The following is a 144,179-nucleotide window of genomic DNA, read 5'->3' as shown; positions in this document are numbered from 1 at the left end:
ATTGCTTCCCCGTTACAAGATGGTTATCTTCTTACTGAAATAGCTATTGTTCACTGCCCAGCACGCACCAAGGAAACATTACACATTATCTGTAGGAAGTAATAGATAGGGCTAACAAAGCTGCTACAGGGCAGCTGAAAATGGGACCCCCATCCCATCCGTTCTCCACCCAGCTTGCAACCCTACCCTTATCCCTGACTGATACCACTAGCTGTCAGGCAAGTGCCCCACAACCTGAAAAAGCAATGGCTACAAAAAGGTGCCAAGCCTTTATCACACGGATTATACATTGGACCAAATGGACTTCCTGTAGCTCCTTATCCTTTGACCTTTTGCTGGTACTAATCTCCCATCAAATGGAACGTGCAAATGGGATGATCAAGGAGGTAAAAGACATTTGGTTCTGTCCTGGCATCCACAACATTTCTGACCAAATTTTTCTCCAATGCCCTACCTGTAAATCTCGCCAAGTTTCTGGAGGTAACCACTGTACCCCAGGGAGTCCTCCAAGACCCACACTGCCCTTTATGACACTCCAGATGGACTTTATAGATTTACCTCCAGCCTCAGGTTATTCTTACTGTTTGGTTATTGTCTGCACATTTAGTAGATGGACTATGCTATCTGACTAGACATGCTGATGCCACAGCAGTTGTAAATAAACGAATAGCTTAGATTATTCCTTGTTTTGGCATCCCTTTATGAACTGAGTCAGACCAAAGAACTCATTTTATAGCAGGAAAAAATCACTTGCTTGCAAAGATTCTGGGATATTCGTTAAAATTTTACACCGCCTACCATCCCCAATCCTCGGGGCAAGTAGAATGTAAAAATCTAGACATAAAAAGAACCCTAGGAAAAATCTGCCTAAAAAGTAGGCTTAAATGGTCAGAAGCATTATCTCTGGTCCTTATAGAGATCCAGAATATTCCAAATTGACCCCCTTTGGGCCGGCCCGGTGGCACAAGCGGTTAGGTGCGCACGCTCCGCTGTGGCCGCCCCGGGTTCGCCAGTTCGGATCCCGGGCGTGCACCGATGCACCGCTTGTCCAGCCATGCTGTGGCGGCGTCCCACATAAAGTGGAGGAAGACGGGTATGGTTGTTAGCCCAGGGCCAGTCTTTCTCAGCAAAAAAAGAGGAGGATTGGCAGATGTTAGCACAGGGCTGATCTCACAAAAAAAAAAAAAAAAAAAAAAAAAACCTGACCCCCTTTGAAGTAGTCTTTGGTCGCCCCATGTCTGCCGGCATCTGTAAACCTTCCATTCCTGGATTGGGTGAGCATTATGTGGACTTGAGTGAAAAATTCAATACTATCACTAGTTATAGACAAGAACTATTATACTTGGAGTGTATCATCAGCAGGTGAAAAAAGCATGGTCTTCACTGACTGACAAGCCTTGCCATCCCTTTCTACCAGGAGATAGAGCATACATCAATGTTTTTAGAAGAAAACATGCATGGTCACCTTGCTGGGAGAGGCCTTAGGAAGCACTGCTAACCATCTATACCGTCACCAAAAGTCCTCCTGGCTTCATGTGAAACATACCAAGCTACATCCAGATCATCACCCCCATGACGATTAGAAGGCCATGCCTATGAGTGACCTCAGACTGAAGATTTCCAGAGCGATTTGGGCTCCAGAACCAGACAACAACATGAAGTAGACAGCTTTATCCAAGATCTTGGATCAAGAATTTTGTCTTCATTTATCTTCTCTTGAAACCTCTTCTCTTCCTGACCTGGAAAATTCTCTGACCTAGAAATTTAAACAGAACCCTTCCTCCTTTATTTACAGAAAGATTGGCCGGAGGTTGCTTGTCTTACCCTATTCTCTCCCTGTTCCTCCACTATGGGCTCCCTTTCAAACTGTGTCTTGCTTCAACTAACGCTTGCTGTTTTTTCAACAATTCTAGCACAACCCCAACACTCACACCAGTCTTTCAAACCCTGGCCGCCTTAACTAATTAATCTGACTGCTGGTTATGTCAACATCTGGATAACACACAAAAACCTAAACTAGTTTTTGTTCCTGCCAGTGCAAGCACCTGGTGGACCTGTTCTGGACAGTGGTTGTATGAAAGGGAATGGCATCCACAAGCAGGAGTGCAAAATCCCTCTACTTCCTCCTATGGTAGAGTGATTTGGCACTGGGAACCCCCTGTGGAAGCTCAAGGTCTATCCTTTACTCAGGTGAGGCTATTGGAGAGAAGTTTTTCTCTTTGCATTAAAAACAAAAATGGCACTGGACCCTTCCTAGGTAATATACCAAAACAATACTGTCATCAAATACTGTGGTTTGATTCCACAGGTGGCACCTTCAAATGCTCTATAGATTTTATAAATGAGTCCAAGACTGATTATTCTGATACAAATATTTGCCTAGTCACTGGACAGTATTCCTGGTTCGCAGGCCACACAAATGGGAGCTGGAACAGCTTGGCTGTTCCCCTGGTTGGTCTGCCCAATACCCAGAACTACATGTGGGTGGACCAAAATTCTGGAATGACCTGGTCAGGTAGGGACACCTATCTCTATAACTGCCAAAATCAAACCAAAGGTCTTCTCTACCAGTTATTTCGCAACCTGTTTTGCTCTTATAGCCTGACAGAGGCTCATGGGAAATGGAGATGTGCAGGTGCCAGCATAACTAATGACGAAGGTCGCAATGGACACCGGACCCCAACCTGGTGGATCACAGGTTCCACTCTGACCTTGTCTGTGAATGATTCTGGTCTCTTTATTTTATGCGTCAATAAGGTATATAAAGGGTTGCCACCGAAATGGTCAGGACAATGTGGACTTGGATACCTGGCACCTTCCCCACCAGGTATCCCACTTTAAATGCTAGCCAAATTTCAAACCTAGGCTCCTACATACATAAAGTAGCACCACGTAGACACACCCAAGGAGACAGAGACGATCCACTCATGTGTCTCAACACCAATTCAATAAGGACTCTTTTTCGAAGTTTGGAAACTTCTGATCTAGAAGAAGCAATTTCCAAGATCTTCAAAGCAATGGAGCAAGGATTCACTGCCACTCTGGAGACCTTGGAAGCACGCCAATCAGGATTGAGCGGATTAGCCACTGTACTCCAAAGCCGTCATCTCCTGGATACCCCAGCTGCGCAACCGGAAAGAACGTGTGCGCTCATTGGCAGACAGCGCTGCCTGTATGTAAATAAGTCAGGAGAAGTGATGGCTGCTGTCAACCGTATAAAAGAACAGGCCAAGATTCTACATTGAATGAGTGAAAGATTTAAGTGGACTGAGATATTCTCGGGATTGGGAGACTGGTTAAGCGGGAAATGAGGCTACGTGTTTGGATTTGTTCTTTTCTGCTTTTTCATCCTTGTTCTAATCTATGTTGTTGTTTCCGCAGATCTCTTACCTCCCGACTTCCAACCCAAAATCTCTCTGCACAGCAAGCGACCCAGCTTCTTGCCTGTGAAACTTCAAGTTTCAAACAGGGAAATGAAGGGACTAACCCTGCCAGAATGGCATAAAGACTATTTTAAACTGAGAACATCTGAACAAACAGCAGCTGCAGAAAAAGAGCCTTCTCTATATTCCCTTTGATGAGTAAAGTGGGCCTTTCTGAGAATTCACCTGCCATAAACCCTCTCCAGGGGAGCCTCTGTAAGGGAGGAGCCTGACTTGGCATCAGGACCTCGCGGGGAATTGCGTAAATAAGTCCTGTCAGAACCTTCCGTACTTTCCCACTGAAGCCTTAACACCCGCTCCCCCATCCCATTAAGCTGGTGTCTTATCTCTGGCAGTTCAGAGAGCTACTCCTTATAGCATGCTCCCGCATACATGTATCATAACTTTTCTCCTATTAATATGTCTTTAATACACAGGCCCTCAACTACTTGAACCTCAGTTGGTAGAGGAAAAGTTTTCCTCCCAGTGGCACTGTCTAGCCCTCTCTAGATACACCAGAGTGTTCAAATACATAACGAAATTCGGAAACCTTGATTCTGTTTGAAGGTGGAAGAATCTAATGTACATATACATAGGCTTTCTGGGAATCCTTTTAAATTTGTCTCAAACAATAAACTTGTGGTAGTCATCCTGTGTGTTTAATAACTGACTGAAAACTTTCTCTACTTCCCTTAGGGAGAGCGCTATGAACCTTTTAAGCTGGGATGATCTGCTGTGCTCTCCTCATTGCCCGTGGGCATGTATTCTACAGTCTGAAGGGGCATTTGTCTGGTGTGAGTTGTAGCCATCTTACCCCCATGGGCAGCAGCAGGGGCAGTGTAGGGACAGCGTAGAGGTAACATTTATTGTATTGAATGTGTCACTCTGCCCAGCCCTGTGGTGAGTTCCTTACATTTTTCTATTTAATCCTCACAAGTGTTCTCCTCATTTTACAGATGAATAAACTCAAAGTGTAGGTAACTTGTTAAAGATTTTACCATTACTGAAAACCAGAACAAGATGCAGAACAGGGTGTCTAGTACGCTATCTTTCATAAAACAGAGAAAATAAGAAAATATATATATATACACACATACGTGTATTTAATCAATTTTGCAAATAGACAGTTCAAGAAGGATAAGCCAGAAGCTAATGAAAGTGATTACATATAAGGGGGATGGGCAGTGAGACTCCCACCCACTTTTTAAAAGTTGAATATAAACAAACTGATGATCATTATAGCAAATTGACAACTTATTCACATGGAGAAAATAATTATTTCAAGTTATACACACACATGCACACAGTATTTTGTGTACATCTCTAGAGGTGGGTTTATTGTTCGTCATAATGTCAAAAGGTCAGAAACAAAAACTATTCCAGTGGTACAGGGCATAATAAGAAGGCTCTTGAGCAGAAGTCCTACACCTGTTCTTTTCCTGTGCGTGTTAAGCGAAGCGTAGCTAAACTCTTGCTTTGAAACTAGAGAAGTCATTAAAAGGAACATGCAGCTTGCAGTACTGGGTGTTTGTGGTGTGTGGGTCATGAGGTAGATGAGGGATGCAGGATACTATATTAGAGTGGCAGAAGTGTTATAAGCAATTTGGGGAAAATGTTAGGGAAAGGAATCGAGATTCTTGACACAATCTCAATTTTCTTCTGTAAACTGGAGATAAACAGTAGGGGTGGGTAGGGCCAGTACTGCTTACTCAGTGGCCTTTTTGACTATAATAATGATTAAGAGTTTATTCGTGAATTTCATTTCGGGAGAAGGTTGATAGCTGCTGGCCCATGGATTCAGTGTTGAAAGCTCACTGTTAAAGAAGTTTGAGACAAACTAGATTATTTATTCACTTGCTTACTTGTGTACTTATTGCCTGCTCCCTGCTAGAATGTAAGTGCCACAGGCCAGGCGTATTTGTTGAATCACATGAAGAGAGTTGCAGTGAGGACTAATTAATGCATGTAAAGCCCTCAGAGTTGACTTTGGGTGTTGCTTAACTCCATGTAAGATTGAATTCACTTATAGCCAGTATGAGTACCAGGTTTGAACTTTGGCATTGGCTGTTGTCAGGTGTAAATTTTAAAAAACTTTTGAATAAAGTTGATTATAGCATTCTGGAGTTCTTATCATGGCTTACTTTGTTTCCCTTTTCAAGTATTCAGGTACATTAGAAACCTCCTACATATATGTAGATGTACTTATTGAGCCCTTATTTCACAATGTCAAGTACTAACAAAGTGAAGAGGAAGAGCTGTGAAATGAGAGTGCAGTCATTGGAATGTTAGAAAATGTCTATTGGAAAAAGTCTTATTTTATCAACTGGTGCGAGTGATTTTGAGATGTGTTAAGCCGCACAGTATTGGGTTAAAGGGTGTGAAGATTTTCTGCTTCCATATGTAAGGTTTGTAGGATGAAAAGTCATAGAAATAGTTTTAAAATTTCTAATGATGGACACAAAGGCATTTTTGCTATTTGAACATTAAATTATTTTGTAGAAAAAGAAAATCTTCTTTTCTTCATTATGCAACAGATGGGGCACACGATACATTGGTTGGCAAAAGAGTTTATTAGCCAGCTCAAAAGGCTGATCAGATGTTTTAGCAATTCATTGAATTATTTATCAACATTTACCAAGACTCAATGAAAGATGCCACAAAACAAGGGCCATTGTGATCAATTCTGTTAGAATTAAGAGTAATCCTTTGAATGATGTTTGTTACAATGATGAATGATTTGAACACCTGAACCTACAAATAGAATTAAGATGGCTCTCCAAAAGACATTGTTTTTTAAGTGTTTTGTTTGCAAATTGATGCCATTTTAGAAGTTTTGGTTGAATGAATGAAAAACATCAAAATTGAAGTATTGTTATGCAAATATCCTATTTCTTATTAAAGTTTAACTCACAAAATTTTAGCATTCAACAGTGGATCTTACCTGTTGTAATTATTACTGTGGTGTTTTCATGGTGATTTCCTACTTCTACATTTATTAATTGGAATGCTACTTTAAGGAAGATTTGTTATTTCCATCATTTCTATCAGTATGAACTCATGGATATATACATTATTCTTTGGTTGTTACCTCATATTGTCATTTATACGGTTGCTCAAATTGTCCCAGCTTTGGCATCTGAGAGCTCTTTTTTTTTTTTTTTGGAGGAAGATTGGCCCTGAGCTAACATCTGTTGTTAGAACAATCTTCCTCCTTTTTTTTTTCTCCCCAAAGCCCCAGTAGATAGTTGTATGTCATAGTTGTACATCCTTCTAGTTGCTCTATGTGGGAGGCCGCCTCAGCATGGCTTGACGAGCAGGGAGTAGGTCTGCGCCCAGGATCTGAACCAGCGAACTCTGGGTCGCCGAAGCAGAAGGCGAGAACTTAACTGCGGCGCCGCTGGGCCGGCCCCTGAGCGCTCTTTGAAGTTGGCTCCTGCATCCTTTTAACATACTCCCATCCTTTGTTTTGTTTTGTTTTTAACACTTCCTTACTTTCTGGTGCTTCAAGATGCTCCAGCCTCATCTTGTATTTTTCCTGTCTAGCCCTAGAACCAGTCATTCTTCCAAGGAACCATGATTCCTTTTGCTGATAATGTTATTTAGAAACCAAGATCTGGGCATGAGATGTGCTCATGGCTACTGCTTCTAGGGTATCACTGGTAGGCCCCCCTCAGTGGACAAAGTTAGGAAATATATCTATGTATATTAATCCATGTATATTATAGACATATTACAATAAATGAGTTCATAGTGATATCTCCCGCTCTCGATACCACAGGGTTCATTCTAACCTCACCTCTGCCCTTGCTTATTTGTAACTTCTTTCTCTGACAATGAGAAACCTGTCTCCTTTTAACTACAAATTATTTACTTATTTGTTAAACTTTATGTGTAAACTAGTTACATAAAATTGTTATAGAATTGCTAACCTGTACCCCTATGAGAAACAGATTTACCAAGTAGAATACAGTGTTTGCATTTTTTCTTAGCTTTACAGTATCCAATCAAAACAATGTTTTCAAAAGTTAGGTCCACTCTCAGATTTACTCTTATAAAAAGACAATTTATACCTCGTCAGGAAATTTTAATTTAAAATTTTTAAATTAACAATTCTGTGGCCTTTTTGGAAAAAACAATGATATATGTATGTTTTTCTGAAACAATGAAATATATTTTATATGTAAACCTACTTAAAAGTTGATCCATCATTAGAATCTAGATAATCTGGTATAAAATGGAAGTGAGCAAGAAAACCACTTAAATCACTTAAAGAAAATGGAATAAGTTCCTCATTCACTTTTCATGTTACATAGATGGACTACTGGAGAACAAATACCGTTTATTCTTCTGATCATTACATTGTGACTTTATAGACAATAGAGCATTTAAATGTAGCAGTCAACCAGCAGTCAGTACTACTGCAAAGCGATATTTCAGGGAGAACAATTGCATCATTACCTTGCAACAATTCTGCAGCATGTGACTTTCAGACCTAGAGATCTGCAAAATCAAAGGTTAAGAAAATGCCCATTCAACATTAAAAAATTATATAGTAATTACAACTACAGGGAAATGTGTATAATAAAAACCATTGTTACAGGAAAATGTGGATGCTTTCTCAGTTTTTCAAAGTAAATACCTTAGAATTTAATAGTTCATTTTTGAGAGAGATCTCTGTGGTGACATAATAATTCTTTATCTTGATTGTGATAGTGGTTACATGAATCTACACATGACAACATAGAACCTGTGGAACACTGGCTCATACATACCAATGTCAATTTTCTGGTTTTAATATGGTACTATAATTAATTTCACTGGAGAAATCTAGGTAAAGAGTACATGGAATCTCTCTGTACTATTTTTGCAACTTCCTGTGAATCTATAATTCAGAGTAAAAAGTTTTTTAAATAACATTTTAAAGCCTCAAACCAATATATATATATACTATATGTGTGTATGATCAAACCTAGTTTTATTTATTTTTTTTAATGAGTTTCTTCTGTATTGTGGTCACATTAAACCGTCCTTCAGAAAGATTGAAGTAATTGGGCCATGTATGATAGGATATTTAAAGCTTTATTCTCTTTGACTGAGTAATTTCACTGGGAGTGTATCTTAAGGAAATACTCTACTCTTTTCATACGTTCTGTCTTCCTAAGAAAGAATTTCTACAAAGATATTCAAAGAATCCTAGCTTATAATAAAATTCAACGTTGCTAACATTCTTTTGTCTCTTACCTTTTTCCCTCTATTATACTCACATGGCCAAGCACCAACTCTGGTTGACCTCCACCACTACCCACCTACTCCTGGCTTGCACCTGCACTGGAGCATTGCTGGAATTTAATACCTAAATGTACTGCCAGGTCTCACTTTAAGTTTACAATCACAAATCCAAAATTGGCACATAGCATTGCCTGATAATTCTGTAGTTTCTACTCTCCTAAATGACTGTCATACTTCTCCTTTTCCCTCAGAATGGTCTCATATTCCCGCCTCCCAGGCATCCACTCTCATCTGATGACCTTCTTCATACTTCATTGAGAAGTAGAAGCAATTAGACAAGCAGCCCATCATCTCGCCACCCTGCCCCTACACTCTGCCTTCCCTCTGTTTCGATGAACTGCCCTTGACCATACCAATGTCTGCACCTCACATTCTTCCCTCAACCCTCTCCTTTGAAGCTTCCGTCCACCAGTGACACTGTTCTCATCAAGGACACTAGTGACCTCCATCTTGCCAAATCAATGATCATACCAGGTTCTTGACAGATTTCTCAGTGCCATTCTTAATAGTCGCCCACTCCCTCTCTCCAAATACCTTGTTCCCTCAATCACGCCGTGAAGGTTAATTTTATGTGTCAACTTGACTGGGCCATGGGATGCCCAGACAGGTGGTCAAATATTATTCTGAGTGTTTGTTTTGGATAATAAGATTAACACTGAAACCAATAGGCTGAGTAAAGCAAAATTCCCTCCCTAACTCTCATCCAATCAGTTGAAGGCCTAAATAGAACAAAAAGGCTGACTCTCCCATGAGTAAGAGAATTCTTCCAGCCTGACTGCCTTCAAACTGAGACATCCACTTTTTTCTCTACCTTCAAACTTGAACTGAAACACCAGCTCTTCCCTGGTCTTGTGTCTGCTTGCCCTCAGATGGGAACTATACCATCAGCTCTCCTGGGTCTCCAGTTTGCCAACTCACTGTGCAGATCTTGGAGCTTGGCAGTCTCTAATCATGTGAGCCAATTCCTTATAATAAATCTCTTTGTGTGTGTATAAATATATATATTGGATTAATATATACTAATATATAAATTATATTAATATATACTAATATATAAATATGTATTAGATATATGTATATTAAAATACATATTTTATGTATTTATTGTATATTTATATATTATTAAATGTATATTTTAAATGTTATATATAAAATACATTAAAAAATATATAAAATATTGGTTCCATTTCTCTGGAGAACCCTGACTAATACACACTGGTCGTTTTTCTCCTGCTCCACTAGGTACTCCTTCGTACTCCTGGCCAAGTTCTCCTCTGCTCCATCTCTAAATGTTGGCGTGTTCTAGGGCTGGTTCTAGGCCCCCTGCTACTCTCTATCTGCATAATCACCTCCACCAGTGTCCTAATCCAGGCCCTGTGGCTTTACTAGTATCTATGTACCAATGATTCCCACATCTGTATCTCCAACCCTGATTTCTCCACTCAACTCTAAACTCACTTATTCAGACTTATTTGTCATCTCTACTTGCACGTTTCATAGGCACGTCTACTTTAGCAGGGCCAAAACTTAACTCTCAATTCCCTCCCCAAACCTGCTCTGTCTTCAGTTTTCCTCTTTTTAGTAAATAATGACACTACTCACCCAGTGCTCATGCCAAAAATCAGATGGCCTTCCAGTATCATTTTCTTTCTCTTTCTCCTCCGCCCAACACATGCAATCCATCAGCCCATCAGCAGGTTCTTTCAGCTCAGTTGCCACAACATGATCCACACGTCTGTCCGCATCAGTCTAGTTGAAACCACTGTTTCCTCTAGCCTAGACTACTATGCTCCCCTCCTAACTCTTCTGTGTCTAAACTTCTCCCCCTAAAATTCATTCTTTGTGCTGTAGGCAAAGGAGACTTAAATATCACATTTATATATTACATAATTATGTATCACATTAAATATTATATATATACATTATATATCACATAATCCCTTGCTGAGAAGTCTCCAAGGGCTTCCCATCACAATTAGAATAGAGTCCAAGCTCCTTGCACGGCCTCTGAGGCCCTATGTGATCAGATGCTCTAATCCCCCAAGCTTGTTCTTGTCTTGGGACTTTGCTCCAGCCATTCCTTCAGCCTGCAGCACTCACCCTCTCCCCGTCTTCAGTAGCTCGAGTTATGGTCACTGAGGGCTCAGTTCAAATATTACCTTAAGAGGTATCCCTTATCTGAGCTTCCGATCTAAATAAGCACTTCCATCCCTCACTTCGTGGGGCATTCACTACCCAGTAGTTCCCTTTCTTTCTAGAATGAATGTAGTGGATGCTAGAGCCATCAGAGAGAGCAGCATTAAAGAGAGTAGGAACTTTTGAATGAGAATAAAAGTATTCCTTTTGTTCTTTTGTAATCCTGTCTGTTTTTTTTAAATCAAGTTGATTTCTTAATTATTTACTTATTTACTTCTCCATTCATTCAACATTCAACAAACATTGAGTACTTACCATGTGCTAGCCGTTGTTCTAGGTCCTGGACGTACACCAGTGAACCAGGCAGACATAAGGTTTACATTCTACCAAGAGAAGAAAACGATACACAAACCAAAAAAATCGCACTTTGAAAAATGCTATAGTAAAAATAAAAACAGTGATGTGATTGTGAGTAGCTGGCAGGGTCCCTTGTAGGCAGCAGAGCAATTTAGTGAAGTCTGCTAAGTTACTTTCTTGCAGTGTATTGGGATTTTTACGTAGCTTTGCTGGGATTCAGTTTCCTTACTATAAAATAGGAGTAATAATAACAGAATCTATCTCATTGGGTTCTTGTGAGATTGTATGAGATTTGCATGTAAAGTGTCAGAAAGTGCCTGACATACAGAAAAACACTTAATAAATGCTAGTTTTTGTTATTACTTTAAACTGGGGACTCAGAAAATGTTTCTTTGGAGGAAGAAACTTTTAAGCTGAGACCTAAAGGACGAGAAGGACCCAGCCTTGTGAAGACGGGGGCGGGGAGAGCATTCTGGGCAGAGGACACAGCTGGTACAAAGACTCAGGTGGGATCCAGGGTCAGGCAGTTCAACGACTAAAACTGTGTGGGAGGAGGTGAGTGATCTTTGGGGGATTTGGATTTTATTTCAGTGCCATGAGAAAGCAATGGAGAGTGTTAAATGTGAGACTTGACCTGGTCTTATTAAGGTCTTTACAAAGGACACTCAGCCTGTCATACAGGAAAGGATTTTTAGGAGGGCAAGGGTGTAGGAAGAGAGACCAGTTAGAGGAGGGGCTATTTCAGAGGTCAAGGTACCAGACTCTATGGCCAGGATAGTAGAAGTGGAGGAGAGAAGGGAGGGATTAACTTTGTGTCGTACTTGATTTTTAAACTTCCTATCCTGTTATTGTGCTTCTGTTTTCCATTTTACAGATATTTAAAATTGTAATATATATTCAGATATTCCAATTCTTTTCTATTGAGTTCTTCAGAGCAGAGAGAAATTGACTGTTCTTCCACAGATGGGTTTCAAAAATTGTTCTCTAATAATTCTCCATGAATTTAAACTTTTATATTTAGTTTCTTATCTATGGACTGCTTACTTTTCAAATTTCTATCCAATTATCAAAATATATTCATTAGTTTTCTTTATCCCTTTGATTTTGAAAAATCTTAAACAGCCAAGTTTTCTGTTTCTTTTTTAAACTTGGAATTGTGTCTATTTCTGGATTCTTATTCATCAAAGTAGAATTCTACTCTACCACTACTATTGTGTAGCTGCTGCATAATAAGCTGTAAGATCTGATAATAGCCCTTCTTTTTCACATCTTTTATTTTCAAATCCATCTATTTTTCCAAGTGCCTTTAAAAAATTTTCTTTATTCTCTCTATATTTAATTTGAATTGCATTAAAATAAAAATTTTATAACTCATACACATTTATGCAATTATAAATTAAATAGGGAAAACATATAAAAATAGTCTCAAGTTTCAGAATTTATTTCTTATGTACCCAGTCATCCAATGTTTATTTTCTGTTCCCCTCTACCCTTTATGCCTGTGAACTCACTTTATTCAAGAACATGCTATAGCTCTCCATCTGTCCAATTCCTTTTTCAAAAGACTCCCAGTAATAGAGTTAAAAGCTAGCACTGAAATGGGACTTACTAAGTAGCGGGAACTGTTCTCAACATTTTAATTTTTAACTCATGTAATCTTTCCAACTCTTTGAGGTAGGCACTGATATTATCTTTTACGGGTGGATAAACTAAGGCTCAGAGAAGTTAAATAACTTCCCAAGTTCCCACAGCTACTAACGGTGGAAGCCAGGATTAGCACCATCAGCCTGCTCTACAGGCCGTTCTCTGAAGCACTACCTAATATGTTTTATAACTAAACAAACAAATATATGTCTTTTGTTGTTTTAAGTATTTTATATTTTATTGGATCCCTTATTTTTCAGCTGGTTATGACTGGTTAAACAAGCTACCTATTGACTTTTATCTGTTTTTTTTTTTTATTAACTTATTTTTACATATCCGGGAATTTTTTTACCTGATTCCTTTGGATTTTCTAGGAATATCCACTGCATTACCTGCAAATAATGGTGCTTTTCTCTTTTCGTGTGTTAATTACATTAGCATGAAATCTCCAAATCAATATTAAATAATTGTGTTAGTGGGAGTTAACTTTTAGACCTGAAATTAAAGAAAATGTGTCTAGAGTTTCATTATTGGATCTAATTGCATAAAAGTTTATTTTTATATATTTGAATGTATTCATCTTGTCTCTGATGGTAGCAAGCATTTCTTTATTAATAGTAGGTAGATCTGAGATTTTTCCCCCCAAACTTAAATTATAAGTGTAAGTGCTTTGGCTAGAAAATCTTAAAAATATAAAGATGAATGTAATTCAGCTAAATTGCATTTGAAAGTATAGAAAACCTAAGTGTGATTTAGATATTGTAGGGAAAGGAAAAGTGCTTTAGATAAAACAGTATTTACTAGTCAACAGTTTTGGGCACTAGTTCTCAAACTTGGCTGCACGTTGAAATCAACTGGTAAAATTTACAAAAGATACTGATGCCTGGGTCCCACTCCCAGCTATCTGATGTAATTGGTCTGGGGTGCAGCATGGGCGTGGGAATTTTTTTAAACACCCCAGGTGATTCTAATGTATGGCCAATTTTTATAACCACTAATTTAGGGAAGACTTTAAAGCAATTTCTTATGCTGTGCAAATTCTGGTTAATAGGTTTGTATAGCCTACTAGCAAAATATGTCACTGTGTACACCAATGTTCATAGCAACATGATTCACAACAACCAAAAGATGGAAAGAACCCAGTGTCCATTGATGCAAGTGAATGGATAAACAAAATGTGGTATATACATACAATGGAAAATTTTGTTGTAAGGGCCAAGTTGATTCAGATTCCTAGTGACCCTGTGTACAGCAGAGCAGAGCCCTGCCCAATCTTTTTGCACCATCCTCTCACCTTCCAGGCTATATGAGACAAGGCTCTGCTACCATTTTTAGGGGTTTCACAGCCAATTTTTCTGAAAATGGATGGCCAGTTCTTCCTTCCTAGTCTGGAGGCTCTGCTAAAACCTGCCCACCATGGATGACCCCACTGGTATTTGAAATACTCGTGCCATAGCTTTCAGCATCACAGCAACACACAGCCACCACAGTATGGCAACCAACAGATAGGTGGAGTGGGAAATGAACCTGGGCCGTGGTGGTGAGAGTGCCTAATCTTAACCATTCGACCACCAGGGCTGGCTAATGGAATGTTATTAACCTTAAAAATGAATGAAATTCTGATAGATGCTACAACATGCATAGACTCTGAAAACATGCTGAGTGAAATAAGCTAGACACAAAAGGACAAATACTGCATGATCCCACTTATGTGAAGTTCCTAGAATCGTCAAATTCATAGAGACAGAAAATAGAACAGAGGTTACCAGGGCTGAGAGGAAAGGCAATGGGGAGTTATTTTTTAATGGGTACAGAGTTTCAGTTGGCGGATGGTAAAAAATTTCTAAAAATGGGTAGTGGTGATGGTTGCACAACATTGTGAATGTGCTTAATGCCACTGAATTGTACACTTAAAAATGGTTAAAATGAGGGGCTGGCCTGGTGGCATAGTGGTTAAGTTTGCATGCTCTACTTTGGTGGCCCAGGGTTTGCAGGTTTGGATCCTGGGCGTGGACCTACACACCGCTCATTAAGCCATGCTGTGGCAGCATCCCACATATAAAATAGGGGAAGATTGGTATGGATGTTAGCTCAGGGACAATCTTCCTTACCAAAAAAAAAAAAAAAAGTTAAAATGATAAATTTTATGTTTTGTATATTTTAGAACAATAAAAAAATTCAAAAAAAATGTTGCCAATAGTGGGCGATGAGCCACCTTTTCCAACTAATTTTAGAGTGTTAATATTAAGAAATATAATATAGGGCGGTTTAGTAATTGCTTTAATAGAGTTTTTTTGGTGATTGTTTTTTCCTCATACCATTTTCAAAGAAGGTAGCTCTTTTACTTTCCTAACAATCATTGGCTGTTATAAAACTTTCCCATGTGCGCAGACAGGTAGAGGCATAGAGCTGAAGTCCACAGTGCACCGCTGTGAAGGCTATTGTGTATGGAGCCTTTTGAAGCAAAGATCAGAGGTGAGTCTCTTTCACCTTTGATATGCTCCTTCCTGGACTGTGCATGGACAACCCAAACAAAACTGAGACATCGGAACCACTACTTTTATTAAGTGTGATATTTATCAAGAACAGTATAATTTATATCTGACTTGATAATGTTTCTGGTGTTCCAAAGAGAAAGATGAGTTGAACTGAAACATCTCTCTTTGGTATCAATTTTCATAAGAAAAATGAGGCCATTTATAAACTGTCTTGACTGTTTGAAAGAAATGGATCGCAATGTCACAGAAAAGCTTGGATTTACTGTAGTTCCTGATGATCTGCTATAGCAGAAGATAGGTTTCTTTCTTGGCTTGTTTTTTCTATGCCAAATAATTATATCATAAATTCATATTGGATGCAAGTATCAAGTTATTAATATTCAGAATTTTGAAACTCTGAAAGATGTGGAGTCCAGGAGATCTACTACATATGCTTCCTCATCAAGCAGAGGATTCTAGAATTGCACTGTCAAGAAGTGTGTTCTTGAAATGTGGCTAGTGCCACTGAGTGTATTAATTTCCTATGGCTGCTGTAACAAATCACACAAACTGGGTGGCTTAAAACAACACACGTTTATTATCTTACAGTTCTGGAGGTCGGAGTTTGAAATCAGTTTCACTGGGCCAACAACATCAAGGTGTCTGCAGGGCCACACTCCTTCTGGAGGCTCTAGGGAACAGTCTGTTTCTTTGCCTTTTCCAGCTTCTAGAGCTTCATTACACGTATTCCTTGGCTCAAGGCCCCTTCTTTATCTTCAAAGCCAGCATCATAGCATCTTGCCTCAGTTGTCACACTGTCTTCTTCTGTTCTGCAGTCAAATCTCTCTCTGTCTGCTCCTTATAGGAATACCTCTAATTACATTTAAGGCCCACTCAAACAATCCAGGATAATTTCTCCATTGCAAGATCTTTAGTTTAGTCACATCTGCAAAGTCCCTTTTGCCATATAAGGTAAAATTCACAGGTTCTGGAGATTAGGATGTGGATATATTTGGAGGCCATTACTCAACCTACCATACTGAGGAACTAAATTTTAATTTAATTTAAATGGTATGTGGCTAGTGGCTACCATTTGGACAGTACAGATATACAACATTTCCATCCTCACAGGAAGTTCTATAGACAGCACTACTTTAGAAGACATCCAGAAGCCAATTCTAAGGCCTCATTTCATAGCTACAGGCCATTTTGAATTTATTGTTGAGCTGCTCTTCAAAAAAAAAAAACTATGTAAATCTTTTTTTAAGAAATTCAGAACACATCTTCCCATAGATGGGCCGAGGAAAACCCTTAGTGATCTTTCACCATTGAGCAAAGATTTAATGAGTATTTACTATGGGCCAGGCATTGAACTCCAAGAGTAGTTCACAATCTACAATATAATTAATCAACATTGTGATAGCAGGAAGCACTGGGAGCATGAGATTAGAAAGTAATCCTGGTGAGGTCAGAGAAGGAATTCTGGAGGATGTAAAACCTAAGTCAAGAGGAGGCCAGGCCAAGACGGGTGAGAAAGAACACAGGCAGAGAGAAAAGGGTAAGAAAGATGTTATCGGCAGAGGGAGAAGCACGCACAGAGGAAAGAGGTTAAGAGAGGGCTTTGGGAGCCAAGTAGTGCTGTATGACTGCATATGTGGGGTCAAAGGGGGAAGGCAGAAAAGAAGGCAGGGGCCAAATCTTGATGGGCCTTGTATGTCATGATAAGGAGTTTGGCCTTTTTTCTCACTGTCAGGATTGGTTTGAATGCAAATAACAGAGGCCCAGCAATAGTGCCTAACGTTCTGATCACCAATTAGGATGTGTGGGGGTTTCTCACACACATCCAAGCAATTCTCGAACACCAGCTGGGTGTCCTACAATTCAACTCAATTTGACACTATCTACTTGGAGATAGCCTCAGATCCCACAGGTTAAGGACTCAGTCCCATGAGACTATGCCCCCACTTCAGATGCCAATCACAAGTCCAGGTTGTTACCTGTGCTTCTGATCAACTGGCTTAAGTCAGATGTTCCCACGACCCCCTCCTCGGGTTTGATTAATTTGCTAGAATGACTAATAGACCTCAGAGAAACATTTTCCTGACTAGATTACTGGTTTATTATAAAAGGATATAACTCAGGAACAGCCAGATGGAAGAGATGCCTCTCCGAGGGCACCACTCTCCCCAAACCGCCACTCATTCACTAACCTGGAAGCTCTCCACACCCTGTTCTTTTGGTTTTTTTTTCATTACATAGATGTGATTGATTAAATTATTGGCATTAGTGACTGATTCAACCTCCAGCCTCTCTCCCCACCCTGGAGGGGTGGGGGACTGAAAGTTCCAACCCTCTAATCACATGGTTGGGTCCTCTGGCAACCAGCCCCCACCCTTAGGTGCTTTCCAAAAGTCACCTCATTAACATAATAAAGGACAACTATATTGCTCTCATCACTTAAGAAATTCCAGTGTTTTAGGGGCTCTGTGCCAGAAGACCAAAGAAGACAGGGACGAAGACCAAATATATATTTCCGATTATAAACCCCTATATCACAGTGCCTTAAACAGGGCAAATGTTTATCTTTATCAGGACCAAGGCTGATGTGGAAGTTGTGCTCCATAAGGTTCTCAGGGGCTCAGATTCCTTCTACCTCATTTCTCTGCCATCCTTACTGTAGTAGTTTGTTAGGGCTGCCATAACAATGTACCGCAAACTGGGTGGCTTGAACAGAAATTTACTGTCTCACAGTTCTGGAGACTAGAAGTCTGAGATCAAAGAGTTGACCGCATTGGTTCTTTCTGAGGACTGTAAGGTGAATCTTTTCCAGGCCTCTCCTCTAGTTTCTGGTGCTTTTCTGACAATCTTGGGCATTTCTTGGTCACAAGACTTCAATGTCACTGATGGAATAAACAGGACAACACAGTTTGACGAATGCCTTACACAGAGGAGCCAGATCTGCCTCAGACCCCTGATCGCAGGCTTGAGGGCAAAATTCCTCAAACACAGCTAGTGACAGCCCAGAAAATCTCCCTAAAAGAGAATTGTTAAGTGCGACCTTGGACTAGAGCAGATAATCAACTACAGATAATGGTACTACAGTAGGAATCTTTTCCTGTGATTTAGGGCTACATATTTTATAGTGTCTTGTCACAGGAAAAGTCTCCCAAAGCATTAAGTCCTCCCACACCTTAAATAATATTTTCATTTCTAAAATGCAAGGTCGAAAGAACTGGGTGTCTTACCTATGTATGGGAAGATGTGTTTTGAATTTCTAAAAAGAGATTTTACACAGATATTTTTGAAGAGAAGCCCAGCAATGAACTCAAGATGGCCTGTAGCTATGAAATCTGGCATTAGCCTCTAGAAGTCTTCTAAAGCCGTGCTGTCAACAGAACGTCCTGTGAGGATTCAAGTGTTCTATATCTGGGCTGTCCAACTTGGTAGTCACTAGCTATATGGCTATCTATATTCAAATGTAATTACGTTAAAAATTCAGTTCACTGATACTCTATCAAGGGTAATTATAAAGCTATAGTAATGAAGACCGGGTAGTACTGGTGCAAAGATGGACAAAACCAACCTATTGAATAGAATAGAGTTGGGAAATAGGTCCACACATATATGGTCACCTGATCCATGACAACTGCAAATGGGGGAAAGTGATCTTTTAAATTAATATGCTGGATTAATTGGCTATCCACATGGAAAAAAGGGTATCTGTACTCACCTCTATATCTTGCCATTTACAACAGTCAATTCCAAATGGATTGCAGTTCTAAATGGGCAAACTAAAACAATAAAGCTGTTAGAGGGAAACAGAGGAGGAAGCTTTTTTTTTCTTTATTGTGAAATTCTTGTTGTCACTATATAAATGCATCCTTTCACCCCTTGTGCCTACCCCCCACCCCCCTTGCCTATGGTAACCTCCAAACAGTTCTCTCTGTCCATGTGTTAGTTTATCTTCCACTTATGAGTGAAATCACGCGGTGTTTGTCTTTCTCTGTCTGGCTTATTTTGCTTAACGTAATACCCTCCAGGTTCATCCATGTTGTTGCAAATGGGACAATTTTGTCTTTTTTTTATGCCTGAGTAGTATTCCATTGTATATATATATACCACATCTCCTTTATCCACTCATCAGTGGAGGGACACTTGAGTTCCTTCCACCTCTTGGCTATAGTGAATAATGCTGCAATGAACGTAGGGGTACATAAGCCTCTTTGGATTGTTGATTTCAGGTTCACTGGGTAGATACCAGAGGAGGAATCTTAATAACCTGGAATAGGCAGAGATTTATTAAATAAAACCAGAAAACACCATAAAAATTGATAAATTGGAGTATTAAAATTAAGAACTTTTTTCCTCAAAAGACACCACTGAAAGAATGAAAAGAAATCCAGGATGGGAGAAGATATTTGCAACAAACACACCTAACAAGGGATGCATATAAAAAAAAATCCCCTTATAATGGATAAACAAACTGTGGCATATTTATCCAATAGAATACTATTCAGCAATAAAAAGAAAAGAATTGCTGACACATGAAATGACATGGAGGAATTAGAAATACAGTATGCTGACTGAAAGCAGTCTTACACAAAAGAGTACATACTGTATGATTCCAGTTACATGAAATTTTGAAACAGATAAAGCTAACCTACAGTGGGAAAAAGCAGAACAGAGGTTGCCCCCAGGAAAGTGGAAATGAAGGGCGACTGGGCATAGAACTCAAAACTCATTTGCTCAATGAGCAATGTATGCTGAAGATGTGTGTATTTTATTTCATGTAAGTTTTACATCAAAAGAAACCTTAAACATTGAACTCTAGTTAACGCTATACATGGTGAAGTATTTAAAGGACATGTATTTCTATCTGCGATTTACTTTGAAATGCAACAACATTAAGATGGGTAAAGGAAAGGATAGAAATGTAATAAAGCAAGTTTTATAAAATGTTAATGGTAGAATCCATGTGGTAGGTTTATGTGTGTTTACTATAAAATTCTTTAAACTTTGCTAAATATTTGAAATTTTTTATATAATCAAATGTTAGGAAAAATACAAAAAATGGGCAAAAATTTCAACAGACACTTCATCAAGTTATTTCTAAATAAGCAATAAACGTTGAAAAGGTGTTCAACTTCATTAATCATCAGGAAGATGCAAATTAAACTCACATGAGACCCAATTATCACCCATCAAAATGGCCAAAATGAAACAAGATGGAAAATACCAAAGGTTGATGAGAATGTGGAACAACTGTAACTGTCATATTTTGCTGACAGGAGTGTAAATTGGTGCAAACACTAAAAAACTGTTTTAAAATATCTACCAAATTTGAACATGGCACAACAATTCCATTTCTAGGTATATACCCAACAAAATTCATTCATTATTCCTCCTGTTCATCAAAAGACATGTATTACAATGTTCATAGCAGCAATAGTTTTAATAGTTCCAAAATGTAGACTACTCCAGTGCCTATCAACAATCGACTGGATAAATAAATTGCAGTATAGTCTCACAATGGAATGCAATACAGCACTCTCATGAACAAACTATAACTAAAGTCAACATATGGATAAACCTAATGAACACAACAGTGAGTTAAAGAAACCAGACACAAAAGAGGACGTGCTGTAATGGTTCCATTTATACAATGTACAAACACAATGATACTACTCTGCTTATTACTTACTATTCTAAGGATAGTGGTTAACTCTTGGGTGGAGGAGAATAGTTAGTGACTGGAAGAAAACACTTCTGTGATGCTGGTTATGTTCTGTTTCTTGAGCTGGTTGCTGGTGAGATCCATTTGTGAAATTTCAGCAGGCTGTGCATTTATGATTTGTGTACTTACCTGTGGTATGTAATATTTCAATAAAAGGAAGCCTCTGCCAGAACCTACGGGCAATAAGGGATGACAGAAGGATTTTACATTTGAGAGACTTGAGAAGGATTTGAGGGACATGATCAGATTTGCATTAGGAAGATTAATCCTTGGCTTTGTAGAGGATAGCAAGGAGAGGAGCTAAGCGGCTGTTTGTAGAAGTAATGTAGGCAAGCAATTATGAATGTCTGAAATAATGTAGGGCAATAGGGATGAAAAGGACAGAGTACAGCTGAGGTTTAGAGGACAGAACTTGGGCAGCTCACTAAATCCCTCTGTGCCTCCGTTTCTTCACTTGTAAAATGGGAATAACAGTATATACTTCATTGGGGCTATTCTGATGATTTAATGAGAAGGCACAGTGGGTTTAGCGATTGTTCCAAAAAAAAAAAAAAAAATCAATGCTCATTGCATACTACACAGAGCAAGATATAAGGTATTGAGATTACAAAGATTTATGAGAAATATCTTGGCATAGTGGTTAAATTCCCCGGTTCCGCCTCCAAGTGTTCAGAGGTTTGGATCCCAGGCCTGGACCTAGGCACTGCTTATCAACTCACCCTGTGGCAGGCATCCCACATAAAGTAGAGGAAGACGGGTATGAATGACGGCCTAGGGCCAATCTTCCTCAGCAAAAAAAAGAGGATTGGCAACAGGTGTTAGCTCAGGGCTAATCTTCCTCACACACACACACACACACAAACCGAAAAGGAAGAAATAGCTTAATTTGGCAAGGTTCATGGAAGCCTGCCTTTTCCCAAGCACAGGTAAAATCACCTCCCTGTCTAGGACTGGGTCAGCGTTGGACGCAGGGTAGAATGCTGAGGTTAAGAACGAGCTAGAACATGACAGAACCTGGGCGTATAATGGTCCTAAGACGCTACGGATGCACAATTAGGACTCCATTCCGGCGGCCCGAGCTCCAGAACTAGCAACCCATGGAACGGGTAGGCGTTTCCTCTCTTCCTCCGCATCCTCTCAGCTGAGAGGTGGGACCACTGACGGGGGCGGGGATTCAGGCCCAGGGGGTGAAGTTGGGGCCGGAAAAGAAGCCAATGGGACACGAGCTTCCTCGTGCTACACCAATTGGTTTCGCACAAGACCGCCCCCATCCGGTGATTGGCAGGCCGCGTCCTCCAGGGTTCTCACTGCCTGTGCGGGCGGGTCAGAACTCTCGCGGGGGTGCAGGTGGTTCTTCGCCCTTGGTCTCTTGGTCCGGCTTCTAGAGGTTGTATCCGCGCCCCGGTGCCTTGGACACCCGGGGGCCTCCTACCGTTTCCCGACCTTGAGCCGAGGGTCGTCGAGGGCGGTTGAGGGGCAGTGGGCGCGGCCAGGGATTTGACGAGCCGCAGGCAGGGAGCTGCCTTTGCCAGAACCCGGGGCCCGCCGTGCCCGAGGCCGAGGTGTACCGCGCGCTCACCTGCCTTCTCCTCCGCGGGTGCGGGGAGTCGCTGTCAGAGCGCCCGTGCTGCCGCTTGGCAGAAGGAACCCGTGGTAGTAAAGCGCGCCCTGATTAGGCCCTGCCAGGTACTGAGGCTCCCTCCATCTATGTTGAAGGGTTTGCAACCTTAGATGGATTTGAATTAAAAATAGTGGGTGAACTTGTAGTTCTGTTGTTAGCGCACTTTTTAGTATATGCACTACGGTATGATACAATGCTTATAGGGATTAACCCTCTTACATCGTCGATTCCTGTTGTCCCAGCTCGTTCTTTTTCTGCTAATTTACAAATAGTTCAAGTGGGGGCAGGGTCACATTTATATTTTGAAGTTCGTTTCTAATGCAGACACTTAAAGCAACCCTATTCGCCTCCCAAAAGGTGATGCAGATCCTGCCAGTAAAGGAGCATGTCAGTGTGTATTGAATTCTTGCACTTGGCAAACAACACAAAATTGCCTTAAAGTACTTTGTACTTAATGCTAACAGTCCTGAGCCTGAGTCTATGTTTTCACTGACCGGAAAGTGCTGCTTTCAAAAAAAAAAAAAAAAAAAAAAAGGGCAAACGGGGATTCGCAAGAGAATATTTAACCCTGCAAATGTCTGAATCTTCATGTACTGTTGTGAAGTTTTGTGGAAAATACCAAGTGTTGGCAAGGATACGGAGAAATTGAAACCCTTGTGCATTGCTGGTAGGAATGTAAAATGGTGTAGCCACTGTGGCAAAGAGTTTGGTGGCTCCTCAAAAAATTAAACCTAGAGTTACCATATGATCCAGCAATTCCACTTCTTCATATACCCAAAAGAATTGAAAACAGGGACTCAGTCAGTTGTACACTAATGTTCATAGCAACATTATTCTCAATAGCCAAAATGTGGAAGCAACCCAAATGTGCATCTAGAGATGAATGGATAAACAAAATGTGGTATATACATATAATGGAATATTAGCCTTAAAACAGAATGAATAATACCTGGTACAACATGGGTGATTCTTGAAAACATCATGTTAAGTGAAATAAGCCAGACACAAGGACGAATACTGTATGATTCCACTTACATGAGGTACTTAGTGTAGTCAAATTCAGAGAGAATGCAGAATAGAGGTTACCAGGGGCTAGGGAGAGGGAAGAATGAGGAGTTAGTGTTTAACAGGTACAGAATTTCTGTTTGGGATGATGGAAAAGTTCTGGAAGTGTGATGGTTGCAGAACATTTTTTTTTTTTTTTTGTGAGGAGATCAGCCCTGAGCTAACATTCGCCAATCCTCCTCTTTTTCTTCGCTGAGGAAGACGGCCCTGGGCTAACATCGGTGCCCATCTTCCTCCACTTTATATGGGACGCCGCCACAGCATGGCTTACCAAGCAGTGCGTTGGTGCGCGCCCGGGATCCGAACCAGCGAACCCCGGGCCGCCGCAGCGGAGCGCGCGCACCTAACCGCTTGCGCCACCGGGCTGGCCCCAGTTGCAGAACATTTTGAAGGTAATTAATACCACTAAATTGTACACTTAAAAATGGTTAAAAGGATAAATTTTACGGTATGTATATTTCACCACAATAAAAAGGGAAAAAACAAAACTCATCAGGGGCGGGCCCAGTCGTGCAGGTGGTTGGGTGTGCGTGCTCCCCTGTGACGTCCCAGGGTTCTCCGGTTCGGATCCTGGGCGCACACTGATGCACCGCTTGTTGGGCCCTGTTGTGGCGGCATCCCATATACAGTGGAGGAAGATGGGGATGGATCTTAGCCCAGGGCCAGTCTTCCTCAGCAAAAAAAAAAGAAAAAGGAGGATTGGCAGATGTTAGCTCAGGGCCCATCTTCCGCACACGCACACACAAAAAAACCTCATCAATAGATACAGTCTATTCTATCTATAGTCACAACCGGGGCCAGCCCTGCGGCGCAAGTGGTTAAGTGCGCACGGTCTGCTGTGGCGGCCCAGGGTTCACTGGTTTGGATCCCAGGCACGCACCAACACACCGCTTGTTAAGCCATGCTGTGGCGGCATCCCATATAAAGTGGAGGAAGGTTGGCAGGGGTGTTAGCCCAGGGCCAGTCTTCCTCATCAAAAAGAAGAGGATTGGCAGATGTTAGCCCAGGGCTGATCTTCCTCACACACAAAAAAATAAAAGTCACAACCAATCATTGGAAAACCATGTTTTAATTCTATTATCTGCATTGTAAAACCATAATTTGTGAAAACCTTTTCAAATTTTGATCTGAGAATTAAATGAGGGGCCAGCCGGTGGCATAGTGGTTAAGTGCTCGCCCTCTGCTGCGGCGGCCCAGAGTTCGCAGGTTCAGATCCCGGGTGTGCACTGACGCTCCACTTGTCAAGCTGTGCTGTGGCAGCGTCCCATATAAAGTGGAGGAAGATGGGCATGGATGTTAGTCCAGGGCCGATCTTCCTCAGCAAAAAGAGGAGGATTGGGAACAGATGTTAGCACAGGGTGGTCTTCCTCATACACAAAAAAAAGAACTAAATGAAAGAAGTTTGTGTTCAAAGCTTACAAGATGCTATTTTTCAAGGTATGTATGTTTATTTTAAACTCTGACTACACTAGGTAGTATTTGCAGGATTAATAGGGGTAATAATACTTATGTGTTAGAATTCGTAGGGACCGAACTACACGTATTGTACAGACTGGGGACATCAGCGCATATATTGCTATATATTTGGAAATAAACTATTTTGGTATTTTAGATTTGAGCCTGCCTATCAATCAACATCAATAGAAAAACCATAATTTCAAACTAGCTCATTCTAAATATTCTAAATAAACAGCCAAGTGGCAGCTTACATAATGTTATTAGGTTGAATTTTTTTTCTTTTGGTGACGAAGATTAGCCCTGAGCTAACATCTGTTGCCAATCCTTCTCTTTTTGCTGAGGAAGATTGGCCCTGGGCTAACATCCATATGCATCTTCCTCTACTTTATATGTAGGACACCTGCCACAGCATGGCTCAATAAGTGGTGTATTGGTCCGTGCCCGGGATCCGAACCTGCAAACCCCACGCTGCTGAAGCGGAGCACTGGAACTTAACCACTACACCACCGGGCCGGCTTCTAGGTTGAATTTTTATCTTGGGTTCCTTTTTTTTTTGTGAGGAAGATCAGCCCTGCGCTAACATCTGCCAATCCTCCTCTTTTTTTGCAGAAGACTGGCTCTGGGCTAACCTCCATGCCCATCATGCCCATCTTCCTCCACTTTATATGGGCTGCCACCACAGCATGGTTTGATAAGCGGTGCGTCGGTGCACGCCCGGGATCCGAACCAGCGAACCACGGGCCGCTGCAGGGGAGCACGTGCACTTAACCGCTTGCGCCACCGGGCCGGCCCCTATCTTGGGTTCTTTTGGGGAGGTAAATTGCTCTCTGCACACAGTTAATGTATTTTAAGTATCAGTTTCCTATCCATTTGACAAATGAGAAAATGCTGATTTATTTTCTTCCTGTCTGTAGGTGGGAAAATAGAAGGCATTCAGGCTGGGATAATATGATGCTGAAAGCTTCATCAGCTTCTCCAAAGATCATTTGCACTCTTCTGTTGTAATTTTGACAAATTTTTCATGTGTGGCTTGTGAAATGAGAGGGGGAGTGATTGTTGCCGGGATATGTTATAACATGCATCAGCTAGCCACAACAGTGCTGTCAATGTTGCCAGCTAATTCTATGAGTACATGTGAATAGAATTATTTCTTTTTTCACCATAAAAATGAGTGACTGTTATTTAGAGCAAAGAATTCGTATTAAACTTTGTATAGAGTTAAATAAATCTGCAAGCGAGACACTGGAAACGTTAAAAGTAGCTTATGGTGAAGAAGTGATCTCAAGAGCAAGAGTTTTTGACTGGCACAGAAGGTTTAAAGAAGGTAGAGGTGATATCCATGATGATGCTCCATGTGGCCATCTAGTCACCCACGGGACATACGGAAATGTTGAGAGGGTCAGAAATTTGGTTTGCTCAAATAGCCAATTAATTGTAAGAAAAATGGCTGAAAAGTTCAATTTTGACAAAGAAACAGTCAGACTCATTCTGAAAGAAAACTTGCCCATGAGGAAAGTTTCTGGCAAGAATATATCTCCTGCTCTTGTGGTCGATGATCCTGCAGAGGCCAAACCAAAATAGAGCTGCACAGGAACCTGCCACTTGGGTGTATATTCAGGGCACGATCCTACATTTGTTTCATTGGTCTTGGAGAAACTTCAGGCTGAATCTAAAGTGAGCTGGGCTTCTTCAAACATTTTTCTTTGGCTTTGCAGTTACATGATTTAAGCCGAATGAAACCTGTAGAGTTGAATTTAACAAAGTAGAGAGCATGAGCTAGTTTATTGGGAGGAGTCTAGCCTGTTACCTCAGAATGAGCAACTAAACATGGGAGCATTTCTACTTTATTTCTTTAAGGTGCGCTCATTTGAATAATCAATAGGTTACCTGTAGGCTGGGAGTTAAACCGCAAACAGAGACAGAGATCAGTGTTACTCTGTATGGAAACATCTCAAAAAAGAATAAGAGAGTGGCCACTTTTAGGCAGAAGTATTCAGATTTGTAATAAAGAAACTTCTTTTTGTTGAAGCAGATTGAACTCAGATGTTGTTGGAAACAGGTATTCAAGTCTGTCAGCAAGAAAGAAATAGATGAGGCTGTAAGGAATGGTGCAGTTTGTGTAAAAATACACTCCCCCCTTCCACACTCCCTCCCCCACCCCCCAAAAAATCAGGACCTACCTGATTTTGGTCAAAAGCCCATGAAAACTTCTATTCTTTAGGTAATCTAAATTCCAATTTTAAACAGGTTTTTTACTATGTAAACTGTTCAGGTCTGGAATTTGGTAAGAAGGGTAGACAAATAGGGCTCAGTTTTGATCCTAACTTCTTTCATCAGAATGAGATTCCATAGGTTGAGCAGAGTTTCGAAGGCATTGCTGCAAATAGCAACATGTAAACAAGTCCCTTTTCAATAACAGCAAGTTCCGAGTTTTGACCTTCACATTTTCCATGTTGTACTGACTGAGTGTGGTGGTCGTATCCTAAGTCAGCTCTAATAAGCATTCATCAAAGGGAAGGCATGACCTTGAATATTCATGAGCCCCCAAATAGCTTCAAGTACCTTATGGTCAAGTCAACTGGTAGTTTTGCTGAAACACTAATAAAAAAGCATTGGTAATTCATGTCAGTCATATAGATATGGTATTCTTTTTTTGTGTGTGTGTGTGGAAGATCAGCCCTGAGCTAACATCCATGCCAATCCTCCACTTTTTGCTGAGGAAGACCAGCCCTGAGCTAACATCCATTGCCAATCTTCCTCCTTTTTTTTTCCCCAAAGCCCCAGCAGATAGTTGTATGTCATAGTTGCACAACTTTCTAGTTGCTGTATGTGGGACGCGGCCTCAGCATGGCCCGAGAAGAGGTGCGTCAGTGTGCACCCGGGATCTGAACCCAGGCCCGGATCCCAGGCCACCAGTAGCGGAGCTCGGGCACTTAACTGCTAAGCCACGGGGCCAGCCCTAGATATGGCATTCTTACACAGAAGTCATAGGTGAAAAATGGTTTCACATAAAAGAAATTTTGATAAACCTAGAAAATAATGCAAGGAAAAGAATTTCAGATTTTGTCCATTAACATTAGCATTTTAGTTAAGGAGCTAATTGAGTCCTGCGCCATTCCTTCCCATAAGAAGAAATTTTGAGTTAAACGAGTATGAACTTCTCATTCAAAAACTTGGGTTCTTTGCCCTCATTTCCTTCCCAGTCCCTAGAATGATGCCGTGATCCTTTGGTATTGGTATTGTTGCAACCTAGATACCCCACAATTACAGTACGTAGGACTTAAGTCGGAGCCCTGTGGCAGTGACCCTGAGAAGGCTGGTTTCATTAGTTTTACCATTACTTTTTCTTGTTTAAAGCCTCTCAGAAATTCAAGTTTACATTTCTTGGAACATGAGCCAAAACTAACTGAGGTTGTTTATGGAAAAATTATCTCATTTTAATGGTCTATATTACTTCTGGGACACTGCTGGCCAAAGCTGTGTGGCCCATAAGGCAAAAATTATGATAATTAGAATAATTTTTTCCTATTGTCTTAATTTATTTCCGTTACTGAATTTTTATGTGAACTTTGGATGGTGTTTTGTACTGTGTAATGAGATTTATTATAACTATATATAAATGACATTCCAATAAACCATAAATTGATTTATTAGTTTTGATAGTTTTATTATAAAGTAGTTGCTAATCCTCCATATTTTAGCCACATGCTCATGCTTCTCATGATTTCAATCTAAATAAATTTAACTTCATTGCCATACCTCTGCAATGTTTTAAATGGACTAACGAATAGATAAGATCTACCCATAAGGCACTAATGAAAACAGTGGAGGTGGCCCTGTGGTGTGGTGAGGTGCCAACTCCAGCTACACTGTGATCTTAAGCTTTCCCATCTTAAGGGAAGGCTGCTGTAACAAATTACTGAAAACTTGGTGGCTTAAACAGAAATTTATTCTCTCACAATTCTAGATGCCAGAAGTTAGAAATCAATTCCACTGGGTCAGTCTAGTATATTCTCCCTCAGGAGGCTGGGGCCGGTGGTGGTGGAGGGGAGTAGATCTGTTCCTTGCATCTTTCAGCTTCTAGTGGCTCCCAGCATTCCTCAGCTTGAGGTTGCTTCACGACAATCTTCAAAGCCAACATCACATCTCTGTTTTGTCTTCACATGGCCTCCTCCTCTGTGCATGGAATCTGCCACTTCTGCCTCCCTCTTATAAAGGCACTTGTGATTGGATTTAGGGCCCACAGAGATTATCCAGGATAATCTCCCCATCTCAAGATCCTTAGCCTAATCACATGTGCAGACCCTTTTTCAAATACGGCATTATTGACAGGTTCAAGATTAGGACCTGATATCATTGGAGGCCATTATTCAGCCTACTACACCACCTCTCTAGGTTTTGACAGGCTTTTCTTCTGTAAAACAAGGTGGTTGTACCATATAATCTCTACAACAGCGCTGCCAATAAAAACTTTCTGCAGTAATGGAAATGTTTCGCATCTGCTGTCCAGTAGAGTGGCCCCTACTCACGTGTGGCTACTGAGGACTTGAAATGTGGCTGTTGCAACTGAGGAGCTGAAATTTTAATTTTATTTAGTTTTCATTTAAATTTAAATAGCCACATGTGAGTAATGGCTGTCATACTGGACAGTGCAGTTCTAGTATCTCTGTAGTACTAAATTCTGGAATCTGTGAAGCATCTTTAAAAAAAAAATAAGTTCCTTGTTTTTCTCAACCCCGGGCTATAAAACTGCTCACATCTTTCATCTGCTATTGTTTAGTCTGGGTGACTTCAAACTCTTGAGCGAAAATCCTTTTTACCAAAAAAAATTATTTGGAAAACTCAAGTGTAAACAGGCTGCACTTCAACTGGTTGAAGCTGAGTAGTGGGAGAGGGGAGGATGCCAGAACCACCACTAGGACTCAGTGAGTAGAGTGGAGCCATGTGTGACACCAGCAATTATTCCTGGAAACTATTTGCTAGTGTCTTCAGTCAGACTTTAACACTTGCAGTTTTACAACATGTTTCATCTTGACAGTAGCTAGAACACACTGTCATTCTCATGGCCTGTTTTCATTTGCACTGGACCACTGTTGATGTAGTGTCTTATGCACTCTTTGTTCTGCCGGAACAACTTGCTATAGGCTGTTAAGGCTTTAGGATTGTTTCCTCTCAATTTCTATTCCCCTTTACCTACTTAGCATTTGAAGTCACCTCATATAGGCCTTTTGTCCTACCAATACCCCCTCCCCACCACTGCTGACTAGTCACAGCACTCTGCTGAGGCCTCCTGGGCCTTTACACTGGAGGCCTTGATCAATGGATCGATTGCAAGCATATCCACTAATTTTTGTCTGCTTTGTTCACAATACCTAGAATAGTACTTGGCCCCAAGTAGGTGCTCTATTATTTATTGAATAAACATTAAAGCCAGCATTTGAGTATTATATAAATAAATACCAGTATTATCATTTTGTTCTAATATTATAATGATCATACAGTACTACAAAAATGATCCTATAGTAGTACCAACGAATATGACATTTTCTGAGTGCTTACTACTCACCAGCTAGTTAGATGTACTACGTATAAACTCAACTTTAATAACTATGATGACCAGTTTACATATAAACAGCTCTTAATATTACGCTGCTAAGAACAAGTGGCTGTAAGCCACTCACCCGAATGCCAAATATATAATTCAACTCAATATCAGTTACTGATATTAAGCTTAAGTATAAATGATACTGCTCCTTATACTACTAGTCATGATGGGTTTAGGGCTAGGTTAAGTATTTGAGAATCTACAATATGCAGGCACCTGGCATGACCCTAGGAATATGATGGGAACCAAGATGGACTTTACCTATAACAGTCCAGAGCCTGCAGAACGTAGCAGGGGCAGTCAGATAAGGACATAAGCAACTACACACGGTACTTCTAAGGCCATTACAGGGTGCCACAGAAATCCAGAACAGGAGCACTTATGGGGGGTGGGGGGGGAAAGCGGCAACGATAGTGGTCACAGGAAAGTTGGGTAAGAGTGGGAAAGCATATGGGTGGCAAGGAGCAATCGAGATACAAGTTAGAGCATTCAGAGGTCTGAGAGGCCAGAAAGCAAGCTGACATTTTAGAATAGTCTAAATATCCACCTTAGCCCTGCATACAAGCTGTCATGAAATCCTCCCCCTTAAGGTTTCACTCTGCTTTTCCCCAAACCTTTCAACACATCCCTCCTCAGGACCTTTGCACTTGCTTTCTCTCTGCCTGAAAGGCTCTCCACCCACATATATATCCACGGCATGTCCCTCAGCTCCGTCAGGTCTCCTGTTCAGTCCTTCCCTGCCCAGCCCTACCTGAAATTATAAAAGTCTATATACATGCACCTCATGTTTCCCTTCCCTTTTTTCATCCCTCTATCAATTATGGCCTTCTAACATTATTTATTGATTAAATTACCTAAAGAAGTTATGAGGCTAGATTTTACAGTATAATATGGAATATAAAAGAAATGAAGTTTAGCTAGAACAATGTTACAAAATAAGCATTAAGAATGACTCCAAAGTGAATATTAAGTATCTTTATTTAAAATGGGGTATTTGTAGACATTCAGAGCTGGCTGACAGGAAGAACTTCTATCACATACTAGGCTCTGTTAATCTTGCTACATTATCGCATTTCTTCCCATATGAAAACTTTCCCTATCATTTCCAATACCTTCATATTCTAATCTACCACCATTGTGTCCTTTAAATCTGTTTTTACAGCTCATTATGCTACATTCACCAAAAACACCTAACATGCTGACAGATGCTCCCTTTGTGCCAAATTTTGGGTTAACTTCTGGAGGCTCAATGAAATTAAATACTATGAAAAGCTTATACTCTTAATAGCTCTACTGTGGTGTTTCCCCCCCAAACTGGTCTCATCCTGTTTAAATATTTCTGTTACACCAGGACACTAAATCCCAAGAGAGATAAGTGACTTTCCAGAGGTCACATAGCCAGCAAGTTACCTACAAGGCTCCTCGTTCAGTGCTAGGCATATGTGATAGGATCTTGAGTCACTACCTAACCCGTTACTTCATCTGTAAAATGAGAATAGTATCGACTTCACAGAGTTGTGATAATTAAAACATGAAAATAAAGCTCCGACCCTCACCACCAGCATTGTCCTACTGCTCTAACCCAGTGAGGTACATGGACACATGGTTGCTACAAGTAATGTAAGAATATGTGACCTCATCAGAGGCACCTGTGTATTATAAACTGTAGAGTCATAGTTGGTATTAGTCAGTGAAAATACCAGCATCAGAGCATTCCAGCTTCAATGGCTTGTACCTGTAGTTTTCAACCTATAAAAAGAAAGAAAAGTTTTAAATGACCTTTTAAACAGACAGAAAAAACTTTCAGGTATTCTTTTCAGTTTGTCTCAAAGGATGTCCAGCAAAAGCCTTGTGCACAGGTGTTCCATCATCTGGAATTTTTCCACCTTCAAGGACAACCCAAGTATCCAAACTCCCTTATCTATTTGAAAACACCGCATGGTATCTAGAGGAGTCTAGAAAAGCAGGCCTGAAGGTACCATTAAAGCTAAGGTTTAGTTTGAATTTATCACTTGTGCTCTGAGCTGTGTAAAAATATCACAAAGGTGCTTAAACTGGAAGGAAATTTCCTTCTGGTTCAGCTGTGACTCCAGACAGGATCCAGAGAGGAGTCTGACAATCTCTTCTCTGGGTTTTATGGAGACTTACTCTGCCCTTCTGTGTTAGCCTCTTAAGGCACTGCGTCAACCTTAAAAGGGCACAGGAAAGGGCCATTTGAGATTTTTTGCACAGTTCTCTACGACTTTCTCGATTCCCGTATCGTCAATGTTCCCTGGATGTCAGCAGTTTCTTTAACAATTCCGAAAGCCCACTAGAAGCAGCTCTTGAGCCGGGTGGAGCCCGTGTACGTAAATTTCCTTTATGTTATGGGAGAGCCGGATTTGGGCCTCTGCACCAAACACGCGCCCGGCAACCCTCCGGTCGCCATTGGCCACGTGCTCGGGACCTGGGCCATTTCATTTCGCGAAAGGACCGGGACCTACCTGCGCTTAGAACTCAGGCCGCTGCACGCCCGCAGACGCTGCACACAAACTCCCCAGGCCCAAGGTGGGTCTGGGATGGGCTCTCGCCGCGCAGGCGGGGCCGGCAGGAACCCGCAACCAAGTAGCCGCGGCTGCGCCCTGGGGAAGCAAAGCGCAGTTGTTACCGCGCCCGGGCCTGTCCGCCGGGAACCCTCCCCCGGCCCGCGGCCCGCGGCGTCTGTGCCTCGCGCGGCCCCGGGACGGGCACGGCCGCCCGCCCCCCGGGCCACCGAGGGCTGCTCTACCCCTCCGTTCTGGCCGCCGGGAGCAGCGGAGCTCGGGGCGGGCAAAGCTCGAGGGGACGCGGGGCGAGCCCAACCCCACCTGGGCCGGCCGGCCGGGTGCCCTCCCCGCCGCGATGAGCTGGAGCCCCGAGCCACACTCACCGCCCAGCTCAGCGAGACCAAGAGGCCGATGACCGGCGTGCGGCGTGGAGACCGGGAAGGCGGCGCCGGGCGGGAGGAGGGCCGCGGGCCGGGCAGCCAATCCCCGGGGAGTCTCCAGACGGAGGCGTGGCTTGAGGAGGCTGCGGGCCGGGCAGCCAATCCCCGGGGAGTCCCCGGACGGGGGCGGGGCGACCCCGGTCATTGGCGCCCGCGGTCCTCCGCCTCTCCCGGCCCTCCTGGCTCTTTGTGTGGCGGGAAGACAAGCAAGATTTCCGCGGAGCGTCCTTCTTGCAGCCTCTAGGAGTCCTAGCGCCTACCCAGGCCTGGACCGATGTTGATCTGGTTCTGTCAGGCCAAGGTGCCTTCCTGGGGACTGTCCTGGGGAGTCCCTAGTTACCTCAGGGCCGGGCCACGACGCAGAGATTCCCCTTCTACTACGCTGGTTCAGTATGTGTTTAGAGTCTGTCCTGCTAAACCTAAGGGTAAAGAGAAGCTGGGCCACGTCTCTTTCAACGAGCTCACCCATGGCCCCTCCTAAACCCAGGAGCACCAGCCGCTTTTCCTCGTGCTCTTTGTTCATTCGTTTACAGTGTTCAATAAGGAGACAGTAATCAGCCGGTGCGGGGGTGGGGGGCACCATACACCTTCCCTAGGTGACAGACTCAAACTTGGCAAACAAGTAAGTGGAAAAAAATTGGAGTGTATGCTAAAATGAGAAGTTCTATTACTAAATGAGAACTATTGTAAGACTTTACCGTCTGTTAACAAATTTAATCCTCAAAATATCATTTATCATCCCCACATTATAAGTGGAGAAACAGACCCATTGAGTACCTTTTCAAGGTCACAGAGCAGCTAGCGAGTGGTGGATCCGGGACTTCAACCCAAGCAGTCTGAAAGTATAGCCCCTTAAAACACTACACGTGCTGCACTGCCCCTGTTCTACACTGCCTCTTCCCCGTGTGGGGCTGAGCAGGAAGGGAGACAAACAAATAGCCTCCATTTGATTGGCTGATCAAGATAGGCATCTCCCGTGTAGTTGGGGGTCCACAGGCACAAAGAACAGCTTGTGGTAGGGTCCGGAGATGGAACAGGAAAGTGCTTGATCTGTTTAAGGACTCAAAAGTGTAAATGGAGCTTAAGACTGTAGGAGCAGAGTGGCCTGAGACAGGGGTGCCTTGGGTGCCTCGGGGCCAGACCATGCAGGAGGCCCGGTAGAGTCTCTATTTAATGCTAAGAACAATGGAAAGCTGTTCAAGCAGTTTTTAACAGGGGAATGATAGGATCTGACATAGGGTGTGGTTTAGGATGTGATTAAGATGGTTTTGGTGAGGGGAAGAAATGGAATAAAATTTATCAATAAAACCTAGCAGCCGGCCACGACTTTGCAGATGTTCATAAGATGATGGTAAAATGGGTTAAAGTGGCAGAGGGAAAACCAGTGTGCTGTCCCTTCGCCAGTCTTATCTCAGAGTCTTCCAAACAGGTCTCCAGCTTTGAATCTGTTCTTTTTATAGTCCCTGTGGATAGCTGAGAGGCATTGCCTCAGCTCAGCATAGTCTGACTTTCTTCCTCCCTATTTCCCTGAGACTGTGCTCTCCAAGGTCACCAGTGACCTCCTACTGACCAAATCCAGCCGTCCTTATCTTTCCCATCCTCTCTGTGACATTTGACATAACTGACCACCCCCCCTCCTTCCCTCTGGTTTCTGAGTCTTCACTCCTCCCTGGTTTTCCTCCTACACCTGTGGCCCTTCCTTCTTACTCTCTGTCCTACCCCTCAAGTGTTGGTTCTGGCAGCATCCTTTCTCAACTCGCTTCTCTTTTCACTCTGAACACTCTTGCTGACCGACTTCAGTATCAGAAACTATACACATGTTATCTCTAATTCATAAAACAATTCTGCAAGGGAGATTAGGAGAATATTATTAGTAACATTGAATGAGCACTTATCAGGCAGTCATAGTATTTAGTTCTTTACATAAAAATACCATTATCATCACTTAAGAGATTATAAAACGAGACCACGAAAGCCTGAGTGACTTTCCCAAACTATACCACTCATGGCAGAGCTAGGATTCCAATCCTGGACCCCCAGCCTGCCTGCTTCCCCCCCACCCCACCCCACCTCCCATGCAGAGATGATCCTTTAGTCTAGACCATGCCCCCTGGCTTCAGGTACCGTACAGCCACAAGCTCATCCTCATCTGGATGACCCAGAGGCTCCACAAAATCAGCTTGTCCCGGAGTTCATTCTCGTCTTCCAACTCCACACTTCTCTTTTGTGTCCTCTGACTTGATGGATAACAATTCCTTCGCCCAGCTGTCCAGGACTCAGCCCCAATGATGTCCTCTCTCTGCCTCCTCCTCCCATTCTCAGCCTCCCGTTTCCTTACCTCCTTCTATTCAATCCATTCTTTCTATTGCCCATTCCATGAATCTCCCCTCTTCTCTCCACCCCGTCTATACTTTAGTTCTGGCTGACATCATCTACTTTCTGGCTCACTGCAGCAGCCTCTACTCAGCCTCCCTACCTCCAGTCTTACCTCCCCTAGTATATCCTCCACATTGCTGGCATCAGCAGTGGAAATCTTTAAATGGCTCTTCACTGCCACCAGGATCAAGACCAATCCCCTATCTTTCTGCACCCACGCCCTGCCCACACACACTTATTATGATCCAGCCACGATGAACTATTTGCAGTTCCCTGAATGCTCTGTCCAGCACTGTTCAACACAACTCTCTGTGATGATGGAATATGGTAGCCACATGGGGCTACTGAGTACTTGAAATGTGACTGGTACAACAGAGGAACTGATTTTCACATTTTATTTACTTGTAACTAATTTAAATTTAACTAGTCATATGTGGCTGGTAGATAGCCCATATGGGACAGCACAGCAGTTTAGACCACAAAGTGTGGTCCAGCTGCATGGACGTCACCTGAAAGCTTGTTAGAAATGCAGAATCTTGGGCCTCATCCCACATCTGCTGATTCAGAATCTGCATATCAACTGGATCCCCAGGTGATTTGTGTGCACATTAAAGTTTCAAGAAGCACTTGGGGGCCGGCCCGGTGGTGCAAGGGGTTAAGTGCGCGCGCTCCACTGTGGCGGGCCGGGGTTCGCTGGTTCGGATCCCGGGCGCGCACAGATGCACCGCTTGTCAAGCCATGCTGCGGCAGCGTCCCATATAAAGTGGAGGAAGATGGGTACGGATGTTAGCCCAGGGTCGGTCTTCCTCAGCAGAAAAAAAAAAGAGGAAGATTGGCAGATGTTAGCTCGGGGCTGATTTTCCTCACAAAAAAAATAAATAAATAAAATAAAGTTTCAAGAAGCACTGCTCTCAGCGCTCTGGCTTCTTTCCCTTTGCATGTGCTGTTGTCCTCGTCTGGAATGCATGTCACCTCTCCTCCTTTGCTCCTTAACTCCTATTTATCCCTCAACACTCAGCATCTACAATCACAACATATTCTTTTTTTTTTTTTTTTTTTTTTTTAGGAAGATCAGCCCTGAGCTAACATCCATGCTAATCCTCCTCTTTTTGCTGAGGAAGACTGGCTCTGAGCTAACATCTATTGCCAATCCTTCTCCTTTTTTTTTTCCCCCAAAGCCCCAGTAGATAGTTGCATGTCATAGTTGCACATCCTTCTAGTTGCTGCATGTGGGACGCGGCCTCAGCATGGCCAGAGAAGCGGTGCCTTGGTGCGCCCCCAGGATCTGAACCTGGGCCGCCAGTAGCGGAGCACGCGCACTTAACCACTAAGCCATGGGGCCGGCCCACAACATATTCTTAATATGGTTATCTGGAGGACAGAGGACGAAGCAGGTGGACAGGGAGGAGTGAGAAGGAGACAGAAAATGTCTACAATAAAACCACATGTATCTTGTAATGCCAAGTATCTATGTATCTATATCTATCTCTGTATCTGTATCTCTCTGTCTGTCTGTCTATCTATCTATCTATCTATCTATCTATCTAGTCTGTGTGTGTACGTGGAAAGATGGTTACTACAATGTTAGTGGTGGTTCTCTCAAGGTGGTGGGACTTCATGTGTCTTTTTTTTCTTTTTTTGAATATATATATTTTTAGATATCATTCAAATCCTTTACAATGAGCATATATTATTTATAATCAGAAAATAAAATAATAATCATTTTCATTACAGAAAACAAAAGAAAGGCTATTTTACCCTTCTATAAATAGTTGCAAGAACATGATATCAGAATAAAGTATAGCACTTTTCAGAAAGGAGAGCTGACACCTCCCTCAGTTAGAGACACAGTCTTGTCCATACGCCCTCATGTTATTAAGGGCTGGCCGCAGCCTGGGCATTGGCAACGCTTGACCTGAAGCCAGCAGAAGAAACCAGAATGATCTCCCTTGTGATGCCTTCGCTGTTCTCTCCGGTGTCTACCCTCTCACCCCAGCAGACGTGATCCTAACGCAGTGATAGTAACCTGCTCTCCATCCCCGGCCTGGGTTCCTCTCCATGGCTGGAGACTGAAAGGGTGCATTAGGTGTACCAAGAGGGTCACTTAGAATCATTAGAGGCATCTGCAGAAGCATTTGGGCACCTTGCGTGGCATCTTATTTGGCTCTAAGCATCAAGAACTTGTTTCATCAGATGCGCTATTCAGAAGCAATGTTTTTGTGTATCGGCTACTGCACTCCATTCTGTTCTAAGTTTCGGCAATGTTTTTCTTTACTGAAAAAAATGTGACAATTACCTATAGAGGTTATTTTAAATTCATGGCAAAATGTGTTTTGCTGAGCTGTGGGATGCAATTTCTGCAGAGCTTAGTGGCTCAGCTGTGGAATTCAGTGGGCTCCAGTTACAGGGTGAGGCCACAAAAAGCCACCAGTGTGAACAGAGGAGGGAACATTTTGGGGGCCAAAACATCCTGCACAGCAATTGATCTGCAAAAATAACAGGATGCTGTCAAATTTGATTAAGCAGCAATGTGAAGGAGGCATTTTTTTTGTGAGATAGCTACCTATTAAGGGTATTATTAATTCCACTCTAAAGAGAGATCAAAAGAAAATTTATATTCTTTATTTTAGAGCAAAGGTGGCTCATCTGAGCGAATGACAAACCCAGTGGTATATTTATTTATTTATTCCGTTTTTCTACCCAAGGCCCCAGTAGATAGTTGTATGTCATAGTTGCACATCCTTTCTATTTGCTGTATGTGGAACGCAAACCAGCATGGCCAGGCAAGCGGTGCGTTGGTGTGCGCCCGGGATCCCAACCCAGGCCGCCAGTAGTGGAGCGTGTGCACCTAACTGCTAAGCTACTGGGCTGGCCCCAAACCCAGTGTTTTAAATCAGCCTTTTTAATGTATATGATCATATTGATAAGTCTATATCCATTCATCAGTCTATCAGCACCCATTTCTCCATGTAATGGTGGCTCCAGAGATGTCATGAGACCTGGATACCAGGTGGAGCTAGACTTTGAGGCCTGAAGCTTAGACAATTTGAGTGGTCCTTCTTAAGACAAAGACTGCAAAAACATCTTACTTTTATGCACTTTACAATATATGATCATGTGAACACATTGCTAGAGCCCTTCCCAAGCCGTGGATGGGACCCATGAATATAAAGAGCTTGAAACCTAAACTTCACTTTTCAGTAGTGTCTTGATAAATCCACCTCTGCTGCTCGGATGCTTTAGAATGAGAAAGCTTTGGCTCTCTTTTAATAACATCCTTAAGCACAGCATAGGAGGAAACAGGAGGAAACTCCATGTTTGTTCCACAAGGCCTTCTTCCAGAATCATAAGGATGATGGTCAGCTTTTATTGCGCACCCATTATTATGTGCCAGGCATCATTCTAAGTTTTTGAGATATGTTGTCTCATTCAGTCCTCCTGCTAACACTGAGAAATATGCAATGTTATGATCTTCATCTTATAGATGTGGAAACTGAGACCCTGAAAAGTTAAATAACTTGCCCGAGAAGATGTACCAAGAGATAAGACCCAGCTAGAGGGAGGGATTGAGCTTTTGAATTCTTGCTGCAGTGTGCTTTCTGCGTGACTCCAGGACCAGTAGCAGAGAGCCAACAATGACCCTGGCTGTAGGAAGAGCTTCGTAAGAGCAGGCAGGGCTATAAGAGACCTGATAGGTCACTAGGAGATGCGTCCTTACTAGAAGTGGGCAGAAGGTCTCAGCCAAAGTTGGGGGATGAGTGGTGGAGAAGCTTGGCTCTGAGCCCCAGAAATCTCCCTTATATAAAATGAGATTGGTTTCATTTTTTATGTTTTTTTTGTTTGCTTTTGTTTTTTTGGTGCTGTGAGCAGGATTAGAGAGATTGGTTTTAGATACTCAGAAATGATGGGTCAACCTGCAGAAGGGTTCCCCAAGATCCACAAACTCAAACGTAAAAATGGCCGATTGCCTGCACTCTCTGTGCAGCCACTAAGCCCTCTGGACAAAAAAGCTGCTGGGAGTGATCTGGGAACAGTCTAACACTGCTTTTCTCCATGTTCTTTGGGATGGAATATATATCATATGTTCCTCTTCTTTTTTCCTGTCTTACACAGAAACACATTAATCCCAATATCTTCCTCAGACCTTCTTTTAATCCACTTTTTTTGTTTTCCAATGTAGGAAAGTTCTAATAATAAATCTGAAGTCCTCTTAGTCTTGCCCTCTCTCCCTTCATTCCACTTGTGTGGCAAAGCCCAGCTTGTTCATATTTGATACATGTCAGAAGGGAGCTAGACATCCATGTATAAAGGAAGTAGGAAGTAGTACATGTTTAACATGAAATGGAGTTAACCAAGAGGTTGAAAACAACTTATGTGTTTGTAATGCTTTTTGTATTTGTTTTTATATTTGTTTATTTGTAATTTACTGTTTGTTCATTCGTTTATTCATTGTTTGTACCCCACACCCCACTTAGTCCAAAAAGAATTTGAATGTAGTTTACAAGAATATATTACAATGAGAGTTCAAAAATACAGTGAAGAAATTGGAGTGCAGGGAAAATAAGATAAAGTCCAGGACCAGCATACAAAATAGAACCCATGAGGCTCTGTACACTTGCTGGAAGAAGGCCAAGCTCTGAGCTGCCTGGCAGTCAATGCAAAAATCAGAAAGTAAAAACAAATCAGATGCACAAGAGAAAAACAAATATTCCTGAAAGAAATTTCCCCCATGGATCTTCATACAGAGGGCACTGTAATCAACCTCCTCAGTATCAATAACCTAAACAGAATGTTTATAATCTCTCAAACTTTCATGTGTCCAGGATTTTTGATGCCCAGGCAGAGTATTTCCTAGTCAAGGTGATTTAGCATGCTTAAACTCAATTAAAACAAGTTTTTTTCCCCCAAGTCCTAATTATCATGTGGCAAGAGGGTTATCAGTCAGGCCAGGTGACATTTGAGAAGAAAAGTGGATTCTGATTATGAGGCAGATAGGACATACGCTACCGTAATACTGTAATAAAATCAGTGACTGCAAACAGATAGTGTGCTCCCACGAGAAAGATGGGTAATTTGGGTTAGTTCCCTAGTCAAAGATTCAGCATTAAGTTATATATATATATGTATATGTGTGTGTGTGTACAGTAGTAGATTTTTAAGGCAACTAAATCTCTCTAACGAGATTGTAAGAGTAAAATTAGGTTCTGAAGCAATATCACCATACGATGTCCTCCACAATAAAATGCTAAGTCCAACATGACACATCAAAGAACAAATTTATTTTGACGTGTAATTAGAAGTAAGTATCAACTGAATATTTAGTTAACAAAAGTTTCATCTTCTTAGAACTTAACGTGGCTTTTGAGGAAAGAATTTGAATAGTTTTTCTCTTTTTTTAAAATGATTGAGGAACTTTGAGCCCAATGCCTTTCTATTCTGTCCATTAATTTCTCGGAGTTAATGGATATATTCTAAATTCTCCCTCTGACCTTTTCCTGCTGAGAAACTAAAAAGTAAGGACCTGCCTCTAGTATTTGCCCTTCAGTCTCACCCTAACACTTCAGGTACAACTGAAATTTTTCGAATCAAAACAAATTAAGATAATCTAGAAACCTTGAATTCCTTTATTCCTAACTTTTTATCATGAAAATTTCCAAATATACACAAAGATAGAATTCAACCAGTCCCTGCATATTTATCCTCCAGTCAAACTATCAACCAAAAACAACATTTGTTTTGCATACTTGTTCCATCTATCTCCCTTTTTTGTCGAAGTATTTTAAAGAAAACCTCAGATACATTATTTCACCCCTAAATATTTCAGTATTCATCTCAAAAGATATAATCGTACCTGACAACAATGCCAGTATGATTGTTAAGAAAATAAACAATCATTCCAAATCCATATTCAACTTCTCCTATTGTCTAAAAATGTCTATTTCACAGTTGGTTTGAATCAAGATTCAAATGAAGTTTACTCATTGTGTTTAGTTGTTATGTCTCCCCTGAATTTCTTTTAAGCCTTTTTTAGTCTACAACAAAATGCCCTCCTATTTTCCCAATGCCTTTAACTTTTTAAGTAACAATTTTTGAGATATAATTCAGATACCATAAAATTCACCCTTTTAAACTGTGCAATTCAGTGGTTTTTAACATAGTCATAGAGTTGTGCAATCATTACCATTATTTAGTTCCAGAACATTTTCATCATTCCAAAAAGAAACTCTACCCATTAACAGTCACTCTCCCATCCCTCCTCCCCACATCCTTTGGCAACCGCTAATTTACTTTCTGTCTCTATGGATTTGCCTATTCTGGACATTTGACGTAAATGGAATTACACAAGATGTGGTCTTTCGTGTCTGGATTTTTTTACTTAGCGTAATGTTTTCAAGGCCCAACAAACAGGAGTAGTACTATGTAGTGCTGGACTTCATTCCTTTTATGACTGAATAATATTTCATTGATTGGATAGACTGAATTTTGTTTAACTATTTATCAGCTGGTGGACATGCCTTTGACTTTTTGAAGAAACCAGGTCAGTTGTCTTGTAGGGTGTTCCACATGCTGACTGTTTCCTCCTGACGCTGTTTAACTTGTTTGTGTATTCTCTCTTTTTCTCACAGACTTGAGAGAAACCCCACGTTCTTGAAAACTTGGTCATCAAACTTTAGTGTTTGGAGGAACTACCTGGCATGCTTGCTAAAGGTGCAGAATTCTAGGCCCCATCAGTGGAGAGTCTGACTTAGTAGACTTGAGAGGGGGCCCAGGAATCTGAATTTTTAAAACACCAGTTGATTCTGATGCAGATACAGTCATGTGCCACATAATGATGTTTCCAGTCAACGACAGACTGAATATATGATGGTGGTCCCATAAGATTAGTACCATATATCCTAGGTGTGTAGTAGGCTATACCATCTAGGTTTGTGTAAGTATTGTAGGGGAGAAATTTTCCTTTACTCTTCTAGGTTCTCCTAGTTGGTCTAAGAATTAAGTTGCCATGAGACAGATTAACAGGAGAAAAACAGGCAAAAGTTTAATAATATGTATACATGGGAGAAACCCAGGAAAACCAAGTAACTCACCAAAATGGCTGAAACCCTCACATTAAACACCATCCTCAGCTAAAGACAAAAGAAGATATTGGGGGTGGGGAGAGTCAGAGACTTCAAAGGGAAGGAAGGCAATTCACAGGTAGGTGAAAAGGAGCAAAATTGGGAAAACAAGTGTTTGGCCACACAGAAACAGAAGAACACTGAGGGGAGCCCAACAAACAGGCTTTTCTAGGTTCTTCCCTGTCTACCACCTAGTTCATATTATGCTAAGATGACAGCTCACTTCCTGAGACAAGTTTTTTTATATGAATTCTTTCAGGCAGCTAAGGGGGAGGTAGCAAGAAAAACTTTCCGAGTCTTTTGTTTCTTTTTTTTTGTGTGTGAGGAAGATCAGCCCTGAGCTAACATCCATGCCAATCCTTCTCTTTTTGCTGAGGAAGACTGGCCCTGGGCCAACATCTGTGCCCATCTTCCTCCACTTTATATGGGATGCCGCTATAGCATGGCCTGACAAGCGGTGCCTCGGTGCGGGCCCAGGATCCGAACCCAGGCCGCCAGCAGCGGAGGGTGCGCACTTAACCGCTACGCCATGGGGCTAGCCCTAGTCTTTTGTTTCTTAAAAATAATCAGCCAGTTGAAGGAATGACGGCCAAGAGAATTGTGTTGTGGATGTTAATTAGCCATCCTAGAGTGAGTGAAGTAGACAATTTTAGCTTTAAAGGCCATGAAAGCCGAATAGCCTCTAAGAATTAAATTATTGCACAGAGCTTTACAGTATTGACCTCAAAATTTACAAATGCTCTCAGATTAATTAGAGTACTTTTTGATTCAGGAATTTTTAATCTAAGCCACTTCTTTTAGGTGACCAAGAAGAAAGTCAGTCATAGATATTCTAAGAGAGCTCTCCTTTTCCTCCAGAAATATGCTACAACAAAGTACAACCATTTTTGCTTCAATATTTTTTCATTATTTTTTTCATTATCTAAATAGTGTATTTTAAACACCAAAAACTCCTAGCATGAAGAGTCGTTTTCCCTTAATTTAATGTTAAGAGTTTTCTTTCGCTTAATAGATGAGTGATGGTTTTAAGGGTCTTTTAATGGTTCTCGAGCAGCCAAACCTGTAAATGGAGTTCCGTTTTCTCTGTGTGTCTCATTAAGCTATTACAGAAGAGGGTAATGTGGCTGAGGAAAAAACCACTGGTGCTTTTCTGGGGTTTGAGAGAAAAAAATGGATTTCAGGATATAAAAACTGAGTTTTGACTTTCAAATGACCTTCCCAGGGCATTTGTAGGGACGTTATCAGCGGAAGAGAATGTTTGCTTCCTGAGTAGTAATAACCTTGACTTCCTGCTTCTTGAGTAATAGAAACCTCAACTTCTTGAACTCATTAACCTGATTCCTAAGGCGTATCTACAGCAAAAGTATATTTTAAAAAACTTCTTATTCTGGAAAATTTCAAGCATCCCCCAAAACAAGGAGAAGAATATTGTAAAGCTCCACATAGCCAGCATCAAGCTCCAGCAATTAGCAATATTTTGCCAATCTCATTTCATCTGTCCACCTACCTTTATTTTTGCTCAAGCATTTTCAAGAAAATTCCAGACAGTGTCATTTCACCTGTAAAAATTTCAGTATGCGTTTCTAATTGATAAAAACATTTTTGAACATAACTATATGCTATTATTCATACCTAGCAATATTTTTTTATTATCATCTAATAACAGATTCATGTTCAGATTTCCCCGATTGTCTCCAAGCTGTCTTTTGAGAGTTGGTTTCTTCTAATCAGAATCCAAACAAGATCCACACATGGCGTTTGGTTACGTCTTTAAGGCATTTATTTATTTATTTATTTATTTATTTATTTATTTATGCTGAGGAAGATTCGCCCTGAGCTAACATCCGTTGCCAATCTTCCTTTTTTTCGCCTGAGGAAGATTCACCCCGAGCTAACATCTGTGCCGCCAGGGTTGCCGCCACAACATGGCCACGGATGAGCGGTGTAGGTCCATGCCTAGGAACCAAACCTGGGCCGCCAAAGCTGAGTGCGCTGAACTTAACCACTAGGCCATGGGGCCGGCCCCTTAAGTCTCTTTTATTTTATAACAATCCTCCTCCCTTACCTGACTACTGATTTGTTGTAGAAATTGGGTAATATGTTCTGTAAAATGACCCACATTCTGGATTTGTCTTAGTGTCATTTTACTTGTTTCTTTATCCTCTGTATTTTCTATAAACTGGCTTGATGAGATTCAGGTTGAATTTTTTGGGCAAGAAAACTTCATACTTCCTGGTTCATTACATCACAAGGCATACAATGGCACAGTTGTCCCATTTCTCCAGGCTTCATTAGTGGGTTCAGGTGGTGTCACTCAGATTCCTCCATTATAAAGTTAGCCATCACCCTTTCACTGAATGGCTTTAGCTTCCACTTATGTTCATTCCTTATACTCTTTATTCCATTAGCAGCTGTAAAATAGTAATTAGACATTTAAAAAAAATCATTCCTTCTGCATTTATTAGCTAGACTTCTATAAAGAGCACCTTTTCCTCAAACAGTATTTGGTTACGCTGAAAAACAGTTCACATAGGAAAGGCAGGATAAATTCTTTTGCTTTGCCTTTATTTTTCAAATTTCAGTGTTATACAACCTCCAATAATGACAGGGAGGTCTTGTATTATTACAAATGCAGGATTTTTATGTTTTACATTAAAGTATGTCTTTAAAATTGATGCTGGAGATGGAATCATGAAACGTTGGCATCAGCCTTCTGAGATAGCGTTTCTCAAAGTATGGCCACAGACCATATATATCAGAATCCCTTGGAGCCTTGGTTAATATGTAAATTTCTGGTCCCCACCAGGACCTTCTGGGTCAGAGTCTTTGCGAGTAAGCCCTGGAATTTGCATTTCTTACAGACTCTGCTAGGAATTTCTAAAATAGCTAGGGAATGGATGGCATTATGAGATAACCTTATCAGAGCTTGGGGACAAGGCACTAAGTGCATACACACCTGAGCAGTTACTCCAAAATAAGGTCATGAGATTAACCACTGATAATTCAAGAGAAGAGAGGGTGGATAAATTAGCTCCTTCAAGAAGGGCCCAATAGACAAGAGCAGGGCTGTGCCGTGCAAGACTCCTTGCAGTGCTATATCTTGGTTGAGACAATCTAGGTTCTGACTACCCACTGTTATTAGAACTCGGGGAAACTTTTACAGCAGTAAATCCTATACAACGTGGTTCTACATGGCAGTGAACTAATCTCTCCTGTGGATTCCCATGGACCAGTGTTGTTTACATCCACAGCCTCAGATCCTGCACAGCTGCTGTCCACTGGGCTCCAGAGACTCCCACTGCATGATTTGTGTGATCTCATCAGGTAACACAGTTCCTTATCCATTAGGACATGGAGTGCCATTCATATTTGAAGTATTAATTAGCACTGTTCTCATACATGCTATTTTTGAATTGCTCATCTCCTCTAGGGAACCCACTTTCAATATTTTATTAAAGTCCCCTAATGCTTGACATTTTAAGCAAAACATTTGTTTAGTTCATTTTCCATAAAAGTGATGATCCATTTTTGTAATTTCATTTGCTTTTATTTATTGAATTTTAAGTAGCATTGTTGAATGCACTGACTCACAGGGAAAAACTACAGATGCTTAAAAGAAGAGCCAAACTTGCAGATCTTGTCAACTGAATTTTTTGCAGATTAGAGAAAGCTGAACTACCTCTCTCAGCATTTTTCTGCCCATGTACTTGGGAAGAGAGAATGCGAATCAGGTTCCTGGGGCATAAAGGAAGTCCCAGATCTCTCTGGATGAATGCAGCCCCCCATTGTATGCCAGTGAAGCTCTGTGTGATGCCAATATCCAGCTCATAGAAAGGGCATGGCAAATGACGGGGTTGGGCAGTCCAGCAGGGCCCTGCAGGGGACCAAAATTATATGCAGCCTGTGCTGGGATTCTTCAAGTTGCTGCCAGTGCCCTAGCATTGTTGCCTCCAGGCAGAAACCTGGCCTTGAGATGACTCACTTAGGACAGGGGTCGTAAACTCAAATGCCTATGGGGGCCAGAAAGGCAGCATAAAAGAGGGAAGAGGCCTGGAGAGGAGACTGGGGAATTAGGGAGACATGTCCCCACTGAAGGAGGCCACTCCATTCAGCTTCTCCTGGCTGTTACCAGGAACGTGGACCCTGAATGGCTAGAGCTTTTGGCGTATCAAGAGAAGCCGATAATATGAATTTTTATGTGAACTCACTAGATTTCAGATGTTGGCATTAATTCAAATGGATTTTAAACACAGTGATGGTTAAACTAAATATGTCTACAGGCCACCGTTTTGGGGCTTTTGATTTAGGGGATATAGTACCTCAAATTAATACCACATGAAACAGAAGAGAACTTATATTTCCCAGATCAAGATGAGTGAAAGAGTCTATAGCTGGTTTGCTGATGCTGTTAGCAGAGACTCAAACCAGAAACCTTATAGGGATAAATTAGCTATATTCTGGTCAGTGGCCAGAGGCTAGACGCTTGCAGTTGTATGCCATTTGTCACCTAGAAGCTCTGGATGAATGTATATGGATCAGTGCAGAGCCATAACTCAAAGTTCACGCTCTATTGATTGTGGGCCAGTGGTGACATCGTCCTACAAGAAAGCTATCACATTACAGGGCTAGCCCCTCCCGCCCCGCCAACTGCCACACACACACACACACACACACACACACACACACTGGAGTCCTCAGAGGAAAACAGAACTGAGTATTTACTCGGATTGCTTTATAAAACTCTAAGCCTTAACTTGCTGGAAAAGAAGGTAGTGAGAATTTAGACAGAAGGCTTTTGTCTTTCTGAAGAGTGATAGAGAGATAGCATGTTCTGTTGGATTGGATTTCAGTGCCGAGTTGTCTTCTCATTAGTTAGAGAGAGAAAGCACGGCTATATAATTACAACATATGGACACGGTGATCTTTCATGGTTAACTAAGTGCACTTACAAAATTAATCTGAACTTTGGGAAATTAAATTGAGTTTAAAGAGAAATTTTAGACTTGAGAAAGTATGTTGAATAAAATTCCGGGCATCCTTTAAAAGGCTAAGGATGTATGGACTAGAATTATAGTTCTGGCTGTGTCTGCAACTGGTATGGGTCTTAATCATTTAACCTCTATTGGCTCCAAGTTGGTTGAATTAGATGAATCTAACTGTAATATTCAATTATTCTACAGCTTACATTTCATTTTTTAAAAGCTAGTTGTTTTTCTGTTATTGCCTATAGTCATTGACTATTCATTTATCTTGTTTTGTTTCGAGGAGATATTAGATGAATCCTTCTGCTTGCTAGATTGTTCAGATGCACCTGTTACATGTCTATGTTATTGTTTTCATATTAGTTGGGACATAGACTGATCATCGAGATGGGCCTAAAAGGAAATAGGATGATGTGGACTCATTACTAAAAATATTTTAATGAGCATTATGAAATCATATGGTTCTCTCTGTCCTGCTATAAAAGGAAACATAATTAGTTGTTTATTAAAATACAGTACTTTAATACCACAACAAAATACAACCATATATACATATACACTCAACTATATATATATATATATATATATATACACTCACCAAAATGGCTCAAGTTAAAAAGCCTGATAATACTAAGTATGAGGAGATGGGGAGGATGTGGAGCAACTAGTGGGAGTGTAAGTTAGTATGGTCACTTTAAAAACCTGTTTGGCATTATCTCCCCAAGTTGAACATATGCATACCCTACCACCCAGCAACTTACGCCTAAGCACATACCCAGCAGAAATGTGTGCACATGTACACCAAAGGACACATACAAGAATGTTCATAGAAGCATTTTTGGTAATAGCCTTAAGCTAGAAACAACCCAAATATCTGTCAACATTGAATTTGTAAACAGATTGTGACATCTTCATACAGTGGACATACTATACAGCAATGAAAACCAATGAACTACAGTTTTTCTGAGCAACATGGCTGAATCTCATAAACATAATATTGAGCAAAAGAAGCCAGGCAAAAAAGAGTCCCACACTGCATGATTTTGTTTATATAAACACACACAAACAAAAAACCCAGGCAAAACTAAAGCTAAGTGTTAGAAGTCTGGATAGGGGTTACCCTTGAGGAAGAGAGGTCATTGATTGAGAGGAGCACGGGGGAGGGCTTCAGGGATGCTAGTAACGTTCTCTCCTTCACCTGGGTGATGGTTGCACAGGTGTGTCTGCTTTGTGACAATTCACTTAAGATTTATGCACTTTTCTGAATGTATGTTTTAATTAAAAATACTAAAAACAGAAAAAAATTGGTGCTTTGTGCTTAGTCATAACAACAATAGCTCTTAAAAATGTTGTAATAACCTACAGGAATCACTAACAGCTGTTGCTGAAACTCATTATTTTATAACACCGACTTTGACCAAATGGCTCATAATTACCAACTTCCTTCCTAAAAAGATAAGTAAGCTATCTTGAATTGCCATTTTTATTTAAAAATAAAAGTCCAGACAGCAATGAGTATAATGTGCCTAAAATGGAAACATCTACAGTATCATTGTTACAAAGGCTCCAATTGAACCAGAATGCTATCAAGAACAGCAGAAACCATTTGTAATAATTTGAATCAATCAGTACTCTTGAAACTTTTGAATCCATTTACCTAGTTCATGTAGATCCTGAAAGACTTATTGAATGAATATAGCATTCTAAGCCAGTCAGTTCCTCAAGCCTACCTCTTTTTGGCCACTGGTGACAGTAAGTGATGACTAGTGTGTGTGTAGTGTTTTACAAGGTACAGAACATCACAGCCACCACTAGGAGGAGGATGCTTACATGGCCCTGTCAGTAACACCCTTAATCTGGTCATCTAACTCTATTTTCCAAGAAGAAATGGACGAGTGGAACCCCAGCCCCTGACTGAGGACAAAGCTGTACAGAGAGAGTTCAGGGCAGTCTTACCTTGTGTTCGATGGATCACATGGTTGTCAGCTTTCTAGAAGGGCAGGACCAAAGAGGAGCATTGAAGGTGCTGCCCTCTGCGGGAAATCTCATTCCAAGGTGCCACTTGTGAATCCTTGCCCTCCCACCAGGTGGCGGTGGTGGTGGGGTTGTTAAAGCTATGGAAGTGATCACACATGGGCTGGGAGGACACGAGGGTACAATCTGCTGAAAAGACTAATTTTTCCTTTTTTGTAAATAGTGTTTATGGACATGGAAGGAATGTAAATGCCCCCAAAGAAAGCCTGTTGTTCTAAATCTGATCAGGCCGTAGAACAACTCTTCACCCTACCCTAGAGAGTCTATACTTGGAGTTCTTCCAATCTTATCCTCTTTCATCACTTACTTTCAATCATCCCCCCATTCAACAAATATTTATGAGCACCTACTATGTGTCTTACTATTCTGAGGGATATGCCAGTGAACAAAACAGTCAAAATCCCTTGGGAGTGATGGGGCTTACAGTGCTGCCTACTTCAGAGAAGATGGAGGCTTCTTCAACCTAACGGATGGACTTTCTCCTTTCCAAAGCTCCTGGGCCCCCTCTACCCTTCTAATAACAAACCCCCTCAAGCCTCACTGCCAGGTTCACTGGCCCCTCAATCTTTTGATGACAAACATACTCAGGGTCTCCCCACACTAATAATCATGGTAAAGGGGACAAATAAAATGATCAAACCCTTCCATTGATTCCCTTGCCTCCCTAAGGCTGCTGTCTGAGCTCTCTCCTTATTTTATGACCAAATCTCTCTAAAAAATCTCATTTCTAGAGAAGCTCACTCGCTTCAACTTCCTTACCATGCACTTACCATCTAAAACCCACCCTCCCCATACCCACGAGGATGGTCAGTTCTATATAATTCAGATCAGAACTTGGAGGAAAGAGAAAACCACCAGGAAAGCGGGATGGTGAGTAAAATAATTCTGGATCAAATGAGCCAAGTGTGCCAGGTAAATAATTACCTGCTAAGTATCTGAGAGCCGCCTGTGTGTCCACCTAGCATCATGCCAGGCATTTTAGGTTTCTAAAGAAATATGAAAAGTGACCTTTGATAAAAACTTACCAGGAAAGATGAGACTGAGAAGACTTCCTCTGGAAGTGATGAAACTGAGTTTTGAGGAATGAGTGGACTTGAAACAGAAGGAATAATCATCGGCTGAGGGTGAGGGGAGTCGTGAGCCTGCAGGCCTGGAGGCATTAAGTGAGAGTGATGTATTTGTTTGGTTTAAAAGTTGGAAGAGGCCTGGTGGCATACTGGTTGAGTTCATGTGCTCCGCTTTGGCGGCCCGGGGTTTGCAGGTTCGGATCCCAGGCACGGATCTGTGCATTGCTTATCAAGCCATGCTGTGGCAGGCGTCCCACATATATAGAGGAAGATGGGCACGGATGTTAGCCTAGGGCCAATCTTCCTCAGCAAAAAGAGGAGGGTTAGCAACAGATGTTAGCTCAGAGCTAATCTTCCTCACACACACAAAAAAAGATTTGACATAATTCTTAAGGCCAGCCCGGTAGCATAGCAGTTAAGTTCACATGCTCTGCTTTGGTGGCCCAGGGTTCACAGGTTCAGATCCCGGGTGTGGACCAATGCACCGCTTGTCAAGCCATGCTGTGGCGGCGTCCCATATAAAGTAGAGGAAAATGGGCATGGATGTTAGCCCATGGCCAATCTTCCTCAGCAAAAAGAGGAGGATTGGTAACGGATGTTAGTTCACGGCTAATCTTCCTCACACACACACACACACACACACAAAAAGTTGGAAGAGCTGAGCCAGATAACGGAGGTCCTTGCAAACCAGGCAGAGAGCCACTCACTGAAAGAATTTTTGAGCTCTTCAATTGTCTACTACCCTCTGTCTCCTTCCCTTAAAAGCCAAATATCTTTAGTCTGTCTTCTCACCTCCCTTTCACTTATCCACGCATTCCAATATCTATTCTATCCTAACCATTCCATGCAAATTCCCCTTGACAGAATTCAAAGGACTCTTGAGTAAGAGGCTCTGGTGAGATAATGCTTGCATGAATCTGGCAAATTATGTAAACTCTCTGAGCCTCAGTTTTCTCTTCTCTAAGATGGAGATTTATAATATTGCCTTCCTCATAGGGTTGTCAGAAGAATTAAATGCATCTTAAAGTCTTGGTCAAGAATTAAACATTTGTTACTATTATCTTCTTGATCTCAGCTGTATTTGATACATTTGACTACGCCCTCCATCTTGAAATACTCTTGGGCCTTTGTGATATTGTATGTTTATTTGCTTTTCTTCTACCACTTGAGAAGCTCTGTATTAGTTTTCTTGGGCTCCTCTCTCTCCACCTGATCCTTGCGTGGTGGCGCTCTTCATGACTATCCCCTTGTCTATTCTCACTCTATACACTCTCCCTAGGCAATTTCATCCATGACTGCATGTCCTCCGTTATCTTCCATATATTAATTACTCTTAGATTTATCTCCAGGCCAGACAGTTCCTCTGAGCCCCAGACTTGTACTTGATATAACTATTCAGGTGTTTCGTGGTTATCTCAAACTCAACACCTCTGAAACCAAACTCACTTCTTCCTAGCCTGAACCTTTTCCTTCAACATTCCCTGTCATAAAAGTGACATTCCTTTTCATTCTAGTCAGAAACTTGGGACTCATTTTTGACTCATCCTTGTTTCTCATCTCAATCAATCACAAAATTCAGCTGACTACCTTCAAAAAATGTCTTCAATCTGTCCACTTCTCTCTTTTTCCATTGCTACTCCTCACCTAAACCTAGGCTACCGACAACTCCGAGACTCTCTCACCGCAGATACCTAGCTGGCCTCACCTACAGCACTTCTGCTCTTTCCCCATAGGGAAGCCAGCTAGAGTAATCTCTTCTTTCAGTTAATCAAACTGTTTTGATTATCAAAGCAAATAAGAATCTAATCATGTCCCAACCTAGCTTAAAAATACTTCAGTAGCAGTTCAAATGGCACTTCAAAATAAGACAATTGTTCCAAAGGCTCGGAGAATCTTAACCACCCATAAACACACTCATGATCTTAGATGGAGTTTCCTGGTGTAGGAATTCTAATCTGATGCTCACTCCGAAGTTAGCCTATCCTTGTTTTATACCAATTGCATGCAAAAAGTAGCAAAGACATTCATAAACAACGCCAGTGAACACTGCATTAGAAATTGAGCAGTGCAAGTGGTGTGATGGTCTTTTTTCGTCCTAGGACCACTCGTGCCTCCCACAGTGTCTGGCACAAAGTATGTCTTTAATAAATATTCGATACATGATGAAAAAGGAAAAAGGCTGTCATAAAGTTCCTCACAAAACTGAAATAATACAATCCACAGAAACTAGTTTGGTTTCAAACTCAAGTCTAGGGCCAGCAAAATGTTTTCCCCCAGACAGCCAAACATTTACTAGCATTTGCATATCAAATGAGCTGCAATAACCTATTTGGCAATGAGGAAAATAGGAAAGGAATGAATGTGCCGGGCACAGTGCCTGAGACCGGATGAGATTTTTAAAAATGCACAAGACAAGGTTCCATCCCTCCAGGAGCTTCCAGGCCCCTTGGAGAGAGGCAATTGTCCAAATATTTAATATTTGATTTCTTGGCTCCTCCTATGGACAAGGCACTGTCTTTCTTTCTTTAAGTGTAAAATGGTGAGCAAAAACAGACCTGTCTCTTCATGTCTGATGAGGGTTGGGAAACGCTCATTAATCAAATAATCACATGCACAATAATAATAGCAGCAATCACTTATACAGTGGTTAGTATGTGTCAGACATATTTTTAGTACTTCACATAATAGAACGCAATCACTCTCTGAGGGATACTCTTATTATCACCCTTTTATAGATACAGAAAGTGCAGCATAGAGAGGTTAAGAACCTTGCCTAAGGTCACATAGCTAGTCCAGGCAGTCTGGATCCAGGGTTCATTTTTTTTTTTTTTTTGGTGAGGAAGATCAGCCCTGAGCTAACATCCATGCTAATCCTCCTCTTTTTGCTGAGGAAGATTGGCTCTGAGCTAACATCTATTGCCAATCCTCCTCCTTTTTTTTTTCCCCCCAAAGCCCCAGTAGATAGTTGTATGTGATAGCCGCACATCCTTCTAGTTGCTGTATGTGGGACGCGGCCTCAGCATGGCCCGAGAAGCGGTGCGTAGGTGCGCGGCCAGGATCCGAACCCGGGCCGCCAGCAGCGGAGCGCGCACACTTAACCGCTAAGCCACGGGGTCAGCCCCAGGGTTCATTTTTTAACCACTCACTCTACTGCCTCCATGCTGTGTGCTGTATGGCATAAACATATTTACAAATATAAGGTCCATGATGGGAAGATGGATGGTGCTAGAAGAACATGTAACAAGGGCATCTCATCTCGTCTCGGGTCATCTGAAGGCTGCAGGGTGTTAACTAAGCAAAGAAGGGAAGCAGGAGGGGGACAGACACAAAACTGGTAACAATAGAAGGGAGAGCATGAAACCACCTGGATATGGAAGTTCATTGATGGTAGTGGTGGTCGGGGAGCAATCTGGGAAGGCCTCATGGAGGAGGCAGACCTCGAAAGATCAGTTTAGTGAGTAGAGAGGAGAGGAAAAGGAAACATGAATTCAGAATGAACCTAATGAATTTTGGGGACAGGGAGACACTGGTTATTAGGATTCTTTCAGTTGTGAGTAGCAGACACACAATTTGAACTGGCCAAAGAAAACAAAGACTTCACTGACTCGAGCTGCTGAAAAACAAGTGGTTAAACGATGTTAGGATCTCTCTTCCATTCCTCAGCTCCATTTTTCTATGTTGGCTTCATTCTCAGGCAGTGGAAAGATGTCAGCTCTAGATTTTACCCTATCAGCTCAGCAAACTCAGGAAGGGGAGTACAGTAGTCCCTTCCTTATTAGCAGTGAATACATTCCAATACCCCCAGCGGACACCTGAAATATTCCGAAGGGGGACAGTACCAAAGTTCATATATACTATGTTTTTTCCTATACACACAAACCTATGATGAAGTTTAATTTATAAATTAGGCCCAGTAAGAGATTAACAATGACAACTTCTCTTTGGCATATCCAAATTGCCAGCATCACTATTCTTGCGCTTTGGGGCCATTATTAAGTAAAATAAGGGTTACTTGAACACAAGCACTGTGATACCTCAACAGTCGATCTCATAACCAACATGGCTACTCTGTGACTAAAGGGTGGGTAGCGTATACAGCAGTGGATACCCTGGACAAAAGGATGACTCATGTCCCAGGTGGCATGGAGTGGGACAGCACAAGATTTCATCACACTACTGAGAAGGCGTGCAATTTAAAACTTCTGAGTTGTTTATTTCTGGAATTTCCATTTAATATTTTCAGACTGCGGTTGACAGCAGATAACTGAAAGCTCAGAAAGTGGAAGCCGGGGGCAAGGGGGAAATAAGAGGGGACTACTGTGCTTCTTTCCTCAAAGACCTAGGGCTAACTCTCACTGGCTTAGCTTATATTACATCCTCCTTGCTGAACCAATCACTGTGGCTGGTGCTCTCATTGGCCAGCCTGGATTATGTACCTTCTGCTCAGCCAGGGGCTGGGGTCAGCCACACCTGAACATCAGGTTCTGAGAATGGGAGAGCGAAAGCCCCCCAAAGTAGAATCTGGGAGCTGTTATAGGAAGAAGGGGAATGTATGCTGGGCAGGCAAAAACAGACAGTGCCACCACAAGCGGTTGGCTGGGGCATGGCCCCTCCGCCTTTATGCAGTCTCATTTAGAAGGTCTGGGAGGGGACCTGAGAGTCTGTACTTCTAACAGGCTCCCAGGTGACGCCAATGCTGCTGGTTCATGGACCGCACTTTGTGCAGCAAGGGGCACACTACCTGGAGTGATGGCTTTCCTCAAAGTCATTTAAGCTGTTTAGTGCCAGCCTATATCCCACCCTTCCATTTGCCTACTTTTCCCAGTTCTAACTCTATACCTTTCCACTAGCCTGCTCCTATATGTGAAACACTTTTCCTCACAGTTCTCTCATTAGCTTGTCGACATTTTCATGATTTTACCTCTTATCACTTCCAAATGTTTCCTCATTGAGTGAAGCTGCGGTTACGATTATTCTTCTTCAATTGATGCCTTTGCCAATTTAGACCTGTGAATACCAACCTTGTGATAGTGTAAAAATGTACTTAATTATTCACGAGCCTGACAAGATCTGCTGTGTTCAATTGATTTGTTGTGCGTGTAACTCACTGCCTGAGTTTCAATCTGGATGTCTGTCTGTATTGAACACTTCAATTTTAGGCTGCAGGCTGTTAAAACGCACGCAAAAGATCCTTTTAACTTGCAGATATAGCACTCGGTAATCAGATGATCTTCAGTTTTCATTATACCAATGATGTTTTCAATCTGGTGGACTTTGCAATCCATTGTGCCAATGTTGGCAGAAATACTGAGCTCTGTTATGGTATAAAACTTCCACATCATTTAAGGCTTTGGATTAACGTCTTTATAATGTCTGTGAAATTGAGTCCCAAGGCCTGAGTTTTGGCCTTGAGGTTGCTTCTGAACTTGTTTTGTGACTTTCCTTAGGTCTTTCAACCCTTTTAGGCCTCAGCTGCCCAACTGGCCACAGTTTGGGTGTTTTGCTGTCTTCTCCCCCTCTCCCAGGGTGCTCAGCCAGGTTAGCACACCAGCTTCACCTGCAGCATTTGGATAACACAATTGGAGTAGGATACTTGATCCTCTAAGCCTTATTTTACTGATCCGCAAAAAGTGATGATAATAGCATCTACCACCTGATAGTTATGGTGGTGACTGAAGATCATGAATGTTAGGAACATTATGACTGACAATCGGGAGAAAGCGAAGTTAGCTATCATCGTCATCAGGCTCTGTTGGGAAATAACGTGCTGGCAGAATGACTTAACATAAGCAGGAATTTACTCCTTAAATCCACTGAAATATGCAGAGCCAACAGGACCCCACAAACCTTTAGTCAGTTGGTCTTTCATTTCCACTCAGGTCCCAGGGATATTAGCAACCAACCGTTCTCAAATCTCACCTGCACAACCCTACATAGATAACGAAGGAGCCGAAGCGTGGTATTTTCCCAGTATGTCACCCTTGGTTGGATAAAAGCTATCTTCAATTATATTGATTTCTCTTCTAATTCAATTTGTCATCAAATATATTGGTTTAAGAATTATCACGCCTTTCACTTGTACTTTTCTGTTGAAAGCACTGAATTGCGACCTTGTATGTAAATTGTTTCACACATTCGGAAATGGGCTTCTCCACTTTACACAAACCTATCTGCTAAATGGTGTAGATTCGCGCTCTGAGCCAGAAGCCACCACATTTTATGCAGGAAATGTATGTAAGCCGATTCAGCATCCTTCTCAAAACCTAAAGAGGCTGGGTGCCCCTGAAAGGGGTATGTTTTTCTTAAAGACGCGGAAAAGTTTGGTTCTCGTTCTTTCCCGGTTCAAATTGCTCCTTGGACAGTCCCTAGTCCTTGCTCAGAACCGAGAGTTCTCCTTTGTACCTGCTAATGTCACAAACTGCCTGAGCGCGCCGCTCCTGGCCTCCGCCCAGCCCCAGATTCCTCTCCTCTCCCGGCGCCCTTCCCCAGGCAGCCGGCCCGCGGCTGGCGAGGGCTTCCTGACAGTCCCCTGTCCTGACCTCGTGTACTTCTTGGGTCCCCGCCGGTGCCAGCTGGCTGGAACCCCAGGGAAACCCTCAAAGCTGGACGTAGTAGCCCCTACCCCTTGCCTTCTCCACTCGCCAAAAATAAAAACCCGGGGCTGTGGGGGCACAGGCGGCAGGAAGGAAGAAAAAGTGAAGACAGAAAACGGCCCCGTGTCCCTGCCGGCCCTCTCCAGGGCGTCCGTGCCCGGGCCCGGCGCCCGCCTCCCCAGCCCGCGGTCCTCCGCAGCTCGGCGCCCCACGCCGGGCGCTGTTCCTGGCTCCCCGGAGGCGCCACGGGCCCCGAGGAGGGCCGGGGAGGCCGCCGCCGCGTCGGGGTCTGCGCGGGGAGCCGCGCGCTGCGCCTCCCGCAGCCGCGCGAGCGAGGGCCTGGCCCCGCATTCCAGCCCCAATAGAGTGAGGCAGGAAAGAAAACGGAAAAGCAAAAGGCCGGGTCAGCGGCCGGGCAGGCGGGCGGGCGAAGCAGAGTGGAGGGGCCACCGGGCCGGAGCGGGGGCCGAGGCGGGGCGCGCGGCGGGAGCGCTCGGGGCGCGGGGCGCGGGCTGCACGCAGCGCGCTCGGGCCTCCCCTCCTCCCCGCGCCGCCGGCCGCGGCCCAGGCTCCCTCGCTCCGCCACTCCCCGCCCTCCGCTCTCCCTCCCGCCCTCCCCGCCTTCCCCGCCCTCCCCGCCTCCTCCTCCTCCTCCTCCTCCCTCCCGGCCTCCCTCTCCCGGCCAAACTGAAAGCCGGACCCCAGGCCGCCTCGCCGCCGCCGCCTCCCCGCCGCCCGGCCTCCCTGCGAGCGCTCCACCATGGACAGTCCTGTTTTCACCTTATAAAGATGGCGGTGTGGGATCGCTGCAACCTTTAGACTAATGACTGTCCGAAACATCGCCTCCATCTGTAATATGGTGAGTGGCCGCCGCCGCCGCCTCAGGGGTCGCGGCGAGGCAAAGAAAGGGAAACCCGAGCGGCACACACGCCCGGCGGCGGGGCGGGGGCGAGGGGGGGGCGGGGGCCGCGCCTTGCGGCCAGAAGTTCCCGGCCCCCGGGCTGGGCGGGCCGGCCGCAGCCCCCGGAGCGGCCGGGGGAGGGGCCCCGAGCCCCCCGCCCCCTCTCAGCCCCGGGACCTGGGAGCCCGCCCGCCCGCGGGTCCCCGGGCCGCGCCGCTGTGCTCCGCCCTCGGGTTGCGGTGGAAGCGTGTTGGGGCCGAACCCGGACGTCCCGGGGGAGGGGGTTGGGAGATAAGCTGGAATGGGGAGCACCCATCCTGTGCTTGCGGGAGATAAAGCCCTGCTGGACGGTCTGACCGCCCTCATCTCGTTTTGAGTTCATTCCTTAAACTGTATTTAAAATTCACTATGCAAGGGCAATGGGTGTATCTGGAGAAATCTGAAATGAACTAAAGCTGTAAAAAAGTGCAAAATTGTGGTTAGAGAAGTGAACTTCTACCAGGTTTGGGAAAGCACTGGAATTTGTTTTCGATGCCTCAGTTTCCCTATCTGTGAAAGAGGGACAAGGTTGTATGGCAGTAACATTTGGAGGCCCAAAGGGTAGGCTGGCTGTGGGCGTGGAGGAGGTCTCCAGGGTTATCCTGCCTGATCCATTGTAGACCGAGCAGAGGCTGGTGGGCGTGGACGCAGCAAGGGGACATCACTGGACTCTGATAGGGACTGGGTCCATGACGTGGTGGTCACTTTAATTTGGGTTTCTCCCATTGCTTTCCCTTCCTTTTCAGTTTCTGCAGGAACAGCCTCCAGCCCTTGAGTCCCTGGGGTGCACCTTGCTGGCACCCCCACCTATCAGAGCCTCAGGGAGCACAGCTTGCCTCCTGGAGTAAGGCATTGCCCTCGTGTGCAGAGTGAGAGATTGTGTGCTTTGCCTTAGCTCCAGGGTGCCCCCCCACCACAGCTCCCCTCCCCCCAGCTGGAGCACGTGCTCTTTTAATGCCAGTTGGGGGGAAACCTCCCTTGAAGCTAATAATACAGGCTCCTAAAGGGAATTCGAGGAGGCCTGATGGAGAAGCCTGCGGGTAAGGTGATCTTCTGGCTGCCCTTCCCCCATCACACAGCTTTTTAAATCTTCTGTTCCACATTCTGTTGCAGGATTAACACATGGCAAAGGAGCATTAAGGAGCCATGTGTTAGCTCAGGGGTGGAATTGAGACCCACTGGTGCTGGCTTCAGTTTTCAGCACTGCGAGATGTGGCCACTGCCCTGGCCAGCAGGGCAAATGCGGGGGCATCCCAGGGTAGTGATAGCTGCAAACGTGTTGGCGCAGGACCAGTTAGAGGTGGTGGGTGGCTCCTGGAGCATTTCCATTTCCTCTCTTTTCCTCCCTTCTTCACGCAGAGAGAGTCTCCTCCTTCCTGTCTGGTGGCATTAATGTTGCTTGGTGCAGTGAAAAGGGGATGCCTTTCCTCTCAGTTTCTCTCTCTGCTGTGACCAGCTGCTGAGGGGAGCTGTGAAACCGGAGCAGCTCTAATTCTCTTTTGTGCCTGCTGGGGTGGCCTCAGGCTTACAGGGCAGTGAAGCACGGTTCCAGCCCTTGGTGTTCCTGTCCTGCTTGTGTGTGGTGACACCTCTCTGGATTGAAGCAGGCTGGAAACCTGAGAGCTACCATGTCCCAAGAGGAAGCCAGCCTCCAGCTTTTTTTTTTTTTTCTTTGCCCTCAGTGCAGCTGGGGCTTCTTGGCATACCTGGCCAGGATGTCACAACCTGTTTCCAATACAACTCAGCCCGGGAGGCAGGCTGGAGGGAGCACGTGAGAGGAGCAGGCCAGTACTGTGTCTGGAGAGTTGACACCTCATATGGAGTCCCTAAAAAGGTACCAAATTTAGGATCATCACCCAGGTGAGGTGAGGAACTAGTCATTCGTAAGTGGAGAGTTTTACGTTCCTATTTGGACACTGTGTCTTGAGCAAGTTGTGAAGAGTTTGGGCTCTAATGTCAGACTTCCTGGATTCAAGTCCTGGTTCTGGCATATACTAGCTTTTTTTTTTTTTTTAAAGTATATTTTATTTATTTATTTATTTTTTTGGTGAGGAAGATTAGCCCTGAACTAACATCTATTGTCAATCCAACTCTTTTTGCTGAGGAAGGTTGGCCCTGGGCTAACATCCATGCCCATCCTCCTCTACTTTATATGTAGGACGCCTGCCACAGCATGGCTTAAGAAGCGGTGAGTAGGTCCGCACCTGGGATCTGAACCTGCGAACCCAGGGCCTCTAAAGCGGAGCATGTGAACTTAACCACTACACCACCAGGCCGGCCCCCTATACTAGCTTTTTGTCCTTGAACAGGTTTCTCTTTGTCTTGCTTTACTTATCTGTAAAAAGGGGATGATAATGATTCCTACCTGATAGGACTGTTGTCTTAAGTGAGTTACTGAGCCTAGCACATAGCAAGTATTCAGTGAGTGTCAGCTATCATTATCATCTTTCTCATTATTATGTCACCTTCAGTTGTTTAAAGGACAGTGGAGATTATGCCTTCTTGGACCTGATGGAAATAGCCACTGATATAAACAACCCACATGTTCATTCATGCAAACCAAGCTGAATGGCAGTACACAAAGGCTGGGGTGGGAATTCTTAACCCCGCCCCTTATAAAAGACTGCTCAGGTCACCCTGTCCCTCCCAGTCTCACTTCCCACGTGAAAAGACTTGGTGATGAGGAGACTGCTGTCTTTTCACCTGATCAGGTGTAAATTTTCATTGGACCTCTCTTTAGATTCTTCACTCGATGATGAATTGTTTCCAGGTAGGTCTTCTGTGGGTCTCCCTTGCTGTTTAGCATCTCTCTGGGGCCCTTATTGATCCTTTCCACTCCTAACTCCATTTGATGCCAGCTGATTTGAGGAGTTGTAAGAGCAAGTGGCAATTGCGCTTTTTTAAGGTCATTTGGCGTATTTTAAACAGGCTGATGTGTGTCCAGAAAGCGTGTTAAAAGATATCCTTCTTCTAGGTAAGACTTGAACAAACCAACACCTAGCATTGAAAAGTGGATTTGTTTCTTCCACCAGACAAGAAAGGACCCAGCAGAGCAGAAACAAAACTTGTAGCAAATCCTTCATGTGATTGAGAAATAAACACCTTTTTCCCTCACATTTCTTGTCCCAGTTTTAGATATAGAGGGTCTTGGAAAATATTCACATCCCTCCACTTGTCCCCTTCCCCACTGAAGTTTTATTGTCCATTGGAAGTTTAATGCTAGTTCCCATTTGTTTTCATTTTACTTTCATGTAAATTCTTGCCATGGTGATTCTTGATCAGCTCGTTCAGGGCGTGTCAGCTTAGCCACACAGCGTGTCTGGTTCAGAGATAGTAAAGCTTGTTTGGCTGGTGTGTTGTAATTTTTTAAATGCACTAGCTGCTGCCAAGCATGAGGAAATGCCCCTTGTTGATAATCTTCTGATTTTTGTCCAGACCAATGGATTAAACTTCCTACATATTTTTATGGCCCTGCAAATGGAAGGTTTTATTTTTTTTTTTTTTGGTAAGTTTTCTGTTTGAGGAGCTTGAGGAATTTTCTGAAGAGGAAGCATTTGTTAGGAGAAACCAAGTGTGCCCTCTAGAAGTGTGACTTGTAGTGATGCAAATTAGTCTAAATCATCTAATCTTAATTTCATTTGTTAACAGTGCTTTAAGATGTAGCATAGAGGAAATGCTGTGTGTCAAGTAGATTACTTTTTAGTTCCCATAAATGGCCATCTGCTGAGGACCTGCCATGTTAATGTTGGTACATTCTATGTACAGGTGCTTAATAAATGAATGAGGGAGTTCCTATCCCCAGGTAGCTCAGTGGTTTCTTGTCTTGTGGGCATAACATTGGTAGAGATGAAACAGTTTCAGTACAGTGTGCTGTCCACACAGATGAAGGTTGAACTCAATTGCAGAAGCAGTACAGAGGAAAGATGGATGAACACAGCAGGACATTTCTTGAGTATAATTTGTATTTGACCAAAGGTTGACTATTTTTTATTTTATATGAGAATATGATTATAGTCAATGTAACTTAGAACTGGAATCTGTACCATTGGGTGTCTCTCCAGTTAAGCATGAGTCTAATAGAGGCTTTTTGATAAATTGTTGTATTTCTTGGGACCTTAGTTTTTCTTGACTGGTAAAACTGATGTATGTTTTTTTGGTCGTCACAAGCTTCTTAGTGAGTAGTATTTCTTAGAGTCTTTATAAAAATCTACATTTCTTAATTGGGTAGCAAGGATTTGAGTACCTAATTATCTCATTTCACACTGTGTCGAACTTACATTTTAGCATCCACTGAACAATCCCAGCGTATTACTGGACAGCATTGTGAGTGCTAGATTTGAATCCTTTTAAATAAATGAAGTCACCTTGATAGGAAGGGAAGAAAAGTTAGTAAACATTTGAAACAAAGCTAGAGGATTTTCATACGGATCATCTTATCTTGGTAAATCAATTACTTACCTGAGGCAAGTATTTGGAGAATAGTTGGAAGATTTTTTTAAGAATTATTTAAAAATATGGGCCGGCCCTGTGGCGTAGCGGTTAAGTGCAGGTGCTTGGCTGCTGGCGGCCCGGATTCAGATCCTAGGCGCGCACGATGCACCACTTGTCAGGCCATGCTGTCGCAGTGTCCCATATAAAGTGGAGGAAGATGGGCACGGATGTTAGCTCAGGGCCAGTCTTCCTCAGCAAAAAAAGAGGAGGATTAGCATGGATGTTAGCTCAGGGCTGATCTTCCTCACAAAAAAAAAAAATTTTTTTAAATATATAAATCTCATAATTTGGGAAAAGAGATAACTTGCTTCTCCTCTATCATGTTACTCCTGCTTCCCACTAATCAAAGATAATTGAAGACTGCACGTTTAGTGTATCAGCTAGGAGAGGTTAAAGTCACATGTGAGGGTCTGCCCCAATTGTTGTCAGATTTCAGAAATTGCAGCCTGAGGTGGGGTGAGTTAATGTTTAAAGAAAAATTCTGTTCTTTTGGCCTGTCAGGTCTAATATGTAGGCATTTGTGTTAGGTCAGGACCTGACAATTAGGTCTCTAGATTCTTCTCTGTTTTTCTTGGAATCCTAGGGGAAAACAAAGTTGAATGCCAAAATGTAGTTAGAATTAAAGGTTGTAATACCATTTTCTGGATATCAACTTTGTGTGTTCCAGTTCACCCATACAATAAAACCTATTTATTTTTCGCTAATGTGGAATTTTGGTATGTTTGGCTTGTAATTGAAAGCAATTCTCAGTTTTGATTCTCTTAGCAATTAAGAGAAATTTCTCTGGTTCACATGTCTCTTTTTTCCCCCAGCCTAATCTGCCTAGTTAATTTGAATGAGTTGAGGTTTTACAATGGTGTTGAATTGTGTGGTATCATCAGAAAGATATCTCTTGGCAGTTTTATCTCTAGCTTACCCATGGAGCCAGCCCAAAGCAAACTGAGTGGAAGAGTTGTAAAAGATGGTGTCTTTTAGTCTACTCTTCTGGCTTAAATATTTTAATGCAACTTCTTATAATAAACCTGAGGTTGTGGTGAAACCAAATGCTAGTCTAAGGGTTTGAAAGGCCTTGCTGATCTTTTAAGAGAAAAGGCTACCCAAAAATGAACCAGTGAAAACTGTCTTGAGACAAATCGCTTCTGGTTCACCAACCAACCCTGGCACTAAAGGCTTTTTGGAATGTTTCAGTTCCGAGATTGTTGCTTAGAATTTTGGGGGTGTTATAAGTCCTCTACATGGAATTTTACCACAGTTCTGAGAATGATTATTTACTATAGGGAGTTTTAAGAGCGTGGGTGTGGGAAACCCTGTTGGTTCAGGAAGCTTCACTTTTCCACTCGTAGGTCCAGCCTTCCTCTTGCCCCTCTGATACATTGCCAGGTTGCTCTCCAAAGCAGTTGTGCCCGTGTGCATTCCAGCCAGCAGTGTTCGGGAGTTCCAGTTGCGCCACATGCTCTGAATTGTGTGGTATCACACAAAACATCAAAGACTTGATGTTTTACCAGTCAGATGGGCGTGAAGTGGTATCTTCGTGGTTTAAAATTTGCACTTTCCTGTTTACTAGTGAGACTGAACATCTTGTCACGTGTTTATTGTGCTGGGTTGTTTTTTATCCAGGGGCTCTGGAGCCGTTTTCCAGGGCTTGAAAGTCAGGATTGCAGTAGTTTTGTCTGGAAATACAGAAAAAGATGGTGATGAAGGGGAAAATCAGGGAGACCAAAGAAAAAGTCAAGAAAGATGGGGATGGAACGAAAGATATAGGTTGAGGAAATGCTAAGGTGAAACAAGTGAAGACTTGGGGCGAAAGTAGTATTCTGGAATCGGGAAGGTATCTTGAGTGTTGGGAGTAAATTCGGGATACATTACTGTGCTAGCCAGGCCTCAGTTCAAGCTGCATTGTTCAAGCTTTGTGTAATTGAACTTGACTTTGGTGAAAATCGTGTCTGGGGCCTCTTCCGGTGAGAACAGCAGCAAGGCTGGACTTGTGGAGTTTTCCTGTTTACCCAGTTGCCTTTTGAAGTTCTTATAGAAAGGCAATGTGAAATTATGTTCTTCTTCCTAAAATACATTTCTTTGTCCTCGGGTTAGATGCTGTGTGCAGGAAACCAGTTTTTATCCGGATCTGCTTGAATGTACTTGTAGAATTTCTATCTCAAATGTTTAGAAAACATTCCCAGCACTTTAATTTTCAGAGTATGACAAATGTCACCTTATTGAACACGGACATGTATGATTTTAAAAATATGATTAACAATAACTTTAAAAGTATGTTATACTTTAGTGGTTCTTCAGTGTACCAAAGAATTGTGCCCACATGTGCATTCTCTTATTAAAAATTCAGACTCGAGGGTTCTGCCCCCAGAGATTTTGATTAAATAGGTTTAAAGTGGGGCCCTGGAATTTGCATTTTAATAAGTATTCCCTCATCCTTCCTACTCATTCCTCATTCTGTTACAGGTGACCTGTGGACCACACTTTGAGAAATATTGCTTTCCTTGGGTAATATCCTTGGCCTCCTAAAAAATATTGCTTATAGAAACTATCGGCTACATGAAAGTTTTTAAAAATCTGTGTAAAATTATTTAACGTAGTAATTTAACTTCAAGAGCTATAGATCATTGCCATTCTGTAGATGTATTTCTTGGTATCAAATAGCTAGGTTTTTATTACTTTATGCTCCTAGAACAGGGATTGCCAACCCTGGCTATATATCACATCACCTGTGAAGCTTTTAAAAGAAATTTAAAAATAATTAAATCACAAAACATTAATATCCAGAAAAGTATGGAAAGAAGAATGTAATTTAATATATGCTATATACCCAAATTCTTACCCTTCAGATTTAACAGATATTAAAATTTAGTCATATTTGGTTAAGATCTTTTTTTAGACATACTACCTTAAAAAAACCGCTAACCACCGCTCTCTCTCTCTTCTCCCCGCCTCCTATAACTAACCATTTTCCTGAAATTGGTATGGTGTTTACCATGCATGTTTATGAATCCATAAGCAGTATATCAATGTTTGTGTGTGTGTACAAGTATGTAGCCTTTTGCAACTCTTTTTTTACTCAACAATTGTGTTTGAAACATGTTGACACATAGAGATCTAGGTGATTCATTCTAACTGCTCTTGAACAGTATTCTTTGAGTTAACCGTGGTCTGCTTATTCATTCCCTTATTTAGGGACAGTTGGATAGTTTCCAACTGGGAAATTGTGTTGCAGTGAATGCTGTTGTTCCTGTCGTCTTTGCGCATGTGCCTCTGTTTCTCCAGGAGATAGTCCTGGAGCCGGAAGTGCTGATCTTAAGGTGTGCCCATCTGCAGCTTTACTAGGTACTGTCAAATTGCTCTCTGAAGTGGTTGCATGAATTGGAGCTTTTTTGATTTGGAGCTTCTAGGGCCCCAGTTGCAGAGTTTCTGACCGTACCAGGAGGTAGTTTAGGTCTGGGGTGGGTTTTAGGCACCTGCAATTTTGTTTTTTTAGTCCTGTGGCTGATTCTGATGAGCGTCCAAGATTGAGGAACCACTGTGTTAGCCTGGCAGCTTGGTGAGGGCAGATGCTATATTTTTCTCTTTCATTGTTGATTTCCCAGCACTCAGCACAGTGCCTGGCACACATGTGGTGGATGCTCAGTAAATAATTATGGGATACGTGAATGAAGAGATGTAGCTTGGTAGAGTGGAAGAATTGCCTTGCAGGAAGGCAGTGCTCCTCACATTTTCATGTCCACAGGAATCACCTGGGGATCTTGTTAAAATGCAGATTCTGATTTAGTAGGTCTGGAGTGGGCCCGAGGTTTTGTATTTCTAGCAACCTCTTTGGTGACCAGATGCTCCTGGTTTGGGGAACACACTTAGAGGAGCAAGGCCCTAGGGAAAAAAGGAAAATAATTTCTTTCTTTCATACAGCCCTAAAGCAGAGGAGTTTGGGGTTTGGAGTCCTGCTTGGTAAATCTCAGAGCCTGGTTCCCCTCATCTCTTTACAACACAAAAAGGCAGACCGTGAAATACCTTCCTCACAGCTTTTTTGGGAGAATCAAAGGAGATCCTGCCTACGGGAAGCATTTTGTGAGCTGTGATGCCCTCGCGCATGTTACTTTTCATAGTTATTCTCACACTTTTGGCAAATTAATATGTTCCTTCATTTGGCTCAAAGCACAGAGCTGTTGGTATTGCAAGATCCAGTGGAATTCTGCTTTCATTTTGACCTGCTGGCTGCATTTCGTGGGCATTTTGGGAGGAGTAGGATTGGGGAAGGAGGTTGGGCAAGAGGAGAGGCAAAATTCACCACACGGTGTGGTTCTGACTGCAGGTGCTGGGGAAGTGGGGGTCCTCTCTCTCTGTTTCTGTCGTGTGGGGAGGAACAGGGGAGAGAGAGGCCCACAGCTCTCTCCCAAACAGCTCTGCACTAGAGCTGGTGACAGGGTAGTAGGGAGACTCTCTAATTTATTTCCCGAGTCAGACACTTCTTAAAGTGGGAGGGGGGTGCTCAAAATAATTATTCGGTATTAATCTATCTATTAGAGGTGTAATTGGAGCTATTCAGGGTAAAGTAGGCTTGTGGTCAACTGAAAGTTAAGCCAGTGCAGGACGCAGCCATTTAAATGCACGGTTTCAGGATGTTTTAGTAACTGGGGTTCTGCCTCATGCATCTGAGAGAGGCCGTGTGGTATAGAGGGAGGAATGCAGATAAAAATAAAATAAGTAAAAATAAAGTGACATTCAGAACTAGTGTATATTGTATGCTGGGGGTGGTACCTATTATTCCTAAGCTTTTCTTCCTCTAGAGAAAAACCATGGAATGGATCCAGATCCTTAGAGCAGTGATTCTCAGTCAGTTTGTCATCCTTCATGGTTTTCATAATATCTTGAACCACCTAAACTTATGTATTTAGTGTTTTTTTTAAGATCTGTTCACCTTCTTTTAATTTGGCCTCATTCTGTGCTAAGACATCCATGAAGTAATGGGTTTGATGAGCTAGTTATATGCTTTTCTTTGTTGTTAGTGCTGTTGAGTGGAGTCGGACTCCTAGTGACCTGGTGTACAGCAGAGTGGAACCCTGCCCGGTCTTTTTGCGCCATCCTCTCTCCTTCTGGTGCCATATCAGACAATGCTCTGCTGCTATTCACAGAGTTTTCATGGCCAATTTTTTTGGAGGTGGGTGGCCAGGTCTTTCTTCCTTCCTAGTCTGTCTAGTCTGGAAACTCTGCTGAAACCTGTCCACCATGGGTGACCCTGCTGGTGTTTGAAATACTGGTGGCATAGCTTTCAGCATCATAGCAACACACAGCTGCCACAGTATGACAACCGACAGATGGGTGGTGTGGTTCCCTGACCAGGAGATGAACCGAGCCTCAGTGGTGCGAGGACCAAATCTTAAACCACTAGCTGGTGCTGGGTATAGGCTTTTCTATATCAAAAACATAATTGCTAAAGTTAAAAATGTTCATACTTGTGCCACCTAAGATTATTGCACTTTCCTCCAGGATTCACAGCCCATAATTTGGGAGACATTGGCTCAGATAAGAGATTCCTTATCGTGGTTCAAATGACTGGCTATTGAAGGAGCATTGTTAAACTGGTTTGCAGATTACGGGTTGATGAGCTTCCTTGGGAGGCAGATTGGCACGTGGATGTGATCTGGTTGGAGTTTCCACACCGCTGTTGGTTTGGTGTGAGAGTTTGCCATTATCGACCTCTCAGAGACTCTGCTTCTCATCCTTAATGTGGGTGATGAGAGAACTTACCTTCCCTGGGGCCTTGTGGGGCTCACTTGGAATCAGTTATATCTAGTGGTTAGCCCAGTGCCTGGCCATTTTATTACTGTTTTCTTCTAAAGTGCGCCTCTTTTTCCCACTAGCAAAGGAGTCCAAACAATGTAATGGAAAGAGCCCTGAGCTAGGGATCCGAGGTCCCAGCTTCCAGTCCTGACCCTGCCACTTTGTAGCTTTCGTGACATTGGGCAGGTGACTTTGGCCTCTCTGGGTCTATGAGATGTTAAGAACCATTCCTCTGGTGAGCAGCGCTGAGAAGGAGATGAGCAAGTACGTAGTCATCTAGCTGTGGCTTCTAATCAGAGACAAGACCAGGGAGGGGAAGCGCGTGGAGCAGACAAAAGGAGGAGAAAGCTGTGATTTCCCACTGAGGGTGTCGTTGGAAGATGCAGCGCTGTTGGTGTGTGGCAGCACTTTTGTAATCATCAGTCAGAATACAGTGTTTTTGCTTTTCCTGATAATGAGGGCACCTCATATAGTAAAAGACTTTTAGTCATCTAATAAGCATATAACATACCCTTTTGTTTTATTTGGTGTACACAGTTAGGTGTTTCTAAGTGAGAAATACCTGGAGTAGCTAAGTTTGATTTCTTTCTTTTTTTAAAAATTTTTAAATAAAGTTTTTGAAAAGGTAGTGTGAGTTCACATGGTAGAATTTTCAAATCGTACAAAAGGATATGTGTTGAAAATATACCTGCCATCCAATTCTTGTCTCTGGCATTGGTCAATATTTGCAGTTTCTTTTGCTTCCATTTAGAGGTATCTTTTGCCTATATAAGCAAATATGTTTATATTTCTCTCCTAGTTTTTAAAAACACAGACAGTACTTATAGCATATACTGATCTGTCCTGATTTGCCCCTTGCTTTTTGTATCTTGGAGCTGGGTCTGTTCTAGTAAGTGAAGAGCATCCTCATTCTTTTTTTATGGCCACAGAGTATTCAGTTTTCTTGAATGTATTGAATTCACTTAACCAGGCCCCCACTGATGGGGATGAAGGTAGTTTTCCAGTCTCTGGTTTTTATACACAAGGCTGCAGGGAACAACTTTGTCCATACATCATTTTGCGTATATGGTAGCGTGTCTGTTAGCTGACTTCCTAGAAATTGATTTGCATTTGTAACTTGGCTGGGTTTTGCCAAATTGCCCTCCACCAGCACTGTGTGCAGCTCTTGTTGCCCACAGCCTTTCCAAAGCAGTGTGCTGTCCAAAAACCTTTTGATCTTTGCCAGTCGGGGGAAAATGGTGTCTCACTATATTTTTAGTTTGCATTTCTCTTATTAGGAGTGAGCCTGAGCAGCTATTCGCACGTTTAAGAAAACAAGCTCAATTTCATTTAACTGTTTTGCTGTTGGCACTTATGTTCAAAGTCTGTTGGGAAGGACCAGTTTTATTTTTATTTTCAATCTGTTGTGGACTGATATTTTTGTAAAGTACAATAAAAAAGAATTAGTAGCAAAATGGAATAAAAACCCCAAAGATATATAAAACACAAACCCCAATTTTTTTATTACTAAACGACAGATACAAAATTACACTAACCATTCATTGTGAACTGAGCTCGTGGCAGAGTGTTAACACTTTGAGTAACGTTGCTGCAAGGAACCCCTTGTTGCATCTCTGTTCTCCCATTGCCACCCAGTTTGGGGATGGGAGAAGAGAACACAGAATTTTATATCTTACAATCGGTATATTACAGGATGTTTTCACTACATTAGAGTAAAATATCTCTGGTGCAATACAGTCATGCGCCACATAATGACGTTTCGGTCAACGACGGACCCCATATACAATGGTGGTCCCATAAGATTGGTACCAATAGAGCCTAGGTGTGTAGTAGGCTATACCATCTAGGTTTGTGTAAGTACACTCTATGATGTTCGCACAATGATGAAATCGCCTAACAACACATTTCTCGGAACGTGTCCCGGTCGTTAAGCGACGCACGACTGTGCTGATCCAGACGGGCTTGGTTCCCAAGGGCAGGGTTGCCATGCAAACACATTCAGGCAGTTCTCCCATGCTGTGAGGGGGGGGTGCTGGTGCCCTGGTTTTCCACTGGTGAAGACCTTGAGCTTGAACTAGAGAGAGAGGGTGTGGGGAATCCTCGAAGTCACCCTATTAGTCAAGTTTGCAGAGTTCGCCTTGTTGACCTGGGGCTCTGCCAGGATCCCTTGCCACCCATGCTGCTTTTCAGAGAAGTGATGGAAGTGGTACTTCTGGGTAAAGTAGGAGCTTAAGAGACCCCATAATCGAGGAGGCATCGTGGTGGCTTTGCAAAACATTGGATTGGGAATGAGGTTCTTCTAGCTCACTGAGTTCAGTGACTGTGAATGAATATTTCCTCCTTCTCCACCTTCAGCTAGAAGACAGACACAGGCCCAGGATTCTTTGTTCTGCTTTTGAGTTAAAATTTTATCTTTGTTTGAGGACTTTGTTATGCTATCTCTAGACATGTGGAGAGTTGTTTTACAAGCTGGAGTCTCTAACTGCTCTTTACGGTCCCTTCCTGTGATGACTTAGGGTCATTATTTATCCCAATGTCATCTTTCTTCAGTAGCGGATGTTGTTGCTTGAATGTTATGATCATTAAATGAAGTCCTGTGGAGTTTTTTTTCAGTTATTTCTTCCTACCTAATATCATTAAAGGCATGGAAATGACATGCTATCATGTTACAGAATGAAAATGCCCTGTAACTGCTTTCCTTGGGTGACTGGCTCCCTGTGAAAGCCTGGAGGGGAATGGGAGGTGGGTGAGCACTCTTGAACCAAGAGTTGTAGTTGTAGCGTGATGGTACTAAGATTATGGGTTCACAGCTGACTTCTGCCTTATATAACACTTGACCTTGGCAAGTTACTTCATCTCCATTAGCCTCATTTGTCTCACCTATAAAATGGGGGTAATGAGTCCCCATTAGTGATTTATCTGGAGGGAGAGTTTTGCTCATTGTGCTCTGTGGGGCTGGGTGACCTGTCTGCTGTCTAAGCAGGACGAGCATCCATAGCCACTCTTGAGGATTGTGCACCCAGTGGTTAGGTCATATGGCCAGCAACCAATGAGGACATGCCCAGAAACAGTCCTGGCTCTCTGCCCAGTCCCTACATCTGCAGCTAAGGAATTACGAAAGATATGAATGAAAAGATCATCTCCCCTGTCTTGGGGTCAGGAGCTCAGACTCTGGAGCTGAATGGCCTGGGTTTGTGTCCTGGCTCTGCCTTTACTGGCTGAGTAAGCTTGGGCAAGTTTCCTCCATTTCTCCATGAAGAGAATGGGGATAATAAATGTAATCTGCCTGGGGTTAGTAGACAAGATTAAATGAACATACAGACGTGAAGGTCTCCAAACAACGAGTGGCACACACTACTTACTCTTCCCATTTCCCAAGTTAATTCATTCAGCAAATTTAAGTGCCTTTTATATGCCAGATACTCTTAGGTCCTGGCAAACCAATCACACATGATCCCTGTCCTCATAGAGCTTGTGGTCTAGTGTAGGGGTTGGCAAGCTTTTCGGTAAAGGGCTGGATGGTAAATAGTTTAGGCTTTGTGGACCATAATGTCTCTGTTGCAACTACTCAGCTCTGGTGTTGTATTGTGCAAGTAGCTACAATAAGTAAATGAATGATTGTGGCTATATTCCAATAAAGCTTTATTTACAAAAACAGTTGGTGGGCCAGATTTGGCGCATGGACTGTCTTTTGCCAACCTGTAGTTCAGTGAGAAAACAGATGTTGAGTGATCACAAATAAGTATGTTATTACAAATTGTGATAGGTTGTATAAAGCTAAATACAGGGTTCTGTGGGAGGGAATGGTCAGGAAAGGTAGCTTTGAAGAAGTGATATTGAAGCCAAATGATGAGGAGGAGAGGGGGAAGGGGGGACAGCTCTGAGGGGCCAGAGAACTGGCCACACTAGCTCTGAATCAAGAGGCTCTGAACTGCAATCTGCATCTCTCTCTTTTGGAGGTATAACATATTTTACAGCTTTCTTTGGATAAAAAATAATGGTAATTTTTTTCCTGATATATAATTGCTGCCAATTCACCTGTGCCCCTTCGCCCACCATAATCTTGACACCAAGAGAAGAGCTATATTAATATATTAACACATTTTGTTCTGCATACTTCTGGTAGGTTCTTTCTCTGTTCTATTGTTTTTGTTATATTATTGTCAGTATCCAAAAATTTAGAAGTCATGGCAGTAAGATTGCACATTATTCCATTATTAAGTGTAAAATAGTTTACTCCTTAGAATTCATTTCTACTTTTTGATGCTGTTTTCTTTCTGCCTTTTTAAACTTAATATTATTTTCTTTTCCTATTTGAATAAAGATTCACAGCTCTTGAAACCATTTTGAAAAAAAATCTGTTTTCTTCTTGACTACATCTTGAGTTTCTCCTGACTTCCAACCTCAACTTTACATTTTCTTTAAATAGGTTGCAGTATTCTGTGGAGATTTCACAGAAAAGGATATGTGTGTTCCTCATTCTGGAATATTTGACGAGTGCCTCAGAGGTGGGGATTCACCTGTACAACTTTGTGACCCCTTTAATTTCTGCAGTTCTTGAATTCTTGCAATTCTGAGGTTCTGAGGGGACTCTGCCTCCTTGAGAGTCAGTATTGTATAGTGGTTGGGAGCTCACACTCTGGAGCCAGATCGTGTGAGTTCAAACCCAGTTCCACTATTTATTAGCTGTGTGAACTTGTGTGAAGTTATTTATCCTCTCTGTGTCTCAGTTTTCTCATCTTTAAAATGGGGACAATAATGATATCCACCTCATAGGGTTATTGTGAGGATGAAAATGATTAAAATACACATCAAGTCTTAGAGCAGTGACTGGACACAGTAAGTGCTATTTATGAGTTATCTATTATTATTACTAGTTATGTCTGGGGAACCAGTGGCCATAATGCCTCCTTAACCATCCGTGAATTCTGGCAAGCAGCTCCTGGCACATACTGAGATCTTGGGCTGCATCACTTCATTTTTCCTTCACTTTCTCTGTAAGGCTGTAGGAATGACCTTTTGTCATCAGAAGTCTGGGAATACTAGTCTTTTTGAAAACTAGTCCTTTATGTACTTTGAAAACGGCTGATAAGTAGAATACCCTTTTGAACACAGACCTAAAAATGTGGTTTTAGTGACGACATTCACCTCTCCTGTCATATATTTTAATTCTCGGTTTATAATTAATGACTTATTCTCTGTGTACTTAGAAATCCTTATGTGTTATTTTTGGCATTTCTTGTGTCCCTTCTCTACTTTGCACAAACTTGAAAGAGAGGCTGCCTGTCCTAGGATGCAGAAAAATGGGCCACCTTGAGGTGATCTTGGGCAGGTAAGTCTACTTCTCTGGGCCTTGGATTTATCACCTGTGAAATGGTCTAGCTGATCGCCAAGGACTCTTCCTGGTGTCTGGGTTTTTTGTTTAGGCTCTCGCATATTATGGCAATGTTCTCATTGGTTTTTGTAGACCTTGCAATGCCATCATTCGGATTCTGTCATCCCCCTGAGCAAAGATCTGTCTCCTTTGTTCCCCCCCAAGGAAGAAATTCTAACATGTTTTCCTTATAAATTGCTTTTAAAATGACTTTAAAAAGAAATGCCTTTCTATTCCCATCTTACGCATGTATGATTCATCCTCCCTGACTCTTGTCGTTTGTTTTGTATTTTTGTGGCAGCCCTCGGCAGTCAGAGAATTGCTCTCAGAAGTGCTTTGAAGAGCTAACATTACAGTCTTCTTGTGGGAACTTGTCCCAGCCCAGATTCTATTTTTAATAAAGTGTGGTGCATTGTTTTTCAAAGGTTACCAATTTTTTTACTGATGGAAATAAGAACTCCATGTTTCCTACACCCCCAGACCCTGCGATTTACCGCCATAGATAAGTTTTTGTCCAGCATCTGGTCATGTAACAATTATTTTCAGCGCCTCCCATTTGCCTTTTGTGCCACTGTGCTGGGTCTAGCAGTAGAGTGAAGGCTCTTGGGTTTGTAATGCACCTTACAATTGACAGCATGCTACTAACGTTCCCTGTTTTGCTTGATTCTCTCTGCCACCCTGAGCAGTAGGGAGGCTGGATATCAGCAACCCGACCTCTCAGCCAGGAAGAGGCCAGGAGAGGGGAAGGGACTGAAATCAAAGGCAAATTCATACTGGGAAGAAAAAAAAATGGCCAAATACAGCTCTGAGGTGCGTGCTGTGGGCCTTAGATACCTGTTCTGCAGGATATTAGTTTGCTAACTTTTTATAACAAAAATAATAATATGCTCATAGTAAAAAATTCAAACAGTTGAGAAGAGAAAATGAAAAGCCCCTCCGTGACCTCCTTATCTCCCAGCCCCGCTCCCAGACACTGGTGACTAGTGTTAATAATTTCTCAAGTCTTCTTAAAGGGGTTTCCATTAAAATGTAGGTGTTGAATGCAGGCCTGGTCTGCTCTGTTCCTCGTGTGCCCCTCGGATGTAAGTGGTGCTGGGCACAAAGCAGAGCTCAGTGTCTGTTGATTGAATGAATGACATTTCCAGTATTATCCAGCACATTGTTACTCTCTAACATGTTTTTACTTATCACTGTATCTTGGACAAATGTTCTTAGCAGTGCCTACAGAGCAACTTTACTTTTTAAAATAGCTACATGGTATTGCATCATATGGATTACTATAATTATTTAACCAGTTCAAGTTGTTTCTAAGTTTCTTCTGTTACAAACTTGGCTTTGAGGACCATCTGAGACATTGACTGCTGGTTGTTCCCTCAGTAGCCATTCTCCATTTCTAATTTAACTGATCATGGCTGCTCATGTAAGGACCACGTTTGCCAAGCTCCCTTGCAGCTAGGTATGGATGCCGTAGAGGTTGCCGTGAGTGGAGAGTGGAGGTTGTTTGTCTGTGGGTGTATTAGTTTCCTGTTGCTGCTGTAAAAAATTGGCACAAGCTTAGTAGCTTAAAATGACACAGATTTATTCTCTTTGAGCTCTGGAATGTCAAAAGTCCTAAAATCAAGGTGTCGGCAAGGCTGCACACCTTGCAGAGGCTCTAGAAGAGAAAGTGTTTCCTTGCCTTTTCCAGTTTCTAGCAACTGCCTGTATTCCTTGGCTCATGGCCCCTTCTTTCATTCAAGGCCAGTAGCAGATCTCTCTGAACTCTGCTTCTCTCATCACATCTCCTCACTGACTATGATACTCTTGCCTCTCTCTCGTGAGGACCCTTGTGATTACACTGGGCCCACCCAGATAATCCAGGAATTCCCCCCATCTCAAGATCTTTAAGTTAATCATGCCTGCAAAGTCCCTTTTGCCACATGAGGCAGTATATTCACAGGTTCCAGAGATTAGTGTGTGGACATCTTCGAGGGGCCATTATTCTTTCTGTCACAAGGCCTAGCTGAATGTAGGGGTAGGCCAGTGGTGAACTCCTGGAGAAGGAAGATAGGGCACAGCCAGGTGAAGCAGCAAGGGAAGAGCGTTCAGGTGATGCGTGGGAGGGAACTTGAGGTATTCGAGGAGTAGAAGCAAGGCCATTGTGAAGGCCAAGTGAACAAGAGAGTGAGTGGCGAGAGATGACGTTGGAGACAGCACTGGAAATCACTGGAGGATTTAAAGCAGATTCGTATTTAGAAAGAGCACTTTTGCTGCTGTGTTGACAGTGGGGTTAGAGGTGGGTAAGGTGGGTGTTGGAGGCCACTTAGGAGGCTGTTGTAATTCAGATGAGAGATGGCTAGGCGCCTGGCCTCTTGGATGGTGGTGGGAGGTGAAAGAGAAGTGAATGGTCTTGAGAGATTTAAGGAGAGTAAATCAATAGGACACTGATGAATGGTGTAGAAGGCAGAGGGGGTTGCTGGGCATGAAGCAGGAGGAGGGCAGCATTGTCGTTTTCTAAATGGGGAAACATTAGGAAAAGATTGCATTTGGAGGAAAGGAGAAGTGAAAACCCTAGTTTTGAGTGGATTGATTTTGAGGGCCTGTGAGACTAGCAAGTGGAAATATCGGTATTCATCCATTGTGAATGAGCTCAGAAGTGAGGTTTCTGGGATGAAGATAAAAAGTTGGGAATGGTTGGCCTGTAGCTGCTGGTTGAAGCCGTGTGAATGGTTATTGCCTGGAGCCAACAGAGAGGGGAGAGGGCCTTGGACAGCACCCAGAGAAAGCCAACAGCTGAAAGTGCCCCCTGGGGTTGGCAGTGTTGGGGCTCATCAGGGATGAAGTGGAGTAGAATCCGGAAGGGGCTGTTGTGAGGAGAGATGTAGAGGTGAGGAAGTAAAGACAAATCTTAGAGAATATAATGGAAAACTTCAAACATACTATATTAGTTTCCTACTGCTGCTGTAACAAATTGCCATTAACTCAGTGGCTTAAACAATACAAGTTTATTACAGTTCTGGAGGTCAGAAATCTGAGCTAAAATGAAGGTGGTGCAGGGCTGCGTTCTTCCCGGAGGCTTTAGCGGAGACTCTGTTTTCTTGCGTTTTAAGCTTCTACAGGCTGCCTGTGTTCCTTGGCTCCTGGCCTCCTTCCTCCATCTTCAGTTTTAGCAAAGGCAAGTTGAGTCCTTCCCACATGGCGTCACTCTGATCTATGGTTCTGCTTCTGTCTCCCACTTCTAAGGATGCTTGTGATTACATTGGGCCCAACTGGATAATTCAGGGCAGTCCCTCTATTTTAAGGTCAATTGATTAGCAAATTCGATCTATCTACAACCTGATTTTCCCTTTGCCATGTAAGGTGATGTATGCACAAGTTCTGGGGATTAGGACATGGACATCTTTGGGAAACCATTGTTCTGCCTATGCGTATACGTAGTCATGCGCTGCATAACAGTGTTTCAGTCAACAATGGACCACATATATGATGGTGGTCCCATAAGATTAGTACCATATAGCCTAGGTGTTTAGTAGGCTGTACCATCTAGGTTTATGTAAGTACACTCTGTGATTACATAATGATGAAATCGCGTAGGGATGCATTTCTCAAACTGTATCCCCATCATTAAGTGATATATGGCTGTATGTAAAAGTATAAACAGAATAGTGTAATGAGCCCCACATACCCACCACTCAGTTTCAGCTACACAATTTTATCCCCACCCCCACTTCTCCCCACTGGATTATTTGAAACGAATCTTAGAAATCATCTGATTCATTTGTAAATGTTTCAGTATAGACAGTTGTTTAAAGAAGTTTAGCTGCGAAGGGGAGATGATAAAGATAAACTGGGGAGATGTGTGGGAGAATGTCTGTGTATGTATTTTTAATATGAGAGACACGCATGTTAAATTCTGATGGGAAGGATATAACAGTGGAGGAGAGATCGTTCTTGGACAAGAGAGAGATCTCCATCGTTAACAGAGGGAGGCACATAGGTTTGGAGGTTTGGGAGTGCGAAATTAAGGGAGTTCCTCTCTGCTGGTTTAATTTTTTTTTTCCTCTATTGAATGGGAGGCCAGTGAGAGGGCAAAGGAGATGTTGAAGTTTTGAGGAGCTTGGGGAAAGTTGGAAATAGTCACTGTGAAGTGGAGAATGAGTGCACTAGAGAAATGTTGTTGGAGTGTGGGGCATGTTGAGGGCTGCTTGAATTTGGTGAATTCTAATGAATCCAGTCAATTCAGTTGTGTGACTTTTTTCCCACCAGCATTGCACATCTGTCTGGATATATGATCAGAGAAGGTGAATGATTTGGTTCCTACTGGGTTATTTTTTTGCCATGTGGTGTGACCAAAGGACAGGATAAGGGTGTTTATAAGAGCAATTGAAATCACGATCCATGGACTCTAAGCTGAATAAGCAAGTGGAGGAGTGAGCGATTCCGGCGAGGTATAAGTGTAGCTGTAATGGGATGCTTAAGGAAACAGAGGCAGAGCCAAGCCTGGGCAGACTGTAGGGTAATGACCAGATCCGGGGTATGTCTTTGGGAGGAGGAGCTGGAGTGGAGTAGAATATAACAAAGTGAAGTGGAATAAAAAACAGTTGGAAAAGAGGACATTGAGTTGCTGAGAGAGTAGGGTGTGGGAAGTCTCCTCCACATGGATATTGGAACCACCTAGGATGACGGCAGGAGGTAGGGTATAAGGGTAGCCCTTCTGTGATGGGGGGGTCAACCAAGACAAGGAGAAAGGAAGGAGTTTGTACAGTGCTGGGAGGCACGGGCTGCAGAAGGGCTGTTTTGGGTTTTTTTGTTGTTTTTGCTTTTTGTGAGGAGCACCAGCCCTGAGCTAACATCCATGCCAATCCTCCTCTTTTTTGCTGAGGAAGGCTGGCCCTGGGCTGACATCCATGCCCATCTTCCTCCACTTTATGTGGGACGCTGCCACAGCATGGCTTGACAAGCATTGCGTCGGTGCGCGCCCGGGATCCGAACCGGTGAACCCCGGGTTGCCGCAGCGGAGTGCACGCACTTAACCGCTTGTGCCACCGGGCAGGCCCCAGGGCAGATGTTTTGACAAAGGGTGAAGGGGCAGTGGCCTGGCAGCAGCACTGAGGACCAGGGCCCAGCCGACCTCCCCTCCTGACCCTTCCAGACCTCGTGTGTGCAGATGTTGTGCAAGAGAAGGAGCAAGCTTGACCTGAAGGGTGGCGAGGAAGCGTTGACCTCAGGGACGCCAGGACTCGCTGAAGACGCTGTTAGCTCACTCTCTTCTTTCTCCGTGCTGTGGTGTGGGTGCTCCTTTCTCCATGCTGTGGTGTGGGTGCTCCCCCCACACTGCCTCCGGGGTCCCTGCCTCTCATCCAAGGTGTTTCTCGTAAACACTGCTGCCTGGGTCACAGTCCTGAGTATGAGTCATCCCCCCAACACCCCCTCCCATGGGAAAATATTAAGATGGGTAGAAAAAAGCAGACTCAGTGCAAGAATTCCCAAATAGCAAAAATCATGGATTAACTTGAATGTATGGCTACCTCATAAAGAAAGATTTAATGAGATCTGTCTCCATGTGCTATACTTTTATATCTTACATTCCTCCTGGGCTCTAAGCCATATACTCTAATGTTGCTTCAAAAATGGCTATGAGTATATTTAATACACATTATTTACATTGATTTACGACTGAGATTTAGCTTTAGTGAAAATTTTTAGTGATTTTTGTCTGTATCATAAAATCCTGCTGTAATATAGCATTACTTAAAAAATTCAGCCTCATACATGGCGTCATATTATTGTGAAGGCAATGAAACTGCCCCTCCCTGCCCCCGCCACAAAAATGTAGTGAAACTGTTATACACACAGACAACCGCTGAACTCAGTCCCAGATGACGGGTAAAGGAATTTAGATTGGTGGAACAGTGTAACGGATTGTATTATGTTATGCTAAAGGGATGGAATGTGCTGTTTCTTCTATGGTTCTGTTTGCTTAGAATTGGGTTATTTTGCGTTTAATGTTTGCTTGTTGACACGTGACCATTTTGACTGGTTCTCAGCCCACTTTTTGGCCATTTCTTCCTGAGACAGGAGATGCTAATTATTTGAGTCCGGAATGAGTAGCAGCAGCAGGTTTATTTTTTATAAAACATAACAGTTTCTTTTTCTTTTTAAAATACCTATCTCCCAAATCTTTGAGATTCTGTGAGCTGTCTTCCGTGATGGGCTGAGAACGTGAAAAGGATACAGAATGATGATGGAGCCACGGGTTCACGTGGGGCCGGATCCTACCCACCCCCTAAGCTACTTACCGTGTTGGACTGGTCTTTGGTCTCTTTTCCTGATCCAAGCAAACTCACCCCAGCCTTGGGGAGGAATGGTAATCAATGTGGTATTACCGGTGACCACTGTTAGTAAAGGGTTTTGTTCCACATGACTGCTCTGCATAGCATTTGATTAAGATTGTGGGCTCCTGAGTCTGACTCCAGGGTCCAAGTCCTACTTACTGACTGTGGTCCTTGGGCAGATTCTTAACCCTTCTGAGCCTTAAATTCCTGTCTGTGAAATGGGGATTTTAATAGTACTCACCATATAGAGCTGTTGTGAGAATGAATAGCAGCACAATCCCTGGCACGCCTTGGGAGTGCCCAGTAACTGTTACTATTATTATCATGTTGGAGTGTTCAACTTGGGTCCACATGGCTTACCAATTTGATGCATTTGGGAATTGTTAGGTTTTAAATTGTATTTCTCTATTATTCACAATATTCCTTGGACATTTCACTTTCTCAGTAAGGCCTTCCCTGACCACCTTATGTAAAGCTGCGACTGTCTACCCTCTACTCGCCCCCCATGCCTCTCCTCCACCCCCTATTCCCCAGAGTCCTCATCCTCATATCCTGCTCTATTTTTCTCCACTGTACTTGTCACCTTCTAATATACTGTCCAATGTACTTTCTCTTTCTTTCAGACTGTCTTCATCCACTAAGATGCAGACTCCACAAGAGCAGGAATCCACGTCTGTTTTGTCCACTGGTCTATCGTCAGAGCCTAGAACAGTGCCTGGCACATAGTGAGGGCACGATAAATCTTTATCAGAATGAACAAATTGAGTTTGAAAGTGGTGATCTGATTCTGTACACCACCAAGTGTTACAGAAGCTGCTGCAGCTGTCTGAGCTTAAAATGTTTTATTCAGAAGTTCTTGGTGCTAGTTTGCTCCCTTGCCTGTCTCAGACCTCCTTTCCTAATAGGGGATAACTGAAGCCGGGTAGAACAGGTTTAAGGTGATAATTAAGTTGGATAAAGGGAGGAATAAGGCTGACACTGTTCACTCATCTACTGGTATACTTCTGACACCTGTTCTTTCAGCAGGACCCTCACCGAACACCTTGGTGACCAGGGGAGATGCTTGTCTCATTGGTGGACTCGCTCAAGTATCATTTTGCTTTCTTGTCTATTTTGCACGCAATAGAACTTGTGTTATTTTTCTCTTTCAGGGCACCAATGCCTCTGCTCTGGAAAAAGACATTGGTCCAGAGCAGTTTCCAATCAATGAACACTACTTTGGATTGGTCAACGTAAGTATTTAAAAGTATATTATTTTCACCAAATGTTTTAGAGTACTTGAAGCAACTCCACTGCCATTTTCATCCTTACTGATTTTTAAATAATTGTCCATGCTCCTTAGTTACTGAAAGTGGCAGATATTGGGGAGGGGGAAATGTGAGCCAGTTATTGAAAGTCTGAGTTGTCCCGGGTAAAAGGGTACAATTACTGCGTTACTGGGTGAGATTCTCATTTTTTCCCCTGTGTTTTAAGGGATTTCCTTTGCACACATAACTTTCAGAGTCATTTTATTAGCCTTTGTAGCCAAATCTGCTTTTCTATGTTCTCCCTTTGTCATCTGGCTGAGCTCCTCAGGCAGCCTTTGTTTCAATGTGCATCAGGACAAGCAGAGTTTTAGAAGTGTTCCCAGCTCATCACCAGGAACTGTCTAACAGTGTAACTCGGTGGCGGGGAAGGGGGGCCCAAAGCAGGCGCAGGGTGTGGGGGAAAATCTGTGACCAGTTTATCCCAAGATTCCTTGGCCTCATTTCACCTGTGCTCAGCAATGGCTCCCTTGTATAGGGCCAGACTTAGCACGTTCTGCATCCTGGGTAAGTTGGCATGACCAGTTAGCAAGGCAGTATTACCCACCACCCTTGTGAGCTTTCTTCCTCACTTGATCCTTTCTCTCTGGGGTGGAGGTTTTAAGTGACATCAAGTGTTAACTCACAAGCACCTGGTTTTATGGAACAACTGCTCTGAGTCTGTCAGTGCCCAGGTGTGATAGGTAGTAATTTCCACTGGGGAAGCTGGAAATATTCTCTGTGAGTGAGTGCCGTCTGTGAAAGAACACTGACTTTGAAGTAATCAGACCTACGTCTGAGTTCCGCCTATGCTATTCACTAGCTGTGTGATCTTGGGCAAGTTACTTGACCTCTCTGAGCCTCCATTTCCCCATCTGTAAAATGGAGATCATAATGGTTTCTACCTCTTGGGTTATAGTGAAGAATCAATGAGAGCTCCTATTGAAGACCCTGACATGAGGCGAAGGTACTTTGTGGACACTCAGTGAATGTTATTTACTTTTCTTTCCCAGGAATTGTCCACTGGATCAGGGTCAAGTGTTAGTGAAGGGTGTCTGGGTAAAAGTGAAATGCTGAGTAAAAGAGAAAAGAATGGAAGAAGGAAGGATGAATTGCTGAAATAGAGAGCATTGTGTTGATGAGATAATGACTTCTAATTTTAATACATTTTTTTTTTAGCCGTTGTGCACAGGCCTCTGCTTAAGCTCTATGAAGACAGTTATTCAAGTCATGGCACTTCTGCCCTGGCTAGGGAAAATACAAATGCAGACCATGGAGAAAAAAAGAATTAGGCCATTTCCTAGTTTGTGGAAGCATTGTGAGGTCTAAATTTATTAATAGCTTCATTTATGTTCACTTCAAATGGTAATTCAGGAATGTTCCAGCTTCTCTTTAAAAAGAGGTTTGTCTCCTGTTACATAATTGTGTCAAAGTAGATTAAAATATGTAAAAATAGGAAATGTTCTATCTTAGCATACGTAGAAATGTCATGTTAAGCATGGCAGAGCATCTGTCTTGCTCTTGGGTACACGACACACCAGCCAACAGCCAGTCCTGAGAAGATGTTCATGTTCTATTTTAATCCTACACAGCATTTTGTAATCTTTGATGTTAATCTGGTTATTTCCTTAGATTCTTTTCCTTTTCATTTTAGTATGTATGAAAAATTCTAAAGTGATAGTCTCAGCTGTGTTTTTCCACGGAGTTGGTTTTACAGTAGGTTGAAAACCAGTGAGATGATGACTTTTGCCCTGTTTAATCAAATCTGAGTATCCGTGGTTTTTGAGAGGTACAGAATAGTACTGTGTGGGTCCTAATCTGATTGTAGGAGACCAGGGACTGAGTGGTATTGTGTTGGGACAATTGCCACCTTGGCAGAAACAGGATTGAGGGTAATTTTGGAGTTAGGAGGGGGGAGGCTGGTGGGATGACCTAAGGAGGGGCTTCTTTGCCTCCACTGCTCTGGAGTAAGGGAGGAGATGTGGTCTGAAGCCAGCGGGCAGGGGTGCTAGAATCTTGAAAGAGAAAAAAGTAGAGCAAGCCCCCATGCAGTTAAGGCTGTTTCCACTGAGCAAGTAGTTCCTAGTTCCTGGATTTCTTTCTGATTTGGGTTTTTATTTTTCCTGTCATAGGAGTTTTGATATGTTGCAATGTGGTGTCTTTTATTTCGCCAGCTGCTTTTCTGGGTCCCCATATTATGTCGATGTTTTTCTTCTGTTTTTTTAAGCGCCAGAAGGTCTCATTAGATTTTTTTATTAAGGCAGAGTGTTTATTATCATTTTCGAGACTTTATGAGCTAGAGAGGCACCCGGCTTATGTAAACTCGTCTTCATTTCTCTGTTGACTGGATAGTCACTGGTGTCTAGAGTGGTTTACTAGTTTTCTGACGTGATAAGCGAGACTCTGATACAGGGGTGTCGGGCCGGTTCCTGGAGGGTGGCCTTCTCCCTCTCCCCACCCATTCCAGTGGCGGCATGTCCCCGGATCATGATTTGAACCATCCCTGTTATCCTTTGGCAGTTTGGAAACACTTGCTACTGTAACTCCGTGCTTCAGGCCTTGTACTTCTGCCGGCCATTCCGGGAGAATGTGTTGGCTTATAAGGCCCAGCAAAAAAAGAAGGAAAACTTGTTGACGTGCCTGGCAGACCTTTTCCACAGCATTGCCACGCAGAAGAAGAAGGTTGGCGTGATCCCACCAAAGAAGTTCATTTCGAGGTTGAGGAAAGAGAATGGTGAGTGGTGTGGAGATAATGTGTTTAAGAGTCTGAAATAAAGGAGAATTGACAGTTCTGTGTATCCTCAAAATAAATCTTTTTTTTTTTTTAAGAGAATACAGTATGGCCAACTACTCAAATAATGTTTTTTTTAAAGAAAAGATATTTCTCCTTTTCCACCCAATACACATAAAACAAAACTAGATAAAAAATATGCTTAAAAATTCAGATTTATCATCCCATTTTGGAATGGTCTTGTTGTTTGCTCCACACTGGGAGGAATTTTTTCTGGGTAGGATTATTATAAGAGGAAAAATTGCCCAAGACAGCCTTCTAAGCAGGACACTGATTGGAATAAACAGGTTGATGCAATAATTGAATAAAATAGTGCTATGTTATAAACTTGTCGTAAGTGATTAAAGTAAATGCATGTTATCTAATCAGAGCATCTGCTGTTTTAAAAATAATACTTCTGAATTTTATTTGCCTAAGACAATTAAAGGATATTAAATTGATATCTTCATATGATAAAAATATCCTGCTGTCACCTAATTTTTTTCTGGTTTTTTGATCTTTTGAGGGGGAAGCAGTGGTAGAAACTAGGTTCTTCCAGAAGTTTTGCATTGGTAATTTTTATGACTATGGAAATATTTGATATGGCAACTTGTGTTATCCTAGATTTCAGCATTACTCCAGCAGACTTGCAGTTAATCAGATGTTTGTTTTATAAAGTCTCGTTTAATTTGATTGCTGTCTTTTAAAGTTGTTGTAGTTTATACATACCAGAATAAAAATACTCTGAGAAGGAAGCAGAGTACTCCCAAGTCTCGTGAACATGATTAATAATGAAGTTTTACAGCTGCATTCATCTCTTGATTGTTTGTCCTTATGGCAGGGAACAGCAGTAGGCTTCTGGAATCATTTGTATTTGGTTTCAGAACACTATCAGATAGATACATTCTCTCACATATCCCTCATCTCCCGTATGTGTTCCATTTAAGCTGCTTCCAGGCTGGTCCAGGGTTTAATATGATCTTTGGGGAGAGACCCAGTTGCTCTGGATAAATTACAAAATGAATAATTGATCATCAGCGGTCACATCATATTAAATATTGATATTTTATCAGGGAACTTATCAAGTAATTTCTGTTATTTTTCTTTTTTTGTAGAACAAATAAAAAATGGGTAGCTTTTTATTACACGTGATGACTTTACGGAGATATGGGAAATTTAGTCCTTGGTGGGTAGTAGGAAATGGAAATGAACAAAAATTCTTTTAAAACTTAACTACTGAAGGTGAATACATTCCATATCTGTCCACTCTTTCAATGTGAAAATTGAAGTGTGGCAGGTAAAATTAAACCTTTTCATTTGCTTTTCAAGAATCAGAGATTGAAATAATGACCTTTCTCCTTTCCAGATCTCTTTGATAACTACATGCAGCAGGATGCTCACGAATTTTTAAATTATTTGCTAAACACTATTGCGGACATCCTGCAGGAAGAGAAGAAACAGGAGAAACAAAACGGAAAATTAAAAAACGGCAACATGAACGAACCTGCGGAGAACAATAAGCCAGAACTCACCTGGGTGCATGAGATATTTCAGGGAACGCTCACCAATGAAACTCGATGCTTGAACTGTGAAACTGTAAGCATGAGGAGGGCTTTCACGGAATTGGCGTGTGCGTATTTGTACAGGCTGTGTTGTGAGTGAGTGCAGCGTGGTGTTAGAGCACCTAGCAGTTGTCTTCAGTATCTGCCGACGGTTCCGTTTATGTAGCTGAACCTCAGATGTAAACTTTCAGAAGCATGTTTCCGTCCAAGATGTCTCAGCTGGCTAAAAGTAGAGTGATGAGGGCAAATCTCAAAAGCTGGATTGCTTTTCACCATGGGCAAATTTTAGGGTCCACAAGTAGACTGTTAAACTGGACCTCTACCAGTTACCTTGAAAAGATTTTGGTCACAAGGAGATCCTATGTGACTTAGACCATCATGCCAACTTCAAGGGAATCAGCTATGGTGCGGTGAACTTGACTCAGAAGACAGGCCTGAGGTCTGATTCTGCAACGGTTAGCTGGGCGTTTGGGCGAGTCCTTTACAGCGCTGTTGTGAGGGTTGGGTGACCTGTGTTTGGATGAGTCTGGCAAGTGAAGGTAGGCCCTTAGCGTTAGTTGACTTTGAAGGCACGTTCTCCAGAGCATGATTCAGGACATCACGTGTGCTTGGTATGTTCAATTTAACTCTCTGAGTGGCCTCATAATGTGGTAGTTAAAAGCCCAGTTCTACAGCCAGGCTGCCGGGTTTGTCTGCTGACTCTGCCAGTCAGTAGCTATGGGACCCTGTGCAGATTATGCAGTGTTTGTCTTCATGCTCCTCATCTGTAAATTGGGGATGATGAGAGTGCCTGTCTCCTAGGGTTGCTGGGAGGATTAAATGAGTTAACGCTTGGAAAGCACTTGGAACCATACTTGGCACATAGCAAGTATGCAATAAATGTCAGCTCTTATTTGTTGTGACTACTAACAACATAGAAAGTCTGTGGGTTCATCAGGGGTCTCAGAGTTTCTTGACAGCATATGAAAAATTCTGTAGGATTGTGCATTTTTCTGGAGAGAGAGACTGTAGCTTTCTTCAGATTCTGCAAAGGGAGTGGGACCCAGAAGTGATTAAGAAATGTGGATTTAAGTGGGAGGCTTTTGTTTTTTGGCAGTCTTTCTTCTGTCCTTTTAAACAATTTTTTAATCAAAATTCTGATTTTTTCTTTCTAGTGACAATTAGAGAACATAGCTAAACTAAAAGAGACTAAAAGTTACCAGTAATCTCCCCACCCAGAGATGATAAATTTGTAACATTTTCTAAAAATTGTGATTACATTAGCTCAGCGATAACCGCTTGAACATTTTGAAACATATCCTGCCAAAACATTTTCTACATGTACTTCTCTGTCTAGAGATCTCTCCTCCCTCCCTTTATCCTTCTGTCCCTTTATATTTCATATTCCAGTAAAATTCAAATGAGTGCAGAAGTAGAGAGAATAGTATAATAAATCCCTTACGTGTTTTACTTGGGGTCTATGATTGTTACCACATTGACCCATCCTGATCATCTCTCATTCCATGCCCTCTCCCTCCCTCACCAAACTGGTCTATTTTTAAGCAAATCCCAGGTAACATCATTTCATCTGTTGTTTCTTCATTACTTGGTTATATATCTCTAAAAGATAAGAAATCTTTTTTTTTTTTTTTTTGTGAGGAGGACCAGCCCTGAGCTAACATCCAATGCCAATCCTCCTCTTTTTTTTTTTGCTGAGGAAGACTGGCCCTGGGCTAACATCCATGCCCATCTTCCTCTACTTTATATGGGACGCTGCCACAGCATGGCTAACAAGCGGTGCGTCGGTGCGCACCCGGGATCCGAACCGGTGAACCCCGGGCCGCCGCAGCGGAACGTGCGCACTTCACCGCTTGCGCCACCGGGCTGGCCCCAGGAAATCTTTTTTTTTAAAGAACATAAGTACAATACCATTTGTAAATAAAAACATAAATACAATACCATTATCACACCTAAAAATAATTCCTTTAAATCATTATTCACTTTGTGTTCAAGTTTCTCTGATCGTGTCATATGTTTTTTTAGCAGTTGGTTAGTTCAAATCAGGATCCAGACATGGTCCATACATTGCATTTGGTCTGCAGTCTGTGTCATCATCTGTAGGGTACCATCCCTGCCACACACACCCCCGCCCCCCCGCCTTTTTTCCTTACAGTTTAGTTGAAGAAGTCAGGTTATTTGTCCTGTAGAATTTCTCACATTCTGGAAACATCCTGTGGTTGTGTTTAAACATTTTTATATATTGTTTATACATTTACGTATAGTAAAATGGCAGCATGTTTCTACCATTCTACTCCTTGTTTTTATTTAACCCACTTATTTTATATTCCTTTTTTCTCTCTTGCCTTCTTTTGTATCAATGAAATTTTTCTTTCTTTTTATTTTTGCACCTTTAAATTGTTACTTTCAAATTCTTTCAGAGGTTATTCTAGAGACTACAATATGCATCCTTGACCTAGTTTTTTTTTTTTTTTTTTTTGGGTGAGGAAGATTGGCCCTGAGCTAACATCTGTTGCCAATCTTCCTCCTTTTGCTTGGGGAAAATTGTCTCTGAGCTAACATCCATGCAGTCGTCCTCTGTTCTTTATGTGGGATGCCACCACAGCATGGCTTGATGAGTGGCGCGCCGGTCCACGCACGAACCCAACCACTCTGCCACTGGGCCAGCCCTGGCTTAGTTCATTTTTTACCACTTTCCCAACAATGCTAGAACCTTTTGAACACTCTCTCTCCTTTTCCTTCTTTTGTGTTAGTGTTTTGTGATGAACTCATGAGTTTTAACGTTTCATGTGTTTTAATCCATTGCAGTTTTTTATTCTTTTTGATACTGAATTTATTTTTAGAATAGCTGTGTACTTCCAAACATCAGAATTAGGGCTATATTGTAAATATTATAATTGGCAGATTTGAGGTCTTTTTTCTTTCTTTCTCTCTTTTAATAAGGGAGTGTTCCTTGGCACCATCCTCACCTTCCCTCTTGTATCTATCCCATCACCAAGTCGTGTTGTATCTCTCTTTAATCCATTTACCTCTCTCGGTCCCTGCTGCTCCCACCCCAGCTCAGGACACCCATCAGCTCTTGACTGGCAGTCTCAACTACACTGTTGTAGTAACTTCCTTCTGGATCGTCTGTTTTTCCTCTTGCCCTCCTCCCTGTTACTGTCTTGCTTAAAAGTATAGCAGTAGCCTCCAATTTCTTTCTTTTCTTTGGAAGAGTTTGTATAAGTTTTGATCTATCCATTCTTTGAACGTTTGAACTCACCACCTATCTTTGCATCCCTAAAATATATAGTTCATTTTGGCGTGTTGGTGGTCTTCATATGAATAGAATCATGCAATAGTTATTCTTTTGTGTCCTATTTTTTTGCTAAATATCCCTTGTAAGATTCGTTTGTGTTGTTGCTTGATGCTTTAGTTTATTCATTTTCATTGCCATATAGTATTCCATTGCATGAATATACCACAATTCACTAATCCATTTTACTGTTGGTGGATATTTGGTTGTTTCCAGTTTTGGGCAACTATGAACAATGCTGCTGTGAACATTCTAATACGTATAATCTGGTGTACATAAATCCAGTTTCTCTAGGATGTATACGTAGAGGTAGATTTGTTAGGTCATATGGTATGCTTGTCGTTAACTTCATTAGAAGATATCAAATTCCCAAAATAATTGTACCATTTTACACATCCAGTGTATGAGCATTCTCACATCTCCACGTCCTTGTCTATACCCGCTGTTCTCAGATGTCTTTACTTCAGGTAATATAGTAGCTGTATAGACGAGTATTTTATTCAGTAAATATGCTTGTTTTTTTTTTTTCCCACATCTGCTATATAAAGGTATAGACTATGTAAAGGTACTGAGGATACAGTGAGAGCTTTGCCTTCCTGGAACTTTCCGCATGCAAGACAGACATCAGTAACAAAGTGAATAGTTAGTTTTGTAATTTCAACTGCAAAATGCTGTGAGGGAGAAGTACAAAGTACTCTCTGAGCTTATGATACAGGAACCGGAACAATGGGGCATCCCATTTCTGCATTTAGCTGAGACATTTGCACCAGACTGTACAGCTGGTCTAATCCTTTTGGTTATCTTTGAAATTAACACAATTACCAAATCCATCTTGTGGTACCCTGTGTGAATTTTCAAGAAGGCTCACATGATAGGCTCAGTCACATGTGTAGTTTCTTTTTTATCTATGAACAAGTCAGTTCATACCCACAAATGGAGATATTGCATCCTCAAGTATTTGTATTGCAGAAGCTATTACCTAGCCAGTTATTTCCTGGAGGGTAACAATGGGTGGGAAGCCTGTGCCCAAAGATTCCTCCAAAGCTTTTGGATGATACCGTAGAGTTTGTTATAATGAGATTTCAATCATTTATTCTTGGTTTGTGGAAGTAAATGAGAGTGTATGGATGTGTCTTTATGGAGGATGACGTACTCTGAAAAAACCTATATTTTTTGTCCCCTGAAATGATTAGATTTGAGGCAAGAGTGTTTTTTTTTCTCTGGAGTCACTTGGATAATCACCTCCGCTTTCTTAGATCCTTTAACTGGATGGGATCCTAGGAGTCATCTAATCCTTTCTCTACTGGTGCCCTAGTCCCTTCTATGACGTCTTAGCCAGTTGGTCACCAGCATCTGCTGGACCCTGTCCAGAGATAGGGAACTCAATCTCCCCAGGCGATGCATTCCATTTTTAGAAAGCTCAAATTGTTAGAAAGCCCTCTACTTTCTAAGAAAATACCTAGCCTGCAGCCTTTTTTTTGTTACTGTAAAGTGTTGAGGACTTAGTGTCAACACAGACCTCACGTTAAAGTTTTCTTTTATAGGATGAGAAATATGGGGCCCCCTTTGAGTAATGTCCACTGGCCAGGGCAAGAAGCCTTTAGATGGTGCTTTACTCAGAATTGCCAAGACCCACATTTGTGAAATCTCACAGTGGGATTATACTGCGCTAGATCCTGAGCAGCAAATTAGCCCCTGGGGGAGCCTTGCCCTTGTAGCCGCCTCAGCTGCCGGTTCCTCCAATTGTGCCAAACTCTTTGTGCCAGCCCTCATGCGTTCAGAAAACAATGGTTTTTTTTCTGGGTCTCACCCTCTGTAAATGTTGCTTGTGATTGCAGTGCAAATGTCAACTGAGGGATTTACAGAGACGAACAGTTTCATTCTGCAATAGACTTCGAGAGACTATTTTAAGGGGGTAATTCAGTGCTGACTTGCCCAGATAACCTTGATCAAGGCACTTTAGAATTGAAGCGTGAGGATTTTCCAGTCTAGCCTCAGTGCTCCTTGCTTGTTCTTCGCTTAGTTCATGAGATTTGCTGGGCCATTTGGAGCTTAATTTTGTTGTTGTTGTTAATTTTCCCCTTTTCCATCTAAGCTGAGTTTTTGCTCTGCAAACCTGTGGTTTTCAGTGTTTCTCACATTCAGTACTTTAAGACACATTTGTATCTGTTACTAGAGTCAAAAGATTGTCTAAAGAACTGCTTTATTAAGTGCCAATTTATGGCTCCTTCTAGCTTTGTTTGCAGAGGTTAAAATTGATTCAGTAGAGCTTCTGAGCCCTTCGCAGAAGAGGAGCTGGGACAGGGGTGTGGCTAGGTGGGATCACTAGCTCACGGGGGTGGGGTGGGGGTGGGGAGTGAGTTGCTGAGTCCCTGGCATTCAGGTGGGCTGTGGTTGCCACTGGCTCAGCCCACCCTTTTGGCAGTGCTCTAAGTCAGCACATTTTTAGTTCCTGGCTGAGCAGTGTGGAGCTACCACCTGCTCACTTTTTCTACCAAGTCCAGGAAAGAAGTCTGGGGGGTTAGAAGCACATTTGTATAAGATTTTAATTATTCAAGACTTAGCAAAGCTCATGATTTATATGTATGCCCCATATATTAATGTTCTATTAATTGATTTGTAATTAATTACTTTAAAAAGAAGAGCAAGCAGGGTCTCTTTTACCCTTTTTAAACTAGAGTTTTCGGGGAACTCCATGCCCGGAATTGGGGGAGAAGAAAGGAGAATAAGATGTAGCCTGTACTTGCTGAGAGTATTGGAGTCTTAGTGACATATATACGTTTCCTTGGAGACAAGCTGTATTTTCACTTAGACCAGAATGAGATCCTGTATGTGGGAAGAAAATGGTTTTATTTTCTGGCAGCTTTCTGGGAAGAGGGAAGGGAAAAAAAAAATTGCTTGATCACTCATTGCTTTTGACTGTGTCAGTCTGAGGCAGGAGGAGAGAAAAATCCAAATGAAAGGATTTAGTGCCACGTTTTGATATCCCCAGCAGGGCTGATCCACTGGAGCAGTGCTTTCTCACACTCTTAATTCTTGAAGCAATGTGCTTTGGGAATTGAGAAAGCTACAGTAGCTTTCTTCAGTTAGTTAATTAGATCAACTAATTGTTTCCCTGAAACAATTCAGTAGAGAAAAAGATTTGTATCCAACAGGATACAGTGTTTCTTTGTTTTTGCCCCTTCAAGTACAAGAGCTTTAGTAAAACCCCATCCTAGCTATCTAAATTATGTATCATTTCAATTGACTGTAATCCTTTTATTTTCTCCCGGAGAAGGGCCATTTAGGTATAAAAAAAAGTTTTACTAATTAAAAAATATAATACTTGTGGATTATTTTTTAAAAAATCAGACACAGGTGTGTATAAAAAATCATTTGTAAATTCTGCCACCCAGATGCCACTGTTGGCATTTAGCAATCTTTCCATTTGTTCCGTCTTTTCCTCAGTTATTTATTCATTCATTTAGTAAATATTTATTGGATACTCACTCAATGCTTGACATTATTTTAGGTACTAGGGATATAGCAGTTAAAACAGAAAAGATAGTCCCTGCTCTTTTGTTTACTAATATATGCATTTAAAACTATAAATTTCCCAGTAAGCACTGCTTTAGCTGCATTCCACAAATTTTGATGTTTTCTTTGTCATTAGAAAATTCTAATTTTTCTTGTGATTGGTTTCCCTTTGATCCATGCATTACTTAGAAGTATGCCATTTAATTTTCAAATATTTGGGATTTTCCAAATAGATATCTTAATGTTGTTGATGTCGAATTTAATTCTGTTGTGATTAGGGAATATATTCTGTATGATTTCAGTCTTTTCAAATTTATTGTGACATGTTTTGTGTCCTAACACGTGGTCTATCCTTAAAAACAGGGTCTCTCAACCTTGGAAGTATTAACATTTAGGATCAGATAATTCTTTGTTGTGGGGTGCTGCCCTGTATAGTACAGAATGTTTAGTACCATCCTTGACTGCTACCTGTTAGATGCCAATAGTGTCCCCCAAGATGTGACAAAGAAAAATATCGCCAGACATTGCCAAATGTCCCTGGAAGGCAAAGTTTCCCTTGCTGAGAACCACTGAGTTGAAAAGAAGCTGTATTTTGCACTTGTTGGGTGCAGTATTCTGTAATTGTCACTAGGTCATGGTGGTTGATAGTTATTCAGATCTTCTCTGTCTTTGATTTTTTTTCCATTGTTTTTTAATCAGTTGCCAAGAAAGGGATGTTAAAATATCTAACTATGATTATAGAATTGTCTTATTTCTCCCTCTAATTCTATCAGTTTTTGCTTCATGAGTTTTTCACTTTTTAAAAACAACTTTGTTGGGGTATAATTTATATACCATGAAATTCATCCATTCAGTGATTTTTTTTTTAGTAATTCGCTGAGTTTCGCAACTATCGTCATAATCTAGTTTTAAATGTTTCCATCACACCAGTAAGATACCTTGTATCTGGCAGTTAATCCCTATTGGAAGCCCTAGGCCACTACTAATCTACTTTCTGTGCTTAGATATTTGCCTTTTCTGGACATTTCGTATAAATGGGTTCATGGAACATGTGGTCTTTTGTGTTCCAATTTCTCTCACTTACATAATGTTTTTGATGTTCATTTGTGTTGTAGTATGTATCAGTAGTTTATTCCTTTTTATTGGGGAATAGTGTTCCAGCTTCATGTGTTTTTGAGGCTCTGTTATGAAGGCCCTCCATATTTTTTAGTGTTATGTTTTTCTGGTAAATTGACCCAATTATTTGGAAATATGCTTTTTATTTCTTGTCCTTCTGTCTTAAAATCTATTTTATCTGATATTAATATAGCTCAGTACATGCTTATATTAACTCTTTGCATAGTATATCTTTGTCCATCCATTTACTTTCAACATATCTGTGTCTTTATATTTAAAGTTTAGCTCTTGTGGACATCATATGGCTGGTCTTGCTTTTTTAAAAATCCATTCTGCAATTTCTGTCTTACTTGAAATATTTATTCCATTAATGTTTAATGTAATTATTGATATGGTTGGGTTTGGGGCTCTCATTTTATTATTTGTTTTCTATTTATTCCCTTTCAGTTTTTTGTTCCTCTGTTCCTCCTTCTCTGCTTTTTTTTTTTTTGGATTATGTGTGTGTGTGTGTGTATATATATTTATTAATTTATAATTCTATTTTAATTTTCCTCTTAGTATATCTTTGTGTGTATGTTGTTTTTTAGTGGTTACTCTAGAGATTACAATATGCATTCCTTACTTTTCACAGTCTACTTACAGTTAACGATGGCACTGTTTCGCATTACATATAGAAAGCTTATAACTGTATAGGTGCATATTCCTTCTACTCCCACCCTACTTTGTCCTTTAAGCTATAGTTGTTATATGTATTACATTTATATATATTATAAACTCCACAAGACATGATTACCATTCTTGATGCTCTTCATTCTTTCTTGAGGATCTGGATTTCCATCTGGTATCATTTCCTTTTGGCTTGAAGAACTTTCTTTAACCTTTCTTGCACTGCAGGTCTGTTAATAATGAATTCTCTTCATTTTACCTTCATTCCTGAAGGATATATTTATGGGATATAGGAATTCTGTTGATAGTTTTTTCTTTTAGCACATTAAAGATGTTCCACTGTCTTCTGGCCTCCCTAGTTTCTGATGAGAAGTCAGCTTCCAACTAAATCATTCTCTTGTATTTTTTTTTCTTTTTTTTTGATGAGGAAGATTGGCCCTGAGCTAACATCTGTTGCCAATCTTTCTCTTTTTGCTTGAGGAAGATTCACCCTGAGCTAACATCTGTGCCAATCTTCCTCTGTTTTGTATGTGGGACACCTGCCATAGCATGGCTTGATGAGTGGTGTGTAGGTCTGTGCCTGGGATCCGAACCCACGAACCCCAGGCCACCGAAGTGGAGCATGCAACTTAACCACTACACCACAGGGCCAGCCCTCATTCTCTTGTATTGAATGTGTCATTTTTCTCTATAAGTTTTTAAGATTTGCTTTTTGCCTTTGGCTTGCTTTCTTTCTAAAAATTATTTTATTGAGGTCATAATGGTTTATAACATTGTGTAATTTCACATTTACATTGTTATATATCAGTCTCTGTATAGACTACATCATGCTCAATACCAGTAGTCTAGTTTTTATCCATCACCATACGTATGTGCTCCTTTGCCCCTTTTGCCCACTCCTCCACCTTCTTCCCCTGTGGTAACCACTAATCTGTTCTCTTTATTCATGTGTTTGTTTATCTTCCACATATGAGTGAAATCATGCAGTATTTGTCTTTCTCTGTCTGGCTTATTTCACTTAACAATACCCTCAAGGTCCATCCATATTGTTGCAAATTGGACGATTTTGGCTTTTTAATGGCTGAGTAGTATTCCATTGTGTGTGTGTGTGTGTGTGTGTGTGTGTGTGTGTATATACATATATATATATATATATGTATATACACACACACACACACACACCACATCTTCTTTATCCATTCATCAGTTGATGGCCACTTGATTGCTTCCACATCTTGGCTATTGTGAATAATGCTGCAGTGAACATAGGGGTGCATAAATCTCTTTGTGTTGTTGATTTCATGTTCTTTGGATAAATACCCAGTAACAGGATAGCTGGATCGTATGGTATGTCTATTTTTAATTTTTTGAGAAATCTCCATACTGTTTTCCATAGTGGCTGCACCAGTTTGCATTCCCACCAGCAGTGTATGAGGGTTCCCTTTTCTCCACATCCTCTCCAACATTTGTTATTTTTTGTCTTGTTAATTATAGCCATTCTGACAGGTGTAAGGTGATATTTCATTGTAGTTTTGATTTGCATTTCCCTAATAATTAGTGATGTTGAACATCTTTTCACGTGCCTGTTGGCCATCTGTATATCTTTGGAAAAATGTCTGTTCATATCCTCGGCCCATTTTTTGATCAGGTTATTTGTGTTTTTGTTGTTGGGTTGTATGAGTTCTTTATATATTTTGGAAATTAACCCCTTGTTGGATATATGATTTGCAAATATTTTCTCCCAGTTGGTGGGTTGTCTTTTCATTTTGTTTGTGGTTTCCTTTGCCTTGCAGAAGCTTTTTAGTCTGATGTAGTCCCATTTGTTTATTTTTTACTTTGTTTCCCTTGCCCGAGTAGACATGTATTTGAAAAGATGCTGCTAAGACCGATGTCAAAGAGTGAACATTGGTACAAGTATAGTATTTGGCTATGCTTTCTTCTAGGATTTTTATGGTTTCAGGTCTTACATTTCAGTCTTTAATCCATTTTGAGTTAATTTTTGTGTATGGTGTGGGATCATGATCTCTTTTCATTCTTTTGCATGTGGCTGTCCAGTTTTCCCCGCACCATTTATTGAAAAGACTTTCCTTTCTCCATTGTATATTCTTGGCTTCTTTGTCGAAGATTAACTGTCCACAGATGTGTGGTTTTATTTCTGGGCTTTCTGTTCTGTTCCATTGATCGGTGTGTCTGTTTTAGTGCCAGTACCATGCTGTTTTGATTACTGTAGCTTTGTAGTATGTTTTGAAATCAGGGAGTGTGATGCTTCCGGCTTTGTTCTTTCTTCTCAGGATTGTTTTGGCTATTCGGGGTCTTTTGTTGCCCCATTTAAATTTTAAGATTCTTTGTTCTATTTCTGTGAAGAATGTCATTGGGATTCTGATTGGGATTGCATTGAATCTATAGATTGCTTTAGGTAATATGGACATTTTAACAATGTTTATTCTTCCAATCTGTGAGCATGGAATATCTTTCCATTTCCTTATGTTTTCTTTGAGTTCTTTCAATAATGTCTTATAGTTTTCAGTGTATAGGTCTTTCACCTCCTTGGTTAAATTTACTCCTAGATATTTCATTCTTTTTGTTGTGATTATAAATGGGATTGCATTCTTGAGTTCTCTTTCTGTTAGTTCGTTATTAGTGTATAGAAATGCAACTGATTTTTATAGGTTGGTTTTGTACCCTACAACTTTGCTGTAGTTGTTGATTATTTCTGATAGTTTTCTGGTGGATTCTTTAGGATTTTCTATATATAGATTCATGTCATCCACAAACAGGGAGAGTTTTACTTCTTCCTTTCCAATTTGGATACCTTTTATTTCTTTTTCTTGCCTAATTGCTCTGGCCAAAACCTCCAGTACTATGTTGAATAGGATTGGTGAGAGTGGGCACCCTTGTCTTCTTCCTGAACTCAGAGGGATGGCTTTTAGTTTTTCACGGTTGAGTATGATGTTGGCTGTGGGTTTGTCATATGTGGGCTTTATTATGTTGAGGTACTTTCCTTCTATACCCATTTTATTGAGGGTTTTTATCATAAATGGATGTTAGATCTTGTCACATGCTTTCTCTGCAACTATTGAGATGATCGTGTGATTTTTATTCCTCATTTTGTTAATGTAATGTATTTCATTGATTGATTTGCGGATGTTGAACCATACCTGTGTCCCTGGTATAAATCTCACTTGGTCCTGGTGTCTGATCCTTTTCATGTATTGCTGTATTTGGTTTGCCAGTATTTTGTTGAAGATTTTTGTATCTATGTTCATCAGCCATATTGGCTTGTAATTTTCCTTCTTTGTATTATGCTTGTTTGGTTTTGGTATCAGGGTAATGGTGGTGTTATAGAATGAGTTAGGAAGCATTTTGTCTTCTTCAATTTTTTGGAATAGATTGAAAAGGATAGGTGTTAAATCTTCTTTGAATGTTTGGTAAAATTCTCTAGAGAAGCCATCTGGTCCTAGACTTTTGTCTTTTGGGAGGTTTTTGATTGCCATTTCTATCTCTTTACTTGTGATTGGTCAATTCAGATTCTCTATTTCTTCTTGCTTCAGTTTTGGGAGGTTGTGTGAGTCTAAGAATTTATCCATTTCTTCTAGGGTATCCAATTTGTTGGTATATAGTTTTTCATAGTATTCTGTTGTAATCCTTTGTATTTCTGTGGTAGCCATTGTAATTTCCCTTTTTTCATTTTTAATTTTATTTATTTGTGCCTTCTCTCTTCTTTTCTTAGTGAGTCTGGCTAAGGGATTGTCAATTTTGTCTGTCTTCTCAAAGAACCAGCTCTTAGTTTCATTGATCCTTTCTATTGTCTTTTTTTTTTTTTTTAATGAGGAAGATTGGCCCCGAGCTAACATCTGTTGCCAGTCTTCCTCTATTTTGTATATAGGACACCACCACAGGATGGCTGGATGAGCAGTGTGTAGATCTGCACCCAGGATCAGAAACTGCAAACCCCGGGCTGCCAAAGCGGAGCTCATGAACTTAACCACTACGCCATCAGGCCAGCCTCTGTATTGTTTTTTTAATCTCTATTTCATTTATTTCTGCTCTTGGGGGCCGGCCCCATGGCGTAGTGGTTAGGTGCGCGCGCTCTGCTGCTGGCGGCCCGGGTTCGGATCCCGGGCGTGCACCAACACACCACTTGTCAGGCCATGCTGTGGCAGCGTCCCACATAAAGTGGAGGGAGATCGGCACGGATGTTAGCTCAGGACCAGTCTTCCTTCAGCAAAAAGAGGAAGATTGGCATAGATGTTAGCTCAGGGCTGATCTTCCTCACACACATACGCACACACACACTAAATAAATAAATAAATAAATATTATTTCTGCTCTTATTTTTATTATTTACCTCCTTCTACTAACTTTGGGCTTTGTTTGTTCTTCTTTTTCTGTGTCTCCAGGTATTTTTTGATATCCTTTGATTTCTTCATTGATCCAGTGGTTGTTCAGTAGCATGTTGTTTAATCTCCACATATTTGTGCCTTTCCCAGCTTTTTTCTTGTAGTTGATTTTTAGTTTCATAGCTTGTGGTCAGAAAACATGCTTGATATGATTTCAATCTTCTTAAACTTATTGAGGCTTGCCTTGTTTTCCAACATTTGGTCTATCTTTGAGCATGTTCCATGTGCACTGGAGAAGAATGTGTTATCTGCTGTTTTTGGATGAAATGTTCTATGTATATCTATTTAGTCCATGTGGTCTAGTGTTTCCTTTAAGGCCACTGTTTCCTTGTTGACTTTCTGTCTGGATGATCTATCCATTGATGTAACTGGGGTGTTGAGGTCCCTTATTATTTTTGTTTTGCTGTCAGTTTCCCCCTTTAGGTCTGTTAGTAGTTGCTTTATATACTTTGGTGCTCCTGTGTTAGTTGCATGTATGTTCATAAGTGTTATGTCCTCTTGGTGGAATGTCTCTTTTATCATTGTATACTGCCCATCTTTGTCTCTCATTGTCTTGTCTTGAAGTCTGCTTTGTGTGATATAAGTATGGCAACATCTGCTTTCTTTTGCTTGGCATTTGCTTGGAGTACCATCTTTCATCCCTTCACTCTGCGCCTATGTTTGTCTTTAGAGGTGAGATGTGTTTCCTGGAGGCAGCATATTGTTGGCTCTTGTTTTTTAATCCATCCAGCCACTCTGTGTCTTTTGATTGGAGAATTCAGTCCATTTACATTTAGAGCGATTATTGATATATGAGGGCTTAATGCTGCCATTTTATCTCTTGTTTTCCGTTGTTCTATATTTCCAGTGTTTCTTTTCCCTTGTGTTTCTGACTGCCAGTTCACTTTGGTGGTTTTCTGTGATAGTTTTCTCAGTTTTTTCTTTATTTATGATTTGTGGCTCTATTCCGGTTTTTTCTTTAGTGGTGACCATGAGTTTGTGTAAAACATCTCATAGTTGAGATTGTCTGTTTTCTGATTGCCTCTTATCTCCATTAGCCTATGCAGGTTCCATCCTTTTCCTCTTCCCCTTCTGAGTTATTGTTGTTACAAATATTCTTTTTTGTGTTGTTTGTGACTAAATTGAAATGTTTATAATTTATTTTGATGGCTTCCTTCCCTTAATCTTTTATGTTATAATTGAGTGTTTGCTAACCTAGTCTGATAAAGAGCTACAACTTTCTGATTTTGTCTGTCTCTTTGCTCAAAGATTTATAAATCTTTGCCTTTTTGTTTCAGGTAGGAGGGTTTCCTTCATCATTTCTTGTGGAGCAGGTTTACTAGCGATGAACTCCCTCAGCTTTTGTTTATCTGGGAAAGCTTTTATTTATCCATCATATCTGAAGGATAGTTTGACTGGATAGACTATTCTTGGCTGAAAGCTTTTGCCTTTCAGTATTTGAATATATCATTCTGTTTTCTCCTAGCCTGTAAGGTTTCTGCTGAGAAATCCACTGAAAGCCTGATAGGAGTTCCTTTGTAGGTTATTTTCTTGTGCCTTGCTGCCCTTAATATTTTTTCTTTGTCATGACTTCTGACACGTTTACTATTACATGCTTTGGAGAAGGTCATTTTGCATTGATGTAATTAGGAGTTCTGTTGGCTTCATGTACTTGTACAGTTCCTTCTCCAGGTTTGGGAAGTTCTCAGCTATTATTTTTTTGAACAAGCTCTCTGCTCCTTTCTCCCTCACTTTTCCCTTTGGAATACCTATAAACCTTATGTTGCTTTTCCTAATTGTCAGATATTTCTTGAAGAATTTACTCATTTTTTAAAAATCTTATTTCTGTCTCCTCCTCTATCTGAAGCATTTCTATATTTCTGTCCTCTAATTTACTGATCTGTCCTCCATAACATCAGCTCTATTTTTTATGGTTTCCAGATTATTTTTTATCTCAATAATTGTGTTTTCATATCCAGAATTTCTCTTTGGTTTTTTTTTTAGAGCTTCAATCTCTTTGGTGAAGTATTCTTTCTGCTCATTAATTTTATTCCTAAGCTCATTGAACTGTCTTTCTGAGTTTTCTTGTAACTCTCTGAGTTTCTTTATGACAATATTGTGATTTCTCTGTTGTTTGGAATATAAACTTCTTTGACTTCAGGATTGGTTTCTGGAGATTTGTCATTTTCCTTCTGCTCTGAAGTGTTACTGTAGTTCTTCATGGTGCTGATAAATTGATCCTTTGCTGTCACATTTGTGGTAGTATTAAGTCACAGATTCCACCTGCCACCGCTGGAGAGGGGCAGGAGCTGTTTTCTGATCCCTCCCTGTCTGCTGGACGTTGTGTGGGTAGGGCTGCTGTCTGTTTGCGCGGGCTGGACACAGCCACTCTGCAGGTTGTGCTCACGTGGGAAGGGCCTCTTCGCCATGCAGGCAGGTGACATAGCCTCTGTGCTTGGCAGGTGAGTCACTCTTGCGTGGGCGGGTTCGCTGCACTGGGCAGGGGACTGACTGAGCAGCTGTGGTAGGTGGGAGAGGTGCCTATGTGGGGGCTGAGCCACCACTCGGTTGGTCCTGCAGGCTGCTGTGCTCTGCGGGTGGAGCACCTTCTGAGTGGGCAGGGCACCTTCTTGCCTGTGCTTCACTTGGCAGGAGGGCACATTCACAGGGGCTGAGCCGCCATTTGGTGGGTCCTGCGGGCTGCTGTGCTTCACAAGTGGGGCGCCTTCTGAGTGAGGTGCCTTTTCGCCTGCCCTGCACTTGGCGGACAGGTGCTTCCATGGGAGCTGAGCTGCCGCCACTTGGTGGGGAGCATTCTTACAGAGGGGGCTGCTGTGGCGTGGTGGGCACTCCTGTGAGCCAGGCTACCACTCCGAAAGCGTTCACTTGGGCTTGCTGCCCCGGCCTCCTCTTACCTTTGTGCCGGCTGCTGTGTGAGAATCCGCCATCTGGCTTGCTGCTCCCCCCAGGAGGGGGAGGAGTGCACTCACCTAGTTCCACTGCCTCCCGGGGATCCAGTCCACCCACCTTCAGATGTATGGGTCGTCCTGTTTTGCTGTGTGGGGAATCTTCTGCTGGTTAGTGAATGTCCATTTATTTGCAACTTAGAGGAGAGAGACAAAGGGAATAACTCATTCTGCCATGATGCTGACATTACTCCTTACCTTCAGCTTTCAACAATTTGACTGTGGTGTGCCTTGGTTGACCTTCTTTGTATTTAACCTGCTTGAAGTTTGTTAAGTACCTTGCATCTATAAATGTATGTCTTTCATCAAAGTTAGGAAATATTTAGCCATTATTTTTCAAATAGTTTTTCTGCCCTATTCTTTCTCCTCCCCTTCTGGGACTCCAGTTATGTGTATGATATTATCTAACAGGTCTCTGAGTTTCTGTTAATTTTTATTTCAATCTTTTTTTTCTTTATTTTTCTTTATTTACTGGATAATTTCCATTGATCTGTCTTCAGGACCACTTGCTCTTTTCTCTGTCATCTCCAGTTCGTTAAGTCTATCCACTGTATTAATTTTTCAGTTCTGGAATTTCCATTTGATTTTTTTTTTACTTGTTTCTATTTCTCTGCTGAAATTTCTTAGTTTTTGGTTCATTGTGAATATATTTCACTTTACTGAAGACAGCTATAATAGCTTATTTAAAATCCTTGTTTGCTAATTCCAGCATTTGGATCATCCCAGGATTGGTCTCAGTTATTTTATTTTGAGAATGTCTTCCATTTTCCTGGTTATTCACATATTGTAAGTTTTGGATTGTATCTGACATTGAGAATGTTAAGTTTGAGAGACTCTGGAGTTCTGTTATTTTTCTTCAATGAATATGGAGTTTCTTTAGTTTTAGCAGGCAGTTATCTTGATTGGACTCAAACTATAAACTCTGTTTCTTAGTTAGCAGCTTGAATCTTGGGTCAGCCCTTTTGTCACTAGCTGAGTTGATGTGAGTGTGTTCTGTGCATGTGTGGCTTAGGGGTCAGCCAAGGATGTGGGCAGACAGAGTTGGGGATACTTTCTCAGATTCTTTCCCTTCTTTCCAGTCGATGTGGTTTCCCAGATTCAGTTTTGTGGCTCCTTGACCAGAAAGACTGCATTTGTTCCCCACGGATCCCCAGCCAAAGGCTGTGAAACCATGAACTCATTCTGTGCAACTCTCCTCCTCCAAGTGTGGGATCCCGTCTGCCTGTGTTCACTCTCCAGTGCCTTCAGATAGCTGCTTTTAGTTTATAGTTACCCTAGTTTATAGTTTTCTGGAGGATTGTTGGAATGGCAGGATCTTAGTCATTACTGAAGCCAGTCTTTTGAACTTTCATTTTAGTAAACAAATACCAGTAAACGAATTTTACTAGTATTACAATTACTATTGTATTTGTTTAGTAAACAAATGCAATAAACGAATAAAAAGAAAATTTATTTGTTTATAATGTTATAAACAATATAATGTTAAGTAGTTGTATTGGTTATCTGTTGTTTTGTTACAAACCACCTCAAAACTCTGAGGCTTAAATCAACTATCATTTATTATTATAATTCATGCAACTATGTGACTGTGGGTTGGTTGAGTGTTGGCTGATCTAGGCTGGACTCGGCTGAACTTGTGTGTTTTTATTTCCACTGACTCACTTGTGTATCTGTCTGCAGGTCACCTGGGGATTTTGCTCTAGACTGGGCTTGGCTAGGCACCTTAGTGAGAACAGCTCTCCTCCGTGGGTTTCTCATCTTCTTCCTGGGAACAGTGGGCTAGCCTGGGTTTATCCTTCTCATGGTGCTGACAAAAGTGCAAGAGAGCAGTTTCACAAGGGCTTGTTCAAGCCTCTGCTTATAACATGTCTTCAAACATCCCATTGGCTAAAGCAAGTCACATGGCTTAACTCAGAATCAAGGGTGGGGAGGCATGCCTCTTGGTGAGAAAATCTGTAAACTCATATGACAAAGGAGCCAGTAGGCAATGGTGAAGATTTGGGGCCGTTCATGCATTCTACATAGCAGTAATAAGTGCCATAAAAAAAATTAAAGCAGGATAGAGATAGGGCATATGTGTGTGTAAATATATACATGCTTTTTTAATACAAAATTTGAATTAACATATATACTTGTGTAGCCTACCTTTTCCTTTAATATGATACCCACAGTGCAGTAAACCATTCTCAACTTTTTTTTTTTTTTTTGAGGAAGATCAGCCCTGGGCTAACATCCATGCCCATCTTCCTCCACTTTATATGGGATGCCGCCATAGCATGGCTTGACAAGTGGTGTGTCGGTGCACGCCCGGGATCCGGCCGGCGAACCCCGGGCCACTGCAGCAGAGCACGTGCACTTAACCAGTTGTGCCACCGGGCCAGCCCCCATTCTCAACTTTTTGACTATTTTAGGCCATTTAAAAATTTTTACCCCTCCTTGATTTGTGGAGTGCTTACTTTTTTTCTTTTAATTGAGGTAACATTGGTTTATAACGTTATATAAATTTCAGCTATACATCATTATATTTCAATTTCTGTATAGACTACATCATGTTCACCACTCAAAGACTAATTACCATCTGACACCACCTCTTAAAGCATTTCGCATGTATTATTTCATCCTTACAACAGTGTAATGAAATAGATACTCTTACTGTCTCCACTCTACAGGTACGGAAACTGAGGTACAGAGAGGCTAAGTAACTGGCCTAAAGTCATCCACTTTATAAGTGGCGGAGAAAGGATGTGGAGTTGGACAGCCTGTCTCAATACACATTCTTGTGTAGACTTATAAAAGTATAAAAGATTATGTCTACATGTCTGAGTATTTCTTAGGTAGTTTCCTAGTAGTGGAGTATTGGGTCATGGGGTAGTTGTAACACTTAAAGGAGTGTTATTTTCGTTTTGCTGCCAGTTGACTGAGCACCTCAAAGTTGTTGCTGGGCTAGTTTGTCTCTCCCACTGTAAGACAGTAATATGCCAGGCTTGCCAGTGAACTGCAGGAAAGTAAGCACCTACTCTGTGTGCTTCGATAAGTATGAGACCCAGAACTGGTGTGGTGTGAACTGTGGAGGCCTGAGAAACACCTGGGGCCAGTGAACCTCAGTATGGCAGGCCTGAGTGAGCCCAGGCCCTAGGCCAACTACAGGTCCGATTGTTACTGCGGACAGCACAGGCTTCTGCAAATGATGACCACTTCCTGGGCCAGAGGACAGCTTTATGTGTGGTTAGCGGGACTCTCCAGTTCATCGTACATTAGCCACCCTGGCCCCACACACAGTTTGAATGATGAGGCACCGGAGATACAGAGTGATTTCAAGGAACTGGCAGAAAGTGCAGACGACTTAATGAAGGGGTGATCCTCTGGGTAGTAGGTTTTCTAAGTCTCTTGTCCTTTTACCATTTCCATTTCTGTCATTCCAGCCGATCTGGGCTATATGGATAGCCTACTTTGCAATGATGGAAGAAATGAATGGAGAGGGAGAGAAATCTGGTTGAGTTTTAATTATTAAAAGCTCTGAATCAAAGCTGGCATAGGGATAATGTTAAATTGAGAATTTGGGATTTTCTCTAGATTGGGTTGTTTTTGAAGTAACTCTGGTTGCCAGTGAGTACAGTCAGCCCTCCTTATCCACAGGTTCCGCATGCGCGGATGCAACCAACTGCAGATCGAAAGGCCTGCGATGGTTGTATCTGTACTGAACGTGTAGGGACTTTTTTTTTCCTTGTCATTGCAGTATAACAACTACTTACATAGCAATTACATTATATTAGGTATTATAAGTAATCTAGAGATGATTTAAAGTATAGAGGAGGATGCACATAGGTTATATGCAAATACGACATCATTTTATATAATGGACTTGAGCATCTGTGGATTTTGGTGTCCGCAAGGGTCCCAGAACCAATCCCCCCCAGGATACCAGAAAATGACTGTTTACAAAGCCACATACGACTCTTACTGGCGTTATGGGTTTTGGTTACCTATAGGTGTTCAAAGTTGTGTCCACTCTGTCTATTATGTATTTTGTGCCTAATATATTTTTTTCTTTTTTTGCTTCAGGTTAGTAGCAAAGATGAAGATTTTCTTGACCTTTCTGTTGATGTGGAGCAGAATACATCTATTACCCACTGTCTAAGGTAACCCCGTGAATTCTGACTGTGGTCTGAGCTTTTGATCAGGCTAGTAAATAAGTGGAGAAAAAGTCCTATATTTCTTCAGTAGATAATCTTCGTTTCTGGTAAACCAATGTAATCTTATTATTTTGTATTTCTTCTTTCCCAAGAGAGATTAAAAATAAGTATATGTAGTCTAGACAAGAGTCCTGCTGAGAAGAGAGAGGATCAAGTGGAAGTCATTAGTCATTACATTTAAAAATAAGTTTTTAATCTTTAATAAAGATGTGTGCTTTTGGCTTTCATCAGTCTCTCTCTGTTTCTCTGTCTTTCACGCACATACACACAATCACACAATTAAGTTAATAAATGCTACAGATGTATACCATTACTTTCTTTTTCTAAGTTAATCTGTTATTTTCAAAATTATGCACTTTTGAGCTGAGAACCAACAAGGGAATTGCCTTTTTCTCCATCTTTCAGCATTCTATGGAGATCATTTATGGAAAGAAATTCCTCCTCATTAGGGCTGAGAGGAGGAATTATAATTAGCCTGGCCCTGTCTGGACACTGGGGATAGAGGAGTGAGCATTAGACACGGCCCCTGCTCTTGCACCGTTTATGTCCTAGTGGGTATCCACAGATGGTGATCAGTGCTTTGAAGGAAATTAAACAGGCCTAGAGAGTGCCTGGTGGTGAGGGCGCCAGTGTAGAGCCAGTGGTCAGGGTAGGCCTCCCCATTCTTAGGATACCACAGCTCAGAGACATTTTATAGTGTTATAACAAGGCACTGTTGATTTGTGTGTGTGTGTGTGTGTGTGTGTGTGTGTGTGTGTGTGTGTGAGGAAAATTAGCCCTGAGCTAACATCCGATGCCAATCCTCCTCTTTTTGCTGAGGAAGACTGGCCCTGGGCTAACATCTGTGCCCATCTTCCTCTACTTGATATGGGACGCCGCCACAGTATGGCTTGACAAGCAGTGTGTCAGCCTGCGCCTGGGATTCGAACCGTGAACCCCGGGCCACCAAAGCAGAGCGCACGAACTTAACCACTACGCCACTGGGCCCCAGCACTGTTGATTTTTATCAGTAGGAATCGGGTGACAGAATTGTTCTTTCAGGATTTCAGGTTACTTGGAACCTTTCAGAAGACTAGATTAAAGGGACTTGCTGTGGTGGATGACTGTCATCTTTCAGGGCGCAGGCACCGACTCCAACTGGAAGAGCTTCTTGGTTCCTCGGGGTGTGACGGCTTGTGTGAGCACGGGGCTGATTGCTCTCCCATTTCCCGGGGGTCCAAGGTCCCCTCCCCCGCCTCCCTGATAGTTACCTGGTTACCTCAGCACTTCCTCTTGGTTTGGCATTTCAGTCTTGTCTTCAAATGTCCAGGTGTCCAGGACAAGTTTGTTATCTCTGTTTGCAAAGTGTTTTGTAGACCAGGATGGCCTCTTTTTCTTCGGAATGGTTGTTTATGGCATGGGTTCCTCATATTCCTGTGAAAAGAAGCCGTTTTCGATTTCCTCAAGGTTTTATGATCACAGGGAGTGGAGAAGTTAAGAAGTTAAGTGTGCTAACTATTAGTCGAAAGTGAGGGAATAGGAGGAAAAGTATTACTTGATCATTCCTCTTTTTTTGTGAGGAAGATCAGCATTGAGCTAACATCTGCCAATCCTCCTCTTTTTGCTGAGGAAGACTGGCCCTGAGCTAACATCCGTGCCCATCTTCCTCTACTTTATATGGGACGCCGCCACAGCACGGCTCTACAAGCGGTGCATCGGTGTGCGCCTGGGATCCGAACCGGCGAACCCCAGGCCGCTGCAGCGGAGTGTGCACACTCAACCGCTTGTGCCACTGGGCCGGCCCCTCATTCCTCTTTTTTGAGAAAGGGAGATGGGGAGAAATTGGAGTTAGGGAGGCTGACTGCTTCCCCTCCCTTCTGAGAAATTCCTGAGCTGTTCAAAAGGCAGATGGCAGTGGCCGTAGCTTTGAGCCCAACTAGGTAAAGAGCTAACTGTCTAGTTATAATTTCAGCCTTTGGGGAACCTTGTTCTAAAGAAATGTAACCCAGATTTATGTTTCCATTTTTTTTCTGGAGAAATGTATGTATTGGTGATGCATGCCTGATGAAGGCAGGCTAGATGCATTTGGAGATGTTAAAGCTGGGATGAGTGAGTACAAAATAGCCTTGGAAAGCCTTTTAAACAACATTAGATTCTCATCTGATTGGACTGTCCGGGCTGATATTCCTGAAGTGTCTACCCCAGCCCATTTTACATCATCCTTAAACTAGACCTTGACTGACTTCGCTATACCTGCCCTCATGTGTGCCTAAGATCTTACCTCCCCAACATAAATAAAGAGAAGCCTGCCAGGGGTTGCCATTCACCATTGAGAGATCAGTGATAGGGGTGGCAGCTTTCCGACTATCCCAAAAGGAGGACGTGCAGGAGAAAGGCCCAGGGGATAAGTGATGCCAGCTGATGCATTAGCTTTTTCTATCCGAGACAAGAGAGAAGAATGATTATGATCTTTATTGGCCCCTCTCAGGGTTTAATTTGGTTTGTGTTCTTGAGAGTTTGTATTTAAAATCAAAATTATGAATTTTTTTCTTCATCCTCTCCACGTGTCTCTTCTGATGTGCTATTTTTATCTTTCATTTATTTTGATAATGAAACAAGTTAAAAATCAAGTTATGATTGTGGGATTTAAATGTAAGATCTCTGCCACCTCCTTCCAGAAGGGCTTTAGGTGGTCAATTACAGTGTGTTTTCACTGACCTTTTGTCCTGGAGAAATGATGATATAAAAAATAGTGGTTAAATTCAGAATATGGGTCTAGAGAAGCCGTGAAATCCATCTTGTCGCTGAACTATATTCTAATATTGCAAATCTCAGTGTGTCTTAGGCAGGGTGAGCCGTCTGTATCATAGGAGGATACTGAGAGAGTTTTTTTTCTTTTGAAAAGTTCAGGGATGGCCTCAGGCAAAAACTTATCTTAATGTTTTGTCTTCCACTTCAGTGCCTTAGTCCCTCGCTGTGGCTCCTTCATAGAAACTTACCTTTCGCCTCAACTGCTCTGTGTTCTGAAACCGCTTTCCTCTTCCTCTGTTTCCTCTCGTTAACAATTCCCGTCCTCTCAGTGCTGGGGAGGTCAGCTAGGCATTAGGAGGAAAGTAGCTTCCAAAGCTCTATTTTAAAAATTACTCTTCTTTTTTCAGTGGGGGGTTGGTAGGATGCTGTCATCTAATAATTTGAGACTTTCTTAGTTCAAGGTAAGTGCAGTTGTATATGGTTTAAATTTCATTGTTTTCTCTTTTATGCTCTTTGAAAATGGAGACCACCTGATTCATACTATTTTTCATTAACTGCCAATAATGTCACCTTGCATTTTTGTGATTGACTTTTTCTATTTATCTTGAGAAACTTCTTTTATGTACTAAAGTTCATGTACATCCCCCCCACCCGTCCATTGCCACATGCTTCTCTCTATTCTGTTTTTCTGACCTGTGTTTTGGTTTTGGTTATTGATATGTGGTATTTTCTAATATCTGACACATAAGTCTTTCTTTTGGATTTCTTTTTTTAATCTTTAATACTGTAGTCAGTGGTTCTCAAACTTTGGTGTGTATTAGAATCACCTGGGGAAATTGGTAAGAATCAAGGCTCGGGCCGTTTTCAACTTCTGTGAGCCTGGGCCTAGATTTTTAATTTTCCGGGTGATTTTGATACCACCATAATTTGAGAACCACTGCTCTAGATCTTTGCTGCTCCAACAGGGTTCCATGGATTAGCACCATTGACATCACCTGTGATCTCTTTAGAACTGCAGCATCTCAGGTCTCCCCCAAGAATGAATGAATGAATCAGAGCCTGCATTGTGACAAGATCTCCAGGTGATTCAAATGCATGTTAATATTTGCAAAGCATTGGGAGCAGTGGCTTTCAGCCCTTGCAGCACATTGGAGCCACCTGAGAAGCTTTAAGAACAATAGTGCCTGTGTTCTATCTGGAGAGATTCTGATATAATTTATGGGGGTGGGGGGCATTGAGATTGTTTTTCTTTTTGCTGAGGAAGAGTCACCCTCAGCTAACATCTGTTGCCAATCTTCCTCTATTTTCTGTGTGAGTCAACATCACAGCATGGCCACTGATAGACAAATGGTGTAGGTCCACGTTCATGAACGCGGGCCACCAAAGCAGAGCACGCTGAACTTAACCACTAGGCCACCTGGGCTGGCCCTTGAGATTGTTTTTAAGGCTCCCCAGGTGATTCTAATGAGCAGCCAAGTGAACCACTGCTGTAGATTCTGCAAGAAAGCTTCCCAACTGGTGTGCCATGGAAAATGGGGTACAGGTGTGTATAGATCCCCTCAGCTCCTGGGAGGCTGGGCAGAGCCTGGAGCTGCCAGAGCCCCATGGCCAGCCACAGGAGCAGCCTCATTGGTTTACCCCAGCTCCCTTCTCTATAGTATCATTTTCTATGTGAATCATGACATGAAAATTATTGGGAAGCATTGCATGAGAACTTTTTTTTAAATCAATTTTTGAACTATTGTGTTGAGTGGAAAAGTTAAGATTTTAATTAAAAATGTATCAAATATGGACATTAAGTTGGACATGATCGCTGTCTTTACATTACGTAGCCTTCCCATCCAGGAACATAGCCTTTCTCCATTTTTTCAAGTTTTCTTGTATACACTTCCATGAAGTTTTATAGTTTTTCTTTCCTTAAAGAGGTGTTTATTTCATATTAGCTTTGTTCCCAAAGTGTATTTTTAAATAGCGTTTTATTGCCACTATGACTCTCTTTAAAGAAATACAAAGAGCTTTGTGCTTCGCCCTCAACCTCTCCCCTGTGCTTTGGCAATTTATCCCGAGTGGCGGAAAAACCTCTCTACTGTCTCTCTCCTCTTGGACTTTCTTGTTGGAAAGCGTCAACCTTTGTTGTCTGCATTTGTTCCCACAGTTGTGTAGCATCAACTTGACAGACCTGCTCTGCCTCAGTTTCCTGCCAGGGTCATCCCCTTTTCCTAATTACCTCATTTTCCAATTCTCAGCTCATAGGTGCCCTAAAAGCATTACCCTGTCTCGCATGGCACCAGCTTCCAGCCAGCTGGGGCTGAGCACCATGCTGGGTATTTGTAAATCAAGTCTTTTTTTTGTGTGTGTGTGTGAGGAAGATCAGCCCTGAGCTACCATCTGCCAATCCTCCTCTTTTTTTGCTGAGGAAGATTGGCCCTGGGCTAACATCCATGCCCATCTTCCTTCACTTTATATGGGATGCCGCCACAGCATGGCTTGACAAGTGGTGCGTCGGTGTGCGCCCGGGATCCGAACTGGCGAACCCCGGACCGCCACAGTGGAGCGCGCGCACTTTACCGCTTGCGCCACCGGGCTGGCCTCTCAAGTCTTTATTTATTTATTTTTTTTGTGAGGAAGATCAGCCCTGAGCTAACATCCATGCCAGTCCTCCTCTTTTTTGCTGAGGAAGACTGGCCCTGGGCTAACATCTGTGCCCATCTTCCTCTACTTTATATGGGACGCCGCCACAGCATGGCCCGACAAGCAGTACATCGGTGTGCGCCGGGGATCCGAACCCGGGCTACCAGCAGTGGAGCGCGCATACTCAACTGCTACACCACGGGACAGGCCCCTCAAGTCTTTAAATTAGGTACTAACTTCTGCTATATTTCTACCTACTTGGGTCTACAAATACTTCAAAAAACTTTTTTTTTGAGAAATAAGAGTGAGTAGAAAGTGTTGAATTCCTTATTTATTGCTATGTCTGCCTTAGTTCTGATTCTTTAGCTGATAAAGAGATTTGTCTGTGGTAGACCTTCCAAAGATGTAAATCTCCACCATCACCCATCCGCACCTCCCCTTCTCCGTGGCTCCTGCATTCCACCCCAGTAAATCCTGTGCAGGCCAAGAAAAGATTTCACATCAGTTATTCCATTGAAGAGTTGGCCAGTCTTCATTCAGCGAAGTTTGAGTCTGTGTTATGCACCAAGAACTTGAAATTGAGGCATGAGTATAATTGCCTTCTAAATTGTTTCTTTGCCTTTTGGCCCCCTTCAGTCCTTCCTCTGCAGTGCTGCCAGAAGTGGTATTTCTGAAAAGCACTGTCTGATTATGTCTTTTCCTTGCTGAGACTAGTTGGTGGGACTGCAGAGCCACGGGGTCCACGCCAGCTTCTAAGAAGCATGCTCCGTACTCGCCACTAGGCCTCTGTGCTGTGGCATTCCCTCTATCTGCAATCCTTGAGGCTTGTCCACTGGCCACGCTTTCCCTCGTTGAGAACCTGACTCGGATATCACCCCTTGGGGAAACGCCCTGAATTACCCCAGTTCAAGTTCATTTCTTCTTCCTCTGTACTTTTCCTGGGGCTTTATACACATTTCTGTCTTGGTTCGTTTGTCACCCAACAAACATTATGAAATGCCATGATGTGTCAGGCCTGTTCTCAGTGCTGGGGCTTTAGCAATGAGTGAGACGTGGAGGATCACTGCCCACACAGAGGAGAGGCAAGTAGTCAAATGAATAGGAGGATGGTTTTAGATAGTGGTAAGTGCTCAGAAGAAAACAAGACAGCAACAGGTTGGGGCTGGGTGGGTTTGGAGAGACTGGCGAGGGAAGTCCTTTCCAAAGAGGTAACATTTAGGCTGAGCTCTGAACAATCAGTGGAGTCAGCCATGGAAGCATCTGGAAAGGAGCTATCAGGGCAGAGAAAACGGCACCTGCAAATGCCCTGAGGCAGGGAGAGCATGGCTCTCTGGAGCTACAGGAGAAGGCTAGCTGGTGTGGCTGGAACAGAGTGAAGGAGATGGCGCAGGAAGAGATGAGACCAGAAAAGCATTCAGGGGTCTGAGGATGGACAGCCTGTTGGCCATGGCAAGGAATTTGGATTTTATTCCAAAGTGCACTGAGGAACTGTTTTATGGCTTTAGGCAGGGGACTCAGCTGTGTGAAATGATTTATGTTTAACCTGCACTGAACATTACATGTTGTCAGTGGCTCATTGCAAGTGTCTGTTAAACTGTGAGCCGTGTGAGGGCAGGTACTCTGCGAGTCCCCAGCACCTAGTCCACGGTGCTCTGGGTAAATGTTTAGGGTTTAATGAATGGATAATTTATATTTTCTTTTGATAAGCTCTGTTTAAGTGGTTGAGTCATTAACACCATGTAAATAACATTTTCTATTTAATAAAATCTGATCATTCTGATGCTGGGACATTCCCTATGAATAAGGAGATGTCACAGACTTCTTCGAGACTCTAGGGTATTATTATATTCTGGATGCTTCTCTCAGCCTTTGAAGCAGTACCACAGGAATGCTAAGTAGAATCTCAATGACCAGGAAAGAATGAAAAGCCATGACATTTAAAAAATGAAAACTACTAAGTAGTACAGTAAAACCTCAAGATAAAGTGAGTACAGATATAACATCACAATGGCATTTGTTCTCAAAAGGAGGCAGGCTACAGTTCTTATCTTCCAGGGTGTGGGGAGGTGGGAGTGGGAAGTTGGTAGGAAGCGGACATCTCCTGATCATTTGGGACTTTCTTAGTTCAAGATAAGGGCAGTTGTATATGGTTTAAGTTTCATTCTCTTTACTATTATGCTCTTTGAAAATGGAGACCACCTGATTCATACTATTTTTCATTAACTGACAATAATGTCACCTTGCATTTTTGTCATTGACTTTTTGGGACTCAACTTATAGTATAATGGTGGGCTTTTACTGTAGTTACTATTTTCCTATTATAATTTTTTATCTCTAATTTACAGGTATTCTCTGTTAAATTCTGATTTTTTCCTGAATCAGTTGGAAACCCTAATTTATATCTAGCTGTTTCCATTAAGTAAAGCTATCCTTGAAAATCTCTTGTGGTGAACTCCTAATCCAGTCCAGTAGACACGCTCTAATGGCATCCTAGCACCTACTCCTAGGAAGGATCTTTTCTCATTACTTCTTTCCCCACATTCACTTTAAAATTACCCTACAGGTAATAGAGGATTTAAAACATGGTATGCCAAGTACCTTTTGGACTTTTTTTTAAGTTGAAAATATTTTTCTCTGCAGAGACTTCAGCAACACGGAAACACTGTGTAGTGAACAGAAATATTATTGTGAAACGTGCTGCAGCAAACAGGAGGCCCAGAAGAGGTGCGTGAAGGATTTAGCTTGGGAGGGTGGGTTTGTGTGGTGAGAAGGAACCAGACTGTGGCATCCGACAGATCTGATTTTGAATCCCAGTTCCTTGGGCTCATAGCCAAGTAGCTTTGGGGAAGTCAGTTACCTTCCTCACTGGTAAAACTAGGATAAGGGTGCCTACCTGGGAGTCTGTCCATTTTCTGATTGTTTGCTCATTTGTTTGTTCATTCATTCATTCATTCATTCATTAAATATTTATTGAGTGCTACTGTATGCCAGGTACTATGCTGGGTAAACAAGTGGTGATCAAATATAATTTCTATCCTCTTGGGATTAAAGGCAAATTATGAAAAGGATTAGCATAGTACGTAACATGTAGTAGTCACCCAATAAGACTGTTAGTATTGCCTGAACATTGGAACTTCTTATTTAGAAGACGGTTAAAAAAATTAATCACTTAATAAGGAATCGTGAGGAAATCAATTAAATATCAGTTATATGGAGAGATGATAAGGAAGTTATCACATTCTGAATTCATCTAGGACCCAAGGTTGCCCATCTTTTTACCACCACGAGCCAGTTACAGCTCTTGGACAATCTGAGATAAGCAGTGATTCCCTGTTATCTGCCCCCAGAAGCCAAGAAACTTGACATTTTAATTATCCTGTGAAGCCTTACTGTGAGTTAAATTTGCCCTGCCCATGGCTGTGGCATATTCATGGTAACTCACAGATGCTCATTACTGCTGTCTAAAACCCTCAGGGGTCTAGAGCTGAGGCTGAAATAATTTCTCTGTCCAGCCTCCCAGCCCTTTGCCCCCAGACATGCACATTTTTCCCTGCCGCATCAGAACTTACAACAGGTTAGTCATTGTGCAGACGGGAGTGGAGGTGGTAGGTAGTTATCTTTTGTTAGTGGTTAGTGGTCCTGGGAGCTCGCTGGCCTCTGCTCCCATCATATAATCTAAGTCTGCCTAAGGCCAGACCCAGGTCTTCCTATGTGACATGAAGCTGTTTTCTGTTCTAGCCTTGCAGGTTTTGTTTTTTGTTTTTTGGTTCTTTTTCCCCTGAGGGTTTTATACATTAAAATGTTGCATATTCCTGTAAAATATGCGATTCCCTGTAAGTCGTAAGTTCCTGCTGATGTTGTTATTTTGCTTAGTTTTATGAACAGGATTTTACCTCAAAAGATTCCTAAATAATATTCTCTTAAAATTCATCCTTTTCAAATAATATGCGTTGAAGATGTGCACATGCTGAACAGCATTTACACTAATTCAGGACATTCATAGAACAGGGGTCCTGGAAGGCAACCAGAAGATCCTCTATTCCAGCAGAATTATCTACATAAACTGTTGTCTTCATGACTTTTTACTGAGGAATATTAATGATCATCTAGCGAAAAAAGCTTTCTGTGTTTATGTAAGTTTGGGAAATGCTGCATCAAACAGAAGAGAATAGTTCCTTTACTGCAGAATTTCTCAGAACCTTCAGTATGCTAATATGCAGGGAGGAGCTTCAGAATAGAAAGTAGCGTTGTCTGAACTTGGCCATGGAACGCCCACATCTGTTAATACCTCCAGTGCTCTACTGAGCCCAGTTTGGGAAATGTAGCCCTACGCCAACCCCTGCGTTTTGTAAATGAGGAAACTGAGAGCCAGAGAAGGGAAATAACTTGCCCAAGAGCACGAGAGTAAAGAATGAAAGTGGGCCCAGCGTGCTTGGCTTCCTGATGGCCACAGGTGTGCAGCGTCTGAATGTCCCTGCCAGTCCTCAGAACCTGCAAGTCCGGACTGCACCCCTCTGCTTGTCCTTTCCCCAACTTCCTTTTCTCAAAAACTGTTACCCCTCATCTCCATTATCTCTGGGCTGGAGGGGGTGATTGTTCAAATATTGTTCCTTCCTGGGAGGCAGAGGGCAGTGATGGAGAGCAATTGCACATTATATTTTTATTGGTACAAAAATTCTGGGTTGTCTCCTTTGACCAAACAGAAACCTGCGGTCATGCTTTTCTCTCGCTAGCTACGCCCCAGTTAGTCAAGAATGTAGGATATGTCAGCACTACATAAGCGAGCATATTTTTATTCTTGCAAGTGGTTTGGTTGTTTGCTGGTTTGAAGTTTGTTAGCCCCCTCCTGCTCTTTATTTGTGCAGGCCACAGTGCATTCTGTTCCCCTAATGGGTGTTGGGTACAACTGATTTCTATTTCGTGGTTTCTTAGGATGAGAGTCAAAAAGCTGCCCATGATCCTGGCCCTGCACCTAAAGCGCTTCAAGTACATGGAGCAGCTCCACAGGTACACCAAGCTGTCCTACCGGGTGGTCTTCCCGCTGGAGCTCCGGCTCTTCAACACCTCCAGCGATGCGGTGAACCTGGACCGCATGTACGACCTGGTCGCGGTGGTGGTTCATTGCGGCAGGTGAGGGCGGGCGGGGAAGCGAGAGGCACGTGACCAGTGTGAGGGTGTCCCGTGCTGAAACAGACCCAGTGGCACCCTTCCTGGGCTGTGAGACTCGCTAATAATTGTCTTTTGGGGAATCTCTTCCAAGCTTTTGTTTATTTATCATCTCAAAATTAATCTAAACATACCTACATACACACATAAAATAAAATAAAATCATTTATTTTAATTAATTGATTAAAATAATTTAATAAATCTCCATTGGATATAAATGATGCTTAGGAAGAGTTTGAAATAACATGGAGGAATAAATGTTTATGCTATCTATGATCATAATTTTCAAAAAGCCAAGTGACATGTATAGTATGATCTCAAAAGTATTTTAAGATGTATGAATAAAGGCTGGAAGCAGTAGGTCAAATTTAATAATTTTTTGGCATTTTTGGTGATTAAAAATGTACTCTGAAAAAATATTCTTTATGCAGTTTTTAGTCTTTCCCCAACATTCTGTAATAAGTATATAATCAGAAGAGAAAGAGATTAAGAGAAAGAAGGCCCCTAGACATGCAGAAGCAAAGTGTTTTGTTGAAAGTCCTTTGAAGCAATTATTTTTTATTCCATTATTTGGTATAAGCGTGGAAAAGTCTACTGAAAATTCACCTGTTTGCTATCCTCTGCTTGGTTGGGATGGGTATGTTCTCTCCCCGGGACAGGCACAGCCTTCCCCTGCCCTCGGGGGTGTTAGGTTGGGGCATGTCACAGAGCAGGCGTCTGCCTCTCCATCTGCCTGGATCAACTTGTGGTGAACAGAACGTTACCAGGAGGATGCGTGGCTCCACGTGGAGGAAAGGATTGATTCCTTTTTTTGCCCTGTACTGGGGTAGATGGTATCAGAAACTGTAACTTCACATCTGAAGCACCCCAGGTTTTGTCCTGTGCATATTAACTTTAAGTCACTAGATAGTTTCTTACATTCTCAGTAAGTTATATTTATTGGCCAGTATAAGCCAGCTTTGTGTTTTCCCTGAAGAGTAGTCTAACAGTTATTCTTTTAAAGAACACCGGGGTCCAGCTGTCTGGAAACTAGCCATGAACACTGGGTGGGCCCCATGACAGGGGTCGGGAGGAGGTCTTAGGGCAGGCAGAGCCTGGCGCCTGGAGGGCATCGTGGCTGAGGTGGGCAGTGGGGTGGTGTGGGCAGGTGATGGGGAAACAGAAGCATTCAGATGTGTGGGGTGTGCATGAGTTTTCAGTATGGATCCCTAACCCCTAAGGAGCACTGGTGGGCAAGGCAGAGACCCATTTAAGGGAGCTGGGGGGCGAGTCGGGGGTTGGGTTCTGGAATAGTCAGTTTCTGTAATGAGGGCTCAGGGTCAGAGCAGCCCTGTCAGTAAGGGTGAATTGGTGCCCGGTCATGCATGTTACTCACTAGGATTCCTTGAATTCCTCTCACTATAGATAGGATTGTTCTCCTACACAGAGCGTCTTCGGGCTGTGGGCACTGGAAAGCTCTGAGGTCAGGGAGCTGAGCCCTTCCCCTCCGTGTCCTGGCCCACGGTTGCAGCAGGTGCATAGCCTCATTCATTGATTTCTCCTGCAAGTATTTTTTGATCCCTTGTTTCCTGGGTTCCGTGGCAGGATCTGAAGGTACGGCAGTGAACAAGACACAGGAGCCCTGCCCCCATGAAGTTTAGGATCTAGTGGGAAAGATAATTAACAAGTAAACACACCAGCCTGCCACCACCAAAAACAAACAAACCACTGCAAAATGATTTATGGTTTTGATTAGAGCTATGAGGAAGGAATGGGCGATGAGAGAGCAATGGGAGGTACCTCTTTAGGGAAGGTGCTCGGCAAAGGCTCATCTGCCGAGGCGACATTTGAGCTGAGGCCTAAGGGATAAAATGGGCCAAAAAGGCAACCTTTGGGTGAGGATTGTTTCAGGCAGAGTCACAGCACGTGCAGAGGCCCGAGATGTGAAAGGGTGGAGTGTGTGAAAAGGGGACACCGGTGGGCTGGAGCTCAGAGGGAGGGGAAAGTGTGGCTGGATAGGGTTGGACAAAGGCAGGAACACGTCATGTGGGTCATCTCACATTTAAAGGAAGCAAAAAAAGGGAAATTCAGCTTTTCAACTTTAATGGTGCATTGAAAAAGCAAAACAATACTGTAGATCTAGAATTAAAATCTCAGTTGTGCAACTCAACTACGTAGGAACAGCTGTTTAGTTGTTCTTTCTCCTTTTTTCCATATTGTGTAATATATACCTTTTTATTTTAGCACTTATTATACGTTATGGTTTAACATCTTTCTAAAACTAAGTAAGATCATGTCACTCTTCAGAATTCTTCAGGGTCTGCCTGGCTCACTCACAGCAAAGTACAAAATCTTAACCATGATACTACCCCACTACCCCACTGGCCTCCCCCCTCCCGCCTCCCCTAGGCTCGCTGGGCTCTGGCTTCCTTGCTGTTCTGTGAACACACCAAGAACTACCCCATCTCCTGCAAGACCTTTGTACTTGCTATTCCCTATTCAGGAAACTTCCATCATATAGTCACATGGCTTGTCAGCCCCCTCCCTCCCCCCCATTTCCTTCAGGGAAACTTCCTTCTGCTCAAATCTCAAATTATCAGAGAGGCCATCTTTTACCCCTTTGTATCAAATATATTGTACCGTCCCTCTGTCACTCACTGTCCCATTACTCTGCCTTATTCTTTTTCGTGGAACTTAACACCACTTGAAACATATTTATTTTTATATTTATATTTTAAATATATTTTATATTTTAGTTGTTTATTGCCTATCCAACCATCACCCCAAGGAAGTGGGGGCTTTTTTTGGTTCACTGCTTTTTTTTGCCTGACAGCCAGAATAGGGTCTGACACATCATAGGTATACAGTAATTTAGTATATTAGTTGAATTTGAATGTCTGTTTTCCCCACTGGGATGTGAGTCTTGAGAAGACAGATCTTTGCATTCCCTTGTGCCCAGCACAGCTGGCACCTGGGTGTCCTCCATAAATTGTGGCCAGACAAATGTGGACACAGACATCTATCCCGATGATAGAGCTTTTCTGGGAAATCACTGCTTAGATAGAGCTACCTAGAGTTATATAAAGAAGTAGGTGTTCACTTGGTGACTTCCTTTCATTTGCTCTTTTCCAGCGGTCCGAATCGTGGGCATTATATTACTATTGTGAAAAGTCATGGCTTCTGGCTTCTGTTTGATGATGACATTGTAGAGGTGGGTATGCAGATGATCCTACAATTGGAGTAGGGCAGAGACAGCGTTTTGAGGAATGTGTATATGTGAACATTTTCTACAATAGGCCTGTTTTCCCATAGTCTGACTTGAAAAACAAGTTACATTTCTCAGAACTAAACTCTGCCTCTCCCTATTCTCTATGGAAAGGGAGAAGGGATGTGGGGGTGGACTCATTAATGCTGTGTCCTCCTTAACTGATCAGCCATAGACATGAGATCTCTATGCCATCATAAATTATACTTATATGTAACTCCTGTTTCCTACCGTGAGGAAGGCCCTCTCTGGTACAGACCAAATAATAAATTTTGAAGTTCTATTAAAATTCTTTCATTGTACCAAATTTTTCTTATATTGATTATTATTTAAAAATATTTTTTTCCAGTCTTTGGGACCTGGAAATCTTTATATTACATCAAAATATTCCATATATTGATTTTGTTGTAAAGGAACACCAGCTGGAGAGAATTCCACATGCAAAGACACGGTCTGTTTTAGCCCACTAGGGGTACACTAAAGGGACTGAACTCTGATGGCCTGAAAGAATTAAGGTTATTTCCAAAACCCCCAGTTTACCATTTGAAAGACAGAAGTCCTGGCTTCTTCAAAGAATGCCCACATATGGTTGCTGATAAATCAAAGGGTGGCTTTCTTCCCCAATGATTTGCAATTTATGTAATCATGTCCCTCTGTCAAGTCTGTGGAATTATCCGTTTGCTATTGAAAGTTTCCAATTGTGATTTTATAAGAAACAGTATGTTTACATTTTCTTGTGCATTACATTAGTTTTTCTTTCCTTCTCCCAGTAATCATGTTGAATAATTGTATTGTTTTATTTCTCTTTTATTGCAGAAAATAGATGCCCAAGCTATTGAAGAATTCTATGGCCTGACATCAGATATATCAAAAAATTCAGAATCTGGATATATTTTATTCTATCAGTCAAGAGAATAATTTAAAGAACCGTGGGACTAATTCAAGTGGGGGAAAATATTCAAAGCACTATTACCTGGTTTCTCTGCAGACTTTCTTCTTCCCCAGCAGCCCACCAGTGGTATTACTCCGAGTCTCAATGGTCTGGCTGTGTTAGACTCTCTCGCCCCTTGTTTTTTTTACATACAGCACTACTTGTGGTCTTATTTTAGTCTGAGGTAGAGTTAACTGCAATCAGATGGTAGTAAGATTTATATGAATAACAGTTGCTAATTTTAGGATTGGGTAAATGCTATGCCACTGGCTCTGTCTGGCTGAATTAGAATGACATTTCCTCTGAATGTCTACCGTCTATTTGGGGTCTTTGCTAAACTTCCTAAATGGCTTCCGGGGTCTCCTTTCAATGCATTCCTTTAAGTTGCCCCTGGAAACATTGCTACCCATTTTTAGCTTCTCTGCTTCTTTTCTGACAGAAGGACAGAAGAATTGGGTAGATGGCCACCTTTTAGGGGGCTGCAACTGTAGCTTTAAGTTTGTGCAAGTGAAAATGTTTAAAAGTGAGTGACCTCGATACTGAAATCATCCTCCAGGTGGAACAGGATGAAGAGAAGCTGTTCATGGTGGCTGGCATCTGCCAGGGGGCGTGCTCACCTAGCTGTTAGAATTCCACGGACTAAGAAGGTGTGGAGCTCAGGGCGGGCAAAGCCAAGAGGAGGCGGCTTTTGTGGACAGTGAAAAGTTACTTTTCTTACCTTTCTGCCAAAACTAAGTTTCAGGAAAATAACTCTATGCTGTTTGTTTTTAGTGACACTTTTCTTCTGTCAGGTCATGTGAGTTGTATCTATCCTTTATCTGGCACTGCTAAGCTTTCCAAGGTATCTTTCCAGTCCCGCTGGTGTTTTGCAGTCTGTGCTCCAGGGCTGAGACGCCGTGGTGACTGCCTGCAGCACAGCTCTCCTTAGCCAGTGAGTACCATCATCATTCTTTATCAGGAAGAACAAAGGCACTGTACCGTTGCTACCATCAGCCACGCTGTACAACTCTTCACTTTTTAACATTTCAGTCTGTTTACTGAGGCGCTGGCAAGTCCCAGGGCTAATATGGACTCTTCCCTAGAGGGAATACTGGAGTTAGCTGGGTACGAAGGTGGGTCAAAGGAAGTGTCAGTGGGCAGGCGGAGGAATGAACAAAATGGCGGCGTTTCTTTGGCTCAGACCCCTAGGATGCTTGACAAGACGGAGTTTTTTGGAAGACCCTCATCTCACCATAGTTACTTTTACTTTTTTCACTTTTGTTATATATGTATTTATTAGATGGTATGAGGATTGGTACCTTTTATTAAAAGGGTCGATTTGGCGTTTTGCCGTCGAGCTGGTTTTCGGTTTCCTACAAATACCGTGAGTCGCAGCTCTTGGCTTCTTTGGGGAGGTCAGTTGATTTCCATACACTATAATATACTGTGAACATATTATTTTGTTACCTAATAAATCAGCGAATGAACATGCAAACATTTGGCATAACGTGGACTAAAACTGAAATTGAAAAGGTTAGTGGCCATTTTGCAACAATTAAGAGCATAGCACTTTATCTAGATGAAAACTGGATCTGTTGTCTTCAAATATCTTGAACTGTTTGTTGCTCAGAACTTAAATAAGCATGCCAACACTCATTTGTTCATGCTTGAAGTCAAATGTTCTACTCTTCACTGGAGAAGACAAAAACAGGGTGATCTTCACGTTATCGTTTTATACAAGTGACGAAAATATACCTTGCCTTGTTTAGAGGCAAATTCATATTTATAAATATTTTGTCTTTTTTTCCTCCATGAAACATATGCAGTTATCACTTACCTGGAAGGTGAGTTTTTATTCTGTTTTTAAGGAGAGACGCTTTCCAGTTGAAGGTGATTGATATGGGGAACTGTTTGTGCCATATATAACCCATATATTTGACTGCAGGTTGCAAAGTTTAAAAAAATGATGGTTGATCTCTAATATTTGGAACTGATTCATAAGAAAAACTATTAAAATTATCTTTAAAATGACTAATTTATTAGGAAAATTATTAGGAAAAAAGTTTAAAAAAATTATTAGCTAATTTATTGGGGAAAAAAGTTTCAATTGGGAGCCTATAGAAGTAATATCTGAATGCTAAGTCATAAATTCGTTACATTTTCTTTTTCCTTTGAATGTGCAAAGAGTTTTTCCCAGTGACTAAACTGAAGTAATTCCTTTTAATAGAAAGGGTCAGTTAAAATTCAGTATTCATGGATAGATTTTTGGAATAAAAAAAATAAGTATGGAAGATAATGCAAAGACATTAAAATGGTTATGTGATGCAGGAAGAGACAATTGGAAAAGGAACAAAACATACTCATCCACCAACCCTCGATCAGTTTTTTAAACTTTAGAGTTATCTGGTCATTTCTTCTCTCTTCCTCTTCAATAAACGAAACAAACACTAGGCAGCTACATTTTCCCCCCAGTCATTTCACTTTATGTAAAGACAGTAGCAAACACTTTTATTTTTCATCCCTCCTTCATCGCATAAAGCAGAGAATGGTGTGGGATATGTGAGACCATTCTGAGGTCAGCGATAGCACACAAACTCAGCAATATTCCCTCCCACAGCGGGGGTTTTTGTGTGTCGGGGTCTTTGTGTGTCGTTTTCTGGCAGGAGAGAGTAGGCCTGCTGTATTTCTTTTAACTGCTGGGTGTTTTAAAATAAGTTACAGTGTTTTCCACTTAAAAAAGAGAAGAAATATTTGCTTTATTGGTTACTTACTAGTTCAGCATCTAGATTATGGTACAGTATGCTAAAAAGTTATTTGTTTAAAAGTAAATTTTGGTAAAATGCTGATATCAGTGCCGTTATGTTGATGCATCTTCCATCCTGAGGCACTATGAAATAGGCTGGTTTGAAGAGAGCCAAGGAACAACATGAGAGGTGTTGGCTTGAATAGGAAGCCAGTCATGTTTGGTTTTATAGCTTGGTATATTTTGGATTTCAGATGAAATGGGGAAAAAAAATGACAGAAATTGTCCCTATGCGTTTATTTTCATGGATACCCTTAATTTCATGGGCATGCCTAACAATGAACTGTGTTCTAACTGGAGCTTAGGGCTTATTTTAGATATTGGAGTGTAGCTTTATTACAGATGGGTTTTATCTTTCAACATTGCATTTTGATCAACTTTGTATATTCATATGTATTGAAATATTGTGCACTAAATGTTTTGCCCTCGTTTGCTGTTATATGGTCAAGGCATTTATCAGCACTATTGTGATTAACTCATGTGAATGGCATGGGTTGGAGAAAATTATTTCCTACTTTTTTGTGTATTAAATTTCTGTTTTCCAGTATTACATTAATTTATTTTTGGCTTCCATTTCTGTATAACCAAAATAGTTACTGTATTTGTGTGGCATCCACTTGATTTTGTTGCTAAAAAGAAAATTTAGTTTTTATTTAAAACAGTCTGTACCTTAAATTTTTTTTAATGTAACCAATTCAAGCACTTTAAGCAATAATGTCAATCTTGTGAAATTTCAGTCAGTTTAACACCCTGCCTCTAAAATTGTTTGCGAAAAAGTAAATAAATAAAATAGGAATTCTCTTCCTAGAGAATTATATCCGGGTAGCGTTACACACATGGACATAAAATCCTTTTTATAAAATGTGAGTCATTGGCAAGTCTCATGTCCAGGTAATCATTCCACACTTAATTTTGAAGTGGTGGAAATGTAAAGAACATGCTGGTGATTGTAATGTATAAAGGCAGTGCTACTGTCAAGATTGATGAAGTCAGTGTTCTGGTAATAACTCACCACTTTTTGAGTGAAAAAGATCAACAGAATTAATCCAGAAACCTATATCTGGGGAATAGCAAGTTGACAGTATCAGTGAAAAAAAGAATTAGGGGTAGGTAATGAGGCATCACAACAAATTGCTTAGTTGGGACATTGCGTATACAATCTCTTTTACCAGTTATGAAATAAAAGATCCATTTCCAAAATAAGGAAGTGGCTTCCAGCTCTCTGATGGAAGAGAGCATCTGGTTTCCGGGAAGGAGTAGGAGTGCAGTCCTGGCCGGAGTGTACTGACAGCCAGCCCCAGGTGGTTTCTGAGCTGTGGGGCCCCCCAGCTGGGTGCACACCAGCAGGGAGGCCAGGTGCAGGTTCAGGTCCTGAGGTCTCACAGTGTGGCCTCCCAGGGCTGAGACTCAAGCTTGCTGTTCACATGCCTAAGGCTTTTTTTCCCAACCAGTCACTTCAGGGGGTCCGTGTGGGGGCAGGAGATTGTCATCTGAATACATTTGTCTGGGCCCACTTGTGGGAATAAAACCCCACAGACCAAGAGCAGGGCAGTGTTCCTGTAAGTCTCCCAGTTTCCATCCCTCTTCTCTGGGGGCAATTCAGTTGAACCTGACTGAGCTGGAACAGAGGCTCATTGGGAAAGTCACCTATATCCGCCGTGAAGGCTGTAGGAGGGGAGGACCTCAGGAAAGTGTTTCTTTTCTAGGCCTCCTTTTGTCCATCTGTCCAATGGGATTTATAGGATAGGTCTCACCACCAGCAGAACACAATTTCTGGAATGAGAAATGTTCTCCATTTCTTCGAATTTCCCTCTCTCTCTGTTCAGTGATACTTAAAACACCTTCAACAGAGAATGAAGCCTTCCGTTTCCACTGCCTTATATTTACATGAAGATAAAAATATTTGCTAAGTCATTTTTTTTTTCCTGAGGGAGGATTTTGATTGTGGGGACAGTACTAAAGACAGACGACTTAGACTTGTCCTAGAGATGCCTCAGGTGGAAAGATTTGTCACCTAGTATATGCTAAGGATTGTGATAGGAGTTGGGGATAAAAAGGTCAAGCAGAGAGAGTCCCTCTTCTAGTCTCTTGCCTCAGAAGAAAAGTCTGTGGAAAAGAAATTTATGAGATTGTAGAAATAATGCGTGTGGAGGGAATTCACCACCATCAACAGAGTTTGGTCTTGGGCCCGGGTCTTACTGAGCTGATGGCACTGTGTCTGGTAGGTCCTGTTAGATAAAGCAGGCTGGTTCCTTTTTTTTCTTGGATTCACTGCTTGAAGCCCTACTTTCCTCCCTGCCTGCTCTTCAGTGTTGCCTTAGCCTGCCTTTTAGCTCCTTCTAGGGAGAACAGAAATTTTAAAAACAATGTGTAAATCCATTACGTTGGAGCAATGGACTTGAGCATTTTGCCTCTTAACTCTCAATGTCAAAAGAGCCAGAATATTGAAAGTCTTAACAGTGGATTTTATGAATCAGATATCTGAACAGTCTCTTTACATTATTCTCAAATAATTAGAGCCTATCCAAACTTACCAAAATCAATCAGGGCGTGAAAGTTTTTAAGCTATGTGACTAATAATTTTTTTGTTTTACCAACCTGTGTTCCCTTTTTTGGTTTCCCTTATGTTTTAATAATGCTTTGAACAAAGCACATTAGGAGCTTACAAACAAATGAAAAATAACTTCATTTTGGTTATGAGACCCCAGAGTCAGAAAAGACATTAGATTTTGTAAAAAAGATTCGTAATTTTGTGCTCATTTCCCACATGATAATTCATAATAAAGTATTTATTAACAACCTTGGGGGCACCATCTTCCTGTTGTAAGTTACATAGATGCGTCTTTCACTTCTTCCCTCCCTGGGGAGAGCACACAGGTTCTGTTAGGCAGTGTGGAATTCTACAGAAACTCTTCATGGGAAGGTTGGACACTTGAGTTGTGCATTGAAATCCTATTTTGTTCATACCTCCTCTTAGTTATAGGGGGCTTTCAGAAGAAAACTGAGACTTAGATTTGACTTGGCTGGAAGCAAAATAATTTGATAGTTGGAGCCACCATTTCATTATATATTTAACCAAGGCCTCCTTCTGTGGTCCAAATCAACTGTATTTGTATTTTAGAGTCTCTCCTAGTTGACCTTGCCTGAGAGAACATTCTGTGCTGAGACAACTGAAAATAAACATGAGAAAAATTTAAGAATCTTTATACCTTGTGCGGCAAGCTAAGTCTCTACACTCAAGAGCTCCTCTCCACGTTGAGAATTGCCTGTTTCCCATGCTGAAGGATAGAAAATATTTTTTAATGGTTTATGAAACCTGTGTGAAGAAGAGACTCGTTCTGTTGGCCTCCCCCACACTCCCACCCCCAGAATGAATTGTTTGAAAACTCTTTGAAAAGAAGTTGCTGCTGCATATTTTTCTATCTTGGCTACCCCAAAGCCCAGAGAACAAAACATAAGTATGAATTGCTCGCCTACGTGTGTCGTTTGTGCCAACTTGGATTTGTAAGCCTTCAGCAGAAGTAGAGGTGAAAGCCGTAGAATGGAGAGGAACCCTCTTCCTGGATGTTCATTGATTGACCTGGTCTTTATGTCATCTGAGTCTGTGAAGGTTTATGAAGAACCAACTCACTGCAGAATCTGGCCTCAGATGGGAGTTTTTACAGAATGTAAAAGGATAAGGGGTGTGAACCTTGGAGCAGGAAGAGGTTAAGACCCTTCTAATATTACTGCTTAGCCTCCAGCCTTGGTTCTCTGCAACACCTGCCCAATCTGTGCATTTGCCCTGCAGGGTTAGATGGGACCCCAGTGAACCCCACAATCCCTCCTGCCTCTAGATGATTGATGTACAACCTACAGATTTGATGCCCTTTCTGTGGTTGCCCTGACCTTGATCTCTGATAGGAGAATTTTATTTTATTTTTTTTATTTATTTTTTTTGTGGGGAAGATCGGCCCTGAGCTAACATCTGCCAATCCCCCTCTTTTTTTTGCCGAGGAAAACTGGCCCTGGGCTAACATCCATGCCCATCCTTCTCTACTTTATATGGGACGCCGCCACAGCATGGCCTGACAAGCGGTGCATTGGTGCGCGCCCGAGATCCGAACCGGCGAACCCCGGGTCACCGCAGTGGAGCGTGCGCACTTGACCGCTTGTGCCACCGGGCCGGCCCCTGATAGGAGAATTTTAGACTCGATTTAATAGTAGTGTGAAAAAGCCCTGCTGGATTTGGCATCACAAGTCCAGGTTCTAGTGTAGGCCGGTCACCAGCTGGTGCCATCACCATAGCAAAAGGGGAAAGCAAAGGGTCAGGAGGCGTAAGATCTGAGTTCAAGTCCTGACTGTGACTGTGGTTCCATGATGTTACAGGTCTGTCACCTAAATCAGATGGTGGACCTAATGTTGAGGTTAGGATGCTAATAAGTGGTATTTGGCAAAGGAGCCCTTCTCCACAGGTCCTCAAAGGAGATAGACAATTGCCAAAACAATGGACAGCACAGAATAGCTAGTCAACTTAAATAATTAAGAAGTTCTGGGGTGCTGTGTTATGCTGTTTCATTTTATCTAATCCCCACATCTTCCAGGCATGAAAGACAAGGCTAAAGAGAGGTGAGAAAAAGAAAAGTGGTCCATGACAAGGCAGCTCTACCTTGTATATCGGTAGGAGCTGGCCTGGCACTCACAGCCGGGCCATGGTGTTTTCTGGTTGGACATAAACAGTCTCAGAACACCAACCTCAGACAAGGTCATGCTGTGACCATGATGAAGTGAGACAATAAACAAGACCACTTCATATGTTGTCTAAGCACACACAAAAACAAGGTCACTGCAAACCACAAAATACCAGACACCCCTCTCTCCCACCAAATCTGAGTCACTGCTGCTGCTTTACCGATGACAGCATTAGCTTTGCTCCCATCTGTCCCAAATGAGATTTATTAAGATACACAATTAAAGAACTATCCCCGCTTACTGACAGCACCCAATCCAGAGCAAAATCCTTTTCCTTAAACTCTCCTCCAAATTACCAAAGCAAAGCCCCAATCCTATAAGTTCCTTCTAACACCCTCTTATTGAGATGCCCCACGCTTCCCCAGTGTGTGGTCTCTCACTGCTATGAGCATTCAACACAATTCGTTCAACCACAGTTGTGTTCCTGGGGGTCTGGCTGGAGAGCATCAACAGCAGAGTGTGCTAGACCAAGAGATAAGCCACTTCCTGGGGTTAGTCTGGATCTGCTGTTCTCATGGCTGGAAGGAAAAAGAGCCACACACATTCAAGGTTGTCATTGGTGTCCCCATATCTAATTGATCTACAGTAACTCCGGTCCAGAGGGGATGGTGGTGTTGGGCTGGATGCCAAGGGAGGCTTCTTACAAGTACCTTTGCATAAATCTGGACCTCAGTTTTTCCTAACATGTAAAATGAAGTTAGAGCAGGGTTGTGATGTGTTGAAACTACTGGAAAACACGATAGGCATATAAGGTGATTATGAGCAGGATTTGTTCATTGTTTGTGGATTCCTGGCGTCTCCACACCTACCCTTAGAATCTCTCAGTCTCAGATGTGTCTGTCTGTAGAGCCCTGAGTTCACTGAGATGTCAGAACCCCTATTTGAGGCAGGGTCTGAAACCAATAATATGGGGCCTGAGCTCCATCTAGAGAGGGTACAAAATCTATTTCAAGAATTCCAATTTTTTCCAACAGAGAAGGTCCCAATTTTGTCTGGATCTTATGTATGCTAAAGAGCTCTTTGGAATCATAGGGTTGGGGTGGGGTAAGGGGCAGTGAGGGGCAGGAAGACAGACGTCCACAGGGCTGTTTGAGGACTTAGTGCAAGGTCTAGCGCCCTCTAGTGGGAATGGCCTAAAAATACCCCCGGATTTTTTTCTAAAGAACTTCTGTACACATCTTGCTTTTATTTTACGTGCGTTATTTGTCTATGGGTTTTTGTAAAAAACAAACCCACAACCTGACAACAGCTATCTTGAATCCAAACCAAGGTGTAAGTTAAACAGGCCCTCACCTTTCTGCAAGATGAGGCAATGGAACAAGGGATGGTCAGGGTCAAAGGAGAGAGGAAAATGATCTTGAAGACAGAGAGTGTGCTGTTCACCTCTGAAGCTTCATATCTAGAAAAGGTCATTGAGTGAAAAGCAGTGCATGTTATCAGGCAACGGGTAGAGTGGAGGAACCTAAGACAGGAGAGGACAATCGATTCCTGTTCCTAGTTATCTTGTTAATGTTACAAAGCAGGAAGGGAAGAAAGAATAAGAAGGAAGGAAAGAAAAATGGTGTCTTTGAGAAATTGATGTAAGGGGTTAAATCAAAGATCTAAGAGCCACCTTCTTATTTTAGGAGGTATAGGGAGAGTGCCCCCAGCAAGGCAGCTAAGGTGACAAAGCATAATTTTAATCCTTATAGTCCTACCTGAGGGCAAATATACTGTTTTGTTTCTACCATTTACGTTTTGGTTAAAATTCTTTGCAAGCTATTGACTTTTGTGCACAAAGACTGTAAGGCTTCCCCAAAAGTGATGTGGGATAGGGACTCGTTTATTGTTTTAGAATTTCCAGAAAATTCTTTTGCATTTTGGAGCAGTCTTACATTATTTTGCTAGAGGCCTTTATTTGTAATCCTGTCTGCTGACCCCAAACTGTAGGATATATAATAGAACTTTAATTACATTAGGCTCAGGATTTTTCTCTTCTCCATTTGGATATATGGATGTTGGACAGAAAGTCTTGGACAGAAAGTCTATAGTGACATCTGAGAACAGAAGCCGTGAATAAGTGAATGACAGAAATGTGAGAATTCAATAAAGAAAAATTGCAAAGGAGACCTGAAGGAAACAGAGAGAAATAATGCAGTATTCTTCTTAGGCCTGGCTGGTTAGTGTGTGACCTCTGCTACACTAAGGCTTAGATGAAACTGACTGATAGAATCTATTTTAAAATAGACTTCAGGGAAGGCAGATAGATTTTATTTTTAAAAGCTTTATTATGGGAAATTTTAAACATGTACAAAAGTAGAATAGAGAATAGAATAGAATACTGAACGTCTGTGAACCCATGACTCAGCTTCAGCAGTTAACTATGGCCAATCTTGTTTCCAACTGATAGAATTTTCAGGTAGTATGGAAAGTTACCAAACTAACAAGCTTCTAACTCTTTGGAATCTGTAAACCCATAAAGGATAAATATAGGAGGTGTTAGTACAAATCAAATTAACAACCAGCACTAAGGGATTATCCACTTAATCCATAGTGTGTCATTAATCCACAATGTGTCATTCCTCTCACTTGAAATGTTTCTGCATAAATGTGGAAATTTTTTTTGCGATATATATTTTGTGGTTGAAGTAGGCTTAACTTGTATAATGGCGAAATAATGTGAAATATAATGAAACTGAAGCTGCAGTGTTTGAGGGTGATCACATTTATTTGCAAAATTATGTGAAAATAATGGCGTTTTATAACTAATATAGTCTTACGTATATTTATGCAAAAGTGAAAGCTTCTGCGGCTCACAGCTGTCTCACATGCTTTCTCTTCTAGGTTTTCACCTTTCCATCTACTCCTTACTTCTGGAATTTTCCCAAAGAAATGGGGCAGAGTTCAATGTTTCCATTTGTCTCTACCTTTTCCTGTTGGTATTTTTCCTTATGACATGTCATTAGCAGATTTCACTGATTAATAGATTAAGTCAAAGAATACCAGAGAGGGAAGGAAGTTCCTGGGTAACAAGGCAAGCTTTCCAAAGTTGAGATAAGGAACTGGAAGCCCTGAGCTCTTAGGAAGACTCACTGGCATCGCTTTCCAAATCAGTGTTACCTAGAATAAGGAAGGAGGGACGGGTGGAGGTTGCCCCGGTGGTGAAGGAGGGTCGCTGTTCTGTGTGGTGGACCTTTGCAGCAGGAAAGCGATGCAAGCTCCATCTTAGCTCTCTGAATCTCCGTCGCCACCAGTGCCTGCAGTCAGGAGTCCATAGCTTGGGAAGCTGGGCAGAGAAAGAGAAAGAGCTGTCAGGGGTGGAGCACAAGCCAGAGCATCTTACCTATAGAACCTCGCCTCCCCACTTCATTGTTCAAACCATCTAGGGCTGAGGTTTTCAAACTTGTCATTTAGTAGCACAACCTTTTTGAAAAATAAAATCTTAGGGCCAGCCCGGTGGCATAGCTGTTCAGTTCTTGCACTCCACTTCAGCGGCCCAGGAGTTCGCAGGTTCGGATTGCGGGTGCGGACCTACGCACCGCTTGTCAAGCCATGCTGTGGCAGCATCCTGCATACAAAATGGAGGAAGATGGGCACAGATGGTAGCTCAGGGCCGGTCTTCCTCAGCAAAAAAATAAAATAAAATCTTATGTAGAACCTCTCTGTGTATGTATATACTATTTTATATGACATTTTATTGGTATCTGTTCCTTTTATTAGTTAATTATATAAAGTTAATGAGAACAATGAGGCTACTTGATGAACATGAAATTTTGAAAATTTCAGTCTTTTATTGGTCTCAGTAACCAGTTTATATCTGAATTTTGTTTTGCTCCCATAGGATTAAGAAAATCCAAATTCACACAGATATATGGTTGCAAATAGTGTTCTTTTGTTTTGTTTCTGTTGTTTTTTAAACAGCTGTCTTCTTTTCAATAAAGAAAGATAGTGGGGAACTTTTATTTTTGAGATCTTCATAAAAATAAGTTAACCTCCCAAATTATCTCAGTTTGGGGTCTCCAATGAGATTAAATTTGATTTATAACACACTTGAGTGTGTGTGTTGATTATTCAATCAAATTATATTTAAAAAGTGAAATCCTAATGAAAACATTTGTAGAACCCCTGAAGCAGGGTTCTGTGGAACACAGTTTGAAAACCACCAATCTGGGTGTTAAAAAGGTAAGGCTTCCTTTATTTCCCCACCCAAACATCTTTCAGCCTTTAATGCTGCTGATTCATGGCTTTTTTCCCCTTTTAGATATAGCATTGAGCTCATTTTTTTCCAGCTTTATTGAGATGTAATTGACATATAATATTGTATACATTTAAGATATACAATGTAATGATTTGATATATGTATATATGGCAAAATGATTATCACAATAAGGTTAGTTAACACATCTGTTACCTCACATAGTTACAATGTTTTCTTTTCCTTTTGTGGTGAGAACTTTTAAGATTTATTCTCTTAGCAACTTTCAAATAGCGTTGAGCTGATTTTAACTCAATTTCACTAAGACAGCACTGTTGGTAGGGCAATGGCAAGGAGGGCAAAGTAGCCAGTCTGTTCTGCCTGGATCCCTACATTCCCATCTCCCTACCTTCCTCTCCACTCCCTCCCCTGGCATAAAAGAGGGTGAGTTCAGTACCAAGTAAAATCATCAAATAGGTGGACTTAATTCTTGTGGCTTCTTCAGTCCTTCCCTCAAGACTTCCCCATTCAGTATCTCATGACTTTGACCCTGCTTTCTGCAAGGTGTTTGCCGACTATACTGGTAAACTAATCCAGCTGATATGTTCACTGGTACTCTTTTGCAAGTATTAGTTATTTTTATCACATTTATTGAGCAATAGCTATGTGCCAGAGACTAAGCTGAGCATTTTGAATGAGTTACCTCATCGGGTTCTCACAACAACCCCGTGAGATAGGGTCTCGTATTATCATTCTCAGCTAGAGATGAGAAAGTGGGCTGGGACTTCTGAAGCTTGTTAAGAGTCTTTTTGGAGCTCTTTGTTCTGGCACCTGGTTCGAATTCCAGGTACAAAAGATGAAGTGGTTTAGAACCCAGCTTTTGTTCATCTGAAGAATAGATCTTTCCCCAAATAACACAGCAGTTAAGAGCACAGGCTTTGAAATCAAATTAACATCAATTAGAATATAGGCTCTGCCACTTACCAGCCCTTTGTTCTTGGTCAGCCTCAGTTTCCTCACCTGTAAAAGGGGGATGATAATAATAGTACCCATGTCTAATAGTTGTTGGGAGGATTAAATGAGATAAAGTATGTCAGGCACATAACACAGCGCCTGCCACTGTGTTCAGGGCATTGAATACATTCAATGCTGGAATCTAAGTGTTTAGAAAGTATTAGCTATTATTTTGTCATTATTAATTCATTTATAAGCCTGGACTAGCTGAACACAACGGTACCAGTCAAATCTTCCACTGAAGCACATATTTAAAATAGGAATAAGTGAAGTTGCATGGATTAATTTAAGAAGAGAAGTGAGAGTATGCTAACACCATGCAGCTTAATTCTTTTATTCTTTGAAGGTATGGTCGCCTCTCTGAGAGACACCAGCTCATGTTCAGGCTCTGCTGTGGCCTGGTTCTAAAGTTAGCCATTTAATATCTTCTTTTCCTTTAGGGCAACAAAGTCCATGGATCCGCAGATGGGGTTGTGGGCGCAGGTGGATACTGTTTTGGCCAGCCAACGAAAGAGAGTAGAAAGAGCTGAGATCCTCAAGCCATCCTTCTTGCACTTTGAACAGACTTCTCCTATAAGTAGCTTTGGGAGAATTTTGCCCCTTGAGAGCTGTTCATGCTGCTGGTGCCTAATTAAGTCAGCATTTTCTCCATAAGTGCTGTTTCTGCACTTGCTAAAGGACAGAGGGCTTGCTGGTTGCAGGCCTTCCTGGTGCGCACACACCATGGCGCTCGGCCAGGGGCAGTCTGTGCTTCCGGTGGCCCAGACTCACAGACACTGCAGTCTCCTGGGCCTAAACGGACAGCCAGTGGGGCCCTCGGTGAAGGCTTCTCGTTTCCTGTCCATCCACTGAAGATTGGCCCAGCAGACCCACTGCTCCAAATTTGTAGCGATTTGGCAATTCCTGAGCCATTTAGGGATCTCCTACTGGCTCTTTTATTCATAAACACCCTTGCTTTCCCTAGCTCGAGTCAACAACCTGTTTATCTTTTCTTTTTAAAAACACTTTGTATTATTTTTTAAATAAAAGTAGTAAATGCTCATTGTCCACAATTAGGAAGACATGGTAGAAAAAGAAGAATCTTCACAATGTTTTTGCTATTTATTTTTTGTACCTTTGACTTACATACATATTTTTTGAAAATTACAGAAGTGACACACCAATCGTGATTATAATTAAAACTTCAAAAATATTTGGTTAAATAGAGCGAAAACTGAGAGTTCCCCTTTGCTTTCTCCAACTCCATTTCCTTCCCCAAGGGTAATTACTAATGAAAATTTGTAGACAGCCTTCCAGAACTTTTCTTGCATTAACACACATATTTATGGACATAGATATATAAGCATATACATATGTATTTAGTTTTGATTTTTTAAACATAAATGTTATTCTGCAACTTGCTTTTTCCAACTTAATAGTCCTGAAGATCTTTCTTTACTAAAGCTACTTCATTAAAAAAAAAATCATTGCATATAATTCCATAATACAGATGTATTGTTAACTTATTTAAAGAACTTTTAAGTTCTTTTTTTGCTATTATAAGCAATCTTGCAGTGAATATCTTTGTCCATGTATCTTTGTGCAAACAGCATTTTAAACTTAAAACTTTTCCCCTAGAGCAGGAAGGATTTATACTAGGAGGCTCAGGAGGTTTAGCTGTATCCACATGCAAATGTTGAATTAGTCCAAGGAAACTGCTTGGGGAAATTAGAGGGACTCATTAAGTCTTTTGGACAAGAGCTAACACTGAACTTCAGAACTAGTTGGTTTTATGAATGCCAAGAGAGATTTTTCAGTTTCACGTTTGTTTAACATATGCAGACACTGGAACCATCCTCTACTGATAATAATTGGAGACGTAATTTTAGGATTGCTGGAAGACAGTGTAATGGGCTTGATGTCTATCCTCATCCGGTGCCGGGAATTCTTTCAAGCATCCTAGAGCCAAGAGAGGTTTGAATGTTGATAAAGTGTGTTTTTCCCTTGTTATACTTTCGCCAAGGTCTAGAATTTCCAACTGGTCCGGCTGGGAACCTTATCTTCTGGCTGAAATGTTTTTCCTTGATTTGGGGTTGTTTTGTAACTGTTGCCAAAGTCATATGATTTAAATTGTAAATGCCCACAAAATGTATTCTTATTCTGCTATTCTTGAGATAAAATTTAGAAATCTGAAAGTTGAAGGGTAGGACTTGGAATCCATTCATGGCACAGCAGCCTCAGGGAATTCTTTTACCTTTTTATTTTGAAAAATTGCAAACCTACAGAAAAGTTATAAGAATAGAATAAGCACCTGTATACCCTTTACCTAGATTTACTGACTGTAATATTTTGCCATAATCTGTTTTATCTCCTTACGTATGTATATCTTATTATTACCATTACTGTTTTTATTATTATTTTGGCTGATTCACTTGAGAGTAGGCTGGAGACATCATGGCCCTTCAGTCTGAATCCTCTAAGAACAAGGGTGTTTGCTTACATAATAGCTACAGTACAATGTCAAATTCAGGAAATCTGACAATGATGCAATACTATTATTTAACATACAGTCCATATTTAAATTTCACCAATTGTCACCAGAATGTCCTTTATAAATTTTTTTTTCTTCCAGGATCCTCTTCCCAACAGACATTTGGGAATGTCATGTCTTTAGCCTTTTTTAATCTCAGACTTTCTTTGTCTTTCATAACATTAGGATTTTTGAAGAGTGCAGGCCAGTCATTGAGAGAACACTCCTCTATTTGGGTTTATCTGAGGTTTTCTCACATGTAAAAGCAGGTGATCCATTTTTGGTAGATTCCTTCTCAGAGCATCACATCAGGGATCAGAGAGACCATGTGAGTCAGATCTCGTGGAATTAACTTTTCCATGCCATGGCAACAAGGCCATGCCCAACCTGGTCCCTGCTTCTCTCGAGCTCATCTCCTGCCACTCTCCTTCCTCTCACTGTGCTCCGGCCACACTAGGCTTCTTCCAGTTCCTTGAGCCCATCACACCCCTCCCTGGAAAGCTCTTCCCCACTCTGGTCTACTTGCGATTGGTTGGTCTGTACGTTGCAGGAGTTCAGCTATGGAGATAGAGTATGGAGATAGAGTAAAGAATTGCCATTACCTTGAAATGGAAGTCACTGCAAGGTGATTTTTGTTAAAAATATTTTTGCCTCCCTAAGGCTACCTGTCTTGTGTTTTCTTTGCTTGATTCCTTTACTGCTGGATTACTCCAAAGGCGGGATACGCCATAACTGGTACTTGGCACTCTCTGAAGTACAACCCCTCTCCCATGTGACAAGTTTAGGTTTTGTTTTTTAAAGAGTTTTGCAGTAAGAGAATCTAAAAGGCAGCATTTTTAAAAATGAACTTTTAATTTTAGAATAATTTAGATTTACAGAAAAGTTGCAAGGATATTATGGCAAGTTCCTGTGTAACCCCTTACCCCTTTCCCCCTAATGTTAACATCTTACATTACTTTGGTACATATGTCAGAACGAAGAAACCAAGATTGGTACATTGTTATTAACTAAACTCCAGACTTTATTCAGATTTTTACCAGTTTTTCCACTCTTTCTGTCCCGGGATCCAACCCAAGATACTACATCACATTTGGTTGTCGTGTCTCCTTTGTCTACTCTGGTCTTGGACAGTTTTGCATTCTTTCCTTGTTTTTCATGATTTTTTTTTCATTCAACAAACTTTTATTTCTTTAAGATGTGCAACGTGATGATGTAATGTATGTCTACATTGTGAATTGATTACTGCAATCATTACTACCATGTTTTTCATGATCTTGACAGTTTTGAGGAGGACTGATGAGATATTTTACAGACTGTCTTTCAACTGCAGTTTGTCTAACACTTTTCTCATGATTAGATTGGGGTTATGAATTTTTGGGAAGAGGTGAGTTGCCTTCTTATTGCATCCAGTCAGCGGGTGCGTGCTATCAGTAGGACTTACCATTGTTGATGCTAACCTTGGTCCCTTGGTTAAGGGGGTGTCTGCAGGCTTTGGCACTGTAAGGTTATTATTTTTCCCCTTCCACACTCCATTCTTTGGAAACAAGTCACCATGTCTAGCTCATACTTGGTGATGGTGGGAGGAGGGCAAAAAGCAGCTTTGAAACTTTTAATATACATGTTAGTTTTGTGATTTAGAGTGTAATATTGTTTTTCTATTCAATTACTTCTGGGGGCAGAGGGTCTATATTCTTTTGAAATGCTTTAATCAGACCCTGCTTCAATATCTCCCTAATACTAATTGCAGATGCCTTAATATGACGTGGCATTTCCTTGCTGGTTCATAGCTGAAACTAGCAAGGATTCACTAGGAAGGGTATGTTGAAAATATTTTGAATTTTCTAAAGAAACTCCTATATTCACTTACTCACTTAATAAGTAGATATTTATCGAGTGCATACTAAGTGCCAGGCAGTGCTAGGGATCCATGGACACATTTCTCCATCCCACGGTTTGGCATGGGAGAACAAATATAATCGCAACCACTTGTTGAGTGCCTACTATGAGCTAGACACTTGACTGGATGCTCTGTATTTGTCGTTAAATTCTTTTGACAGTCCTGCAAATAAGTTATTGCTATCCCTAGTTAATTATATTTTAAAAATTAATTTACTTTTTAATCAGAAAACTCAAATATCACCAAAAGATTTACAGTGAAATACAGGAGTTCATCACCCATAATCCAGTAACCCCAGAAGTAACCAGCCTCACCTGTTCTACCCATTTCTCCTGGTGACTACCTCTGTATTTGTAGATTACTCTTAAATTAAAAAAAAATGTGTTTAGGGTAAAATAAAACAGATACAGAGCACCACATGAAACCAATGAATGGTTTAATGGGATATTATGAGCCAAACATCTTGTAACCACCATCCAAGACAAGAAACAGAACTTTGTGAGATCTGCCAGAAGCCCCTCCATGGTAACCACTCTGCTGACTTTTATTGTGATCACTTGCTTGTTCTTTTTTTTTTTTTTTTTTTTTTGGTGAGGAAAATTGGCCCTGAGCTAACCTCTATGCTAATCTTTCTCTATTTTGTATGTGGGATGCCGCCACAGCATGGCTTGATGAGCGGTGCGTGGGTCTGTGCCTGAGATCCGAACCTGTGAACCCTGGGCTGTGGAAGTGGAGTGCAAGAACTTGACCACTATGCCACCTGGCCAGCCCCTCTTGTGTTTTTAAAAATGGTTTTACTACCCGGTGTACATCCTTGGACACTATGCTTTGTTTAGTCTTGATTATTAAAAAAACTGTTATGTCTTTTAAGTCTTTTTAATCTACATGTTTCTTCTCATCCTTTTAATTTTTCCAATAAAATCAACAATCTGGGTTTTCTTGGTTTTAGTTTTGGAAAGTGTCCTTTATGTGACCTTGCCCCAGTGCCTGGAGTCCCTTATATACTAGTTAGAGATGCAAATAGAGACTGCCTGCCCTAAGAAACATTTTCACATCTATTATTTTTTGAAGGGAGACATTAAATACAGTCAAATGATCATTTTGGAAGGTAGGAGGATGAAGACTGAATAGAAACGTGGGTGCTTGGGAGAGACTGGCAGGCTTTTACCCAACATTTTTGTCTTTAGCAGAAAAATAAGCACTATTATATATATAGTTGTGAAATAAAGAAGACTTTAAAAATTGCATGCTGATTAAGAGGGGGTGCTGATGTCTGCCTGAGTTCAAATCCTAGCCTCTCTACTTCTTAGTGACTGAGATCTTGAGCAACTTCCTTAACTTCTTATTGCCTCAATATTCTCTTCTGCAGTATGAGGGTGATAATTGTCATAGGGTTGTTGTGGGGATCACGTGAGATAATACATGTAGTGTGGTTTGAACAGTGGTTGGCAAGCACAAAGTAAAGGCTCAATATTGCAAGCTGTTATTATTGTTCTTTGCGATGGGGAATTGGTTGAAAATGATCAACTTAAGTCTGATGTACATGGCTAGAATTTTCAATTCGTTTATTTGGATTTCCTCCTGGTACATTTCAAGCTCTCATTCATGTGACCGGAGATAAAATTAATTCATCCACAGCTGTTCTTTAATCTCTGGTTATTTTCTGACTCTTTGGCAAATAAATTATCAACCTTTAAACTAAACAATTAGTCCTAGCTTGAAAGAATTTGTATATATCTCCAAGGCCATGTGCAATGAAACAAATCCTTTGTTTCCTCTGTTTATACATAAACTGTGGGATGTAACTACTGAAGCCTCTGCGCTCCTCCACGGCGTTTGGGAAGAAAAAAAAGACTATAGTAATTAATGTTTAACAACAAAGAGAAAACTGGTGTTATTTCTACGCACATCTTAAAACCCAGAAATCTCTCTGTTTCCTGCAACCGTATTTTCTAATATAGGTGGTTTTTCCCTTGTAGTAGGTTGAACTGTGTCTCCCAAAAAGGCACATCCAAGTCCTACCCCTCTGGTACCTGTGAATGGGATCTTATTTGTAAATAGGGTCTTAGCAGATGTAATTACGTTAGGCAACTTAAGATGAGATCATCCTGGATGTAAGGTGGGCCTTAAATCCAATGACAGGTCCTTATAAGAAAGAGAAAAGGAGAGACAGACACAGGAGCAAAGCCAGTGAAGACGGGGGTAGAGATTAGAGTCATGTGTCTGCAAGTCAGGAAACACAAAGGATTGCCAGGAACCACCAGAAACTAGGAGAAGGGCGTGTGGAATGAATTCTCAGAGCCTCCAGAAATAACCAACCCTGCCAACATCTCGGTTCTGGCCTCTGTAACTGTTAGAAAATAAATTTCTGTTGTCTGAAGCTGCTATGTTTGTGGTAATTTGTTATGGCAGCCCTAGGAAACTAATATAACCCTCATGATAATAAAGGACATTCTGATTTTTTTTTTTTGTCAGAAACTGAGGAAATTAGAAGTAGACCTAGACGTTCTATTTCTGCCAGTACAAATAACTCCTCCTCCTTACACACACACCTTTTATTTATTCTCAAATAAACGTAGTTGGGAAAAGGGCAAGTTCCAGTTAACTACCGTGTCCCACACCAGTGTCCATGGTTTTAAGGAATCCAAATATTTAATCTACATTGCACATAAACTACTCATTCTTAGATGATTTAGAAGGCACTGCATATCCTCAAAGACCAGGACGTTACCTGTTATGTCCCCATCACCCTCGGCCTTGACATCCAATTAGTCACCAAGTGCTACAAACGCTGCCTCCTAAATATCTCTTGAATTTATCCTCTTCTTTCTATCCCCTCTGTCACTCTCTAATCCAAATCACCATTCACTGTCACGCTGACTACTGCAGTAGCCCAGGCTTTTAACAATACAAGTCTGATTATGTTATCTCCTGCCCAAAATCCTTCTGTGAGGCTCTTTGGACAAAGATCAAACTCCTTGAGAGAAGAGACTGTTTTCTTCTCCTTATTTCAATGCCTAAAATAGAGCATGGCACACAGTAGGTGCTTAATAAATGTGCATAGAATGAATGACGTAAACCTACAATGCTCTGCATCATCTAGCTCAGGGTCTAGTGTATTCCCCAAATGTCCTGGCTGTGTGACTTTGGGAAAAAACATTGAAATCCTCAGGCCTCATCCAAGGTCTTGCTCCTCCTTGTTCCCTGTGCCCTAACCACACTGGGCCTCTCAGATTTTCGCTGCATAGGTTGGGTATCTTCCTTCCTCAAGGGTTTTTCCAGGCAGTTCCCTTCTCCTCCTTATACCTCTTCTCTTTGTTAGCATCTACACACCAAATGCCACTTCCTCAGTGAAACTTCCCAGGTGAGGTGATATCTCCCTATTATAGGCTCTCATAGGACTTTATACATTTGACTCTGTATATGACTCTGTAATTATACATTTATTTGGTGATTACTTGTTTACTGTCTGCCTCCCCTACTAGGTTTCTCCTCTGTGAGAGGAGAGACAGGCTCGATCTTATTCACCACTGTCTCCCAAGAGCTGGGCACAGGGCCTATACATAACAGTTGCTCAATAAAGTTTTGTGGAATGAATGAATTGCCCTGTGGTGTCTCAGCACTGTCGTTATGACTGTCAATGTACATAGCATGTTTCTGGCTTTGGGGTTGATGATACATGGGCATTCACAGTAACATTCACTGGGACCCAAGATGGGTAGAAGACTCTATCCGAAGTGAGTTCTCCCGTGGTACACTGCTGCGGTGTGGAGGGAGGTAGGAGAGGAGGGAGGGAGGCAGAGGTGGCGCATGGCAGGCAGGATGTAAGGGGAGAGTGCAGAAGGCAGCCAGCAAGTTAGAGCTTTTGCTCTGTCCCTGCCCTTTGCACCTGGCGGTCCTGGGCAGATGAACTGCCTGTCTCAGGAGGAGGAGGAACCACAGGATGGAGGCGGGGGGAGGAGGGAGGGCAAGTCCACGCAACGCTTGACGGACTACGAACTAGAGAGACATGGAGCCTCTTTCTGGGGAAACGCTTCTCTAATTCTGTCCTTCCTGGTTCCCTGAGAAATGAAGCAATGTTTAGCAGGGCTTAAAGGTTTCGTTTTCTCCCTGATTCAGCTATTATGGTGTTACAGGGTATCACCAGGCCAAGAAACCAGAAGGCAGGGTGAGAACCAACACTTTGGGAGCCTTCAGTGGACCAGGTACCGTGCTAGGCAGTTTCACATTTCATTAGTTTGTCAATCTGTCCTTCCTTCCTTGCTTTCTTCCTTCCTTCCTTCCCTCCTTCTCTCCTTCTTTCCTTCCTTCCCTCCCTCCCTCCCTCCTTCCCTTCCTTCCTTCCTGCCCTCTCTCTCTCTCTTCCTTTCTTCCTTTCTTTGTTTCCTTTTTTGTTTCTTTCTCTCTCTCTCCCTCCCTCCCTTCCTTCCTTTCTTTCTTTCATCTCTCTCTCTCCTTTGTTCCTTCTTTCCTTCCACTCATTCATTCATTCCCAATCACTGTCTTAGATGCTGGAAATACATTGATAATTAAGACGTGCATGGTCCCTGCTGTCATGGGGCTTACACTTTAGTTTCTATATTTTTAATCCTCCAAACAATCCACTGCAATAAATATTATCCCTGTTTTGCAGGTGTGGAAATAGGCTCTAATAGGTTACGGCAATTTACCCAAGGAAATAGCAGAGCTGGATTCAATGTTTGATCTACATCCCTCTCGTAAGCTGTTTCTAATGCCTTCCTTCTCAGGAAACATGTGCAGCCCTTGGAAGAGTCACAATTTTCACTAAGAGCCCGGCTGTAGAGGAGGCAGTGGGAATAGATTGGGGGCAAGGGAGGGGGCACTGGCAGGAGGCCTCTGGTCCCACATGGAGCCTGGCAGATGCTGTTGGTGCCCCACCCATATCCCCTTCACCCTCACCATCTGGGCACATGTCAGAAGTATCCCACTGCAAGCCCTGGGGATTCTCCACAAAAAAGGCTTGCTCTCAGCCTGGGCATGAGGTGGGCTGAACAGGCCAGGGAGTTAACGCCCCAGGGAGGATCCCTCAGCCAATGACAGATGGGGGGTAGGATAAATATCCCTCGGGTGGCACATTTCACGCTATCTCCCAGAGCTCCCCAGCAGGACCAGTCTAGGATGCCCACAGAGGTAACACCTTACTGGCTTCCTTCTCTTTCTTCTCTCATTTCTCCACTTCCTAGAATTGCCTCTAAAATTAACTACTTCTCTTCAAATCCTTGTCTCAGAGTCTGCTTCTGAGGGACTCTGTAAGAAAGGCAGTAACACTTCACACTCTGGCGTGGTTCTAGTACTGACCCTGCTACTTAATAACCATAGAACGTTGTGAAAGTCATTAAAGTGGGGTTCAGTTTTCTAGCCTAGAAATGGAGAATAATAATATCTTTCATGTCTCTCTCCCTCATGGAAATCAAATGAGAAATGTCTTTGTAAATTATAGAGTCTGCAGAAACTTGGTGTGGTATTGGTATAGTTAGAAATTGCCCGTGGTGTTGAAATGAAACAGTCAAAGTGTTTGTGAGTCCCCAGCTCAAAGACCTCCTTGGGCTGAGGCCCTGGGAATGGGTCCTTGTCATTGGACCCTCAGAAACAGCTTCAGTTTTGCAGCCTCCCTCTCTGGGTTGAGCACATCCTAACAATTGATGAAGGACTGACACTACTGAAGCTCTGGGGACAGGATCCTGACCCCGTAGGTCCCTCACTAAGTGACGGGACCAGAGGGCCCTCCTCTGTGGTGATGAAAAATGAAAATGCAGCCAGA

General features: G+C 41.9%; 1 protein-coding gene, 2 long non-coding RNA genes and 1 other non-coding gene across 9 annotated transcripts in view; 2 read left to right on the top strand and 2 right to left on the bottom strand.

Moving 5' to 3' along the window:
• Window positions 1–4,071, top strand: part of LOC131409611 (uncharacterized) — a 6,767-nt gene extending 2,696 nt beyond the window's left edge. For 2 of the 3 annotated variants that reach the window (XR_009220966.1, XR_009220965.1), the window contains exon 3: window positions 1,418–3,375. This is a non-coding gene — a long non-coding RNA (uncharacterized LOC131409611). The other variant, XR_009220967.1, reaches the window with a different exon arrangement.
• Window positions 4,072–31,768: 27,697 nt separating this feature from the next.
• Window positions 31,769–33,795, bottom strand: LOC131409610 (uncharacterized). 2 transcript variants are annotated; one of them, XR_009220964.1, is made up of 3 exons: window positions 33,717–33,795; window positions 33,292–33,429; window positions 31,769–32,557 (listed from the first exon to the last, which is right to left on the bottom strand). It is a non-coding gene; the product is annotated as an uncharacterized LOC131409610 (long non-coding RNA). The 2 variants fall into 2 exon arrangements; XR_009220963.1 differs by lacking the exon at window positions 33,717–33,795 and having other exon boundaries at window positions 33,292–33,697.
• Window positions 32,888–33,009, bottom strand: LOC131409881 (small nucleolar RNA SNORA26). Its single transcript, XR_009221068.1, has one exon. It is a non-coding gene; the product is annotated as a small nucleolar RNA SNORA26 (small nucleolar RNA).
• A 24,867-nt stretch (window positions 33,796–58,662) lies between the features above and the next one.
• Window positions 58,663–124,872, top strand: USP46 (ubiquitin specific peptidase 46). 3 transcript variants are annotated; one of them, XM_058547050.1, is made up of 9 exons: window positions 58,663–58,802; window positions 81,998–82,078; window positions 84,650–84,863; window positions 86,266–86,495; window positions 106,458–106,534; window positions 114,590–114,673; window positions 116,882–117,043; window positions 120,227–120,305; window positions 121,176–124,872. In XM_058547050.1, exons 1-9 carry the CDS (start codon window positions 58,767–58,769, stop codon window positions 121,275–121,277), a joined length of 1,065 nt encoding a protein of 354 aa, XP_058403033.1. In that variant the 5' UTR covers window positions 58,663–58,766; the 3' UTR covers window positions 121,278–124,872. The 3 variants fall into 3 exon arrangements, with proteins under 3 accessions (XP_058403033.1, XP_058403031.1, XP_058403032.1); XM_058547048.1 differs by having other exon boundaries at window positions 116,882–117,079; XM_058547049.1 differs by lacking the exon at window positions 58,663–58,802 and adding an exon at window positions 60,979–61,653 and having other exon boundaries at window positions 116,882–117,079.
• Window positions 124,873–144,179: the final 19,307 nt, after the last annotated feature.

Source organism: Diceros bicornis, chromosome 8 (assembly GCF_020826845.1).
Source record: "Diceros bicornis minor isolate mBicDic1 chromosome 8, mDicBic1.mat.cur, whole genome shotgun sequence".
NCBI lineage: Eukaryota > Metazoa > Chordata > Mammalia > Perissodactyla > Rhinocerotidae > Diceros > Diceros bicornis.
Note: the sequence above shows the minus strand (reverse complement) of the source record. Positions and strands in the feature narration are given on the sequence as shown.

What these genes read in the sequence shown, in the direction of transcription:
- USP46 (XM_058547048.1), top strand. Translation starts at nt 58,767, where the DNA reads ATGACTGTCCGAAACATCGCCTCCATCTGTAATATG. An exon ending in TCGCCTCCATCTGTAATATG is followed by an intron (nt 58,803 to 81,997) that starts GTGAGTGGCCGC and finishes TTTCTCTTTCAG; the next exon opens with GGCACCAATGCCTCTGCTCT. An exon ending in GATGCTTGAACTGTGAAACT is followed by an intron (nt 86,496 to 106,457) that starts GTAAGCATGAGG and finishes TTTTTGCTTCAG; the next exon opens with GTTAGTAGCAAAGATGAAGA.